At 37.3% G+C, this 117,446-nt stretch overlaps 1 protein-coding gene and 1 long non-coding RNA gene across 8 annotated transcripts; one reads left to right on the top strand and one right to left on the bottom strand.

Annotated features, from left to right (window-relative positions):
• Positions 1 to 6,142: 6,142 nt before the first annotated feature.
• LOC129236266 (protein crumbs) lies at positions 6,143 to 103,085 on the top strand. 7 transcript variants are annotated; one of them, XM_054870544.1, is made up of 18 exons: positions 6,143 to 6,796; positions 6,971 to 7,520; positions 59,934 to 60,077; positions 60,176 to 60,400; positions 60,474 to 61,460; positions 74,008 to 74,316; positions 74,737 to 75,308; positions 75,358 to 75,399; positions 82,257 to 82,801; positions 93,474 to 93,579; positions 93,641 to 93,717; positions 93,858 to 94,747; positions 94,828 to 95,010; positions 98,583 to 99,573; positions 99,644 to 100,407; positions 101,815 to 101,942; positions 102,005 to 102,421; positions 102,494 to 103,085. In XM_054870544.1, the coding sequence occupies exons 2-18, from the start codon at positions 7,166 to 7,168 to the stop codon at positions 102,722 to 102,724; spliced, it is 6,966 nt and encodes a 2,321-aa protein (XP_054726519.1). In that variant the 5' UTR covers positions 6,143 to 6,796; positions 6,971 to 7,165; the 3' UTR covers positions 102,725 to 103,085. The 7 variants fall into 7 exon arrangements, with proteins under 7 accessions (XP_054726519.1, XP_054726518.1, XP_054726517.1 ...); XM_054870543.1 differs by having other exon boundaries at positions 6,143 to 6,809; XM_054870542.1 differs by having other exon boundaries at positions 6,143 to 7,520.
• LOC129236267 (uncharacterized) lies at positions 87,992 to 89,212 on the bottom strand. The gene is made up of 4 exons (XR_008581648.1): positions 88,818 to 89,212; positions 88,458 to 88,686; positions 88,217 to 88,403; positions 87,992 to 88,151 (listed from the first exon to the last, which is right to left on the bottom strand). It is a non-coding gene; the product is annotated as an uncharacterized LOC129236267 (long non-coding RNA).
• Positions 103,086 to 117,446: the final 14,361 nt, after the last annotated feature.

The raw sequence follows: 117,446 nt of genomic DNA, 5'->3' as shown, positions 1-117,446 counted from the left end.
CCTTCCTTCTTTGTACTTCGCACTGATCTCTCTCTGGGTTTTGAGGGTTGTGCTAGGGCTATCTTTCCGAGCAGGCAAGATTGGAAAGAGGGGAGAGTCGGCACGGATATAGGTATCTCTATTTCCACTGACGGATTCAAGATGGAATCTGGCGTGGGAGCGGGAAACATTTCGGTCTCCTTTAAACTGCCATAAACGAGCAGAGGTCTTTGCGATCCTGCAAGCATGCAAAATGCTTAGGGATCACTGTTGGGAAGGAAACATTAATATTTTTTTCGATAGTAAAGCTGCGATCAAAGCCCTGTCATCACCGTATTGCAGCTGTTTTCTGGTAAACTCCTGTAAGGAGGAACTCAAACGTCTCGAACGTGCAGGAAACATTTCCCTTACCAGGGTTACTGGGCACAGGAATATAGAAGGAAATGAAATTGCCGATGAGCCTGCCAGGAAGGGGTCGACAGAACCGGTTTCAGCTGTCCCTCTCGCAGACACTGGTGTCCCCTTGACCGTTGTTAAAGGGAAACTACACAATTTCTTTCGAAAACACTTGGCCTCAATGCGATATAAACGGAACGCTTAAGGTGATGGGCCATTCAATTTCCAAACTCACTGCGGTGTTCACTGGTCACTGGCTGATCGGTACTCATGCGGAGAAGCTTGGAATTCCGTGTGGGGATCCTGCAGAGAACGAGACTGTTGAACTCTTTCTCTGCAAATGTCCGGCTCTGGCGGCCAAGCGCTTGAGTGTGCCCTTTGGGGATGGTTTGAGGAAATTCCCCAGCCTAGATTCCTTTTCTCTCCTCCACTACATCAACAACACTGGATGGCGGTAAACGGTTTTCTCTTCCCTAAATTTTTTCGCAGGTATTGGTCCACATTATGGTATCAAAACGGCGCGTAAGTGCTACTTGTAGTGTACCTGGGGTACTTTTGCCATCTAACCTACCTTCCTAGAGTGAAGTCGTGGGTTCAGCACATTCGGAATTAGAGCAAGATATTTCAGTTCAGGTAACACAATAACCTTCCCCATCTAACTAGGCTTATTCTATTCCCTTTTGGAGAGTGGCAGCCACCTACCTTGACCTGGGATATTTTTTAAGGGTTTTCTTTGTGACTTGGTAAGTCCACTTCCGGTAGGTGCCAATTTTACTAGAAAGAGCTTGAAAACGCGTGAGTTAGTCCATCATTTACACGAAACATTTGTTGGCCAAATAATTTCAGGTAACAAACATATTGACTGGCCTCCACAGTAGTTTGATTTCAATTCCAGGAATTTTTTTTTTTTTGGCAAAAGCGAGGCCGCTAATCCATGCCGACAAAAAAACAAAACACACTGCACGTTTAGGAGCTAGCCTTCGTCGCCTTATTACCGATATTCGAATTGTGCTTCTCAAAAAAGTTGTTGACGCTCCATTATAGTCAGCCACGGTATTCATATGACTGATATCATTTTTAAACATTCATAACATAAAATAAACTTTCCCATAGAATTGATGCAATGACCACCCGGAATTTATTTCAATTTTATTTTGTTTTAAAATTCAATCCAATGCTACAATTGCCACAATTGCTGCGTTTGTGCACTCCTGAAAAAACACAAGTTTGGGCATATCTCGCTACCTCTCCCTCAGGCTGATGGGCTAACTAAAGCTCATTATTTTGGCATTATTTTGTTAGTTCTCCCAAGTAGCATGTGAATCGCCATTTTGACACGCATTCTCTTGGAACGCCTGCCATGTCATGTTGTCATGATTTCATTTTATTTCCTAATCACTTATTCATCAAGTACCACTTGGATAACTCCTTTAGACTTTGCTTGGAAGAACAGCCTAGTGTCTGGCGTCGACAGTGCATCAGGGTTTAACACTGACATCTAAAGTGAATAACAGTTTAACAATAGTCCTGGCGCTTAGCTGCTGCACCGAGTATCATATTTAACTGCATATTCATCAAGTGGCCAATGTGCCATGGTTCAACCTTAAATATTGGTCTGAAAATATTATATTTGTTTTATCTGCTTGTTGATTCAGCCATTGAGATGAACTTCAAATGTAGTTCTCTTTTCATTACTCCTAATGAATAATTCACTGTCACAGCTTCGGACACGTTAGGAAAGGTTTTGGCTGTGGTCAATTCGTCAGCCCTCTCTTTACGGTGTCCATGCACATGACCAGAAACCCAACCGCGTGAGATGTCTATTGATTCGTCCGCCGAGCTCAATATCGACTTGCAATGCTTGGCAATAATGATGATAATGAGAAACGTGCGCCAAGGCCACCTAAAAAAATGCATATTTTTGTTTACTTTGCAGTTTTTTCTTAATTTTCTGCAGTCGCTTTTTATCCCTGGTGTATTCTGATCCCTTTTGAAAACAGCGGTGTAGATGGTAATGGAATTTTTCTCTGTCTTCTCTCTTGCAGCTCGTAGAAGGAATCTTCACCTGAAAGTTTTTTCTGGTAGTTTCGCAGATGTGGAGTTATATAGGCGGTTATTTCAAGATCACTGTTAACGCATCCGTTGATCATGACTTAATCGCAAAACTGCCATGCTGGTGAATGCCTCCAAATATATCCAACGGAAAATATGAATTTTTGGTAATAAGTTCTGGCAAGTTTTCAGAACTATGTCTTAGTCCTCTTCAAAGTGATTTTGGATAGAACGATTAAGGATTATATAAAAATCTGTCCTTCTTTTTCAACTGAAACCAACAAATTAAATATATTTCGCTGCCCACTTCTGTTATGAAAATACTTTTCACAGAAGTCTTTAAATATTTGAATATGCTAAGAAGCTTTGGGGCTACTAATTCTTAGAAGAACATCAAGACTCATACCATAAAAGTCGAGTGAAACTCGGGCCCACTTCTGCGAAATTAGAATTTTAGGCTGTGTGAGAAGAAAAGAACCGGTTTTTTTCTTGTAACTTTCAGATATATTTCGTTCTGCTTTTTGCTGCGTAATAGTCCCACTCAAGGACTACGACGCCAGTGCTAACTCAGGTTAGTGTCGTTCGAATATAAACGCAACCAAACAAAAATGAGTGAGAAGTACGCGAAGCGTTTTGAGGTGGTATTTTATGCACGCATTCGAATGGGCCGAAATTATCTTATGGGCTGCAACAGTGATTAAAAAATCAAAAAAGTTTGTTGTGATGTGAAATCAGCGGTGTAAAGTGTACAAGAAAGTTGATGACTTTTCCGAGCGCGGCTTAAAGCGAGTGATGACAAAAAAGCAGGACAAAGTGATCGTCCAACTTTTTAAGCGGGTCCCTTCTTTGTGACTACACCAAGCACGATCAGTTCTTGCTAAAAAGGGAATAGATGTGAGTATCAACACCATCGAACGTCTACTGAAGGAGACGAATATATCCCACCATCTCACACCATCCAAACCACTGCTCTCAGAAAAACACATTGAGAAACAACAAAACAAGAAAATGGCTTCACAGTATTTGACTGGCCTTCCCAGTCCCCAAACGCACACCCCATTGAAAATGTGTGGGGAACTATGAAAACGCATCTTGCCGGAAGGCCAGTCCATGATTTAAAGCAACTCATACGTCAGTTAGCAAAATCTAGTCCTGTTTGTCGACAAGCTACGCAGAAAAGCGAGTTCAAAGCATGAAGAAGATGCCAGGCTATACTCAACAACGATGGAGACTACACGGCTGATTGAGGAATTGCGACTCGTAGTTTTGTACATACTTTCATGTAAAAAAAAATTTAAATATATATCTTTATTACTTCATGAATAATCGCGGTTTCTTTCTTCTGACACAGATCGTATTTTTTTTTATACCACACTTCGAAGATCGTTGTGACTTACTTAAAGCCTTTAATGGTGATGTTACTAATGGAGTATTAATGGTGTTTACTAATCGTACTGATATCGGTCTCTAAGCAACCGCCCTATTAGCTATGCTCTTTCCAAGCATTCATTTGTATGCGATCGGAGTCCCACGGAGAAGCACTCGTGCCAACCGGTTAAGTCCTCTCCCAACGAACAAAAACTTCACTTTAAGAGCCTCTCATCACTTCTCCTCCTACTGTATAGCGTACAAGTATTTTCGGTGACAATAACCAATGGGATGAGTGTTTGAAAGGAAGGTTTACTGGTGACGGAGCATATCACAAACGATGAACGATGATACAGCAACTCAGCTCAACAGACTAGATTATGTCGTACGAATGTTAAATGTGATACCTGCAAGTGGTGGACTTCGTCTGCATTATAAAGTCCAAGTAGACCAAGAACTTGCCTTCACTCTGTGTTTCTAATTGGCGCCAATTAACGCATAACCAATAAACCAAAGCACTTAAGATGCTTTCAGTGCCAGTTATTAAGAAATAAAGGTTGGCAAAAAAGTCTTGCGGTATTTTTATTGAATTTTCAATTGTTCATAAAATTGGTTATAATAATGCGATTTAAGTCAAATATGCGCCGTTTTGTTCGATGACGAGTTCCCAACGAGATGCCAACTTCATAATGCCCCTCTTATAGAAGCTCGCTTCCCTATTGTCAAAAAACTCGGAGAGCCAATTTTCACAGGACTCTCTTGTGGACAACTTCCGACTACCAAGCTCGTTCGCCATGGACAGAAATAGATGGTAATCACTTGGTGCGAGATCCGGACTATACGGTGGATGCAAAAGAACCTCCCATCCGAGCTCTCGGATCTTCTGGCGCGTCACCAAAGATGTGTGTTTGGCCTGGCGTTGTCCTGATGGAAGACAATTCGGCCTCTGTTGATCAAAGATGGCCTCTTCTGCATGAGTGCTGAATTCAAGCGGTCCAGTTGTTGGCAGTACAGGTCCGAATTCAGCGTTTGGCCATAGGGGAGCAGCTCATAGTGGATGATTCCCTGCCAATCCCACCAAACACACAGAAGAACCTTCCTGGCCGTCAATCCTAGCTTGGCCACCGTCTGGGCAGCTTCACCGCTTTTCGACCACGACCGTTTGCGCTTCACGTTGTCGTAAGTGACCCACTTTTCATCGCCAGTCACCATCCGCTTCAAAAACGGGTCGATTTTGTTGCGATTCAGAAGCGATTCGCATGCATCCATACGGGCAAAAATGTTTTTTTGCGTCAAGTCGTGTGGCACCCATACATCGAGCTTGTTTTTGAATCCAAGCTTCTTCAAATGGTTTATAACGGTTTGATGACTCATGCCCAGCTCTTGGCCGATGCTACGGCTGCTACTATGCCGGTCTCTTTCGATCAATTCAGCGATTTTATCGCAATTTTTGACGACAGGCCTTCCGGACCGTGGCGCCTCTTCGATCACCTCTGCATAAGAACGAAAACGTTGAAACCATCGTTGTGCGGTGGAAATGGAAACTGTATCGGGTACATAAACTGCACAAATTTTATTGGCAGCATGAGATGCATTTTTGCCTTTATCGTAGTAGTACTGTAAAATATGCCGTATTTTCTCTTTATTTTGCTCCATGTTTGCGACGCTATAACTCACGAACGACTAAAAGCAAACAACAATTAATCAAACACGTGTTAGCACGTGAAAAGAGCTTTCCAAAAAGCTCTAGCGTGAACCGATGCGACGAATACAACTAGAACTACGCGCATGCAAAGACAAGCTTGCGGAAATACCGCAAGACTTTTTTGCCAACCTTTATAATGATTTACAATTTTGTATTACGCATATATGTATTTCGCCACCACTGTACATCCGTCAAAAGAAGTGCACAACCGATCAACCAGCGTTAGCCAAGACAGCAACCAACCAACTAACTTCTTTCAAATTAGACAATTCGACAATAAGCCACATTACTAATTGTGTATACCTGTCCACGCTACCTTTACCTGTATGCCGCACTCATTTGCACACTCGTGCAGCGGCTTTTGCGCACAATCGGTTTTTCCTCTTCTCCATTTGATTATTTGCCGGCTTGCCATTTTTACCTTTGCTAGCTCAAGAGCTAGCTGAGTGTTTACTATTAGTCGCGTACTAACTTGCCTAATAGCTTACTAACAAGAGAGTCTTGACAACAACTTGACTTTAGTGTTATCTCGTTTTCGTACGGCAGAATGTGAACGTCCGACTGTATTGGTGGAAGTCCGTGGCGCGGCGAGACTTAGTGCAGCACGACAACCTGTAACTTCAGTTACGTTTTCATTCTCGAACCTGTCGGACGTTGTTGAAGAAGTGCTAGTGCAGTAACGGTTGTGAGAATTCGCTGCTGTTGACGGCTATTGTGGCGGTTAGTGCGCGTTCGTGTGTGTGTGTAGTGTGAGACTGGCATTGTGTAGTAGTAGTGAGTGATGTTGGTTTTGTGCAATGGCAGTGAGCAAGCGTACAGTATGAAATGGATGTATAGTGATTTGGGCCAGTGCGAATGAAATGGCCACAAACGGAAAGGTGTAAATTTAATAAATGAAAAAGCAAATACTACGAAAATTTTCAGTATCTGCGAGTAAAGTAAATGAATAGTTAGCTAAATTATAAAAAAATCATTTCATTGGAATGTGAGGAGTGTTATTAAAAGAATAATTAGAGAAAAAAAGTAATTGTTATTCGGAAAACGAAGAAGAGTGTGTAAATATTAATACACGGAGTATCTAATGAACTGCTAATACAAAAAAAAAAATTCTCATAGACGTCCGGCAGTCATTCATTTAACGAATTCGCTGCCACTTTTTGCTGTTGTACGAGGCGAAATATGTTTTAAAACCAAGTTAAAAGGCAGCAGCAATAACAACAAGAGCTTATTGGAAAACCACTACAATAAAAACAAACCAGTTTACAGTGCCTTCTCAATGCACGAGCTGATTTAATTGTACGTACACAAAGTATGTAAGAGAGTAAATATTGAATTTTCAACTATTTTGTACGTCGCGCATAAATAATTTTTATGTGAATTTAAATTTATCACCACTGTGGTATTTAATAAGTGTTGTTAAAATTTGTTTGTTACTTCTGGTTTCTGACACATTCATTTTTCTTTTATAAGACTGTTATTTGTGTGATGCCTTTGTGCGCTCATTTGCTCATTTCAATCGACGTATTGGAAAAAAAGTTGAAACAAAAGAATACAAAATAATATACAGAGGAATAAAAGCAGCTCAACAATATCAACTGCTATCACCGTAGTTAACGAGAAATAGTAAAATAAAATTTTGAAAAAGGCAGCAACAAAGAGTGCATAATGCGTTTAAAACGAAAAATCACAATCAACGCAATCGGAATGCACACTTCAAGCAACAACAACAGCAACAGTGCTGCGCCGCTGTTAGGGGCGTCAGCAATGCCGCTATCAACTACAACAACATTGCTTACAAGAAAAGTGCAAACGGAAAGTGTCCAGCAACAATGTGGAAAAAGTGTTACGCATCAACGAAGCAGTAGAGCCAGTAGAGCGCAGCAGCAGCGGCACCAGCATATGACTTGTGCAGTGGCAGCAGCTGCAGCGCAAACGCAACTCGCGGCACCCTCCTTCCGCCTCACAGCATCCTTCACACCGCGTTGCCTGATGCTGGTACTGCTACTCTGTCTCTCACACGGTAAGTGTGATTGTCTTATTTGTATTCATATACGAACGTGTCTTTCTATACATACATACATATATCCCATCCCTATAAACACAAAAAGAAAAATATGTTTTCAACTGCAAAGAAATTTAGTATTCCCTGGTACAAATCTATGATAACATCGTTCTAGAAATAATTAAAAATTTTTGGAAATATTTCAAGTGTCTATAAAATAAAATTTAAAAAAAGGAAATACCTATACCATGCCCACAGCACATAAACCTATTAAACCTAAGAATTTTGACTGTGTTACTGTATTGGAAATCATTTCCTAAGTTCGCATGTTTATTCTCACCTAACAAAACTCAATGCGCCTTTTTTATTTTATGTCTTGACTACCTGCATATATAATATATCGCACCCTAAATACAAAAGGGTCACAACTCAAAATGAGCAGAAGCTCAACTAAACTAACCGCTTCACTCGATATCCACTTGCATTCGGTCTGCCAAACATCATTTCGCATTGTGTTGATTTTCTTCCTTTTTTTGCTTTTCCTATTGTTCGTTTATTATTACTGCAGGTATCTACATATTTACATGTACGCTTATATACATTTTTATAAATATATTTACATATATGTATGCACATATGAAATTACAATCATTCGTATGCTAGTCTCAGCTTGACGTTGAGATCGTGTCTAGAAGTGGAACATTCAACGTTGCCATCAAAGTGAAAGTGTTGTATTACCAAATGCTCCTCACGACGAGTAGGAATTTCTCTTGATCAGCCAGTTTTTTTCGCGCAGTTGGTAGCAGCGAGGAACCAGATCTATGTACATGCAAACATACATAAGTAGGTATAAATGTAGAGATTCGCACTCCTTCTATTTAGCACTTGATGATGTGATATTTTAGCTCATTTGGTGTTGAAGAAAAAGTGGTTTCAATTAAGGCGTCCAAGTATGTCAAGTACCAAAGTTGTGTCGATTGTTCATTTCCACTTGTGGTAATGAGAGAAGCCTTTCACTTGTTGTGCTGCGCTAGTTTTCAATAAACTTTACAGCCTATTCCTTGTGCTGAGTTGGGCAGCTCTTGGTAGTGAGGAGACTTCCGCTGAACGAGTATTTGATATAGACGAATAAAACGCTACCTTTCTCCATATGTATGTATAATGCTTTCCTCTGCAAATAAATTAAAATTTTCTTTTACGAGGAACAAAAAAATTCGCGGGGTTCTGTTTATTCTGCAAAATAACACCTCGATGCGAAATCATTACCATGTTTATGCTTCATTGCTACTCACTTATATTCAACATGAGAAAATTGAAAACATATGCCAAATCATTTTTAAAGTGGAACTTCTTAGGCGTCGATGGACGAGCGAGAATGGAGAGTAAGATTTCAAGGTCATGCAACGTTTTGGGAATTTTCGTTCCACGAGAGAGAAAAAAGATATAACGTAGAGGAGAGGGAGAGATATCTTAGATACACTTTAGACTATTTTTCCTAAGTTCTTCCATGTGGTTGCTAATTTCTAGTGAGAAATAACATTGCCTATTTTTTGGCGCTTGTTTGTCGGTGCAAACTTGTAGGAAATATATTTTTGGTGCCTACTTTTTGGCGTTATATTTCCTTGGTGCCTACAGTTTGAGGCGTTTTTGGTCCCAATTTTTTTGTCGTTTTTTTGTGCCTACTTTTTGGCACTTATTTCCATTTCTTGGCTAGTGCTTGTGCGTACTATAAAGTGCTATCCATTCCGGCGTCGGCTTTATTGGTATTGCCTTGCCGTAATTTGTGCCGTTGCTGCTGTCCTGGAATCGCTGCGTTTGTGCGGGTGATAAACGCTCGGAGTAGTGCGCGCTTTTGCCACGGTTTGTGTCCGACGTTTACCTACACCGGTCGACCCTTCTCCGTTTTTTGTAAGTTTTGTCTATTTGTATTCTCTGCAAATGTTTTAAATTTATTTAGATATATATTCTTTCTCTCTCTCTCTCTCTCTCATTCTCTCTCGGGTCGCTCCCTCGTTTTTTGTCTGCCTTGAAAGTTTCACTTTTGTTATGTGTACTACGCTACACACACTTTTTTTTAATCGAGTTAGCGAGCGTAATGGAGTTAAGTTTACATATTTGCAAGACGATGAGGCCTTTCTTAGAGTGTGCAGAAGAAAAAGTCTGTGTAAGACTTTCGGACCTTTGCTTTAAGGCGATAAAGGACATCGTACGAATGGGTGCAAACGCTCCAAATATGGAAGTATGCGATGCGGTGCCAGCTGATAGCAAATGAAGAGGCAGGCCTACACTGAGCTTGGAAGGTGGAGAAGGACTTGGGATCACTTGGTGTGTCCAACTGACGTCGGCTAGCACGAGAAAGAAATGACTGGTACATTTAGCTAAACTCGGTCAAAATCGCTTAGGCGGCTAGGACACCAAATAAGAAGAAGAAGAATACTTAAACCTGGTAAAAACTTGTACATAAATTCGAAACGTTATGAGAATCTTACCATCAAACTTTCAAGGAATTACTGGGAATAGTTTTTTTTTATTATTTTTTTATTAGGTGTTTGGCCGCTCTGCTCCTTCTATTTGTGGCGTACGTCTTGATGTTGTTCCACAAATGGAAAGTATATTTTATACTAAAAAAAATAAATAAAAAAATATGTTTATTAAAAAGATGATACCAAAGATATTTTAATATAAAAAGTTAATTTACTACCAAAATTTTCAACATTGAGTAAGTCTCAAAATTAAAATTTTTTTTAAATTCGTGCAATTTACCACTTATTATACTCAAGCCTACAAATTAATTAATTTTTAGACAAACCACTAGAACGTGGATCACTTAACAGGGAATTACTCAAGAATTTGAGTTGAGATCGATAAAAAGTTACAAATGTACCTTCTGCAATAATTTGAGAAAAAAATGAAATTGAGAAAGAGTGAAAAGAGAATACGATATATCAGAGATGCTGGGTTGAGTGCTAAAATGTTGGCATACCCGTAGTTCGTTAAATCATGAATTAAATTTGTATTTTCTCTTCCAAGGCTTCAAAAAAGATGTTTAAAGTAACTTAACACACTTTATATTAGGGAAGACACATTAATTTCCACCAGAGGAAATAGGGTAGAACAGGATGGAAAAAGAATCACCTGAGAAATAATCACAAGCAAAATACCAACCAATTTCTATAAAAATCTAAAATCGGTCATGTACTGAGGCTTGCACTTCGACCTCATGGTCTTTTGTGTCCTCCACTCATAACAGCAACTCTTCCAAACTGAGTTCGCTTAGTAAAGCTAAACTAGAGCCGGGTTGAGCTGAGCGTGTGTGCCATATCCAGCCGAGATATCTCAACTTTCTTTGCGCTATAGCACCACGTTCGAGAAGAAGGGGTGCTGGAGTCTATGGACGATGTGCCAATCTTGTGTAGATGGCTACACAATCTGCAGTAACCTGTGAGGATGCCCGTGAGCATTCTCAGTTTATCTTATACCTTGAATTATACCCTCACCCAGTAAGAACTTTGCCCAGCTTAGCTGCACAATTTGTTGCTACATGATGTCTAAGCTCTTCACTTCTAAGCTCTTCCTTGATGCTCTGTGGTCCCATAGCAGGAAATAGATCGTTCACTATTATTAACGAGACCACAAGCTCTCTAGCCAATGCATCCGCTACTTCATTTCCAGTTATAGCCCTGTGCCCTGAGGCCCATAGGAGTTGGATGCACTCAGGACTTATGAAAACTTAACCTCTAAGAATGAGAACGTCTTGAGTGTCATCTGACTGTCGCGAAGAGTAGCAATTCACTCATTTCGGGGCTTTCTGTCCAAGTTTATCTCTGCACATTTCTAGACAAATGGCATACACTTCCGCTTGGAAGATGCTGTGAAAACTACCCATCGACAAATACCGCTTTGTTTAATTAAAAGTAATTAATTTTGCTATATTTTGTTACTGCTTAATTTTGTATTAAAATCAAACCTTTTCAAGGTCTCATATTTACAAATTATGTTACAAAAATTTTAAATTGCTATTTCTTAATTTAAATTTTAAGAAAACTATCTTCTTCTTCTTTATTTTTTATTATAGGCTTTGCCTGTTTTTCTTTACACAACAATTTGGATACATATATAAGTATACATTAAAGTTTACATGTATACGTTGATACATAAATACATTTTAATATATAGGGATACGACGTTTAAATTGTTGTACATTCCTGTACAATAAAATATATAAATCTCAATTCATTGCCTACCTGGTCGTCTTCTTCCTTCTGGTATCCCATATTGAGCTATTTTTATCATCCGTGTGCTAGAGACTCGTATCACATGTTCGTTCCATGCTCGTCTTCTGGCTCTTATGAAATTTGCTATGTCGGTCACTCCTGTCTGTGTTCTTATCTCCTCGTTCCTCATATGGTCTAGTCTAGCTTTTTCCAGCTAAGGGCGTAAGCTTCTGTTTCATAAGGGGTTAGGAGTAGTCAGAATTTTCAAAAAATTGGATTTTTTTGCATTTTCTTAAAGCATAATATCTTAAAAATATTGTGTGAAAATTTGAGGTGAATACTTTTCGAGTTATTTAATAATTAACAAAGGGCGCTCGGGCGCTCCGGAGCGTTTGAGAGCAAGTAGCAAAACTTTAAATGCGTTTTTCTCAAAACTATGTTTTTTGAACTGGTGATCACTGTAAATTAAAAACCGCTTGGTAGATTTCAATAAAATTTATACTGCTGAAAAACATTTAAAACTCGTGCCTGATCGAAGCGTTTTTTATGTTGCAAAAATTTCGATTAATTAATTGTCGGTTTCTTTCTCGAAAATCTGGAAAATATTTCCTGAGGCCGGCATATTGTTCATTTTGAAAAAAAAGCAAACTTCGATCAGGCACAAGATTATGTATTAATAAAACTAATTTCTCTTGTCCGATTGATTTTAGGCGAATCTCCAAGGACTTATGATGATCATCGCAAGGGACTCCTGGAGAAACAAACAGCGATAACTTTTACAATTATTAATCTTTTTTTAATTTTGCTAAAGTCAAGTCGAAGCATGATGTTTTAATGCTATGTTTTTATTTTTGTAAAAGCAACTGACTAGCAAAAAATAAAATTATTGAAAATCATCATTCTTTCGGGCCTCTGACTACCCACAACCCCATAAGTCAAAATCGGCCAAAGTTTTTTTTGCTCGTTTTTTAAATCTAACATAGCTAGATTGAAGTATATGTCCATAAACTCAACAAAACGATAGAAAAGTTAAACGCAAGAGAATAAGAATACTTATTTATGCATTGAAAAAAGTTTAACAAATTTTTTGTTTTGTAATTTTTTTTCTAGTAGCAAACTACTTAGGGGAAAAAATGTACTATATTTATGTTAAAGCTAAAACTCAATTTGTGGACGACTGGAAGTTTAGTAAATAGTAAACTCGCAAATATAAATAAAAAAACAGACAATTACTTGACGCGATAGGCTCTTGAAGCCGGTTCCTCATTATAGTTTGATTAATAGCATCTCATTGTCTTCTAGCATAACCCACTTATAGTATTCAGACCACTATGGGCTGCCAATGAAATAGGTTAACGGTCGTCATTTGCGGCTAATAACAGCCTTATCATTCACGCACTTTGCGTTTTGCATTTTACATTTCACCAAAGAATATCGATTGCATTTTCATTCATTTCACTTTACTGCAGTTCGTCTCATTTCAATTCAATTTTCTACATTTCCAACGACTGTGTACGCATCAGGCATATGAGTGCATACGACTACATATTGGGGCATGTGATATGTGTGTATGTATTTACATAAACTTTGCACTACATTACAGCGCTATTGATGCCGCGTGGCTGTTAAAACCTTTTCCGAGCTGTGACATGTGACTTTTGATGTGACGAAATGTGTAGTGATACACAACGCAAACGCAAGCGCGCACGCAAATGTGTGTTGTAAATATGAATTCCCTGCAGGAAAATTCACTAGTTTTGAATCTTTGCCCTTCTAATGAATTCAGCGCCGCTTACCTTTCTACATCTACTAGACTGCTGATTTTTCAAAGGCGTGCTTCTAAATGTGTTAATTGCGTTTGTTTTTTTTTGGTCTGCTCATTCATTTCAAAACATTTTTTGATCTCTTCAACTATAGATAAATACATTCTAGTTTAACGAAACTGATTCACATAAGTAGTGATAGTCAAAGGACTCGAGGTAAATAGAGTAGAATCGTTCTTTTGTCCCCATAACTGTAGTTTTAAAATTCCGGCCAACTTTTCAACTCGCGCATATAAGAATGTATCTCAACTGAATTCGAATTTTCTGTTTGTTTTTCAAGGTTAGTTTTAAACAGTTTTCGAATGTTGATAGTATTGCTCTGTCGCTGCAAGAGTCGGTTGTTGGTTGTGCCACAAAAGGAATTTCACTTTTATTCGAAATGTTTTGTTTTTATTTCAGAACGTGTAAAAAGTGCAGATTCAGCATTAAAAAGTTGAAATGTTTGCAAAATAATGCGCACTTGAAGATGTGAATCTGCTTTACATTGGCTTCTGTATGATAAACAACCACAAATCGTGGGTGCAAATATTATTTTGAAACGCTTGTAAAAACAAATGTACAAGTGATTACTTGGTGAAAAAATCTACTTTCCATTTCCTTTCGAGCACGTAGTAGTAGTCCATTAAATTTTAGTACATTAAAGTGCAAATTTGAAATGGCTCAAAAACCGGGTTATTTTAAAATTTTAAATATTTAGTACGGTTTTTTTGTTAGACAATGAATTATGCTTTCATACAAAAATAATGAAAGTTCAAAACAAAAGTTGTCGAAATTGGTCAAAATATTGATGTGATTTTGTTTTATCACGAGGTGTATGTACACATACATACACAAATGGAAATAAAAAGCACAAAATTTCAAGCAATAATCGAACGATTGGAGTTCGAATGTGTCTCAAAGCACTTTTTTCACATTCCCATAATGATTTTTTTTAAAGCTGTGGGCGATATGAAATTCGATGAAAATTGAGAAATGTTACAAAATATTTTGGAGCAAATTGCATGATGAGAGACAACTGTTGGAGTCTTATATTTGAAACCTATCTAAATGGACACAAGACAATGGAAATAATTGACTAAAATTATCGTTAACTATCAAAAATAGTAAAAGTGGATATTATTAAAGCTTTTTGAAAACATTTCAAAAAAACGTCGTATTTTCACTTTAATATAGTCAGAGTAAAATAGTCAGTGCAATAGTAGTTCAAATACATTTTAATTTTATTTCATTGTAAAATGCACTTCAGAAGACGTCAATCAACCCTAGAATATTTTTTTAATTCATATGCAGTCAGTCAAAAGAAATTGTGCCACAGTAATTTAGTTAAAAATTCACAACTCTTGTATCCCTATGCCTGTAGCTTTAACTTGTGCAAGTAAAATATTATACCTACCCTGCCTTTTGGCGGGATTGCGCATTTGCACATGAAAATGAAATGAGACCTTTTCAATTTCAAACGTTTATTAACAAAAAATGGTTACAAATTTAATCTTCAAAATAATAGCCATCGCTAGCGACACATTTTTCCCCTTTTGTCAGGCAATTAGTCTTTGGCCGCAAACCAATCATCGAGCCATTTTTTGGCTTCTTCGTTAGAATTGAAGCGCAGCTCGGAAAGTGGGTGGCCCATCGATGGAAACAAATGATAATCGGAAGGCGCCAAGTCTGGTGAGTAAGCCGCATACACCAGCGGTTCCCAATCGTACGTCTCCCCCAATTCCATTTTTCATCACCCGTAATGATTCGATGCAAAAAAGATTTCTTTTGAACCTGCTCTCTCTTGCTTTTCACAAGAGGTTTTTCGGTTTTCTTGCTGCCTTTCAGTCAGTTCATGCGGCACCCATCTTCCGACCTTTAAAATCATGCCCATGTCTTTCAAACGTTTGGAAATGGTTTTTTGGGTCACTCCCAACTGCTCTGCCATCATTTCGTGCATTTGAACATCATCTTCATCCAACAATGCTTGCAATGTCCTCAAACTTTTTCGGTGGCCGGCCACGGTCCTCGTTCTCCACGCTAAAATCACCACTTCGGAATTTTTCAAACCACCTGCAGCACTATGCTCTACTTAGAGCATGTCCACCATAAGCTTCTATAAGCATTTGATGAGCTTGAGAAGCGTTTTTCTTTAATTGATAACAGAAAATCAACGATGTCCGCAAATCGTAGTTTGAAGGCACGAAATTCGTCATTTTTAAGAGCGACAAAAATGCATTGTTGTATGAAACGTAACAAACAATTAACTGAATATTGTTGACAGATGACAGATGAAAAAAACTAGACGTTTTGGGAAGGTTTAAAAATACTCCTAGCGACATCTATGGACTAATAGCTGAACGTCTCATTTCATAGGTATATACCTGGTAAATTTTTCAAATGAATAATTTTTTTTGTATTGGCTATTAATTCTTATTTTATTTTTTATTTTTGGTTGAGGTACTCAAAATCCAACTTTTTGTATTGTATAATATATGAATTGCTTAAAGAATGTTACATTTTGAACAAAACTCCTGAGTTTCATACACGCAACCGCTCATTTTGCAGCTTGTGTTGACACCAACGACCAATCCGTATTTCGAGATCAGAATTGTTGAATGCGAAAGTATGAAGATACCAAATGCACTGTTTTTGTGTCGCGCCAGAGAACATTAGAAATGTCAACACCAAAGTTGTACCCACAAACTCTGCGGAATAGCTACGCAAAGCATTTTTTTGTAGCAAGCGCAGCATCAGAAACAACTTGCAATTTGGCACACGATTAACTCGCACAGTCCCCAAACTATAAATACCGCGGCTCCGAAGCTAGACAACAAAGCCGAGTGAAGTGTAAAAATTATCACAATAGATAGAATGAGTGACGTTGTCCGGAACTTTTTGAGAAAGTCTTACAACGGCATTTGATGCCACGCCACGATCAGAAGTATTTTGAAGTATGATGTTATCTCCAGCGTCTGAGTAAATTTCGAAAGCATCTGAGAAACTGATCGCATGTGCATACATACTTATATTTATAGAAATAGTTTTTTCCCCCATTTATGAGGGTTAGCTGGCATATATTGGCGGGTCGGATTGCCTTGCATTTTTGTCGAACAGATTTTCTCATTAACGCACAGCCTTCGAAGCATAGGAGCAGCTTGAAATCTTTCATTAAAGTGCTTGATGATGATCAAATCTATTTCAAGTCATTTCATTCCTTATTATTTTCAACGAATGATTTCTCCAATACGAATGAACATGATGCCAATAAATACTTGAAGTTGTTGAAGTGCTTCAAAATCATCCAGGATACTCAAATTTATTGTATTAATTATGCAATGTCCAGCTTCGCCTTTAGGCGGCTTCACTTTCAGAGTGATTTTAACACACTTAATTTATCAAATGTCAGTATATTTTTCACCTCCTAATAAATATTTTAAATTGCCTACTCACCAGTATTTTTTTAACTCTGAAATTAGCTACATTTTTCCTTTTTATAAAAATCACTGTTACAATAAATTAATTTTTTTATGTCCGAGCACTGCCAAATTTGACCTGAATTTTCTGCGAATCGAAGTAAGTCAAACGCCTGAGCTTTGAATAAATACGTGCTGGCATATATTATATAGGTTTTAGGAATCCCCTTTTTATAAATTTTTAATTTTTGTATTATAGTTTTTAGAGAAATTTTTATGGACCCCGCCAAAAAGCGGTGCTTGGCATTAGAGGGTTAATTTTATATGAAAATGTATATTGAAATATCGAATTTTTTTATCAAATCTTTTTATCAAATCTTTTAATTTTTTTTTTTGTGATAAGCAATTAATATTATCATCATATACTTTTGAAGTGCATTTTACTCTCTCTGAAGAGCTAGAAGCTACAAGCAGTTTCGCATCATCCAACTACAACAAATCACCCATTGCGAAAACCGTACAGTTTTAGCTCCATTTAAGAAAAAGAAAATATTGTAACCTCACAACTTAAACAAGCTAAAATTGATAAGGTCCATTCAAGGACGGAAATTTGGCCCAATTGAGAAGATAAAGACCGCATCTATAAGCTTGTTGAAGTCAAAAACGCCTTTCATAAGTGACTCGAGTATTAGAAAAAGCGCTGGCACTAGTAATAAGGGAAAAATACTTAAAGGTTTTCAATATCACTTCGAATTTTTTTTCGGAGGGCCTCAAAATTTCAGTTTTAATTAAAAGTTGCAGTATTAAAAAATTATCCTAATTCTATAAAAATGTATGGCATATGGGTATCAAATGAAAGAAAAATGTGAAGTGAATTCAAAAAAATATATTTTTTTTGTTCTAGGCCAATAACCATTACTAAATACCTTAATTGCAGGAAATAAATAAAAGAAATAAATCATTTTTTGTATACCTCTTTTTGCCGAAAAATTTAAAAAATGTGTTTTTGAGACTTTTTTTATAAATATTCGTGCCAAAAAACCTAAAAACTGTTACCTTAATTGTAAAATATAAACATTTATATATATTTATATTTAGGTAAATATATACATTTTTTTATACATCTTTTTGCCGAAAAATCTAAAAAATGTGTTTTTGAAACTTTCATTGTTTGTTCCACTTTCCCATGCGAGAGTAAAAACTTAAAATTCGTCACACTGCATAATTGCATAAACAATAACAAAACTTGCAAAGAAATACTGTTATACCATTATGCTTTTTTTTGTTTTGTTGTCAAGGCACATAAATGGGTGTACAGAATACAAAAGAGCAGCCATCAGCGCCACTAGTTGTACTTGCAGGAGTACTTGCGAAATCTTGTATTCTATCATTCTTGGGTAGCAGTAGTAGCGATTTGGCTTTTTTTTAATTTTATGTGTTTTTTAAACTGTCAAATTCTGTTTACCTTTTACTTTGTTATATAAAGAGTTCATGCTACAATAAAATACACGCCACTGACAAATTTGAAATTTCGGTTGATTGCTGCTTTAATCCAAAGTACGGCACTCGAAGTGTAACCAATTAACAAGGCCATACATTTAGTTTGGAAAATTACGTATATTCAACTCAAGGTAAAAAATGTGTGAAAATAATACAGAATTAAGAATCAATTTACTTTTGCTCGATATGACCCTTTTTTTGCCTTGACTATGGCCTGTAGATGGTCCAGAAACGAATCGCAAGCTGCCCGAATGTGACTTGCTGGTATATTGACCCACTCGCGGACAATGGCTTTTTTCAGCGACTGGGACTTTGCTCTCCAAAATGACCCAAAGAGAATAATCCATCGGATTCGCATCTCGTGAATTTGAGCGTCATTGTGTGGATGTTATGAAGTTCGGAACTTTGTTTTTTGGTCATTCTTGGTTCACTCGAGCTTTGTGAGACGGTGCCGAGTCCTGTTGAAACGTCCATGGTCTGCCCACAACTTCAAAGTAACCTCCAGAATACTTTCCTCATAATATTTCGCATTTACCTTGACGCTAGGCTCGATGAAAATGATTGGAGAGCGCTCATCTGCGGTTATAGCCATTACCTGTGGCGGGTGCTGCCTCCTGATGGTCAATCGATGACTCAATATCTCGTGTGAACGGTTGGTCAAATAAACCCTATCGTTTCGGCAGTTTACGAATAGCTAAATTTGAAAAGCTTTCTCGTCAGAAAACGCAAGCGAATCAACTGCTTCCCTTTCTCAAGTCTGACTTGTTACTGCTTTGGTATGAGATCATGCACATTTTGGATCTTGTAAGGTTTAATTTTAAGATCATTTTTCAGTATTCGGCGCATGCTACGGTGATATATTTTCAGTTCTTTCGTCATTTGATTGGCACTTCGTCGGGGATTTCGCTCAAGTCACTTTTTGAACCATTTCACTTGTCGTTGCAGGCTTTTGATAACCACCGCCATGACGTTTCGCGATGCTACCAGCATCATTGTAACGAGTAATGGTGCGATAAATAAAAACTTTATTTACTTTAAGCTGCTCGAGCTCACGAACAATCGCTGGCTCTGCTTCTCCAGCCAAATGTAATGGAATCACCCTATAACGTTTGAAATCCATTACTGATTTTCTTTTTTCGCGTTTACTCTCGGCAAAAAATGCTTCCGCACGCTTGTAAACAATACTCTGGACTGCCATTTAGCCAACTAACAAACAGCTGATGCCCGCGCATCACGGCTCAGAAATTATCATCAAACAAAGTAATAAGTAATTCGTCTAGAAGCTCTATATATTTGATACTATTAATTTTTGTGGATATGAAACATATAGACATTTTACCCTTGCTACCAATGGCTGCTCAAACCATGGCAGAACCCTCTCCAAAATTAAAAGCCATTCTGTCATCCTTTTTCTTCCGTCTACCATGCCAATATATTTGGGAATTATCCGATCCGTCCAGACTGAATTTTTTAAAATCGGGAAAAATTACTCTTTCCCATTAAACAAGTCGTGTGGTTAACTTATGTAGGTTTACGTACTCGTTTTATATATTTTAGACTAGAATTCGCTGGGAAAATTTGTTGCACACGAAGGGTGGTAACTTCCAAATTAAGAGTATGTTTAACTCCAGCAGGGCTATTTGATTTATTTATAGCTAAATGTTTGATTTCCCGAGCATCTCTAGCATTACGTTTTGCTTTTCTACTACTTCTCCTGGTATCTCCCGTATTTTTCAAATGGGTGTAATGTAAAATCATCGTTTTGCTTCTTTTTAACTTCGAAGCAATCTCTCGCATTGTAAGTCCTCTCTCTCTCTCTCTATGCTAAAATGTGTTCCTTCTCAAATTCAGGCAAAGCTTTTCCGCCCGGCATATTTTTTGTTTCTAAACCAAAACAACCAACTAATATGGGGACGAGATAAATCGACAAAAGCACTTGTAATATAATAATTTTAACGTAATACTTACATACATACATTGTGAACTTTTAAATTAAAAGCAAACGCTTTTGGTCTTATAATTATTATTTTTTTTTTGGTACAGATATGGGCATGAATATTTTTCTATTATTGCTTTAGTAGGTATCAGCATAATCACCTTCGAACTGAAGATTCGATTTCTGCGCGGCAAATTAAATTTAAAACAAATTTTTGTTGCTCAAGTTCGAAATCATTTTGTATGGGAGAAAAAGACTATCGCCGTTAACAAAAAAATTGTCACAATTCCACTGTCTTCTGTGTGTCTTGTAGTGTCTTGAAACCAGAATAATTGTTAAAGTTCTGTGTAAAAATTGAAAGTTTTGATGAAATTACGAAAATCTGCACCGAAGTTTGCACCTCTGTCTTCAGTGACGGTTCCAAGATAGAATCGGGAGTCGGAGCAGGGGTTTTCTCTAAATCAGGCAATTTATCTATATATCTTTAAACTGCCGAAACTAGTGTTTTTCAAACAGTAGTCTTTGCGATCCTGCATGCAAAATGCTTAGAGAACACGGGACCAAGGGATATATTAACATTTTCTCCGATAGTCAAGCCATCGCGGCTCTGACGACGCCATGGTGCAGAACGAAATTAGGAAAGTCCTGTAAGGAGGAGATCAAATCTCTTGGGTGTGCAGCAAATATTTCTCTAATCAGGATTCGAGAGTATAGGAACATAGAGGGAAATGAAATTGCTGATAAGCTTACCAGGAAGGGGACTGAATTAGCCTCAGAGACTTCCTACCCGACCATTGGCATCCCCCTGACAGTTATTAAAGGGGAACTGCACAAATTATTTCTCAGGAAAGCGCAGAAAACATGGAGTTCTATTACATCATGCACTATTTCGAAAACCCTTTGGCCCCAATACAATATACGGAGAACTCTGAAAGTCATTTGGACTCCTCGCTATTCAATTTCCACGCTCGGAGCTATGTTTACCGATCACTGGACGATCGGCACACACGCGGAAAAGCTAGGGTTACCATTCAACCCTCATTGTAGAAGCTGTGGGTACCTTTCAGAGCAGGAGACTGTTGAGCACTTTCACTGTAAATGTCCGGGTTTGGCAACTAGACGATTAACATCACTGAGTGCTCCTTCTTTCGACATCCTGGGGCAGTGCGCCAACCAAAATCCCATCAATCTTCTCCATTATATCAACAGCTCTGGCTAGCTGTAGATATCTGCCTGTTGGAGGTCTCATAATGGTATCAAAACGGCGCTTCAGTGTTACTTGAAGAGTGCCAGATTGGCACTTCAACCATTTCACCTACCTACCTACAAAAAATTTTCAAAAATTTTGTGCAAAGTTTGAAACTTTTTTTTCATAGAAATCATAGGGGTAAGAATTAATGTTCTGATTTCCTGCAGGGAAGTTAACATCGCAGTGTGGATTGCGAGCGCAAGCGTACATATGAGATGTGTTAGGGCTTTTCTTTTCATTGATTTCTTGACTGCATTTGGTCAATAAAAAGCGTCTAAAAATAAAAGCACTTACAAAAATAGCAGCTGTGGCGACAAAATTAACAAACGAACCGCGAAAATGCCAAAAAGCGCAAAAGTTGAGCTCTTAAATTCTTAGGCGCAATATTTCTAGCTTGAAATGTGATCATAAGAAATAGGGAAATATGTGTGTTTATATGTATGTATAAATATGTGCTTGTATGTACTTATCTATACTTAATATTATAAAGAGGAAAACTTTGTTTGTTTGTTTGTTACGAATAGGCTCAAAAACTACTGGACCGATTTTAAAAATTCTTTCACCATTCGAAAGCTACATTATCCACGAGTAACATGGATTATATTTTATTTTGGAAATAGGGCTCGAGATATAGGTCAAAACGTGGACCCGGGTAACCTTCGGACGTGTATGTACAATATGGGTATCAAATGAAAGCTGTTGGTGAATGATTTAGTACAGAGTATTTTTCATGCCGCTCCGTGACTGGGGTCTCGAGATATAGGTCAAAACGTGGACCCGGGTAACCTTCGGATGTGTATGTACAATATGGGTATCAAATTGAAGCTGTTGGTGAATGATTTAGTACAGAGTATTTTTCATGCCGCTCCGTGACTGGGGTCTCGAGATATAGGTCAAAACGTGGACCCGGGTAACCTTCGGATGTGTATGTACAATATGGGTATCAAATTGAAGCTGTTGGTGAGTGCTTTAGTACAGAGTATTTTTCATGCCGCTCCGTGACTGGGGTCTCGAGATATAGGTCAAAACGTGGACCCGGGTAACCTTTGGTTGTGTATGTACAATATGGGTATCAAATGAAAGCTGTTGATAAGTGCTTTAATACGGGGTAATTTTCATACCTATTGATGACTAGGGTCTCGAAATATATGCCAAAACGTGGACCCGCCGTGTCTTTGCACCGAATTAAACCAAACTTACGCACATTGTTAAGTAAGTATTGAAAATGGGTTTCGTAAAGTTTGGTTGTAATTCGGAGCACTGGCAACGGGTACAGCGTTCTTTTGAACCATCCATAATGTCGCTTACTTTTTTAACGCTTGGGGCGGAACTGAACTGTCAAATTGACAGTGTGAGTTACAATGGGTCTATATTTCTTTCTGATTTGGATGCCATAAGGAAAACACGTAAGTGCAACATGTAAAAATTGTTTGTGAATTTTTTTGGAGTGGATTTTGGAACAGTGAATAATTTCTTACGAAATTTGAGAATTTAATGTGAAATCCGAATGAAATTATGTGTTCGTGAAAAAAAAATTTTTTTCGTTTTTTTTTTTGAAAAATATAAATGGATAATGGTTAAAAAAGCTCCAATGCTTAATAAAACATATAAATTGAAACGAAAAATTCATGGATGATCAGGAAAAAAGACGATTGTTTATTCATATGCGTTGATTTGATATTTAAAAACAATCTTCTTTTTTCCTGATTTTCAATTTATATTTTATATTTACTCAAAAACAAATAGAAAAACAAAAAATATTGTTTATGCCAAAGCGCTTGAATAAAGAATAAAGAAATAAATAATATGAAAACCATATATTTTCTGTTCTAAACCATATCTATTCTATTTTAGTGTGCCCAGCGAAGGGGGCCGGGTTTGCTAGTGTACATATAAGCTGGTACTGGCTGTTTGTGTTATCTTGTTCGTTTGCTGGCATCAGTCAGCTAACTTGTGGAATTTATGGGCGTTTGTATGCGCACACTGACAGCTGACGATGTACAACAAATGTAGGTAGGTATGTAAAAGCAATAGCGCACAAATACCTCCACTCATATTCACATACTTGAAAATATTTTTTGTTATTTCTTTGGTTTTCATAGAGTCATTTGTGTACACTTCCTTAATATGTCGGCCATGCGTCATTCTATCAACGATAAAAATTCGCTCAGACCGGTTTTCCAAAAACATCACTAGAACCGAGATATTTGTACGTATGCACGTATCTATCGGCATTAGAGAAATCGACTTAGCACTTTCTACCTGCCCAGCAGTGAATCGTTGTAATCTGAATGCAATACTTAAACTATTAATTATTATTCATATCTGTGGCTTAAGCGATTAGACCGCTGTAGAAATTTCAAAAGTTTGCCTTTTTCTTGTTTGCTTAGAAGATGTTTTGATACCTTTAAAATACAAGGTGGTGCAAATGTTTAAATTCTTTTATTTTGATTTCCTTTGCGCAGTGCCTTTCAGTCTGATGCCTACCGTAACGAAAACTTCAAGTCGGCTCAATTCATAACTGCAACAAATTCCGAACGTTTGACTTGGAAACTTAATTGTATATTCAAAATTGTATTTTGCATAAAGGTATGAATGGATTTTCAGAGAATGTTTATTTGTTAGTTTAAAAATTTTTAATTAAAAATTTATTTTAAATTTGCAAAAATCATTAAATGAAAAATTAATATTAATTAATGAATAACTCATTATTTTGTTTTTGAATAACTTTTATACTAAATAAAAAAAATGTAGTGATGGAAATCTTTACGCGCTCTAAAATCATAAATCTTCGTTTTTTTCAAAAATCCATATATCGAAAAAATCAATTATCATAATTTTTGTTTTTTAATTTTGAACTTTTTTTAAAGATTTTTACACAATCGAAGTACCAAAAAAAAACCCCACATACTCCATGTAGGCTCACAAGCTACTCACGCGTGAAATTGAGAAAAACATATAACCAGTTTTGAATGTGCCGTTTTTCCAAAAAACGATATATTGAAAGATACCATTTTCACAAAATTGTTTTCTATTTTGAGCTTTGAAAAGATTTTTACGCAAATCGATATAACAAAAAAATTCATTCTTAGACCTTTTTTTTAATGCTGAAAAAAATACTGAAAAGTTATGTCATCACCATTTCTTTTTATATTAGGTACTTTGATCCAAGAATTCTGATTTACAGGGTCCGGCACTCGAAGTGTAACCAATTAAAAATGTGTGACAATAAAATAAAATTAAGAATCAATTTACTTTTGCTCGATATGACCACCTTTTGACTTGAGTATTGCCTTGAGACGATCCAGAAACGAATCGCAGGCTGCCCGAACGTGACTTGTAGGTATTTTGGCCCAGTCGCGGCAATGGCTTTTTCAGCGCCTCAAGACTGGTGAATCTTTTAGCTCGGATCTTGTTCTCCAAAATGGCCCAAAGAGAATAATCCTTCGGATTCGCGTCTGGTAAATTTGAGAGCCGTTGTGTGGACGTTATGAAGTTCTCAACGTGGTTTTTTAGCCATTCTTGGTTCACTCGAGCTTTGTGAGGCGGTGCCGAGTCCTGTTGAAACCTCCATGGTATGCCACTGAAATGTTTGCCTGCCCACGGCTTCAAAGTAACCTCCAGAATACTTTCCCGATAATATTTCGTATTTACCTTGACGCCAGGCTTGATGAAAACGATTGAAAAGCGCCCCTCTGCGGTTACAGCCCAAACCAAATCAAACCTGTGGTGGGTGCTGCCTCCTGGTGGCCAATGACTCAAATTCTCGTATGAACGGTCGATCAAATAAACCCTATCGTTTTTAGAATTTTACGAATTGGTCAATTTGAAAAATTTTCTCCTCCGAAAACACAATGTTCGGAAATTTACCGCTCTCGGCCAAGCGAAGTAACTTCTTCGCTCTCTCAAGTCTGGCTTGTTGCTGTTTTGGTATAAGATCATGCACCTTTTGGATCTTGTAAAGTTTAACTTTAAGATCATTTTTCAGTATGCGGCGCATGCTACGGTCAGAAATTTTCAGTTCTTTCGCCATTTGATTGTCACTTCGTCGGGGAATTCGCTCAAGTCGCTTCTTCACTTTTTGAACCATTTCACGTGACGTTGCAGACTTCTGATGACCAGCTCCATGACGTTTCGCGATGCTACCAGTAGCATTGTAACGAGTAATGGTGCGATGAACAAAAACTTTATTTACTTTAATGTGCTCGAGCTTACGAACAATCGCTGGTTATGATTTTCCAACCAAATATAATGAAATCGCCTTACTATATTACGTTTGAAATCCATTACTGGTTTTCTTTTAAAATACAATAGTAAAGATTCGGATAGAAATTTCACCGGACATGGGTCAAATAAATAGTTTTCTCAACAGTGCACAACAGTATTTTTAGATAATTCTTACGTGATATGACATTAAATAAGGATATCGATGCTGGTGTGCAAAAAGTGCGCATGCGTCTAACGCCAAAGACCGCCTGCTATTTACCATGAAGTCTTATCTTTCGAACGAAGTGTCCGCATCTACATACATATAAATAAATTAGTATAGTCATGGCCTTCGTTTGCATTTCCTCTTTGTTTCGCCGGAAAAATCTTTTGTGAAAAAATAAGGAAAAATTTAGACATATTGTGGAAGAACAAGTCATGATTCTCCTCTAGGGCAATGTGTCCGACTAATTTCGTATTGTTTACCAAGTCTCTTCTAGCCAAGTGCAGCATTCCAGTGTTAGACCATTCATTAAATCTGTGTGACTTGTTTTGTTTGAGAAATCTACCTTGAATGGAACAGAGTTTAGATCCGTTAAAATTGTGAAAGAGAACACGGCGCATGAAGATTTCCAGCACTATTTCGAACAACAGAAGATTCCCATGGAGCAATGTATGGATTAGAAAGTTGTGCGCAATTGGTGCGTATGTCCTTTGTTGGGTGTTTGCCCGAGCTCCGCTTAGTACTTGTGGTGTGTGTCTTGCTGTTGCTGCAAGGTAGTGCAGTAGTATCCCGCCTTCGAGCTGGAGATGGTTTTTATGAGAAGCTTCTTCATGACAGAAGTACATTCGGAAGTTGGCCTTAGTCTGAGCAGTCACCCCTTTGCTATTAGAAACAACATTTGCCATCTATGTCTGTTTCGTGTCCACAGCCCCAACACGGGTCCTACCCAATAGTAGTCACGCACAAACTGAATCAGGTACGTGTAATGCTCTATGTATATTCAAGGTAATAGTTCCTGGTTTAGATTCACCAATAAACCAGTGGTGAATAAAACTAAAAGTTTTCCTCCAGTCCAATGTTGCATCTGATTTGGCAGCACTACATTATTTTGTTTTGACAAATTGTTATTTAATTATATTGCTTTTCAAAGCATTCCGCCAGAAGGTTTGCAAAGTGGTTCTGAGAACGTCGTAGGACGTTCAAATAATATTTATAATAAAAAAAATTTCTCTACTCATACTTGGAAGCATTGGTCTAAGCATGCCGCTTGTGAGCCAAGCGGCAGGAATGATCGAAAACAAAATTTAGCCATCTGAAGCAAAATTGTGAGCAAAAAAGTGTTGAATCAGAAACAGTTAATAAGTAAATGTGTGAGGTAGTGAAATGAAATGCCAGTTTTATTATTCACTCCTCGTATACCAAATACATTCATAATTTTTCAGGGTTTGTAATTAAATAAATATATATGGTTCATGTGATTTTATGATTTCTTATAGGACATACAATTTTTACACATATTTTATGAAATATTTTGAGGTTCTTCCTAATTCAAATGTTGTGGCACACCCTGTTGAATAAAGTCTGTCTGCGGCGTGGCTAAATCAATTTGTCCAAGAACGGCCCATTAACGTGTCTTCCAAAGAGCGGAAAGTTTTTCAGATGTGCATATGTATCTTTGTACATACATATGTATGAAAAAATATATGAAATTGTTAATGTACATATACATACATACATACATACATACTCACGCTTATATACAGATTTGCGCTCTAAAGGGCGCTGAACCAACGTTTCCAATAATGTTTTCATTGCACAGGTTATTGTTTTTCCAGTTGTAAACACGTTTTCTGCTTGTTGTTAGTGTTATAGAGTGAATGCATTTGTTGTAGGTCTACGGCTGATTCATTTCCTGAAAATGCTGAGCTCGCCCAGCCACACAGCCGTACACATACACCAAAGCACCTATGTAAATATCTGCATCTGATTGTGTGCCCGTCTGTCAGCTCACCAACCTTTGGTAATGTTTTGCTTGGAACTCTGAGCTCCGCACCAACAAAAATCAAACTCGCCAAAAAAGGGGAAAACAAATTTGTTATAAAAACTGGTTTTAGAAGTGAAGCGTAAACAAAAGTCGCTCTCAGTCGCGTCATTCGACCTGCACACCGTCACGCCGCTCTTTCACATTCCTTCCGCACGAAACGGTCACGGCTCATAGCGGTTGACTGAAAGAAAGAGTCGATGAATATTGGGACCAAGAAGAGTGGCTCAAATGCTGCGCCCGCGAGATCAACGGAAAAATAAATAAATAAAAAAGCTAATGAAAGAAAAAAACTGTGACAGATTCGTGTCGATTGCATGCAGCGTATTGTGCTGTGGCGAACTAATTTTGAAGCAATTATTACTGTTTAAGGTCAGAGTTGCCATTGCGGTGGTAATTCACTAAAAGATTTTTTTATGAACTTGTAAAATATAGCAATAGAAATTTATCAGAAATACCATCAACTTTAATAAGGAAAGGTTGCTCAATTTATAAAAATGGTGATTTTCAAAAGCCCATAAATATGAAAAGTATCGCAGCGGGCCATCATTTGAAAATGAATGAAATGACCGAGCAGCCATGTTATCTTCCTGAAAAAATTGTGAACAGATGAAATCAAGTGCAAATAAAGCAACGGTACGAATATTTTATTACGGCGGCCGCCGTAGCCGAATGGGTTGATGCGTGATTACCATTCGGATATCACAGAGAGAACGTAGGTTCGAATCTCGGTGAAACATCAAAATTAAGAAAAACATTTTTCTAATAACGGTCGCCCCTCGGCAGGCAATGACAAACCTCCGAGTGTATTTCTGCCATGAAAAAGCTCCTCATAAAAATATCTGCCGTTCGGAGTCGGCTTGAAACTGTAGGTCCCTCCATTTGTTAAACAAGCCAAGTCTTTCTCCATCTTATCTTTCTAACGCAGAAATGGCCTTCCTCTACCTCTGCTACCACCAGCTGGTCCGATCGAATACTTTCACAGCCGGAGCATTTGTATCCATTCGGACGACATGACCCAGCCAACGTAGCCGCTGGATCTTTATTCGCTGCGCTAAGTCTATGTCATCCTAAAGTTCATATAGCTCATTGTTTCGCCTACACTATTTCATGAAACGTTCATCATACTAAAAATTTAGTCATAGAACGTTAATGTGGTTTAGTCATAGAGAATTACATGTAGCCACAACGGTTATAAATTATGAATATACCTACATTTATATGCCGCTTCCGAACGGCAGAAAGTTTTTTATGAGGAGCCCTTTTATGGCAAAAATACTCTTGGAGGTTTGCCATTGCTACCGGGGTCCAACCATAACATTGCTTGCATCAATTGGCGTTTCATGCCCGGGGTTACGAATCTCCACAAAAATATGTTGGGTGTCTGATCCAATGGAAAAAGGAATGCATTAAAGTTAAAATATCTATAACTTGGGAGAATCTCAAAAGTATCAACACGATTGCTACTTTTGCACCGTGAAAGTAAAAGGAATGAATCCTGGAAAATAAGGAGTGATATCCAACTTACATATCTTCTACTAAACGACCTCACTTGAAATCATACGAGGTACACGACAGCAGATCTAAATCCTCTAATATTCCTAAACTCCATAGACCCGACTACAATATTTCAGGAAGTGAAAACTCTGATCCGGACTCCACATCAGATCTGAATCTATCAAAAGAAGCAGAAGATCTTTTTTCATCTCGTTTAAAAGAAAACATTTTTTTAGTCTAAAAACCAGCATTACTTTTTATCGCACGCCAGAAAAAGTGTTTGTTAAGGTATTTTTCTAAAGAGGAGGATTTAGTCTTCTGTGGAGAGATTTTTGTTGTTGTTGTATCGGCATTAGCTACTGAAGCGACAGTCCTTGGCCGGATATAAATACGCGTCTTTCCGATAAGGTACAACCGACTGTCGTGGGAGGTTTTCGGCAACAGTTGGGCTTTAAAAAAATACCACTCCAGTGATTGTCGTCTTTTTATAGATATCAGCATCAGCGAGAATGGGTCTATTGTATATTCCACGAAGAAGAAGAAGAGTACAAAAAGAATTTGACCAAAATGAAATTTGACCAGACGCTCTAAGGCGGTACTTAATCGGTCAAGAAAAAACGTATCTATGTTAGTGGCTTTGATCACAGGCCACTGTCTCCTATGTCGATATTTTCAAATATTGAACTTATCCCATTTCGACAGAACTGCAAGAATAAGTACGTGGAAGAGTCAGTCAGACATCTTCTCTGTCACTCTCCTGCATGATATGCCACTAGGTTTAGATACTTTGGCTCATCGTTCTTGAATGATACTGATGACCTTATGGATATAAGTGCCAGCCAAATCAATGGGATTGCAATTAAAACAAAATGATTTATCGAGGAGTAGCAGACGAACTGATACTGTGAGATCACAATGGATCGGCAATGGTCTAAGTAAGTAGGTTAAGAGATCGACTGTCACTTCCACCTACCGATCTATCCAAGAAGAGGACACAAATGTTTCTAAGGAAATGGAAGTAATGGAAATGGTGACCGCCATAGCCGAATGAGTTGATCCGTCACTACCATCGGTAGAGTCCAGGTTGGAAACCTCAGGCATGAAACATCAATTGATAAAAAAAATCGTTTTTCTCATAGCTGTCGCTCCTTGGCAGACAATGTTAAGCCTCCGAAAAAGCTCATCATAAAAAATATCTGCCGTTCGGAGTTGAAAATGGCTAATTTCTTTCAAGTTAAGCTTCCTTATTTTACGTGTTTCTGTGACTGTCGAAGCGCCATTAGTCACATAACGTTTGGCGGGTACGGGAGCAGCTGATAGGTAGGTAGGTGAAATGGTTGAAGTGCCGGTCTGACACTCCTCAAGTAGCACTAAATCGCCGTTTTGATAGTATTATGAGACCTATAACAGGCAGATAACTACAGGGGATATTTAGGTTGGCGCACTGTCCCAGGCTGTCGAAGAAAGGAGCACCCAGTGATCTTAATCGTCTAGCTGCCAAACTCGGACATTCACAGAGAATGTGCTCAACAGTCTCCTTCTCTGAAAGGTTCCCACATCTTCTGCAATGGGGTTTAAGTGGTAAACCTAGCTTTTCCGCGTGTGTGCTGATCGTCCAGTGACCGGTAAACACAGCTACGAGTTTAGAAATTGAATGGCGAGGAGTCTAAAGGACGAGTCCTCCGTATTTTGTACTGGGGCCAAAGGGAGAAGCTGATAGTTGGTACAAACAAATGTTATAAACACGCCTGAGATCGGATCATACTTTCGCCACTTCATGTTAAAGAGATTTCGTGAAGATATACGAGCAATGGAAGAGAAGTTCCCACTACAGTCGGCTCAAGGGCTGTCACTCCAGCAGCGTTATCAAGGGAGTTGAGGCTTTGATATGATGGCCGATAACTGTTGGCACTTGCAACGAGACCAACCTGATGTCCTTTCAAGGAAATTATATAAAATATCGTTGCATAGTATTGAATAAAAATTTTGCTTGAATATGTAGTACTTTTCTATTTCTAATTCTAATTTATTGTAGTAATTTTCCAGTCAAAATTCAAGAAAAAAATCTGCAAATTTCAATAAACAAATTTGTAATCATTTAGCATTTTTTTCGTAATCAGAGTAGTCGAAACCCTCAATAACAGCAAAAAAAAAATTACGAAAAAATGGGCCGGCGTAATTTATGTGTGAAATTGTTTTTCCGTTTTCCTCAACACCGCAAAGTTGGTTAATTAAATGTATTTTTATCTGCTATAATTAATATTTTCTCTACTTTATTTAATTTTATTGCAATTATTCACTGCTAAGCTGACTTTTTAATTGTAAATCAATTGATTAAGATCTAGTTTAGAAATAGAAACGCAGCGAAAAATTAAATAAAATAAAATAGCATACAAATTATTGCGTGCTACAATACGAAATCGGCAGTTGCAACAGGCACTACTTTCTAATCAAACAAACACCGCGGTTGCATGCCGATTCGTTATTGTAAATTCGGTGGAATGCAACAATTGCAATACGAACAACAAACAACCAAGTAAGATTTGTACATGAATAACGACTTGCATGCAAACTTATGCATGTATACATACACATACACGCATATACATATACTTATATTTATATGTATGCATACAAACGCATTTGAAAGCCAAGAGACTCATCAAACCATTAAGTTTTTTGCGATGAAACCCCAATTCGCATTGCTCACTGAATATATTAACCATTTACTACTTATATATTTTTAAATGATCTACAAAAGCTTTTTTCTATTTACTTTTTTTTATTTTTGTTTAATACAATGTTTTTGCTGACTTGCTGTTTTGCCCTGTTCATATTTTTTGCACTTTTACTTTTACTGTTTGGTGTTTTTGCTTTGTTGCTGGTGATGCAAATTCTTAGCTAAGCGTCAGACAAAGCAATTCAATGTATTTCGAAATGATTTGCATACGTCAGTCAAACAAATAAATTTAAAAAACTTCAGCTTCATATAATTCAGTTGTTTTTTTATTACTTACAAGTCATGCTTGGAAATTTGAACTCGGCAGTGTTACTGATGTCAGTTTTCATTCATCAAACAAAGTTAGTCCAATATAGCGGGGAAATTTGGGGGAAAAAATTATCGAATTCGCTTGAAACTCGGAACTCGGGACTTTTTGGAATCGCTTATTACTAATTTGGTGTCAATTTTACAAAATTCTACATGGCGGATTTAAAATGACCGTCGAATTAAAACAACACAATGGTTCGAATTCGCTCGAAATTTGATATACATATATACATATATATATAACCCCTACACCCTTTTTTTGGTGTTTGGCCGAGCTCCTCCTCCTATTTGTGGTGTGCGTCTTGATGTTATTCCACAAATGGAGGGACCTACAGTTTAAAGCCGACTCCGAACGGCAAATACTTTTTTTATGATGAGCTTTTTCATGGCAGAAATACGCTCAGAGGTTTGGCATTGCCTGCCGAGGGGCGACCGCTATTAGAACTATTTCTTTATTTTGGTGTTTCACCGAGATTCGAACCAACGTTCTCTCTGTGAATTCCGAATGGTAGTCACGCACCAACCCATTCGGCTACGGCAACCGAAATTTGATACCTGCGACTTTTTTGCGTTGCTGATTACGATTTGAATTCAAAATAACGGGCGAATTTCCAAAAAATGGTTCGAATTCGCATAAAACTTGATAACTGCGACTTTTTGGCGTTCCTGCTGCGAATCTGTTGGCAGTTTTACAAAATTCCGAAAAAAAAAATTAAAAAAAAACTTTAGCTTCAAATAATTAATTTTTTTTACTGGCGTAGTATTCTAGGGAAAACGCTTTCCAACCTTATTTTTCGTTTTTTTTTTGTTTTTTATAACTTTTTCATTAATTAGTTACATAGAAGGTGGCGCAAAATTAATCACCTAATTTTTTGACGTGATAACGTCTTATAATTCGATTTAACAGGCTGCACGCACGAAAAAATGTGTCGTTACCTTGCTCATTACTGTTCATATGTAGTTACCTTGCTCATTGCCGTTACCTTGCTCATATTAGTGTTACCTTGCTCATTACTGTTCATATGTAGTTACCTTGCTCATATTAGTGTTACCTTGCTCATTAGTGTTACCTTGCTCATATTAGTGTTACCTTGCTCATTGCCGTTACCTTGCTCATTGCATTGAATGAACTGCAAGCGAAAGGGCGGAACGAACGACAAAGCAAACAAAGCAAACGAACTGCAACGTTCGATATCTTGCTCTCTCCTACTTAAGTGAGCGTATATATGTATGTATGTATATGCGCAAATGTACATATATAAATTCACGTATTTGTATTTGCATATGCCTTCTTATTGATTATTATTAATTTGATTCACTTGAAGAATTTAAAATAAAACCAAGTTTGTTAATAATACCTGTTGTTTTAATGTTATAATTATTAATTTTTTTATTATATATGAAGGAAAAAATGTATGGTAATATTTACCATATACCTTATAAGATATGTTGTCTATACTAATATTATAAAGAGGAAAACTTTGTTTGTTTGTAATGAATAGGCTCAAAACTACTGGACCGATTTTAAAAATTCTTTCACCATTCGAAAGCTACATCATCCACGAGTAACATGGATTATATTTTATTTTGGAAATAGGGCTCGAGATATAGGTCAAAACGTGGACCCGGGTAACCTTCGGATGTGTATGTACAATATGGGTATCAAATGGAAGCTGTTGGTGAATGCTTTAGTCCAGAGTATGTTTCATGCTGCTCCGTGACTAGGGTCTCGAGATAGAGACCAAAACGTGGACCCTAGAATGTGTTTGTACAATATGGATATCAAAGTGAAGCTGTTGGTGAATGATTTAGTACAGAGTATTTTTCATGCCGCTCCGTGACTGGGGTCTCGAGATATAGGTCAAAACGTGGACCCGGGTAACCTTTGGTTGTGTATGTACAATATGGGTATCAAATGAAAGCTGTTGATAAGTGCTTTAATACGGGGTAGTTTTCATACCTATTGATGACTAGGGTCTCGAAATATATGCCAAAACGTGGACCCGCCGTGTCTTTGAACCGAATTAAACCAAACTTACACACATTGTTAAGTAGGTATTGAAGATGATTTCCGTATAGTTTGAATACCTATTGGTAGATAGGGTCTCAAGATATAGGTGAAAACGTGGACCCGGGTAACCTTCGGACGTGTATGTACAATATGGGTATCAAATGAAAGCTGTTGGTGAATGCTTTAGTACAGAGTATTTTTCATGTCGCTCCGTGACTGGGGTCTCGAGATATAGGTCAAAACGTGGACCTGGGTAACCTTTGGTTGTGTATGTACAATATGGGTATCAAATGAAAGCTGTTGATAAGTGCTTTAATACGGGGTAATTTGTTATGTTATGGTATGTTATGTTATGTTATGTTATGTTATGTTATGTTATGTTATGTTATGTTATGTTATGTTATGTTATGTTATGTTATGTTATGTTATGTTATGTTATGTTATGTTATGTTATGTTATGTTATGTTATGTTATGTTATGTTATGTTATGTTATGTTATGTTATGTTATGTTATGTTATGTTATGTTATGTTATGTTATGTTATGTTATGTTATGTTATGTTATGTTATGTTATGTTATGTTATGTTATGTTATGTTATGTTATGTTATGTTATGTTATGTTATGTTATGTTATGTTATGTTATGTTATGTTATGTTATGTTATGTTATGTTATGTTATGTTATGTTATGTTATGTTATGTTATGTTATGTTATGTTATGTTATGTTATGTTATGTTATGTTATGTTATGTTATGTTATGTTATGTTATGTTATGTTATGTTATGTTATGTTATGTTATGTTATGTTATGTTATGTTATGTTATGTTATGTTATGTTATGTTATGTTATGTTATGTTATGTTATGTTATGTTATGTTATGTTATGTTATGTTATGTTATGTTATGTTATGTTATGTTATGTTATGTTATGTTATGTTATGTTATGTTATGTTATGTTATGTTATGTTGTGTTGTGTTGTGTTGTGTTATGTTATGTTATGTTAAAGTATATTATGTTATGTTAATGTTAACTCATTCTCTATATCCATACAAAATATCTATCAAACAAATAAAATTAAAATTTTCTTTTGAAAATGCAACCATTCAATCAGTATTTTCTTATGACGTTATCACGTTAAGCTATCGTCAGTAAACCGACTTTACAGACAACCTCTTTTTTTTTTTAATAACTTTTTTAATTAATTAAAAAAATAATATATGTAAATGCAATGAAACTAGTGAGATCTTTTTGTTCGGCCCAGGACTTTTTAGCCCATGTGTTACATACAAGTTTAGTATTGTCATGCCAAAAAATGTGTCACTTGCCAATCTCAGGGTCGATACTATCAGTTTTTTTTAATTAAAAATTGAGTCTTATATAGCACGCGATTTTTTACATTTTTTATCGGACTTGCTTCAGTCAGTTTTGAATTCTGAAAAAAAATTATTCAATTCGCTCAAAATTCGTAATTTAGTGATTTTCGGCGTCCCTTATTAGGAAATATATATATAAACTTGAAAACATTTTATCGGATTTGCTCGAAAGCGAATCTAATTTGCCTCACATTTTTTGATTTTTTAAATTTTGTGTTATAAAAATTGTTTTTTTGTTTTTAATTAATTGATAAGTTTAATTATTCTAGGGATTTCTGAAAGCTTTTTATTAGCACATACAAATTTAGTATGTTCCTATTTATGATAAAACGTTATTATTTTTCAATTAAATTCCTAAATAAATCTGAAGTTCATTTCAATAAAGAAAGTACTTTTTTCTATTAGCCGAGGACTTCCCAGAGTGTTCTCAAAGGTCTATGAGGTGTGGATAGTCCCAATTGGATATAAGCAGACATTCGTTTTGTCAAATTTCGATGAAAAAACTGCGGAACTACAAAAAACAAATTGCTCATCTATTGATGCCTGCTGGTCGTCAAGCGGAGTTAATTTACTTCCAAGTTTGTTGTAATTATAATTTCCCAACATTAGCAATCACTTGAGAGATTACTCATTAAGTACTTAAAAACTCTAACATATTGAAGGTTAACAAATCACAGCATCTCGCACCATTTCTCAAAATATGAAAGCAATACATTTTCTTCAACGAGAAAGTACAATTAAGGACGTAGTTAGTTCATTTGGTTTAACATAAATTAAGTTCGATGCGAACTTTAAAAATAAATTTAGGTTGAATTCATATTAGAGAAAAGTAGGCGAAGTAATCACTTTCTTTACGGTTCATCAGTTGAGAAACTCAATCACTTCTGGTACTTGGATGCTGGAAATCGATACATTTTCTTCAGTAACGTGAAGTACTGTGACTAATTTGAAGAAAATAAATTAGTTGGCATTCAGCTATGGATGTTATTTAGCCATTTTCTGTATTTACGAGGGTCACTAAAAAGCAAATGGTCCGACATCCATTGGATATCATTGAAAAAGGTTCCAATCACGCGAAATTGATCACCCTATCGGATGATTTCTAATTTGCAAATGGTTACGTCAATCATATTTGACACGTACGAACCAGACAGCTGCAGCATACAAGAAATGAAGCGCTTAAAGGTCAAAATAGAGATTTACATCACTCAAAGTTATTTTGTTTGTTTTATTTAGTAAAAAAGTCATTCAAAAACAAAATTGTATGATTGCACTAATAAAAAAACAAAAACAAAATCTAAAAAAAATTAACGGGAATTTCTTTCCCCACAATTTCTTTCCTAAAATTATTAGAAAAAAATAATTTAACTTCAAAAATTAAAAAAAACCGCTATAGAAATGTTAAAAAGAACTGAAGATATTTTACTTTTAAAAACTCTATATCTAAATGTTCAACAATGAATAAATCTCAAAATTAAAATTTTTGTCCAACATTTTCTAAGTTTACTTATTATTACACTCAGGCAGATCCTGCAGGCAAGCACAGTGCTTAGGGAACGTGGGAGCGAGGGTGCAGATCCAAACTAGTCCACTCCTGTAAGGAGGAGATCAAATATCTTGGGTGTGTAGGTAGCATTTTTCTCATCTGGGTTTCAGGACATTGGACATTGGACATTGAGGAGAATGAATTTGCTGATGAGCTTGCCAGAAAGAGGTCAACTAAATTGGAATTGCACAACTTATTTTTCAGGAAACAGCTCTGGGTACTCCACGCCATTCAATGATCGAGCTGGTAGCTGTGTTTACTGGTCGTAGGATCATCGGCATACACGCGGAAAAGCTAGGTTTACCATTTAACCCCCTTTGCAGAGGTTATGGGGACCTTTAAGCGAAAGAGACTGTAAATTTCTAGGTTTGGCAGCTAAACGATTAAGGTCAATGGGCGCTCCTCAATCTAAATCCCATCAGTCTTCTCCATTGCATCAACATCTTTGGTTAGGTGTAGATAACTGTCTGTTGTAGGACTCATAATAGTTACAAAACGGCGTTTTAGTGCTACTTGTGTACTACCAGAGTGATACTTCAACCATTTCACCTACCCACCTATTATTACTCTCTAGTCTAATGCAAGTAATTGCAACTTGAGAAGGTTGTTGACCTCGCAATATATTATTTGCTGGCCATTTGACCAAAGCAGACTTTAATTGCACTTTTACTGGCTCGTAATCGGTTATTGGACTAGCACCTCCAGCCTTCAAAGTCACCTTTTTAGTGGCATTATAAACAAAAACTCTTGAAAAAGCTTATGAAAAATGCTGCTGGAATGATAGTTTTTGTTCAGATAACTAATTTCTATAAATATTTCTTGCACCATACAACAAATTTTTAGATAACCTCGTATGCGCATCATTTTTAATTTTCTTTTTTTTTTTTTGTTGTTGCTACACACCCATTTGTTATGGTATTATTTCTTTCTTCCTTTCGAAAATTTTAATGAGCTGCAATTTAATTGAGTTGAACTAGTTTTTAGATTAAGAAGAAAATAAGCGGAGAACAATGTATGATAACTTCCTCACAAAATATGAAATGCAGCGCACTGTGTGCTTAAACGAGCGTGTCGAAGTAGAAAGGGATTTGAAGCAGACTCGCTTGCAGTAAGAAGAGACTATGAGTTTCCCAACTGTACACATGCATATACACATATAGACATACCTTTCTACCTCGCTCTACATTCTAGTCTTTTGTTTATCAATGCCCTTGATACTCACCTACTTGTCATTTGTATAAAATTTCCCAATCGGTCACTTGGCCCGGCTATCTAGCTGCTGTCTAGCGCTGTATAGGCCCTTAAAAAGTAAGAGCATAAATAAGAGTTTTAAAACATGCATACAACATTTGATCAGCGATATTTTATTGCACACTCCAGTTGAACAATATTATCACATTTTTCATTAGTTCATATCGAATTGCCTTTGGAAGACTATCAGAGCTTCCGCAGACCACTGATATACTTATATATATTGGGTTGACAACTAAGTAATTGCGGATTTCACTCATAGATGGCTTTAGTTGAATTTTTAGGTTTGCAGACGTAGTACAAATGTAAAACACATTTTGTTATTTGATAGTTGGCAACTCAGCTGTCAATCAGTAAAAAAAGTTTTTTGATCGGTTGCATAGTTTACGTTTGGCGTTCGTTGAAAAATAAAAAATCAAAAAGAACACTTTTGTCATATTTTGCTCTTTTATTTCCGCAAAGGGAAAACCGCATCACAAGCGCATAAAAAGTTATGTGCTGTTTATGGTGACGAAGCCTTAAAAGAACGGCAGTAACAAAATTGGTTTGCCAAATTTCGTTCTGGTGATTTTTCACTCAAAGATGAAAAATGCTCTGGTCGTCCAATTGAAGTTGATGACGCCCTAATAAAAGCAATAATCTATTCAGATCATCACAGTACAACACGTGAGATTGCAGAGAATCTTCATGTATCACATACATGCATTGAAAATCACTTAAAACAACTTGGCTAGGTTCAAAAACTCGATACATGAGTTCCTCACGAACTGAAAGAAACGCATTTAACGCAACGCATTAACAGCTGCGATTTGCTAAAGAATCGCAATGAAAATGATCCCTTTTTAAAACGACTGATAACTGGTGATGAAAAATGGGTTGTTTTCAACAATATCAAGCGGAAAAGATCGTGGAGCAGGCCAGGTGAACCAACTCAAACAACATCAAAAGAAGGTTCTGTTATCAGTTTGGTGGGATTACAAAGGAATTGTCTACTTTGAACTTTTACCACCCAACCAAACGATCAATTCTGATGTCTACATTGAACAACTAACGAAATTAAGCAATGCAGTTGAAGAAAAGCGGCCCGAGTTGACAAATCGAAAAAGTACTGTATTCCATCATGACAATGCAAGGCCACACACATCTTAGGCCACTTGGCAAAAATTATTGGAGCTTGGTTGGAATGTTTTACCACATCCATATAGTCCTGTCCTTACACCATCTGATTACTTTTTGTTTCGATCTTTACAAAATTCCTTGAATGGTAAAAATTTCAATAATTATGATGATGTAAAATCGTACCTGACTCAGTTTTTTGCTAATAAAAACAAGAAGTTTTATGAACATGGAATTATGATGTTGCCTGAAAGGTGGCAAAAGGTCATTGATCGAAATGGATAATACATTACAGAATAAAGTTATTTAGTTCCATGAAAAAATTGTTTTTGATTTTCTAAAAAAAATCCGCAATTACCTAATTGCCAACCCAATAAATATTAATTTCTTTTTTCTTGCTTAAAAAATACATATTTGCAGATACTTCCTTTATTTTTTTCTGCTTGGCATTTAAAAAATGATTATCAAATATTCTCGCTTTGGTTATTGAAACAACTACTTATCGCTGTAGCTTTCGCCGTCTTTGGTGTGGTTATTATGTCAGCATACGAGTATGTCCATAGTGAAACGCCTCAGTGTCTCATTGCTATGCAGTACTCATTCTCAACTCTGTAGTGTTTTGAATGACTAAAGCCTAAAGACTGGCAAACCGCTATGTTTAGTGGCTTTGAAAAGATAGTACTCCCACAACCTCGGAACATGAGGTGGTTGCATATACGTGCTTGTACTACAATACAGCAAAACTCTTTGTATGAAGGAATTTCGGTAAATTTTGATACATGTACGTACCTGGTGGAATGCAGAAGCAAGTTGGCCTAAAACTAAATTAAGCTGCTATTTGTATATTCAGTTAAGTACAGAATTTTTATTTATTAAAGTTTGTACTTATATAGTACATATGCCTACCAAACACGCATAATCAGAATTTACAATTTTGCTATGCATTTCTAGAAATACAGAGCTGTCAGGGGTTATCACTTATTGATTTTTCGTCGTATCGAGGGAGTAAAAGATTTCCATTGTTGCCAATTTTTTACTAGAGTTTTCAGCTGGTCCCATGATAGAGAGGAGTTAACTGCTTGGAATTCAGACTGAATAGATCGTCGCCAAGAACATTTGTGTCTTCTTCGCCCGCGTGAGCCTTGAGGAGTACACTCTAGTGACATCCTACTACGAGAATATTCTTATTTCCGGAGGGTGTGTCCCAGACATCTCCACTTTCTCTAATTTCAATGCTGTTGAGGTTTTGTTTTCTCCGCTTCATAAGTTGGCAAAATTGTACGCAGACATCTGTTGACAAAGATCTACAGCTTGTCCAATATTTCTTTGGATGCCAACCATATTTCAGAGCCGTAGAGTAGCACAGATTTGACATGGGAGTTCAACAATCACAATTTGGTTTATATGTCAATTGCTGTTAGGCCAGCAAATGGACCTTTTGCTTACCGTATTCTTGCGTTGGTGTCACTCCTTGCTTCTCCATCAGCTGCTATTAGGCTACCCAAATACAAGAACTTGTCCAACTCTTCAATGGGTTCGTGGTAAACCTTGAAAGATGCGAAGGAAGTGTTGATGTTTATAGCTCTGGTTTTATCAACATATATTTTTTGGCCAACGCTTGTTGCGTGTTGAGAGAAGCACTATGTCGTTACCATATGCTAGATCTTCCAGATGTTGCATGCGTATGGGATGTCGACTATGCAACGAAAAGTGTATTTGCTTGATCAACACATCTTCGGTGGGGGCGGAAACCCGCTTGCTCGTCTCTCAGAGAACTTTCAACACGCGGCAGCCTTGTTTGAATTATTGTGTTTTGAGTTGCTCTTTCTTAGAAGTTTCGAATATAAAAAAAAACCTTTTCTGTTGGGTTCAGATCAACCGAGTTGGGGTAAAGTTGCAATATTAGAACACACTTGGTAGAAATTTTTTGATGGGTTTCCCTGTATGACAAAGTGAATCATTTTGCATTAGGATTGTAGAAGCTCTATGTTCCCTAGACTTCAATATTATGCTTCAAAGGTAGCAGAACATTATTCAACACTTTAAATTTAAGGCCTCTGTAGCGTAAAATCAGCATAATTTGAGAATATATCAAATTGACTTTTGATTTTATAGTATCTGCCCTGGAAAAAATAGAACAAATAATTTAGTAGCAACATTTTTTGTTTGTTTTTAAAGTAAGCCCCTTATACAGTTTTGGCACTTCGTTCGTGGCGCAGTTTGTCTTCTCGAATTGTATGCATTCTTGCCGAGTAACTCTCTTCCTTTTCGAGCTTCGATAGTACACAAATAACCTCTTGCTTGGTGCGTCCTGTATCATCTCGTTGTGGCTCGTCATTAGCCTTAAAGTCATCTTCACTATTGGGTGCAAAGATCGGCACGCCTTAAATTATATAGTCAGTTCATATTTATATCAAAAATTGTTTAAAAACTCACCTAAAATACATTCAATTGCTGTCTTGATAAAAAAAAACTTGCCTACTACCATTTCAGTGACGGCTCTTATTGCAAAGATTTGTACCCAAGAACTTAATAAACAAGCTGCGATAACCTTTTCTTACGGTGTTGTGTTGTGTGTTTTTATATATTACGAAAATGTCTAACAAATTGAAATCCATCGTCAAGGCCAAGGGGTTGTTTGTGGTTGGGCATGGAAACCGCATTTTATCCATTGCCACGAAAGTAAAACTACAGCTTTCCTTTTTGCTGAGGCATGGGAAGTCATGGTTGCACTTGTCCCAAATCCAAATACGCTCGAGAGCACTTGCCCGTTTTTGGAGTTCTTTTAGGAACGGCAGTGAAATGAGAAAATTATTTACAATAACGTTTCGAACAGAATTTTTATATGTATTAATAACACGTTTCACACTACGCTCGCCTTAGTTCATGGCTCTAGATTTACCCTATTTACCGCTGTAAATTTGACCATTTAAGGTATAAGAAGTTAGTGCAGGGCAGTTTAACTAAATTTTCACAGCGAATTTTGCTGGGTTCGAAAGAATATATGGTACATATGTACTTATATACAGGGTCCGGCACTCGAAGTGTAACCAACTTACAAGCAAGCGGAAGCATTTAGCCGAGAGTAAATGCGAAAAAAGAAAACCAGTAATGGATTTCAAACCTAATAGTATGATTGCATTATATTTGGCTGAAATTTCACAACCACCGATTGTTCGTGAGCTCGAGCACCTTAAAGTAAATAAAGTTTTTATTTATCGCACACAATGATACTGGAAGCATCGCGAAACATCATGAAGGTGGTCAACAAAAGACTACAACGTCACGTGAAATAGTTCAAAAAGTGAAGAAACGACTTGAGTGAAATCCCTAACGAAGTGTTCATCAAATGGCGAGAGAACTGAAAATGTCTGACAGTACATCCGCCGCATGCTGGAAAATGATCTCAAAGTCAAACCTTACACGATCCAAAAGGCGCATGATCTCACACCAAGCAGCAACTAGTCAGACTTAAGAGAGCGAAAGATTTGCTTCCGGTGGCCGAAAGCAGTTAATTTCTGAACATGGTGTTTTCTGACAAGAAAATTTTCCAAAATTGAGCAATTCGTAAACTTCCAAAACGATAGGGTTTATTTGACCGAACGTTCGGACGAAAATTTGAGTCATCGATTGGCCACCAGGAAGCAGTACTAGCCACAGGTGGTGGTTTGGGGCGCGGTATCCGCAGATAGAAAAAGTATTCTGGAGGTTGCTTTGAAGCCGTGGGCAGACAAACATTTCGGTGGCAGACTGTGGATGTTTCAATAGAACTCGACATCGTCTCACAAAGCTCGACTTAACCAAGAATGGTTAAAAAACAACGTTCTGAACTTCATAACATCCACATAATGGATCTCAAATTTACCAGACGCGAATCCGAAGGATTATTCTCTTTGGGCCATTTTGGAGAGCAAGGTCCGAGCTAAAAGATTCACCAGTCTCGAGGCGCTGAAAAAAGCTATTGTCCGTGAGTGGGTCAAAATGCCTACAAGCCACATTCGGGCAACTTGCGATTCGTTTCTGGTCTGTCACAAGGCCATAGTCAAGATAAAAGTGGTCTTATCGAGCAAAAGTAAATTGATTCTTAATTTTATATTATTTTCACACAGTTTTTACTTTTAATTGAATAAAAGTAATTTTCCAAACTAAATTTATGGCCTTTTTAATTGGTTACACTTCGAGTGCCGGACCCTGTAGTATAGGTATGTAGAGTAAACTTGATGCGGCCTCCTCTTGGGCCTTCTTGTTATAAAATCTTTAGCGGGAAAGCCCCTATTTCGTTTCAAGAGTTCGATATTTTTGCTGGTGGATTGATAATTTTCCAGCTCTGCTAATAATTTTTATTCCTGCCTATAAATCCTCATATAAATTGAAAGGAATAAGTTATTATCTACCCAGATATTATGAGCTCAGGTACAAAAAAATCTTCTTGTGAAGCGAAGGTTATATAAAAAATGAAAAAGTTCTCTTGTTGTAAATGGCTTAAACTGTATAAGGGGCATTCCATTGTGACTGGTGGGACATTCGACTCAAGAATTTGACCAACTGTGAATTATAACTACACTGCGTTAAATAATAATAGCACTGGGACCTGTTTAATTTTAATATTTTTTTATGAAAATATAATACATTCTCCCACAAAAACTATATATAACCCAGTTTCAAACAAATTAAAAACAAAAGTTCTACAAATTTTAAACATCTGTAATAATATTGTGCTTAGGGTATACACAATACTGTAGGCTCCTATGTACGAGTATGTATGCGTGCTCAAATAATTTCAATTCTGAATGTAGGTCAGGGATGTTAGGCGGGCATTTAATATTTTTTTACGATAGATAAAAATGAAGTAAATATGTTTATTGATTTATGACGGAAAAAGGTGTGATTACTTACTTACTTAGCGCAATCGCAGATGTTGGTTTAATAAACAAATGGAATAACTTTATAATTTTAGAATAATTGTTGGTATTTATTTGCTTTAAGCATAACTAAAGCTTCCGTATATATTTTTGTTTGCCAATTTTAACACCAACCACGCAGTATAACAAATTCATATTTTTTTATTGTAAGTAGATAATGATTAGACCAATTTTGCAGAGCACAATTATTGGCTAGTAAGTCTCTGTTTTTTACACACTGAATATAGCGATATTGCAGATGACTGAAACAAGAGCCTTGAGGCCTTAAAGCGACAAAAACATGCTACAGCGAATAAAGATGCAGCGGATCTGCTGGCTTGTCATGTTGTAAGAATGGATAAAACGCTTAACCCTGGAGTGCCTGCTGGTAAAAATCGCTGAAGCAGTACTGCGCCGATTGAAAACTGTATACAGTACTAATAACGTAAAAGAAATCCATTATTTTTGTGTAAAATAATTGGCGCAAATGGCTTAAAACTGTTTTATGATCGTTTTTTAGCTCCTGGCGGATGCTACGACGACTAATATTATTTCTTCCATTATTAACTTCCATTATTTCCGTGATTGTACCGACATTATCGACAATTTCGACATGAAAAATGCCCGAACAGAATCGACGAAATCAAAATTGCACATAATTAGCTGGTACAGTACCGGCAGCATAAACACCATTCACAATTTCAACGGCCTGAGTTTGCATTTTCGTCTTTGTCGAAGAAAAGCTGTAAAATGCACTAAATTTTCTCTTTGTTGGCTTTCATTGTTAACACCCTGTAACTCACAATCGAATGAAACAAACAATACAGCAAAATAATTTGTTTAGTGTGAAATGTCACCTTGAGAACGAGTACAAACTTAAAATTTTTTGATCAATACTTTACGAGCTATCGATCACTACAGCCATCTACCGAGAAAATGATGGATTTCTCTTTAGCTAAACTAATATTTCAAGCGGAAGTCTACGCAATAGAAAGATGCACTCACTTTCACCTTGAACGCAATTAAAGGGTTTTTCAAATGACGCGCCTAGATGTAAACATTTTATTCTTTCAGGTTTCACTATTTTTGTTCAAAAAATGCTTTTAGCAATTATATGTGAAAAATGGCATCCTTTAAATGTCCACCATTAGCACGTCTACAGGTAAAATCCGCGAAACAGTCAATTCAGGAATGCATAATTAGAACGTCGAAATATCGATATTGAAGCTTGTTCAGCAACACTTTGGGCTACAGCAGTAATATTCTCTACACAACGACCAGTTTTTGATCTGCCAGGTCTTTTTCTATTCTCGCAGAGTCAGTTTCTTAAAATTTGTTCACCAACCTTTGAACTGTGAGTGAGCCGCACTCGGACAATTATTTCCAGGTTACATCAAAAGTGGTGTTGGAAAAGGTAACTTCACGTCTCTTATTCACGAAGTTAAGGAAAGACAAATAAGGCATACTGGGCCAATCTTCCATGTTTATTGCAATCAAAATCTGTGATAGATAGCTTTAACCTAAACTGAATTAAAGATTGTCTACCATTCGGAAGTGCGTAGGTTCGAATCTCCTAGCAGGAAACACCAAAATTACAGAACAAGTTTTTTCTTCGGCAGGCAAAGCGAAATCTCCCATAAGAAAATCATCTGTCGTTCGAAGTCGGCTTAAATTGTATCACAGGAGGAAATAAAACTCAATAGAATAGTACAAATACTAAATTTTTTTGGCGAAGGTGGGATAAGATAAATCTTTTGAATCCAGGAATGAGGCACAATAAAACTTTCAGATCGCAGTGCCTAACTCCCCCATAATAATTACAATAACATGTTCACCTCAAATTTTGGTGGAACCCTTCTCCATTTCCAATACTTCCAATACCTATCGTACTGAAAGCTTTTAACGCAATTTTCTGGAAACATTAATAATCAAGTGGGCTTGACCGAATGAATCTGAGTGAGTAGGTTTTTTTCGATATATATGTATATATGTATATATTTTATGCAGTGGAGACCTAAGGGACTGAAAAATGTGTCCTCTTATGGGAAAAGACGTCCGCTAATGAGAAAACTGTAAAGAAATTTAAAATAATTTGTGACTGGTCTTTAATATTTAATCAGTTTTATATCCAAAACCAGAACAGACATAACGTCAATATTTGACAAAATAAACAGAATTTGTAAACAAACGACAAATGTGAAAAAAAAAATTGTTTTGCAAGGTATTCAAATTCATGTGAAAAAAATTAGAAATTTTAGTTTCGCGAATTTTTCCCTTAATTTCAATACCTTGGTGGTATATACGAAGATCAGTAAGCAACTTAGCGCCTTTGAGGTCGCTGTGATGTAAAGAAGAGCGTTTAGTCTTATCATTGCTAAATAAGCCTCTTTAAAAGCAGTGAATTTGTCGTCAATCTCATTTCAGAAGAGTTGACCAGCGAGAGTTGCCCCTTCGGTATTGTAATTTTTTGTTTCTTCATCATTTATGAAGACTTCAAAATCGTATCACCGGGTACGAATGGTTTTGTACGTAACTACAGTCCAGAACTCGAGGTTTAAAACACACTAAAGCAAAAAGAAATCAAATAGGAATACATTTTTTTTCTTAAATCGATGTACGAGTATTTGTGGAGCAACGTCAAGACGCAGACCGCAAATTGGAGAAACGGCTTGGCCAAATATCTAAAAAAGGATGTAGCTCCCAGTTGCACAGATTGATTCTCAGGATAAAAGATGCATATAGCCCCATATAATAAAACCAAAATTTTGCTTTTGACTATATTAAGATAGCATCACGAGGAAGGCACTGGACTGGAACTCGCAAGGGAGTAGAGGTCGCGATCGGCCAAAGAATATTTAGATAAGAGCGATGTTGCGCGAAGCACAGATTACATGGGACGGCGCAAAAACAAAAGCCCAGAAACGTGTACGATGAAATAGTCTTGTCGAGGCGGAGCGGAGCGGAGTGAACAAGGGGAAAAAATATTAAGTTTGGCATGATATTTTTTCTATAAGTAGAAAAAAGTGTTCAAATTCATATCAGAGCGAAATATTTAGTTTGGATACATAAAAGTTCATGAAGAATAATTTTGTGGAGCATTTTAACCTATTAGCCTTTTAAAGAAAAGGTCGTTTGTAATCTTTCTTTGGAAATACTCAATAAAATGGCATTTGGGAGGTTGCTAGAGTATTATATTTTTCTAGAAAAAATTTCCCCGGAAAATTTCACTAGGGATATTCTCAGCCAAAATCCCTATACAACGAACGTGAAAGTACACAGAAAAACAAAAAAAAAACAAATAAGTCCCCTTGAAATATGCAACAACTGTTTCAAAGTTAATGCTATAAAAAATGAGCGTGATACATTTTTCGTTTTAGTTTTTATTAAAAAACGTTTTTAACTTCAAAAACCCATAACAATGTCTAACTATAACAAAAAAAAATTGCTTATTCACTTTTGAAAATTTGTAAACTGAAATTAATGTAAGTCCAGTGAATTCAGCGCTTCATTGCTCCCCAACAACTAATGATCATTTAATTTAACAACTACGTTCATTTGCTGCCTAAAGTTCAAACAAATGGTTACTATGTAAATAACAATGAGCCTCATGTGCAATAAAAATTCACAATATTAGTTATGAGCAGTGGCCGGATTGCACATTACGTTTAGAGTAGATACGAATACACTCGCATACACATTGTTGCATGTGTGTGCATGCGAACATTTAACAAATTCCTCTAATAACCGAATGTGTTACTGTGGCTGCATAATGAGCTTCCGCCGTCATTAGATGAACAGATTTTCCACAAATGCTCATATACACCCACGCACACATCTACACATGTGTGGGCTTTTGGTTGCCCAGTTCGCAGCACGCGCCCCATTAGTGTTGTTAACTTGTCCATTTAGCTGTAGGACGGCTTAGAGAAAGCGAACGACCAACACTAGCCGCCAACCAAACAAATGGCCAACACAGAGAATCTGATCGATGGCCTCATAATGCGGCTGCAAATGAGTCGTCGCCGATGATGTACAAAAGGGCGCTGTTGCAAATTCAGGACAGGGCAGTCGGGTCGACGCGCACAAACTTAAATGCAGTTGTTTGTTGGTTTGTGTGATCTGTCGTGTGGTTTTGCAGCAAATCCATGTTAGCTGTACAAATAGAACATTTCACACCAGCCGAATGCCGCCCAACTCTGGCTGCCACCATTCATTAGTTTGCTTATGACCCACCATTGTTTGTGCGGTTCGATGTTGATAGATTGGTTGCCATTGTTAGGCTGCACCTATTGTTGTTTTTATTGCTCATATGTGTATATGTAGTATACCTATTGCTATAATGATGTTGCGATTAAAGGTTAGACTTCGCGTTTCACGGTTTGCTCCATTCATCCAAGACTACATTATCCACAACTTAACACACATTTCGCTTTTTCACATATGTGTGTGTGTGTGTATGTATGCATGGTCGATTGGCACCGGAGGCATAAGTATTGCCACAGCAATGGGAGCAATGGAGAACAAGTGACTAGGTTAGCTAGTCAACTGTACAACCAGTACACTCTAAATCTATTTTTGCAGTTAACTGTGTTTTTTTTTTTTGCTGTTTTGTTTCGAAAAACGAATTTTGCTCACATGCATATGTGCACATATATGTACAGTAGCGGTTAAAATAGTAGTAGGGCGACATATTGCCAAATTTTGACGCTTTTTTAATTTTTTTTTGTAATTTTTTACTACATATGTACATACTACAACAAAGATCAATTTAAAAAAATCAACCAATGTCCATCAAAAATTCAAACTTTTTAGTCAGATTTTTTAGAAAAGGTTTAGATACACAGTTTTTTAGCCCATTTAATTTTGGTATAACAAGTTTTACAAATTTGAAGCGGCTAAAAAAATCGAGTTTTTTTTATACGAGTACAAATATTGCTGATTTTTCGATTTCGCTAAAATTCATGCTCAATTTGACAGAAATGGACTGAAATTTCTTTTAATTTTTTTCTTAGAAGTTATGGAGACAAAAAAAAACAACCTCATACACATATATCAGGTCAGTCCATAAGGTCGTGCGTTTTTTAAAGGTGGTTTTAAAATTAATAAAAAGAATGTTGAAAGTATTTATTAATCAATAATATATTTTCCTTCATTATTTACAATGTCTTCCCAACGATTAGGCACATTTTTAATTCCCTACTCAAACAATTTTTTGTCCATGGAGCCAAAATACGCTTCGATATCCCTTTTTATAGCTTCTTTTGAGGATTAGGGAACTCGTTCAGCTTGCCTAATGTTTGCCTTGCGGTATGTCTTGCGTTGTCGTGGTGAAACAAAACTTTGCGTCTATTCACTAAAGGCGGTCGATTTTTGTTAAGTGCCTCATTCAGGTTTGATAGCTGATGGGAATAATAATCAGTGTTTTTTTCTGCAGTAGCAGTTGTTGCCTTTTTACCACTTTTATAAAAAAAATACAAAATATGCCTCTTATACGCGTTCGAAGACTCCATTTTATTTTTTAATAACTCGTACTTCTATCCACGATTAAAATCACTTGTTGAATACACAATATATCATAGAAAATATAAATAGTTCCGTTATATTCCGCGAATAATTTTTTGTATGCAAAAATCGTACAAAAGTGAAATTATGGATAAAATACGCACGAACTTATGGACTGACCTGATATTTCTGCCATGAAAAAGCTCCTCATAAAAAATATTTGCTGTTCAGTGTCAGCTCGAAATTGTAGGTCCCTCCATTTGGGTAACAACATCAAGACGCACATAAAGGAGGAGTTCGGCTTAACACCCAAAAATGGTGTAAGCGGCAATGAAATAAAAACAATAAAAAAAGTATAAACAAAAAGTGTAAACACAAGGGTACATAATGTGCGCCTAACATTAAAAAAGTTAATTTTTGTGATTGCAATTGGTTTTTTTTTTTTTTTCAAAATACTTTTCATGAAGTTTCATATAATTTTGTCTACGCTTAAACTATTTGTGGAAGCGTTCGCGCCACTTCCAAAAAAACAAACGAACGAACCCCTCAACAGTTATTTTGGACGTCAAAAAACGTCGCTCATACATTTTATTTTATTTTTGTGTTAATTTGCGGGAGTAAAAATTAGTCATTTGGTGCCTAATTAGGGATGAACGGTGGATAGCACATCAGCGCAATGTTTTCACTGGCCAATTTGGAGGTGGTGTGAGATGTGTGTGAGAGCTGGAATTGTACAGCTGAAAATTGTTTCATATATTCGTTTCTGTCGAGCTTCATCGAAGCCTTCCGCTAAACGAACGCTTCGAAAGCTTCCTGGTGAACGCTATTGCTGCGTTGTTATGGATTTATAGGTCTATGATTCGTCACTTGTATATCTATTACCACATCATGTGGTGCATTATGATAATTTCTTTTCTACATTTTGATCGATTAACTTGTTTTCGAGTCAATCCTCGGGTTAACTTCATAGTCCGTGAGCCAGGTGCTAATTTTTGTCAGTCATTTCCTTTCAGTCGATAATTCGTAAAATGCCTCAGATAGTTGCATTATGAAGCGTTGTGAACGTCAGCTGCGGCTCCGAGGGTGGGTTGAGCAGTTATAGCCACGTGACAAAAAATAATTTTTTTTTTTACGTGCGAGGTCTGAGGTAGTTTATGAATTATCGACTGAGAGGAACTTGGTCGTGAAAATCTGTCGCTGGCTTACGGACTATCAGTATTACGCCTTCAGTTTTATCATATATCGTATCTTATCGTTGTGCTTAGCAGAACACCAATTGGAGGAGGAGCTTGGCCAAAATACCTCACAAAGAGTGTAAGCACCAAAAAATTTGATTTTTTAAGGTTTCACTATTTTTATTTAAAATACTCTTAACAATTATATGTGAGTACGGCTGTAATACGAGAACTAAAATTTGCAAGGACTCGCTCATACGTTATCCTCGACTGAACCAGTCTCTTGAAATATGTTCACCAACCTTCAAATTGTCGACTCATTCGAACGATAATTCCACGAAAATATAACGAATTGTTAGGTTTTCATAATAACTTTGATTCTATAAAAACAAATTTGCTGAATTGTGAGGTGTTCATAATAACTTTCGCACTGAACAGTGTGTTCCTTAACATGTTCCCTGCCCTGCTGTTAATGAGGAGGTGTCATTTAGATACCATTTTTGGTAACCACTTATTAATTGTTTATAAAAAAATTTTTTGTTTTCTCATTTCTTTTTTTTTTGTTGAGAAAATACCATATATATTGTTTTCACAATTATAAGTATTATAATTAATTAAATAAAAAAAAAATAGCTGTAAACAACATTACACCACATTGGGGTTTCTAAGCATTCCGAGTTAAAAAGTCGAAGTTTGATTCACTATATTTTCATGAAAAACTTACGAAAAAGGTAGCATGAAAAATATTGTGAATTATGTGATTAATTATTTGAGCACAAGTGTGTGCAGGTATTTATCTACCCAGGTGTGTGTGCATATATGTAATTATGTGCAGATTTCTCAATTTTTATATGTCGGATACTTTTTTCTTAGAGCAATATGAATAGTTTATTGCTAACTTTCTTTTAATCTGATTTTCCTTAATTCACGTTAACTTATTTCCGTTGCAAACGCCCGTAATGAGCATATGAGCGTAATTTTGCTACAATTTTGTATTCTGTTTTACTTAATTCTGTTTTTATTTCTCATTTTGCTGGTAGTTCAGCAACTTGGTTTCAAAAGCCACAAGTTTTGGTTAATTAAATTCTGGTTTTCGGGCAATGACTTATAATTTCCGCTAAGTTCACATTGCTTCTTCCTTAGAATGCGTACATGTATGGGTGTACATATGTGAGTATATATGTATGTATGTATATATAATATTTATTATAATTTCATTTACTTAGTGTATGCACGCATATGGTATATCTACGGCAATGAGAACAAGAATATAAACAAACCCGATTTAAATAGATTGAAGTCATAAATATTCATAGTTTTCAAAAAGGGTGACATGCAGCAGCTTTCTACTCTTATCAGTTAAATATTTACATATTATTCTCCAAGCATTTTTGTAGCATTTTCTCCATTCTACAGCCGGTTGTATACAAAATTTGCTTTGCATTGGTGCATATGCATATATATAGTTACACCCACATACTTATATGTACTATGGTAATCAAAGTAGATGACTTTTTTATACATCTTATATATTAGTTGTTATTTATTCTTCCAAATCTATTTCTTCTCTTAGCCCACTCCGACAAAACACACTAATGCCGCCTTCATTTTTTTTTTTCCAAATTTTTTAAAAAGTTTTTAAGCCTTATTTCCGAAATGACCCGCAGGTCACAAAGAAATATTTTTATGGACTGGAAAATGTTTGCGCGAAATGAAATTTTGAGTTCATTGAAATATTCAAAAGTTTATTCAAATATTCTTAGATTCTTTCCCGCCAATTAAGAAAAATCGCAAAAATAAGAAACCGAGAAATCGCACTTCGAGCGATCCGGCCGCTCATATACCTGCTCGACGTTTGCTCACAATTTCTTCTGTAACTCCGAAAATATTTCGAATTTGCTTCTGAAATTTGAGTACACTTTCTTGGATAGCTTGGGAAGACATTTATGCACAAAAAAAATCGAATTTTTCAAGTCTCTAAAGCAGGCTCCCCCACTAACAGCTGGGGGAGAGCTTTAGCTTCGTTCACAATTCGTTTCCATGCATCTCGATCCTCATTAACAGTTCTCTAGTTTCTAACACCCAGTGTCCTCAGCTCCATTAGAACTTGTTCAAACCATCTTAGTCTTGGACGTCCTCGCGCTTTAGGCGCTACGGGGTTGTATGTCACGATTAATTTCTGGTAGCGGTCATCTCTTATGCGTAGTTTTTGGGACTTAATGTGTTTAATAAAACAAGTACCGATTCAAGTACCTTTAGTGCAGAAATGTTAACCCTGATATATGGAAGCTGTTATATCTGATATATAGACCAAAATCTGAAAACCAATACCACGAATATATAAAAGTATATACCGTAATTATGACTTAAAGAAGTAGCTATTGGAAAAGAGAGCGTGACACCCATATGAACTGAAATTCTCAAATCGATTTTCTCTGGAACCACAAAAGCTAAGCTAATTTTTTATTTATTTTCAAAACAATGTATCAAAAAGAATTTCGTGTTTTAATTTTACACTGCTTCTTGATGGGGAAAAATATCGTTAAAGCGAAGCAATGGGTGGAAAACTGTTATGGTGACCCCGCTCCGTCAGAAACAACAATAAAACAATAGTTTGATGACTTCAAACGTGGTCGTAGAGACACCGATGATGCACAACGCAGTGGACGTCCACATGAAGTTGTAACAAAAGAATGATCGAAAAGCGAAGTTGTGTAAGTTAGCTGACAACGTAAAGATATCAAAAGAACGTGTTGGATTTATATTGCATAAGCATTTGACTATGTATGAGAAAGCTCTGTTCAAAGTGGGAATTGCGTTTATTCACTGTTTTGTTTCAAGACAACGCACTGTACCACAAGTCAATCAAACCAATGGCAAAACTAGCCTACATACACCGCATTCGTCAGATTTGGCTCCCAGCGACTACTGGCTGTTCGCAGACCTTAAAAATGCTCGCCGGTAAGAAATTTTGCTCGAATGAGGGGGTGGTTATCGCTGAAACTGAGAACTGATTTGAGGCAAAAGATAAATCGTTCTACAAAAGTGGTATTGAAATGTTAGAGTGGCGCTGGAATGATTGCGTTGTTCCTGGTGAAAAAAACGTGTTTTGTTTGTTAGGACCGGGACTTTTCAGCCCATGTGTTATATTGTTTAGTTCAATTATAATTTGATAAAAACCTACTACTTACGAAGGAAATTGTTATTAGGCGGATTTCCGAGCACATGAGATACTAATATGTATAACTCATTAGCTTTTTATGAACTCTTCCCTTAGCAACTTATCACAAGGAACATCATTTTTATTATTTCCTTGACTCCATACACATTTAAGAAATACGATGTCACAAAAGCAGTTGAGTGAAGCTACAAATCTCTATATCTATAGACATTTGACTTTCACAGTGAAAAGAATTCTAGGAAAATTTTTTGAAATAAACGAAAAATTGAAATCAAATTATAGTTCATTTATTTTCAGTCCCATGACTTGTGATTGAATTTAATTTTTTTTTCATTAAAAATAGTGTTTTTTTTTGTTTCATTATTAATTTTTCATAGAACATAGATTTTTTTAGAACGTGTTTTTTTTTACTTTTTATGTGTTTATATTTAGTTATGTACCCGGGTGTGTATCATTTCATTTCATTTGCATTTTTTTTTCACTTTTTAAAAATGAATATTTATATTTCTAAGAAGACTTCATAAAACAGGAAATATAAGAAGTTTTCTGCACAAATCTGATTCGATATCAAATATTTTCCTTGTAAATCATTTAGCACTCTATTAGACATTTGGAAGGCACTATACTAAGATAATCGTTAAGATAAGAAAAAAAAATATTTAGCACTATATTCCTGATTTTCTAAAGACTTTGCAGCAGATTTTCGATTTTTTGATTTTGTTCTTGTATCAAGGCAAGCATCAAAATGAGGTTCGTAGGAAGCAAGGATTATTGTATACAAGGTTTGGCCATCTGAAGCAAAATTTTGAAAGTAACTCATTAGATATTCGGCAGCAGATTCTGCCGGCTCATTTCACACGTATTCACACACTCTTTCAGTCAGTTGTTGTTCAGATGGCAACGAAGAAATTTGGACAAAGGCTGCGTTATTTTTTCGCATATCACCAACACAATCTCAGTTTTTTCGTAAACAAACTGCTGTCATAACCCCTGTTACGTCAGCTAATCATCGAAATCGCTGAGAGCCGGTTAACGGTCTGATGTTAACCACACCTCTCTATTCTATGCATAGTGGGGGTGTGCAGTCAATAAATCATGTAATCTGCGATCAATACATTCAAATCTTCTTTCCGATCAATACAACTCGAAAGTACAACTAACAAAACTATAGAACTCAAACCGGGAAATGAGGCTCAGAAGACTCCTCCCCGTTTATATCCACGCCGTCGCAAGAGCATCTTTCTTGAACCCACCATTAGATAAGATTGACGATCGGCGGCTTCACCGCGCTCGGCAAGGCTTGATAAACAGCTACAACAACAGAGACTAAGTTAGCACTGTACTGATAAGGTCAATTGCACGCGAATTTCAATTGATAACTCAGATTAAAACTGTTAACTTTCAAACGAGAGTGGTGACTTATTTTCTATTTTGGATGTAAAATGTAGATAGCATAAAATACTCAAAGAAAAACACCAAAATCTAACAAAAGCGCACAATCAAATTTACAAAAAAAAAAAATAGTTTGATAGTTAGGAAACAGCCCTAAAAATAGCGAAATCCATGTGGCATGGAAAAAAATTTGGAAAAAACAACAACCGTTTTGTATTAAGAAAAAAAATTATTGCTTATTTTCGCAACCGGGATTCAGATGAAGGTCGATATGGAGGTCGAGTACTTCCTAGCGCATTTGCAGCATTTGGCCTACTTGCTAAATGTTGAGTTATGATTTTAAATCAGTTCGACACCTGTTTGATAGCACCTCTTTGCCCTCAGCAAACATATTAGTGCATACTAAGCGAATAAATAAGTACATATGATTGCACACATACTCGTACATTACGAATCTAAGTATATTTAAGTATCTGCGCATAAATAAACCCATAAGTACAGTACTCTGCTTTATACTTTTAGTAAATGCGATTTCATGTGACATTATGTTGCTCTGACATTTACCACCTTTTTGGTTCAATAGGTCGCCTAAAATGTGTGCTTCCTACAAATTACTACTAGCATGCATACTCACTTACGTTTGTATGTGTTGACATACGGACAGTTCATACAGACATATAATACAAGTACAAAATATACCGAAGTGCAAATATTTCGCACGTTTACCTTTTCGTTTTGTTATTATGCGTTGAACGTCGTTCAAATTATATTTCATTATTCGTTTAGAAAAGACAAAAGTTTAAAAATGTATGCGCAAAACAAAACACGAGTCATGAGTATGCTTAGCACTCACTAGGGAAACATATTGCCAGTATACAAGGTGAAGTCCAAAATAAACAAGACTGGCGTCATAAAAAAGTTGTTGATGGCGTCATCCTTTTAATGAGTTAGTGGGTTGGAAGTTACATCCCTAGCTGACTTCCAATCAAAGCTTGGTGACATTTGGTTCTGTGGAAGCGAAGTTATTGCGTCTAAAGTGTCAGTGTGTTTGCGGCATCGGTACAAAAATGAGTTTCGAACAAAGAGCTCATATCAAATTTTGTTTTAAAATCGGTAAAACATTTAAATTGATGGAAAAAGTTTATGACGATGATTGTCTATCCCGTGCCAGAGTTCTTGAGTGGTTTACATTCCCCACAAGTTAACTGAGGACCAAAAATTGCTCAGACATTGCTTCAACATTCGAAAGACTCCATTAAAGAGGCGAGAAAAGACAAGAACTTCCTTTGCAACATTGTAAGTGGTAATGAAACGTGGTGTTTCCAACATGAACCTGAAACTAAGCGACAAAGTGCCGAATAGAAGGGCCCAGACGAGCCACCACCCAAAAAATCGCGTTTGTAGAAGTCAAAAATCAAGTAGATGCTCATTTGTTTTTACGATCCCAAAGGAATTGTCTACAAGGAGTTCAAGCCAACGGGCCAAACCGTCAATGCAATTTTCTATCTTGGCGATTTGAATTCCCCTGAATTCCGCGAAAGAGGAAGCTTTCGCTTATTGCATGATAATGCACCATCGCATCGATGCACTCTTGTAAACTGATTTTTTGACTGGAAATCGCATTTTAACCATCAATCACTCACCGTATTTGCCTGATATGGCTCCCTGTGACTTCTACCTATTCGGAGAATTGCCATGAAAGGAAACTGTTTTGCGTCCGTAGAGGCCATCCAGAAGGTTTGTACCGACATCCTGAAGGACATTCCGGTCAATGACCTGGAACACTCTTTCGAAAAGCTTTTAGATGGCGTAAAACAGGGAATCGAGGCCATAGGGCACTATTTTGAATAAATAAGCTCGAAATCATCAGAACAAAGCTCCTGTCGTTTCTATTTTAGCTCAGTTTTGTTTATTTTGGTCTTCACCTTTTATATAAGTAATATGTACTCGTAGCTTTGAAAGAAATGGAGAGGGAATTCATATTCCCTTTGTCACTGGGATTTGTACACCTATGCGCGTTCGCATATCTATTCTGGTTCGCATTCGAATTTGCATTCATATGCTATTAGTACTGATAATCATTCCCATTCCTATTCGTAACTGTATTCGAATTTGTACTTTCGCTCAGGAGAAACCTGTATTAAAAGGAACAGGATTTAAGGTCGTTGAAGCTGGTTGCAAAGGACTATTTTCTACGCAGGGACTCTTAATGTGAAAATTCATCTAGAATTTCTTTCTATTGGTTTTCTGTTTATGATCTCAGCCGTAAAATAAAGACCTTCAATGGAAGCCTTAATTGCAGTTTCAAGAGCTTCAGAAACAAAATTAACTAATAATATTATTTTGAAAGTAACGCAAATCCACAATGGAACTCCTCTTCCAATTTATAGTTCCCGTTTTCATGTGGTCCTAGAAATGAAGAGCCATATGAGTTTTATTACCCAACAGCAGATAATTTTTTTGAATGAGATTTTTCCCAGCATTCGAATATTTACCATTTTAGGTTGAGAACTAACCGCTAATAAAAAATAATTTTGGATCATTTTGATGATGAATTTCTTGCGCCGATAACTACATTTTCCTTATTTGAAACAAAAAATTGTGACGAAAGAAAGAAAATAATACACCGAGTCTGACTCCAGAGCATTTTCCACACATTTTTATTATCCTGAGTATCTCACAGTGTTCTTCCAGCTTTTTCTCCCAATACCACGTTCCTAACCACACTTATCTAAAACAGTTTCAGACTCTCTTACGAAAGTCAAGAGATCCAAGTCAGAAAATATGATTCTACATAAAACCAGTTAAGGTCGGAAATTCAAATAAAATAAGTTAAGATATCTCACCCCCCTCGATTCATCTTAATAGGCAGACACGTCCAGCGTGATATGATTTTCCACCGTCTATGCCACTGTCCCACACTATACAAACGAAGATTCGGCATTCTAAGTGAGCAATTAAAATCAGGGACCTTCTAAAGTGTGTCATCGCTTCATATTTATTACGGAGAGATCAAGACAAGTTCCTTCTGCGGCATACCTATGGACTATGGGCCTGAGTGCGTCTCATAGTGGACAACCGCTACAACCTAACCTAACCTTACCAACCTTTAGACATTGGTGACATTCTGTGTCGGTAGGTAACATATACCCAATTGACGCAGATCCTAACGTAGCAGATTATGAGCGGTCAGATAACTTGTAAGGAATCTTAAATCCCCATTTCGCAATAAGGTCAGTTTTAATTTGTCTATCTATCACCAAAGTGATAGTTATTTAGTCACTCCCGCGGTTTATGACATTTCAATGATTAATCTATTATTTTCTATTCGACCACCACAGAAGAAACCGTAACTACCATTCAGCGTATTCAAATTCAAGAGCAACAGTGACCTTGAAGTAATAAATGTTAAAACAAAAATTGGCTCTTATAGGTGTCGACCGCAGTTTAGTTTGGTTTTTGCGAGCCTCCGGGGACATTTCTGTTACTCAAAACTTCTTAAAACACCCATTTGCAATTTGGGGTCGCCCACAGTTTAGTTTGGTTGTGGCGAGCCTCCAGGGGCATTTCTGTTACTCAAAACTTCTTAAAACACCCATTGGCCATTTGGGGTCGCCCGCAGTTTAGTTTGGTTGTGGCGAGCCTCCGGGGACATTTCTGTTACTCAAAACTTCTTAAAACACCCATTTGCCATTTGGGGTCGCCCGCAGTTTAGTTTGGTTGAGGCGAGGCTCCGGGGATATTTCTATTACTCAAAACTTCTTAAAACACCCATTTGCCATTTGTGGTCGCCCGTAGTTTAGTTTGGTTGTGGCGAGCCTCCGGGGACATTTCTATTACTCAAAACTTCTTAAATCACCCATTTGTCATTTGGGGTCGACGTAAAACTCTAGGCCCTATATTTGTGCGACAACATCAAGATGCACTCTATAAACTGGAAACGAAAAATGTATGCATGAACTTACTATCCCCAGAATAGTTTCTCCAACTTAGTTACCATAATAATATTAGTTTTGAAATGCCTTCAACAATTTCAAATTTCTCACTTTATTTTTGTTTTTTGTTTTTGCAGCTTTAGATTTAATTCAAACAGTGCACGCCAGCCCATCTGGTGTTACCAGTACGGAGGCATATTTTAATGGTTCTGCCTACCTGCGATTGCTCACGCCGATGCCAATTTGGGATCATTCAGCCATAAGTTTTCGTTCCTGTCGCGGTGAGTCAAAATAAGAAAAAAACTACCAAAAAAATTGTTTCACTTTCATGAAACAATGATCTATTTCTCTCTTTAACCTCACCATTTTCCTTTCACAGGCGGCGAAATTTTAGCTCAACAATACAATAAGAACTCATTCGTCATCACTGTGCTGAATGATTTTCTGCAAGTCTCGTTGGCTGGTCCGGCGGTGATTGGCCCCAACAACCGTTTGGATGTGAAGCTTCCATACCATTTACTTGATAATCATTGGCACACGTTACAATTCAAGTACGAGTATGGCAATCTTTATTTGTACATCGATCGCACGTCTATGGTTTTTGGTAAGTGTGGTAACGGGGTTCATTCGCGTTGTCTATTTCACATTACATAACTCCGATCTACATTTAATTGCAGCCAATTCAACTTATAACAGCCAATTTCTGACCAATCAAGATATTGGCAATGAAGCGGCTATTTTAATATTGGGCAACTCATTCAGCGGCTGTTTACAAGACGGCCCTGGATTACTGTTCATCAATGGCTCTGTGCAAAATGTCGTTTATGGGCCGTGCCCGCTAGCAACCGGTCCCTGCGGTGATCACGACACACTTGTGGCTGGCCAAGATAACTATTGCTCAAATGATCCCTGCATGAGTCATGGTCAATGTATTTCGCTAAATGATGGTTACGAGTGCCACTGTACCGCCCGTTATTCGGGTAAGAACTGTCAGATCGACAGTGGATCGCCGTGTGCGCGTAGTCCCTGCTCGAATGGCGGTAACTGCGTGGAGGATGGACGCGGCGACTATCAATGTCAATGCACGCCGAATTACACTGGTAAAAACTGTGAAAAGGAAATCAATGTGCACCCTGTATGTCTAACGAATCCTTGCCTAAACAATGGTGCTTGCATTGTAGCGCCTGGTACTTCAAAAATCGAATGCGAGTGTGCTAAAGGTTATACGGGTGCGCGCTGTGAGACCGATGTAGACGATTGCGCTTCACAACCTTGCCTGAATAACGGCCGTTGTCTGGATTTAGTGGATGGCTTCACTTGTGATTGCCGTGACACTGGTTTCACGGGTCAAATCTGTCAGACGAACATCGACGAGTGCGAAGGCAATCCGTGCAAACATGGCGGACGCTGTTACGACCGCTATGGCTGGTTTATATGCCAATGTCCGGATGGCTGGGCTGGTGAGACCTGTGAGGATGCAACTAGCTGCAAGACACAACAGTGTCTCAACGGTGGCACCTGTGTGAACAAAACTATCGGTTTCTATTGTCAATGTGCGCCAGGCTATAGCGGTGAGCTCTGTCAGCAAAACCCGCCGTGTCCGCAGTGTCCCATCGATTCGGAGTGCATAGCTGGGAAGTGCGTGTGTAAGCCAGGCACAACGGGTAAGTGCAGCAGAGCGGTGTTTTGATATTTTTTGTTTTTCGAACGCATTTCACTTTCATTGGTGGGCGCGGAAAGTATGTGGGTTTTATTTGTAAGGAATATTGTTATTTAAAATAAGTTAGGTGTAGAAAATTCGGTGTGGGTGAAATGGATAAAGGGTTACTTATTTCTTTTTATCTATCAGCTTATTTTTCTATCAGCTTTAAGTTCATAAATATTTAGAAATGCATGAGCTTCCACTCTATTCTATATCTACTACAATTTGTTTTCAATATTTCTACTGCATTGCAAAGCTTCCGATATTAACCCATCACTAAACGAATCGAATGAAGCGCTCAGCAAATGGGAATGCCCGGGTGAGAAGCGCAAACGTTACATACCACCTGATTGGTTGAAAAAGAAGAGATGTGAGCTAAAATTAAGTATGTAACTGAAAGCTGAGAAGTCAAGCAATTAAGCGTAAAAGAAAATAAAGCTTTCTTATAAAAATTTAGTTATTAGGCATAAACGGAAACTATTAGTTTTTCAATGTCACAAGTTTTGGATGTGGATTTGGTTATCTAGACGCTTATTATTTTATGCTTTGATGGTATTGAAAATATTTATATTTAAAGTAAAAGCCTATCTTATCTATATATGTATATATATTTTTTAATGTATATTAATATATACTGGTTTAATTCGCTACTTGAATATCATTTAAACGTCAACGAAAGTCTTTCAAATGCCAATAAAAAATGTAAACCAATAATTCGAAATAATGCCCAAGGTGGCTTCGAGTAACCTGCCTCTTTTTTACACGTAACTACAGGACGAATCAAAAGTGATGCTGATCCTTGGCAAGAATTATTTGAAACAGGTTAATTGTTTATTTTATCTCATTCACATAATTGGTAGAGCAGGCTTTGGCAAACTCAGTCATGGAGCGATACTCAGTTGAATAACGCGTAAAAGTGATCCAATCGTTTTATGAAAATATTCGTTCTGCAACAAATCCATTTGGCACATGGCGTGACTTCTTCGATCAACATTACCTAATATTTTCGCGTTAGGTTATACATTAACAAGCAAAACTGCTATAATTGAGGACTAAAAAAAATATGCAGCCACAATGAGTCTTTGTTTGGTAGGGTTCTTGGGCTGAAGGAGTCAACGGGCTGTATTTAATTGAAAATAATGCCAGCAACACTTTTACGGTGAATAGTCAACATTAGGGTGGCTTGATAATAAACTTTTCTTGGTTTAAATTTGATGAAATAGGCTTGAACAAAATATGTGGCTTCAACAAGACGGCGCGACTTGCCACACAGCGCATGAAACAATGGTCGTATTGCGAACAAAGTTTCTAAGAAGCTTCATCTCACGAAGCCACGAAGTCAAATGGCCGCCAAATCATGCAATTTAACACCAGTGGGCTTCATTCTATGGGGCTACGGGAAAAGCGTGATCTATGCCAGTAAGATCGAGATCATTCTAAAGCTGAAGAACGAAATCATGCGATTTATAAAGTATATACAGCCCGAACTGTGTCTCAAGTCTTTAAAGGCCGAGCTTAGATAAGAAGTAGACAAATGCTTCTTATGGTCCCGAGATGTGTTGCAAAGGGCGATTAAAGCACAGAATTTTTAAGTACGAGGGCGGGTCAATAAGTCCCTGAGTTTTTGTATTTCTGACCTCTTTACTGAAAAAAAAACTGTTCCTGTCAACAGACATCTGCCAGTTGACTCCTGTCAAAATTCGAACGTGCTGTGTCAGTTAGTTTGTGTTTTACAGCTACATTTATCAGACTACCCAGTAATTTGGAGAAAATGGAAAAAACCGATATCTGAATTGATTGCATCGGTGAATGGAACAGAAACACAATTTTCTAGAACACTTCTTTGAATATTTTATATTGTCTAATAAAAATAAAAGAAAACTGTGCGGAAAACGTAAGTCAATACTTAAGATGATAGGAAGTCACATGAAAGAAAAAAATGTCTTAAACTGAATGGAAGCTCATCACTTGTCATTGTCATCCAGAAGTCGTTAAGTTGAAATAAGGTTGGAATTAATTCATCACTTCGTAGTTGCAGGCTATACACAAAAATATCTATTTGGGGTGCTCTCTTTAATTTGGCAGAAACAATGGAGTTAGGCATAGCTAATCTTTTCAATTAGTCTGGAGGAGCAGGTAGTTAAATAATGATAATGCCTATGCCATTACGTAGTATACCGGTAGGAGATATGCGCTTTCTTGTTTCTTATAGATATCATTTACAATACAAATATGGGCTGCAAGGCGCAAGTTTTTAGAATATTACCGAACTAGCTTGGTGGTGTGGTACAACTTTTTCCAGTTGTAGTCATTAAAAGCAAATTCTCTATTCACCTCGTTTCTTTTGACAAATTTGTTAAAAGAACATTTTGCCAGCTGACTCGGCTTGGACCAATATTTGGTTCCTCTTCACCCAAAGTGTCGAAACTTATTTAAGCATTCAACTTCTTCGGTACTACATCACTCGATATGTCTGCTATGTTTAGTTGAAGAACTCCAATATAAGGAACCACGTGTCAAAGGTGACAGATATGGCCTATTTTCGTCCTTAAACTGCCATTTAAAATTTCTTACTGACTTCGAGCATTGCTTGGAGCAAACGAGGCTATTGTGTGCCTACATTTTGTTTTAGCTAGAGCAGCTCTTAAGGGGGAAGTCTACTGTGACAAGGGAAAAAACAGGCTTATTTTCCGAATTTTATTTCTAACAAAATATTGCTCGTACATAAAATCTATTTAAACTCTTATCTTTATTATATATTTAAGTTTTTGAAAAAAAAATTTTAAGTCAAAATATTCAAAATGGCCGCTGTGGCACTTCTGCAAGCGCAGGTCCGCTTTTCTTAGGTGCCTAAACGGTGTACATGAAATCTTACGTTTCGGTGATCTAAAACAAAAAAACAAAATATTGTTATCATATACATAGTATTGACTCTCGTCTGACGTAGGATTATGTCGATAAAAAATTTTGGCGTTGAAAAAAAAATTCTTGAAATTTTTTTCTTTTTTTTTGCCTAAAATTGATGTTACTATTGTTTATAACAATTTAACAAATAACGATATCAAAAAATCCTATGTCAGACGAGAGACACTATTACAGAGAATATATAATTAAATTTTTAAGCTGATTCATTTATCAGAACTCGAGATATCGTGTACACCGTATAGAAAAGCGGACCTGCGCTTGCAGAAGTGCCACAGCGGCCATTTTGAATATTTTGACTTAAAATTTTTTTTTCAAAAACCTAAATATATAATAAAGATAAGAGTTTAAATAGATTTTATGTACGAGCAATATTTTGTTAGAAATAAAATCCGGAAAATAAGCCTGTTTTTTCCCTTGTCACAGTAGACTTCCCCCTTAAGCTACCAGACGTTCAACTATAGCTTTTGCGCTTTATTCAGTTTAAAAATCATATAGCTGAAAAAACACTGAAAGCCTTAGCGCCTGGAATGCTTGATATGGACTTATCTACTAGTTATCTGTTTGTAACAGAGAGCTGCGACGGATACCTAGACTTTGGGTATACTCGATCACTTACTCGGGCTTTTGCATGATTAGTCATTTATGTTTAGCAGCAAATAATAAGCCGTTAGCGTGAACGAGAACGCCTGTACCACTCGAGACCTTTGATTATTGTGTGTATTTAAATGCATTAGTTTAACAGCGATCATTAGGTGCATTTGCTATTTAGTACGAGGTCTATAATCGTAGTCATGGTAAATGGCAGATATAATAGAACAAATTGCGAGTGGCGACGTGCCGTAGAAAGGTGTTTGGAATGTGATTGCTGAAATCCTAAAGTCGAATGATACTGTTGTGACAGGTTTTGATTACTGCCGCGTGCTATAGATGTCGTAGTGCCTTAAAGTATACCAGAGCCAAACATTTGATTTGAATCACCCCAAGCGCGGCGAAAACATTAAGGATTCATAAGTTTTGAACCTTTGCAGAGCATCGCACAAAAATGAGAAAATGCATGTTTTTGGTCCTTGAAGATGCGCAGCATTTTTCGATAATAAATGGTACAGACTTGCCATCACAACAGCCAAGGCTCGAAATGTTTTGTGGCACGAGTCACTCGAGTTCTTCGAGTATTGTTTGTCTATACATGTATTATTTGGTCAACTGCTAGTTGTTATATTTAGTTTGTCATATTCTTTGCATGCACTCAGCAATCATGGCAAACACACAAACTCAAAAATAACGTCTCGCACATGTCTGCATAGCTGAGAACGGTTGTGTTTTAGTGGAGCGTCTAGAGCGTTAAAAACATTAAAACCTAGGATGTCTTAGGCACTAGATGAAATTAAATTATCTTTGCGAAAATGTGTTGTGAATAACATAAATAATAATCTCTACCCATTTAAAAGTTGTGCATTTGATTTTTAAATAGCAAAAATTTATGATTGCAATAACTATAATGCAAATAACGTTGTAGAATTTATTTTTTTTTGTAACAGAAGTGGAAGCAACTGAAAGAATAAATAGATTATGGATAATTAAATTAAAAAAAAAATATTATGCAAACTATTTGTTTATTTAAATAATTAGCATACAAAAAAAATAAAAAATTGTTTTCTGTTATTATAGCATAAAAGTAAAATCGAAGTAATTATTAAAAACAAAAAAATTATGACTATTTAAAAGAAAAAAATTAATTAACAAAAAAATGTGTCTATTGAAAAATTTACATTTTTTCAAATATCATCTTCAATTTCACTGATGTTAATCATAGGCGCTACATTTAGACAGCTGTCGTCGTTGCACTGTAGGCATGCTACACTGGAGTATAATCCACTTTTTCGGCATCCGCATGCAGCTCCACATCCTTTTTTGCAATTGCAAAATAACATTTTTAATAAATTTTCCGGAACAAGTAATTGATTCGTAAATATTGGATGATAGGTATTATTGGAATAGTTCCATCCCCAATTTTCGATGATTAAATCATTCCCTAACCACATCTGGATTTGTAGGTAAACCCGTTTTAAGTGTTCAAATGCTGCATCAGATGTGGGAGGTAACGAAGATAAAAGAACACTTGTGTCTTTGGCAGTTGCTTTGATGAAAGAATTGCACCTGAATGTATTCAAATCTGTAATTTTTGCCGAAGCACCATACAGTCCCAAAATACATGTAATACCAGCTTGAAATATATTATTTGCATCTTCATGTACATTTTTAAATACTGCTGCTGAGTCATGTAGATCATTCCGCTTCTCAAAATATTTGATAAACTTAATTTTTCCTTTATTGTAAAACGCAGAAGTAGTATCACAGCCCGTGAAAGCATGTAAAAATAGAACATGTTATTTACATGCTGGTAAAGATTTTTCTAAACTTTTCAATGAAAATATTGGTTGGTTAACTTTGCCTCGGGATGATTTTAAAAAGTATATTTCACGATCAGTAGGCGCCAATGCCGTTAACACAACCAACACGTCAATGTCTTCAGAAATTACAACAATATTTTGAGATTCTAAACTGATTGCTGTATCAACAATTAATTTATCTGCATCGCTTTCCGCTTGGCATGTAAAAATATTGTTATCAGCTAATTTTATTCTTAATATTTCGATTAGGCGAGATTTATTTTTTTTATTCGTTAGAAATTTATCTTGAGCGATTTTTAACGGCATATTTTCATCAAATTCAATATCTGTACTTATATTTTTTAGTGCGCGACGATTCCTTTCAGCAGATTTAACACCGTCCTTCTTATATCCATCAAATACCACGTATGCGTTATTATAATTATTCCTCAAATATCTTACGTAATCGATACCATCCCTTTCTATTCTAGCATCTGTAGAATCACTGTGTTGATGACTTTTATTGAAAGATATGTCACAAAAATTTTCTATGCTTTCAATAATATCTTTTCTATAAATAACTCCTCTGATCCATTTATAAACTACACTTTCAGTGGTACCTCGTTTAAAAGGACTCCCTTCGACGCTCATTCCTTTCATTAAAGTCTGATCACTTGCAATACCAGAAAAAAAATATCTGATCGCCTAGATGTGAAATATCCTGTTGTATATTTTTCGAACTCTGCTGGATCCGTTTTACTCTGTAATTCCTTCATATCTTGCAGATAAATTTGTGCAGCCTTCGCATAGGGAAAATGTCCTGATGCGTCGAATAGTGGAATCATCAGCTCATTACTATGTAGATGTAAATTCCAATCCCCCATAAGGTCGGCAGCAATGAAGTCTTTCAATATTGTTACCATTCGAAAATACGTAATCCATAGTTTTGATGTTTTATTTTTATTTTCAAGCTCAACTAACTTATCTTCAAAAATTCGACTCAGCATTTGAAATCCTTGGTTTTCTGTAATTTCATTGTAATTGAAAATTTCAAAAATCATCGATATTTGTTCGTCATTTAATACATTTAAAAAATCCGCATTATCCTCCTTAAGATCTTCAAAAACTAATTGTGATAAAGCCTGCTGAAATAAGGTATGAGCCCGTACTGCTCTAGCATAGGCACGTCCTGACGTTATGTGATCAATCGTATTTTCTGCATAAATGGTAGAAAGAACTTCTTTTATCCCACTTCCAGCCATAATATAACCAATAATATATAACGTTGGGAAGAGGTTTGTCTTTATCTATTTAAGTAAAATTTAACGTAGAACTAAAAAAAAATTATTTCCAACTAAATATTATGCTCCAATATATTAATTTTTCATATTTTTTTGTTTAAACAATGAAAAAATTAATTGCACTATATAATATTGGTAGAAGTTACAATTTAGAGCATACAAATTAAAAGCCTGTTGGTTACATGGCAATTCATTCAGTCCCTATGAGATCCGAGGTCAAAACCCCCGGGCGCTCCACTATTTACTTGTACCAAATTTAGAGGATGATGAATGAGACTGCCCGAGACTACTCGCCACCGGTGTCTGACTTGTACAATAGCAGACCAAATTGCCGACTTTATTTCGAGTTTCTTAATTTTAATTATTTCTTAAAAGGACATATGCAGTAAATTAAACCAGTATATACTATGTGTATAAAAGTAGATATTATTATATATATTTGTGTATATGTATGTATTATATAAACAGTTATAAATATATGTATGTATGTATGTATGTATACAGAATTCTGCATGAATTGACATATACATATATACCGTACGCTTATCACACATGCCCATACACGTGCAAGCACACCAACATACCACTTCCACATACACATAAGTATGCACATACATAAATAATGGGTGCCCCTTATGACCGCCTATTTTGAGCTTAGTATACTTTTTTTTTTGTCCTTCATATCTACTTTGCTATCATTATCACGAGCGATAGTTGAGGTTTAGCCATAGAAAATTACATGAAGTCACCACGCATAGAAATTTGGAAATTCGAAACCAAAATTATGAGGGTTTTACGGCCCAGATACAAAAATATCGTTACCACGCATGTGAATTGATCACTAAGATTATAAGATTTGACGCTGAATTTTGATTTTGAATTTGAATTTTTGTTTTTCTTTATCAAAGAAATACAGGGTGGGCCATACAGCGTTTGCTTTTTGAACCACCTATTTTTTTGAGAATGGTAACAAAAATGACATGTCAAATGTGTTCATAATTTACTTAAATGTTTGACATTTACGAAATGGGACGCTATACGCTTGAACAAAATTGGGAAATATTGAAAACCTATTTCCAAAGTGGTTAGTCTTCTTCTTCTTCCGCGGTTACAGTAAATGGCGAGAGTTTTTGTTTCCAAAAATTGAAGAGGATGACATGGACGACATTTGGTTTCAACAGGACGGTGCAACTTGTCACACTGCCAAAGTTACACTCGAACTTTTGGTTACCGTTTTTGAAAACCGACTAATCAGCCGAAATTCCGATATCAATTGGCCGCCTCGAAGCTGTGATTTAAGCCCGTTGGACTATTTTTTGTGGGGAGCCGTTAAGGGCAAAAGCTATGCGAATCATCCAGAGACGATTGATGCTTTAAAACACGAAATCGAAGTTGCCATTCATGAAATTGGAGCCCAAACAATCGAAAATGTGCTTACAAATTGGGTTGATCGAATGGCCTACTGTAAAGCCAGTCGTGGCAGTCATTTGAACGATATTATTTTTCATTCATAAATGACAATGTTCAATCTTCAAAATAAAAAAAAAAGTTTGAAAAAATATTGATTAGTTTTTTTTTTTTTATAGCCGATTCAAAAAGCAAATTTTACATGGCCCACCCTATAGTTAGCCCAAGAACAATTCTTGGACTGAAAGACGAAATTTGATACGGAATTATTGATCAAATTTAGTCCACACTATGCCAAAATATATTACCTTTCAATATTTCGTAGGAAAGAACAATTTGATTATACTTATAGAATAATCATTACATAATAAACTTTTTTTTAAAACGTAAAATAATTCTTGTAGCATCCTATTGGAGAAGTTTCGTCATCTCAAATGTCAGTTCATAGGTTATTTTGACCTCTTTACTCGAAATTCTCTACAATACGAACTGCCAGACTCGCAACTCCTGTGAACCGTGTGAAGTAGACTGATTTAGCTCATTTTGAAATGAAGAATTTACGACTGCAATCTTTTCAATACTTCGGCCAGTGCGTTGTCCCACAAGCACAGGAATATTGATTAATGAATATGAGGTGTGGCTATTAAACAACGAGCCTGACGCTACTGTAGAAGAAATATGCAAGCGACGAACGCCTGTGAACGCTAGCTGACTTTTCATCTGTTTCGAATGCAACACTTCTCGGTTCTGTAAAAAAACCAATACAGCAATAACCTTGATTCTCATTCCATTTTTTTATTTTTTGTTTTTTTCTTCCAACGGAAAAAGTTGAGTGCATAGAGCAAAATCTGCTTGGACTGACGCTTCCAACGCGGTATGTTATTAAGCGATCTGACGTCTCTGTCAAAAGATACAGGGTTGCCAGATGGGTCCGTCGAATATGGGCAACCCTGTATGATATAAAGAACTTTCTTGTCAAGTACACCATACCAGTGATAGACTGTGCGCCGCATTAGTAGGATTTTCCAAACATCGGTTTTTTTTTTGAGAGCTTGAGAACTTAAAATGATAGTGCTAAACAGAAATATGATTGGAATGTTTTTTTTAATTGTTAAGTTTTGTAGGTATTTTCAAGGCATTAAGTTTTTTAATATGTTATTCAATTTTGAAATACTTTTTCCCTATAAATCTGAATGAGCCCAATCGGCAAAAATGCGACGCAAAGAATGGTCATTTGGTTTCAATTCTCGCGCGAACTGTATTTCATAGGCACGTAAGCTAAGATCCTTACGTAGAGTTTTCCACGTAGTCGAAGGGCAAAGGTTAATAAGTTGAGAACGACGAGAAACTGACATTTCGGCATCTTCTTCAACACTTCGCTCTATGAACTTTGAGAGCAAACTTATTTTTTACAATTTGGAAACATTGTTTTGGTTCAATGATTCATGATGACTTGCCAAACCTTACTGAACAGAAGTCTCAATACAGTTTGCCCTTGTCAGCTGGCAAACCATAATTATCGATATCGATAGTTCTCATGCACCTATAAAAAGCACCCTATACTAAATAGGTAAGGAACTATTTGCATTTGGTGGTCTTTGGAGGTGTGCCGCCGAGGCCGCGGCGGCCATTTGGCCGATATTTTGTTCCACACGTAATTGAGCCATACCAATATTATCATAATAAAGAGAAATGATAATAATTTCCTAAAAAAACTGTATTTTATTCAAAATCAACACCGGCCCTTAAAACTTAACCACCCTTTATATTTCATTAGCCAAAATCTACAATAGAAATACAAATTTGAGTTCGTGAAGTTGTGAGAGAGAAAAATATTCTGAAATATCTAACAGAAGAGAACTTTCGCACTATCAGGGATATTGATATCTTTTAACTATTTAGTAACTCATTTTGAACTTAAATTATTATTTAAAAAAAAAATTAAGTTCATTGTATAAAAAAATACCATAACTATTCAAGTTTCAAACTTTGTACAAAATATACTAAAATTCGACAAATTCCTATCAAAATTTCAAAATTTTTAATCAGAATTTTATAAGAAAATTTGGGTACGTAGTTTTGTAGCTCAATCAATTTTGGTAAATGAAAGCAATTGTACAATCGTTATATGAAGGAAATTCACAACAGCGTCAAGAAAAACAATTTTCGAAAATTCTCGAGAAGTTTGAGCCACTTCATACTTGATGCTTTCCATTTAAATTCAACCGGGCTATTCGGGTCATGTTCTTCGATTTCGATGTAACTTAAATATGTTGCTCTCTGGTCAAAATAATGGGACACGTATTTTTTTGTTCGCCCGAAAAAATTTTTTTTCAAGAGTTATCGGCAATTTTGTTTTTCGCCTCAAACTCGATTTTTTTTAATTATATAAGAAAATTTTTTTTTTAAATGCCCATAACTTAGTCAAAAATGAACCGATTTTAATAATTTTGGGTTCAAAATCATCGTAATTACATACACAAGCGACTTCATGTAGAAACAATTGCAAAAAAGTAGTTGAAATTTTTTTATTTAGCAAAAAAGAAAAAAAATTGAAATTTTTTCGAAATTCAATATTTCAAAAAGTGTATTTTTTTTTTTTTATAACTTTTTCCAAATCAAAAGAACATCTCAAACTTTAATTGAGCTGCATGCCTAGTAGCTAAAATGAGTTGTTTTTGAGTAATGAATTTTTGAGTAAACACCCTGTTTCGCACTTTTTGTTTTTCGCAAAATAAAAAATTTTCAACTACTTTTTTGCAACTATTTCTATATGAAATCGCTCGTGTAAGTAATGACGATCATTTTGAACCCAAAATTATTAAAATCGGTTCATTTTTGGCTAAGTTATGAGCATTTAAAAAAAAAAATCTTATATTATTAAAAAAAATCGATTTTGAGCCGAAAAACAAAATTGCCAATAAAGCTAGAAAAAAATTTTTTTTGGGCGAAAAAAAAATACGTGTCTCATTATTTTGACCAGAGAGCAACATATTTGAGTTACATCGAAATCGAAGAACATGTCCCGAAAAGCCCTTTTGAATTGAAATGGAAAGAATCTATATAAGAAATTTTTTTTTAATTGCTCATAGCTTAGTCAAAAATAAGCCGATTTGAATGATTCTGGGTTCAAAATAATCGTAATTACTTACATAAGCGATTTCATGGAGAAATAGTTGCAAAAAGTAGTTGAAAATTTTTTCTTTTGCAAAAAACAAAAACTGCGAAACAGGGTGTTTACTCAAAAATTCATTACTCAAAAACAACTCATTTTAGCTACTAGGCATGCAGCTCAATTAAAGTTTGAGATGTCCTTTTGATTTGGAAAAAGTTATAAAAAAAAAAAAAATACACTTTTTGAAATATTGAATTTCGAAAAAATTTCAATTTTTTTTCTTTTTTGCTAAATAAAAAAATTTCAACTACTTTTTTGCAATTGTTTCTACATGAAGTCGCTTGTGTATGTAATTACGATGATTTTGAACCCAAAATTATTAAAATCGGTTCATTTTTGACTAAGTTATGGGCATTTAAAAAAAAAATTTTCTTATATAATTAAAAAAAATCGAGTTTGAGGCGAAAAACAAAATTGCCGATAACTCTTGAAAAAAAATTTTTTCGGGCGAACAAAAAAATACGTGTCCCATTATTTTGACCAGAGAGCAACATATTTAAGTTACATCGAAATCGAAGAACATGACCCGAATAGCCCGGTTGAATTTAAATGGAAAGCATCACTTACAGTTTAATATAAATATTAAAAATGAATGAACTAAAAAATTGCAAAGTATAAAGAATTTTTTACTACTCAGAAAAATTCTAAATAAAGGTTAAAACTTTTGATCAAATACTTTAACTAAAAATAGAAATATATCAGACCCTTGAACTCACTTAAAAAATTAGGCGTACAAGCAAACAAAAAATTTTTTTTTTCCAAAATATTTATAATTGAATATCTTGAAAAAGGTCGCAAAAGCAAATTAATCAGAAATGATCTAAATCGTAATGCCATTAAGCACCTCGGATGCCTTTCCTGGTAATCCTGTATACTATGACGTCATAATAAAATATTTAGCAGCGTTAGTGTCGTTATTTAATTACCACACCTAGTAAGCTGACTCGATTTTTTTCACTACAGGACATTCAACCAGTCTGGTAAGACGACTTCGCATTTTGATAGAAAGTTGGCCAAGTTGCTCATTCGCGAATCTCCTCGTGACACAAATGTCAGCCACTGCCAGGTTATAAAAAATTAGGATATGAAAGAAATTTAAGAAAATAGGATAAGGTTCCTAATCCGTTATACAACCTCTGGATTACAATAAAAATCCCAGTGTTTTTTACAAATAAGCTCCGTTTTTTTTTAAATTGCGAAATAGGCGGTCTCAATGGCACACCCTATATTTAAGCCTTCTTCTAATTCTGGTAACTATAACTACGTGCTTTGTACTATCTCCTTTGAATTGGCACTAATCTCTTAATTTAGGCCCCATTGGCCATTGTCTACCAATACCAACAACACCACCACCTATATTGGTGACAAGTAATACAACTACAGCAACCACAGCAACAACAACAACAACTGCTACTGCAGCACAATTGACAGCAATTGCGGCTACCACAGCTACAACAACAAAAACGGCAACAGCAACAACAATTAGTCCGCTATTGTCCAATGTGCAGCAATCACGCCCGGCTCAATTGAATGCATGCCCCCCCGAAAATTGCTTGAACGGTGGTACTTGTAGTGGAAATGCTTCAAATTTTACTTGTTTATGTGCTAGTGGATACACAGGTTTGGAACAAACAACAATTACAAAAATACCTATACTTGTGCAATATAACTAAATAAATACTTACTAGCCATTACACAACAAAATTAGATTTTTAAGTACCTAAATTTGGTAGATTTGACTGTGTATTAGTTTGTAGTACAAATTATAGTAAAAAAAAAAATATTTTATATGTATGTATGTAGTACTGCTCGGTTTTGATTTACAATATTTTGTACTTTTTTAGTTTAATTAATTACCCTAGTACAACAAATTAGATTTCCATGGAAAAATTATTTCACTGGCGTTTGGTTTGCTAGTTTTAATAACAAATGCAATAATTCTGTGGTAGAACTGACAAATAAACAAAAAATGTTTAAATGTGTACCCACATTAATCAATTCAGATTACTAACAAGACTTTTCTCCTACTACGAAATGCAGGTTACAATTGCGAACTGGCCACCACTGATGGCCCGACAAGCGTGCCATTGACCGCTGGTGGTGCCGGCGTTGGGGGTGCCAACACTATCGGCACAATTGTCAACTGTCTTAATGGCGGCAAATGTCTGAATGGCGGCACCTGTTCAATGAATGGCACACATTGCTACTGCCCCAGTGGATTTTCAGGTGATCGTTGTGAGAAGGCCGAACCCTGTACTGCGGTGAATTGCCAAGAGCCAATGGTGTGCCAGCTGAACAAGTGTGTTTGTCCGGAGAATAAAATCTGCACGCCGTGCTCGGCCCAACCTTGCCGCAATGGTGGACTTTGTACCGATCTGCCCAATGGCGAGTACACATGCAGCTGTCCGTCCGGCTGGACGGGTCGCACCTGCACCAAAGATGTCGATGAGTGTGTTTTGGATCCGAATATTTGCGGTAATGGTATTTGTAAGAATGAAGAGGGCTCATACAAGTGCTATTGCACACCAGGTTTTACGGGTAAACACTGTGACTCCGATGTGGATGAGTGTTTGAGTCATCCCTGTCAGAATGGTGCGACTTGCAACAATAAGGTAAGTGTGTGTGTATTTGTTAGCTCTTGCTTTTCTAAAGTGTTTTTAGTTGTTCTTTTTTAAATATGGAAAACATCGGATTTTGAGACAAGTGAGTTAAGAAGAGATTTTCCTCACTATTCTACCTTCCAGTTTATAAGTCGAGTCAATATTTATTTAATTTAGTCCAATCCAACCTACATAGATTGTATACATAAAGGACTTGCCTATAGCTTAGACGTTGCGCTTGTACTCCTCTAGTATCTGGTCTCTATACCAAAATAAAGTATCAGGGGCTATTAACCCTTCACCGTCGTATGTCCACTCTCAGCCACCAAAGCTTTTTTACCATTACGGTCGTATGCCACCACAGCAAGGAACCATATTAACTTTGTACTGTATTTATTTATAGAATTAATAAATTTTGTTTATCCTTCATAATCTTAAATGTTATATATCACTACTCTTTCAACGGAAAACTATCTGTAACCGTCAGCTTTTAGTTCCTTCCATGCTGACATATGTGGAGTTACCTCACGAACAACAGTATAGGGTGGAAAATACATTGGCTTCTTTTTAAAAACTCAGAGAAATTATCACAAATCAATATTTTTCTATATACTATTTAGTTTATTCGAAGAGCAAATATTCCCAATAGCAAACACGAATTCATTCTTGTGATTGCTTCAACTTGCCCTTCAGTAGCATATCCTGTTACTGCAGTTTTGCAAGACTTTTGTGACGGTTTCTTTCTGTATCTGACGATTCACAAGCTTTGGCATTCGCCTTAATATCGAACTTCCACGGTACCCCACATACAAAATCTAACGGCGTCAAATCGCACCTCCTAAGTGACCAATGGCAACGCCGAGTTGGCTGGTAACACGATTACCGAACTTGAGCCGCAAAAGGTCGATTGTGTCATATGCTGTGTGGCATGGTGCGCCATCCTACTGAAGCCAACGATCGTCCAAGTTCATGTAAAGATTTTCCGGCTACGAAAAATCGTTTAGCATGCCTCTGTAGCGCTCATTGTTGACCGAAATGGTGTTTCCACAAGAATTTTTAAAGATAAATATGCCAATTATGTCATCGCCTCGCACCAAACTGTCACGCTCTGCGGATATATTGGCTCCCCAGTGATCACGTGGGGGTTTTCTGAATCCAGATGGCGCAGTTTTTCTTACTAACATCGCCAATAGAAGCTGGTCTCTGACTAATAACTGCAGGGTGTCCAAAGCGCTCTGGGCAAAACTGGATCTTAAAAGGACCATATGCCTGTTTAGATTCACCAGATCCAGCATCCTCACAGGTGTTTAACGGCTCACTGCACTATTGGCACCCTAGCCAGTAGAGTGGGGGTGCCTCACAATGACTTCTGCAGGAGTTGTGGAAGAAGAAATTGAGTCGGTACAACACTGCCTCGGTAAATGTCCAGCACTTCAAACAAGCCGTGCCAAATATCTTGGCGATTATTTCCTTGAAGAACTGCGAAATTTGCAAAATGTCACACTGGAGGGATCTTCTTAAAACGATCTAAGTGGTTTAAGCAATTTAGTTACGTTAGTGTCTTGTCTTAGACAAGCCAAGTGCTTAACCTAACCTAACCAAGCCGCCAAGATGAAAATGGACTTCGTCAGAAAATATGATTTGGACTTCTTTTCAATAAACTCACTGTTTTGACTACACAACATTGACTTTGGAAATAAGGTTGCAATATTCTCCCAACGTTGTTCAATTGTAAAGCAATTCTTCTTCACTTTTTGTCAAGATTTCCAACTCCAAAGAACTGTCAAAATAACATATGATTATAAAAATACTATATGAACCAGGTCACGAATAACTCTTGACGGTATTATTTTTCTAGCTATCAATTACTATTCCGGTATAATCTACAGATTTTCATATCTGCCTTCGGTTCCAAATATGCCACAGTTTCAATAGTCTCTGGAAAGAGAAATGCGTATTTTTTGAAAAAAGAGGGGCCGAAATACAGCGTATCTGCGTTCAAATCAGGCGAAATTTACTCTGCTGAATTGCGGCAACAAAGATTTAAAAGAACCCGCATACCTAACCGAGTGCTATGGAATGGATTTTCTATTATCCGATTCAGATTAATTAAAAAAAGCGAGCTATTGAATCGCGTACATTAAGTTGTTAAATATGTACTCGTATAAGGTTTGTTAATAGAGACAGGTCGATATCAAATCTGTTACCTACTATTCAGTTCCTAGACAACTGATCAGACTGATTTGACTTGTTTATGCGTGACTTGAAGGTATAGCTACATTCCACTGGTTGACGTGAATTGGACACCAAGCTCGTGCCATTTGATCCCAATAGACTTTTTCTGGTGAATTTTCTAAAGTCCCATGTCTTCGCCAATCGACCGATGCCCTTGAGCGATGCTCAAACTCAGCCTTATATGTGCAGCAAAGTCTTTAAAAATTCGACGTCTGGTGTCCATGCCACCGTGCAAAGCCGCAACATTCATTTGAACATGTCATATTCCCTACAAAAGGGCATATATGGAGATTCCAATTAAAAAATAGAACTTCATTAATACCTCCCACACAGCGGATTTTATTCATTTCCATCGGTGCTATTCTTCTTCTCAACTGAATAGAATTTCAAAATTCTCGAGTAGAGTAATTCTATATTTTGTGCCGCATCATACTTTTTTAGCAAGTTCAAATCCACGAGATTTGAATCCACTTTCCGAACTCATTGATCCAAATTGACTCATATCACTGGGGTAACAATGAAGAGCCCATCCATTCTTATGATACCCGATTCTACTTGTCGGTATAACTAGCGTCTTTCCGAACTGAGTTCGTCATCTACTTTTCTGCTGGAATACCGTATTCGATTACCAATCGCCTCATATTGCAGGCAAACAACTGTCTAGAATTGGGTCCGACATATTCAACTCATGTCTCTTTTGATAAAAAACCCTGCCACTCATCTAACTACCTATTCGTCCGTTGGATGATATTGCCAATGATAATCGTTGAGCAGTCTAACCGAAGCAGGTTTATGTAAACTGCGAAATGTTTCTGACATATATTTTATGAAAGGCATATTTAACATGTAATCAAAATGCAACTATAGTCAAATTCTAATGGAATAGGTTAGGTTAGGTTGAAGCGGTTGTCCTGTGGGACACACTCAGGCTCATAGCCCATTGTGATGCCGCGTGGGGAGCTTGTCCCTATCTCTCCTAAAACCAGTGTGTGTTTTTCAAAAATTTTAAAATATCTCTGATTTCTATAGTACTGAGGTCTTCTAGCTCATTAAAAAATTGTCTACCCAGAATAGTAAACCTCCGCCTGGATAGAGCAGGGCAGTGGCATAGTAGGTGCGAGATTGTCTCTTCCTCCTCCTCATCTTGACAACTTCTACAGAAGTCATGTGTTTGCACACCCATCCTTTGGGCGTGTCTGCCTATTAGGCAGTGCCCCGTTATGACTGAGATCAATGTGCTAAGACTGTGTTTATTTTGGCTTAGCAGAGATTCTGTGCGTTTAGCATTTAGAGTTGGCCAAAGTTGACGGGCGATTTTGCAGGTTCCTTCATTTCGCCATCTTTCGTTTGCTTTCTTTACAATTTGTTCAAGGATGTGTAGCTTACATGTTTGTAAGGGTATCCCTATGTCATTATCTATGTGCTCGTCAGACAGTTTAGTGCCGAGTCTTGCTAGTTCATCGGCTCTACAGTTACCCTCAATGTCGCGATGGCCAGGAACCCATGTTACCTTCTTCTAATGGAATAACAAATCAATACTTTTCAAAAGACAAGGCTTGCGCTTGGCCTTCCATAACCTCGGGCTTCAGTTATCCATATTCTTCAAAATTATTACTCAAGTCAGTAAATATTCCTATCAGGTAGTGGGTAAATTACGGTATATGTGTACAAGATCATTTTTGCTTATTAACTTTAAATACAATTTATAAATGCAACTTGAATGTCACTGTGAAGATAGTCAGAAGTCGGTGAGCCTTAAGCTCGCCAGGAAATCCATATTAAAAAATCCGGATTCAAACGAATCAGGAGCAAGAAAGTTCGGCAGCTCCGAAGAAGTTGGATTGTGGTTCTATTTCATATATGTACAATATAAATGAACGATATGAAGTGTTACCTATTCAAAACACCATAACTTTTTTGTGTGAAATTAGTTTTTATTTTTTCGAAGACAAAATTTTTCAAACATGATTACAATTTTAACATATATTCACTTTAGCTCGATATGACCACCTTTTGCCTTGACTATAGCCTTCAAACGGTAAAAAAATGAGTTGCATGCTGCACGAATGTGATCTTGAAGTATTTTGGCCCATTCTCATATAATCGCTTTTTTCAGCGCATCCATACTGGCATATTTTTTAGTCCTCACCTTGCTCTCCAAAATGGACCAGATGAAATAGTCCATCGGATTTGCGTCTGGCGAATTCGAAAGCCATTGTGTGGCAGAATTAAGTGTTGAACATGATTTTTTAACCACTCTTGGTTCACACGAGCTTGATGAGACGGTGCCAAGTTCTGTTGGAACGTCCATGGTCTACGACCGAAATGTTTGCGTGTCCACGGCTGTAAAGCAGCTTTTAAAACATTTTCCCGATAATAAGTCGCATTCACTTTGACACCAGGCTCGATAAAAACGATTTGAGAGCGTCCATCAGCGGTCACTGCGTCCCAAACCATTACTTGCAATGGGAAATTGCTTCGAGTGGCCATACGTAGGCTCAAATTCTCGTATGAGCGTTCGGACAAGTAAATACGATCGTTTTGAGTGTTTATGAACTGCTCAATTGGGAATTTTTTTTCATCAGAAAACACAATGTTAGGAAACTCGCCACGTTCGTGCAAGAGCAACAACTCCTTTGCTCTTTCGCACTGACTTTCTTTTGCTGGGGTAAAAGATCATGTGCTTTTTCCAGCCAAATATAACGCAATCACACTATTACGTTTGAATTCCATCACAGAAAAAAAAATTCAACAAAACGCAAATGCTTTTGATGGCTTATAAACAATATATTGAACTGTCATTAGAGCAATTTTGACGTTGATGTCATGAGCTGTTTTACAGGTACAAGCAGTGTGAAGTTGGTAACACTTCATATCGTTCACCCTTCGCTCAATTGCTGCTCTTTATTTTAGAAGAAAGTACGGAAGAAATCTACCTACTTAAATACTCTAGCTTTCAGCTTATGAGATTCAATTAGCTCAAAAACTGAAAGCAAATGACCAGCCGTTCCGATATTATTCCTCTGTGGGGGTTTTGGAGCTGACAGAAGACTCCGATTTTGCTGAAAAAAATTTAACTTTCATCGCGACAGCCAAGCTAACACGCAAAATTTCCGAATTTAGAACTCGGAAACCCGACATGTATTTGTAGAGAAGCCAATGCATCCAGAAAGCGCGACTTTTTGTTGTGATTTTTCCTCTTCGACAACGAGGATTTAAAGAACGTTACGGTCAACGGAGATCAAAACAAAGAAGTATTCATCTTTTTTTTTTAGCACTTTAAAGAATTGAATGTGAGCGAGCTTTTGTTTTATTAAAATGGCGCTGCATGTCATACAGGGTGGGCCATATAGCGTTTGCTTTTTGAACCACCTATTTTTTTGAGAATGGTAACACAAATGACATGTCAAATGTGTTCATAATTTACTTAAAGGTTTGACATTTACGAAATAGGACGCTATAAGCTTGAACAAAATTGCGAAATATTGAAAACCTATTTCCAAAGTGGTTAGTCTTCTTCTTCTTTTCTGATTTTCACATCGGTGGCTACGTTAATAAGCAAAATTGTCAGATTTGGAGCCTCACAAAATCGACACGTTACTTTAGAGAAGCATATGCATCCACAACGAGTCACTGTTTTCTGCGGTTTTTGGTCTGGCGGCATCATCGGGCCATTTTTTTTTCGAAAATGAGCGAGGAGCCGCGGTTACAGTAAATGGCGAGCGTTACCGTGACATGCTCAACGGGTTGTTTCCAAAAATTGAAGAAGATGGCATGGACGACATTTGGTTTCAACAATGCGGTGCAACCTGTCACACTGCCAAAGGTACACTCGAACTTTTGGCTACCGTTTTTGAAAACCGACTAATCAGCCGAAATTCCGATATCAATGGGCCGCCTCGGAGCTGTGATTTAAGCCCGTTGGACTATTTTTTGTGGGGAGCCGTTAAGGACAAAGGCTATGCGTACCATCCAGAGACGATTGATGCTTTAAAACACGGAATCGAATTTGCTATTCATGAAATTGGAGCCCAAACAATCGAAAATGTGCTTAAAAATTGGGTTGATCGAATGGCCTACTGTAAAGCCAGTCGTGGCAATCATTTGAACGATATTATTTTTCATTCATAAACGACAATGTTCAATCTTCAAAATAAAAAAAAAGTTGGAAAAAATATTGATTAGTTTTTTTTTATAGCCGATTCAAAAAAAAAATTTTACATGCCCCCCCTATATATGCCGTCGACAAATTCAACAGACAGTCAATCCACTGGTTAACATTCGTCGCTTCGACAATGTCATCTATTTAGTTTATATAAGTACACAAAACAGCTGAGTCACAGGGTTGAACTATTTTCGTAGATAGTTTATTGTAATAAATTGCGATGGAAAATAGTTGTAGTTTTTGTGTATATTCCAGCCCTTGAGGAAATGTTTGAAGAAACCTCAGAGCTTTTCGGAGCCAGCTGGAATATTTGAAAGATGAGGAGTTCATGAAAAAGTAACCAGCTTATGGTCCACACTTAACATATACCTGCACTACAAGCAATAGATTCACATTCGCAGTACTTTAATTATGAATTATTGTCTCAACCTGCTTGTAGCCACTGATTTCTAGCATTGTTTTGTGTAAAATTTAGCTTGAACTAGTAGTTTATGATCTCTATACCCGACATTCCTAAATCTTCTCCTTTTTATTAACCACTTATTTTCACTCTTCTCCAGATCAACGCATACGAATGCGTGTGCCAACCGGGTTACACGGGCATCAATTGCGAAGTCGACATCAACGAATGCGATAGTAATCCCTGCACGAAAGGCTCCACATGCATCGACATGATCAACAATTTCACCTGTTCCTGTATACCCGGCATGACGGGTCGTTTCTGCGAGAACGATATCGATGATTGTATTTCGGCGCCTTGCCAACACGGCGGACATTGCATAGACGAACTGGGTGGCTTCCGTTGTGATTGTGCCAACACTGGCTATGAGGGACAACTCTGCGAACTGAATATCGATGAATGTGAATCGTATCCATGTTTAAATGGCGCTGCTTGCATAGACGATATAAACGATTACCGATGCAAATGTTATGCAGGCTATATGGGCAAGAATTGTGAAACTGATATTAATGAATGCGAAAGTAATCCATGTTTGTATAACGGCAATTGCTTGGAACGTTCCAATATAACATTATATACGCTGAGTCAAACAATGGAGCTGCCGGAGTTCTTCAGTCGACCGTTCTCCTATCAGAATGCCAGTGGGTAAGTGTTGAGAGTGGTGATAAAAATAATTAATTAAATGAAGAACTCACTTCTCAAAAACGTTTAAGTTCTTTCCAATATTCTCTCCAATATTTTTGAATTGATCCATAAATGGGACTATATTTCAAATTGGTCGTTTGCTGGTTAATTGCTGGGATAAGTGGTTTAAAACGCTCTTTTGAGTCGTAACTTAACTGAAAGCAGTTTAAAGAAAGGGAAAAATGAAAACAAAAATACCTTTCCGAAATGGGTAGGTTTAAGTCACGTGAACACCCAGTGATCCCTAAAAACCACGGTCTGAATGAATATATCTCTCTTAACCCTTTTCGTATTAGTTAAAGAATATTTTACGGCGTCATACTTACTTCAAAAGAAATAGGCTGAGCTACGGATTTGTCCCACATTTGGATGAAGTGAGTAAGCTAACCTTTCAGCGAAAATATTTAGTATGATTGGCACCAGTTGTACGGTCAGCGTAAATTTCTAAGCCCTATTTTTAATCACCTGTTCCAAAACCTTGCAGGTTATCTGCTGGCAGCCCTTACTTGACGAAAATATCTCAGAGGACCCATAAAATGCTAGCGGACTCGTGCGTATAAAAAATGTTTAACTTTCTTCCGATCGGTGCAGATCGCAGTGCCCTGATCTCAGCCTTATCTCAGCTCCCGAGAGCAATTTTTGCACAGATATTGGGCGGCCACCGTAGCCGATCGGTTTGGTGCGTAACTACGATTCGAAGTGCACAAATTCGAAACTCCAGGCATGAAATATCATATGATGGAAAACGTTTTTTCAAGCCTCCGAGTATATTTCTGGAATTAAAAAGCTGCTCATAAAAACCATCTGGTGTTCGGCATAAAACGCACACCACTAATAGGGTGACGAGCTCGGCTAAACACCCAAAAAGGGTGTAAGTGCCAATTATATGTATTACATATATAAAACCAAAACGGGAAGAGTGTAGTAACAATTTTCATATTCCACTTTGTAATCCAGGTATTTACATAGATGGATCTAAACTTGGCGATAGGGTAGGGCAAGACGTCTTCTGACGAGCTCCACTATCAGACTTTTCCTTCTATGAGCACGCGTCCACCAGAATGCAGTGGCATCACGAAACCTAACCTTAAGAAGAAACGGCTTGGCCTTTAGTGATAACTAGGCTACAGTTAGAGCTCTTCTACAGGAAATGTCTATACAGAGCATTCAAAATAACCTTTTATAAAAAGTGGATTGTGTTTAGGCCGCACCCTAATATTAAATATAAATTTTTAGCCACCCTAATGGTAACTGCGCCTTCCGTTCCGACTGTTGCTAACCACCGTTTCCAGTCGCTGCAACGTGAAGGCCGTTAACCCGGGCATTTCCCCGCCGAACAGTTAAAACGTTTACCGTGTTAAACGTTGTTCGGCGAGGTTACTTTCACTCTAACTTTAATAATAAATTTCACTTGGATTGTACAATCAGGAGCCACCAGACGTGTCAGCCAACAAAGTAAGTAATACGTTGTAAAATATAAATTAATACTTAATATATTAATGCGCATCTATGCATATATCTATGTATATATATATTACTGAAATAAACTAAAAGAATATATACTGACACGCTGTGTTTTCTGTTTTTTTAAAATATTTCATCGGAGCGACCGTGGAGGCCCACAGTTCAAACCGCCCATTGCGTCGCATCCGAGCGAATATACATGGTCCTTCGAGCCGGATAAAATAAAAGATCCAACCAACAGATCACCAGCAAGCAAAAAAAAAAATCACCAGCAAGCCAAAATCACCAGCAAGCCAAGAGCACCAGCAAGTTAAACAGAGCACCAGCAAGTTAAACAGAGCATCAGCAAGCTAAAGAACAACAGCAAGCCAGAGCACCAGCAAGCTAAAGAGCACCAGCGAGCATAAAGACCACCAGCGAGCATCAAAAGCACCAGCAAGCTAAAGAGCACCAGCGAACATAAAGACCACCAGCGAGCTAAAGAGCACCAGCAAGCATAAAAAGCACCAATTCATCAGCTAAAAATTCGTTCCAGCAAAACAAGGTACGTGGATTTATTGCACACTTTTTTTTTGGTGGAAACAAGCAAATAAGATATATTAATTACAAAAAGAAATCAAAAAGGGTCAACGACTCCGTCTGTCCGCAAACAGACAATACAAGTGCGCGCGGTATTTTCAAGTCAATCAACCCTCTAACAGCGCGTTGTTGGGAATTTTTCAATTTTCTTATTCCTTTTACTTGTACATTCCCGCTGTGAAGTTGAGTACACAACTACACAAACAACGCCGCAGTAAATTGAAATCGATCCCAGCGCACTTTTTGCACAGGTGTATACATATCGGTGATTATTGTGTGGGTGGCGAAATTTTCGTATATAAATTTAAATATATTATATTTTTGCACAATAAATATATACAGACTTCCATAATATATATAATATATACTGGTATTTTAATCTCGGTGGTGCATTTTGGGCTTGGGTCTCGCTGTGAATTCGTCTCCATTTCGCGAAGGAGCATCCTTTTTTGTTTAATACCGCGTAAGTTTTTGTATCCCATACCTACAATATGGATACGTATATTCGGTTAGTCGACGCCGTGACGGAATTCGAATCCGATTTTAATGGCACTCCGTCAAGTGACCATTCGAAGTTTTCACTCCGGATCCAACAGGAGGAGTTGAGAGCAATGTGGGAAAAGGCCAAAGCAGCGTACGACCACTTGCTCTCAACAGAAACTCCTTCTCCTAAGGATCTGGCAGCAATAAAGAAGAGAAATAAAATATGTTACCACACATATTTGCGCGGCATGTCGACGATGGCTGACCTCTCTGCGAGGCTGGAAAAGGCAGACCGGGAAGGCGAAGAGCTTGCAGTACGCGAACTTAACATTCACCTTCCACCGTGCGATACCGACATTTTCAAAGGTGACTACGTATCTTGGCCAACATTCCGCGATATGTTCACGGCCATATACATTTTAAATAAACGCCTCACCCCGGTCGAAAAGCTGTTCCACCTCAACCAAAAAACGCAGGGTGAAGCCAGAGACATCGTCAGGAAGTGCCCGCTCACTAATGACGGGTTTGCTACAGCGTGGAAAAATCTCTGCGAAAGGTACGAAAACAAACGGATTCTGGTGAACACGCAGCTGAAGATCCTGTTTAACCTACAGACAATCGAAACTGAATGTGGCAGTTCGATAAAAAAACTCCAACGTGACATTAATAATTGCATTTCCTCATTACAGAACCACCAAATAGATATTTCCAATTGGGATGCAATTATTACTTATTTATGCTCCACGAAATTGCCAGAAAGTACTCTATCGCTTTGGGAACAAACGATAGAGAACAAATCTGAAATTTCAAAGTGGACAGATATGGACAAATTCCTTTCCAACAGGTTTCAGACACTTGAAACAGTGTCAGGCTTAAAAGGAATTAAAGCCTACAAAGCGCCCAAGGCGCAAATCTTACAACACCATACGGAAACTACACCAAGAAGGATGGGTAACTTTCAGGTAAGTGTCGCCAAACATATGTGCAAATTATGTGTCACTGACGACCACAAATTGCAAAGTTGCCCAAAGTTCCGGAAGTTAAAGGTCACCGATCGCATCGCGTGCGTCAAGAGCAACAACTGTTGCTTGAACTGCCTGTCGTCAGGACATACGGTGTCTAGATGTACGAGCTCATATAACTGCAGCACATGTCACTCAAGACACAACACGCTCCTGCACATTACAGCAGTTCAACCAAAGGCAGCAGCTCTTAAAGAAAGCAGAGATCCCGCTGATGACCTGCCCTCAACATCCAAGGAGGCCCTAAAACGACTTGACTCTAATAGGCCAAAGGATAGCAGAATCAATAATTTCAAATCGTGCTATTCCAATACGGACAAAGGGGTTCTACTAGGAACAGCCATGGTTAATATATTCCATAACAATGTTAATTTTACAGCACGAGCTCTGATCGATTCTGGTTCTGAGTGTTCGTTCATCACTGAACGCCTCAAACGTAGAATCAATCTGCCATCCAAACGCTTGCATGCCCAAGTCTCGGGCATCAACAATTCAGTATCTGCGCAGGTAAGACAAGCGTGCTCATTACAACTGCGGTCGCCTATCGACCCTTTTGTAAAATTAAATACAATTGCGCTAGTTTTGCCGCAATTAACTGGAAATCTGCCGACTTGCCTAGTAAGCGCAATGACAAGGCAAGCATTTCCAGATCTCACTTTGGCGGATAAGAGGTTCTTCGTCAATGAACCAGTGGACCTTGTCCTTGGCGGAGACATTTATCCCCAAATTATTTTAAGCGGCTTGAAGAAAAATGTACTAAGTACACTTCTTGCCCAAGAGACTGTATTCGGGTGGATACTAACTGGTCGAGCCGAAACGGTCAACCCACCCAAAACAAAAATAGTTTCTCTTTTCAGCGAAGTCACACTGGACAAGCAACTAGCTGCTTCGGCATCAAATCCATCAAAAATCAAGCTGGGACCATCACTCAAGAGCGCCTGCTCTCAATTCTTCTGGAATGAGACGCGTCTCGCGAAAAATCCGTCCCTGCAAGAGAAACTGGTTCACAATTCTTTGTGGTGGCAGAAATTGAAAGCCCTCCATCAAACCTTTTGCAAACGATGGAAAAGGGAATTCATCATCGATTTGCAAAAACGCACGAAATGGAAAAATCCACACCTACAACCTCAACGTAATATCTTCCAATACCTACCTAGTAGAAACAAATTTCACTTCGCGATTCACCCTTTATTAGAAGGTGATTGATATCACCACCTTGTTATACCCTAGCAAATCTAAGAAGCTACAACAAACCCTACAACCTACGAACGATGCAAGTAAGTTCCATAAATTGTACCTATAAAGGGCAGGTATACACTTAAGGTGACTTGCATAATTATACATATGCATACCTATGTGTACTTTGCATCAAATATACTTACATGCATACATATATATTTTATATATACATATATGATATATATATATATATATATATACATATATGTATCTATACTTTTCAACGTTGATCACATAAAAATAGGTACTAAGTAACGAAGCAAAGAGAATTAAGATTTACTGTAGAAAATATAATTTATTACATTTAAAAAAAAAAAAAAAAAATGCAGGTGAAAGCAAATATTTCTTTTACACTTTTTCGGGCAATAAATTTTAAACTACTTCAAAATCGTCAACTATTTTAACAATGTCAAAGTTTTCATTTAAGGAATCTTTTCGGCGCGTTTTGGTTGTAGTTGTTTAGTTTGATGATGCGACGTGTCATACTCTCAATACTCTAAGTTAGATAGCACACGCGAATTTCTCTAATCAATGAAAGGAAAAATTAGAATAAATAAAATAAAAATAAAAACATAGCATTTGGTCATACCCTACGAATCGCGCATGCATGGGCGACCGCCTTTTGTGCCGCCCTAACTTGATGTTGATTTCTACCACCGAATGCACTTCTAGCTCCTTCATTTTATCCTTTACGAGTAAGCACCGCTTTGCCCAACATTCGTCCCACAAATTCGAATTTTTCTCTAGGTCAATTAAAGCTTGGATGACTCAAACATCTAAAAAGGCAGATTTTTACTTTTACAGTCACATTCACGTATTAACATATTTACCTCTTAGCAGCGGCAACGAGGTGATTAAAGATATCCTTCCAGCTGGCGGCATCCCAGATAGCTTCAACATGGGATGGTCGTAGTCACATCAGCTTTTCTGTGCTTCAGCAAACTGCGCCTTGGCAGCATTCAAGTTGTGCACATATGTTGATGATGCTTCTGATGGTGCAATTCCATGATTTTACGGCAGATGATTGTTTCCAAATTGATATTGATAATTCTTGCTAAACTGTATATATATTTTTTAAAGATTTAATTCCTGTTAGACTTCCAATGACAAATGTTCAATATTCATATTATTCAAAGTAAAAAATTAAACTCACCGTTAATATAAAATAAAATTTAATTAAAATATTATACCATATTTCGCCCTCGCTCCATGATGATCCAAATGCGAGCTCCATACGTAAATTCTGATGGCGCTCCTTCTTTGCCGTGGTCCAAGGATTACTTGTGGGTGGCCCATCCACTAAATTGCCGTCACTGGTAACGCGTACATGTGGACTTTTTTTTACATGCAACACCGAAATGCCAACAAATTACCACTTAACACTTGTGTAATTAATCTAAAGCCCGACCTGAAATTTTTTTTTTGCGCGACGATTTCTCACTGGGCACTACTCACTGGCACATTTGTCACTTATTTTTTTCACATATATAATATTAATTTTTATTTTTTCTTTTCACGACTTTTCATTTTGATCAGTATTTATTTAACTTTGTTATATTAAATTAAATGCAAAGTTTCTATTTTGATTACTTTCACTACCACTAAATTCGTTTCATACAATAAATGCATGTGTAAACGACCGAAAATTACGCATATTACTTTTGTATTACCTTTGACTGACTTTGTGACTTGAAACCTTGTGCAAACGTGGTTTCAATCAAGCTGATTGTATGAATATAAATTCGGCAGCTGCCTCCATGGGCCTCAAATTCTCTTCACCTTTTTTGGCCACTCCGGTTACTTTAATGTCTAGATTTTCGCGCTTAACCTGATCGCGTGCATTGTTGAGCCACAACATATATGCGGCAACAGGACGCTCTGGTTTGCCAGACATTTAAATTTTTTTCAATTTTTTTAAACAAACACCTTGTTAACTTGTCACTTAAAAAATTTTTTACACGCACGTTAGCGTCACACGCCGTCTACACTTGAAAAGGAAATGGTGACGGCCATTAAGGAAATTAGTGATTAAGAAACAAAAACAAAAATACCCTACAGGAATGATATAAATGGGTTCGACATTCCAGGGATAGTTTGCGTAAAGTAACGCAAACTATTAGTTTTTTCTAACATCATGCACTTATGTATGCAAATGCTACGAAAAATTATATCTAAATATACATATATTATAATTTTTTTTCTTCTTTTGCTTATCATTTTGTTCTTATTGTAGCCAAAATATAATAAGAACAAAAAGGAAAAAAAATATACCACGGCAGGACACTTTGTACTTGGTTACGATCCACACATAGCCAAGACACGATCCTCCTATGCGGCGAATATTGCAATGTCCATTAGTATGTACCCACCCCCTGGCGGTGAACATACATATTAAAATGACATTAATATGTGATTGTACCCAATTAGGTACATTTTTTTTTTGTTTTGGGTGGCAGGGTGTCTCATAGGGCTATGAAAATTCCTCATAGCCGATAACAAAAAAAAAACTAAAATGCCTAGTGCATATTTAATTAACAAAAATATATATATTACTTTCCTTTGCCTTCTCCTTCGCTGTGATCAGCACTGCACTGACCAGCCAAATGCACCACTACAAATATGATACACTAAAGCTAATTAAGCAACCAATTATAAAGCCGTGTGCACACTACCCATTTTCGGTTAAAAAATTAATTTTAAAATTAAATCCTTTTGTTTGTAGAAAACAAAACAAAGGACTGAGTCTAGAGCGGAAACTAGGCCTTTTCGCCTAGACAAGCAGAGCGGAAACTAGGCCTTTCCGCCTGAACAAGCAGAGCGGAAACAAGGTCTTTTCGCCTCAATGAAGATAGGGGATTGGAGACGAGGCCTCTTCAACCCCAGCTGTAGCATGAACAGTGGCGTGCGCGTGGATCGGAAACCAGGCCTTTTCGACCACATACGCAACCAACGATAATGCGCCAAAATAAAAGGACGGGCGACAATTCACTGGCGACTAGGCCTCGCCAGGTATCACGGCCCTAAATGATTTGAACATAACGAATCAATAAATTTTAATATAATAAATTTTACTTTTTGTGTGCAATAATCCACGTACATAAAATTACATATCTTTGCAGCATTTCAGACGGCACCAGCAGCCTCCGATGTCTCACCAATACCGAACGTTGGCTGACACCTCCGTCCTAAAATAATCATTGCTTATCGCAAGGGGGCCGGCATGTTTAGGCCGCACCCTAATATTAAATATAAATTTTTAGCCACCCTAATGGTAACTGCGCCTTCCGTTCCGACTGTTGCTAACCACCGTTTCCAGTCGCTGCAACGTGAAGGCCGTTAACCCGGGCATTTCCCCGCCGAACAGTTAAAACGTTTACCGTGTTAAACGTTGTTCGGCGAGGTTACTTTCACTCTAACTTTAATAATAAATTTCACTTGGATTGTACAATCAGGAGCCACCAGACGTGTCAGCCAACAAAGTAAGTAATACGTTGTAAAATATAAATTAATACTTAATATATTAATGCGCATCTATGCATATATCTATGTATATATATATTACTGAAATAAACTAAAAGAATATATACTGACACGCTGTGTTTTCTGTTTTTTTAAAATATTTCATCGGAGCGACCGTGGAGGCCCACAGTTCAAACCGCCCATTGCGTCGCATCCGAGCGAATATACAGATTGTATCCAAAAAACTAAAAAAAAATTATAAAAATGTTAACACGGACCGAAGACTCAAATACATAAAAAAATGTGTACCACAAATTTGAACATTGAATAAATCTAAAAATTATAATTTTTTTTTACAAATAAACCAATTTTCACAAAAATTTATGCATTCTCCAAAACACTTGAATCACTTGACTTGGAATAATTTTGGTATATATTTTTGCTGTTGTCTTCGTCAAAAATATATTTTCTTTGAGACGCCACAAAATCATCCAAATGATGTGACATTGTGGAAACGTCTTCCAAATTTAGCCAATGTTAAGAGATACGTTTCCCTATAAATCCCCAGAATTAAAAAAATGCGTAATGCTCTTTTAAGGGCAATATCGCTATTTTTTCGGATAGCCAAGCTGCAATCCAGGCACTGAGTTCGGCTACAACAACCTCTAGATGGTGAAACAAAGCAGAACTAGCCTTACCACCAGGAGCGAAAACCATAAAGTTACCTTAATCTGGGTCCCGGGACATCGGAGCATTGAAGGTAATCAATATGAATATGCTTACATATATCGAGATAAAGAATTTGCTGGGACCTCACTAAATGGATCTGACTTAGAACAAAAAAAAACATCATTATACGAGGACGGTGGTAGTAAAACTGTGCTGGTCACTAATTAGGATTATTTCAGTGGAAATACTCAACCACTTCAACAACAACAACCTCAAGCAATCGTCGGGATTAATAAGCATGAAACGACGGGACGCCTGGAGCCTAACGGCAGTCATAACTGGCTTTTGGTGTATCGGAGAACAAGCAGCCAAAATGGGTATCCCTCACAATACACACTGTCACAGTTGCAAGCAACCGGAGAAAAAGGAGAGAATCTTCCATTTCCTCTGTGAATGCCCTGCTCTATGGAAGGACAGAATGTTAACCCTTGGCCAACCGCTGTTCGAGAATCTCGAACAACTATCTGGCTTAGACGTTAACAACCTAATAAGGTTCCTTAACCGCACAGACTGGATATAGTTATGCTGTAAATAACCGTTAAACAAGTTGGTAACGAGGATGTGGCATCAAAATGGTGCGGAAGCGCTAGTTGGATTCTGGAAGAATCACCACATAAACCAACCAACCAACCAAACAGGTTCGGGGCTGTTAATCCAACAATTTGTAGAATTGAATGCTTCCGTATTTTTGTTATTGTAGCAGTATAAACAACCCTCCTACATTTATGGGGAATGCTGCTGGAGTGGCAGTCCTTGGCCGAATATAAATCCGGGTCGTTCCGTTAACGTAGCTCGAAATAAAGCTATGGCTAGTAGCTACTACGACGCAATTGTTTCGAAGCGGAATGGCAAAATCTTTCGCCTGAAAAACACTCGCTCTTAGCATCGAAGTGCTGTGAACTGATGTTTATACAAAGGACCGATTCGTCGGTACACACACAGATACTATACTTGCTCGCATAGTAGCTAACTGATTGGCTCGGAACTCTGCTAATTGTTGTCAGTGAGGTCATCTAATATATATAATTGGCGCGAACACCCTTTTTGGTTGTTTGGTCAGGCTCCTCCTCGTATTTGTGGTGTGTGTCTTGATGTTGTTCCACAAAAGCTCATCTAATAGCTGTCTTAAAAACCATTCTGTTTCAGTGGGGTGTTACCGGAAGGAGGATGGTGTTAGATAAGTTGGTTGAGTGGGCATGTAAAGAGGCAGTTGTATCATGCGGGATCTTTCATTCATTGGACACATATTTGATATTACTCCTATATAAAAAGGAATAAAATCACTACAATATCCGGATCGTTACTGTAAGATTTACGCGGGTTGCACCAGGCAACTCGAGCTCTTCGTCTTTGATGGATGGAGGTTGGCTTTCGGTTATGGCTTAAGACACTTAGTCATTCTCAAGTCATATGTTACGGTATGAACTTGGCTTTTATTCAATCAAATACTGATGAGTCAGTGATCCTACGTTGTTAAGATCGGTGTACTCTATTATTTGTTAAACTAATCTACTCCTTCTCTCTACACACTGCAGGCGACGTTGTTTTCTATACTCGAAACATCTTTGCAGAACTTTTATTTCATGTTATAATTTAAGATACCTTTTGTTCTTTGTGGTAGGGTATTTCACTTAAATATTTATTTTTATTACTTCTAGATATGAATGCGTTTGTGTGCCGGGTATTATGGGCAAGAATTGTGAGATCAATATTAATGAATGTGAAACGAATCCATGTGGAAAGCATGGCACCTGTAATGATGGCGTAAGTTATAGATAGAAAATTTATTTAAAAATAGTTCCGGTATAATTTTTAACAATTGCAGATCGGCACATATACCTGCGAATGCGACCCAGGCTTCGAGGGACGACATTGCGATGTAAATATCGACGAGTGCGACAGGTAAGCGGCAGGTGAAAGAAGCTGGGATGTGTCTACATTTGTTATAGCCCATCAAAACAGTAAAATCATTCGTATTTCAAAAACTCCTTTCCTTAACTATAATTTCCTCGATTCATCGTTGTTTTCCTTACAATCCAAAGGTATCAACCCTGTGGCACACATGGCACCTGTTTCGACGAGATCAACGACTACACTTGCGACTGCGATGCCAATTATGGCGGTAAGAACTGTTCCGTACCTTTGATAGGTTGCTTGAGTGCACCTTGCCAGAATGGAGGCTACTGCAAACCGTATTTGGTGAATGAAACCGAACATCTCTTCAACTGCACCTGTCAACATGGTTTCCAGGGGAACATTTGTGAAAAGACCACAACTATTTCTATGGTTGTGAGCAGTCTGATAACGGTGAAGACCCAACGTGAAGAAGGTTATGATATCAATTTACAGTTCAAAACCACACTACCCAATGGTGTACTCGCTTTTGGCACTTCGATTGGTCACAACGAACCCGTTAGCTATATATTAGAATTGATTAATGGTCGCCTGAATTTACACTCTTCACTGCTCAACAAATGGGAGGGCGTGTTCATTGGTTCCAAATTAAATGATAGTAATTGGCATAAAGTATTTGTGGCTATCAATACTTCGCATTTGGTACTCTCTGCCAACGATGAGCAAGCCATCTTTCCCGTGGGCTCATATGAGACAGCAAATGGTAGTCAACCTTCATTTCCGCTCACCTATTTGGGTGGTACAATACCCAATTTGAAATCTTATTTACGTCATCTGCCTCATCGACCGTCGAGTTTCGTGGGCTGCATGCAAGATATTGTCGTCAATGGCAAGTGGATTTTCCCCGACGAACAAGGCACCGAAAAGGATACAAAGTTAACGAACATACAGGCCGGTTGTCCACGCAGCGAGCAATGTGTGCCAAATCCCTGTCATTCGAATGGCGCTTGCACGGATCTGTGGCATACATTCTCGTGTACCTGCCAGCGTCCGCATTTCGGGCACACCTGTAAATACAGTGAGTTAAACGCAAAGCTTGAGTGAATATACTTTAAATCTTCCATGACATTTAATTATAATTATTTATTTTTCCTTTAGATATAACCGCCGCCACATTTGGTCATGAGAATACCACACATTCTGCTGTTGTTGTGGAAACAAACGATGCTGCTCGTCGCGCCATTCGTTCCATATTAGATATCTCCATGTTTATACGCACACGCGAGCCAACTGGGCAAGTGTTCTATTTGGGCAGTGATCCGAAGAAGCCCAGTGTTAAGAGTAAGTATTTAGATAATCACACCAAATTCGGAAGTAAATATGAGTAGGAAGAAAAGTTTTCGAATAGGTATGGCAGAGCTGCAAGGGACTATGATCTGTTGCCGCACTTCATGACTTTAAGCTAGGTCCACATACAAGTAAGGATTGCCTAACAATAGAGATTTACAAGGTGTGGCTATTATGTAACGAGACTGATGCAGATGAACGCATTCGCCAAACGCAAAACCCCAACGAACCCCGCTTTTTAACGAGAATCCTTGCCTTTCCTTTGCAGTACCTCTATATTGGAGTATATATCGTTTGTTTGGTGTTTCGCCGAGCTCCTCCTCCAAGTTTTAGTAGCATCTTGATGTTGTTCCACAAATGGAGCGACCTCCGAATGGCAGAGGGTTTTTAAGGTACTCCTTCTTGGCAAAAATATACTCGGAAGTTCGCCATTGCCTAGCTAGGGTGACCGCTATTAGGAAAAATCTTGCCTTTCGTTTGGTGTTTGAGTAAGCCTTTTTTGAGTGTTTGGCTGAGCTTCTCCTCCTATTTGTGGTGTGCGTCTTGATGTTGTTCCTCAAATGGAGGGACCTACAGTTTCAAGCCATCTCCGAACGGCAGATATTTCTATGAGGAGCTTTTTCATGGCTGAAAAACACTCGGAAGTTTGCCATTGCCTGGCGAAGGGCGACCGCTATTAGAAAAATGTTTTTCTTAATTTTAGTATTTCATCGAGATTCGAACCAACGACCTCTCAGTGAATTCCGAATGGTGATCACGCACCAACCCATTCGGCTACGGTGGCTGCTTAAAATCTTAGTCATGTAAAAAACCATTCGGTGACGGCGCCAGCACCTTTAGCTTCTACTAAAAAATCAGTACAGTCATGGCCATCCTTTGCTTTTTTTTTACGCCGTACAAAATTTTAGGTATGCCAAAATAGTGCCGCAAGCGAAAAAGCTCGAATGAGCCTTCATGTTGTTGTTGTAGCAGTATCTTCGCCCTGTCAGTGTAGTGTAATTACCGGTCTTCTTCGTCTAGCTCATCTAACGGTAGGCCCAGGAAACTAGCTGTAATTACACTACACTGACAGGGCGAAGATACTGCTACAACAACAACAACAATGAGCCTTCATGATCTTGAAAAGACAATTCATCAACTCCTTTTCTACTCAATGCGCCGACTCATTTCACCTCTATTAAGTGGTTTCTAGCCAAGTACAGCGTTCCAATGTTAAACCATCTGCCTAATTCGCCACAGCTGCTCCGTGATATTTTTAGTTGTTTCCAAAGGTGAAATCTGTATTGAACAAAAACAATATTTGAAGCTGTGAGATAGAAGTTCAAACTGACAGAATAGGACTTCCAGCACTGTTATAAACGATGGAATGTGTATGTCTCGTGTACGTAAGTGTTGTTATTTAATAGCCACACCTCGTATTTACCAAAAATATTCAAAATAATATGGGGAGTCTATGGAACCATATTTCTCGCCTTTTTGTGGCGGCAAATTTAACATATCCTAAATGACTTCCTCACCGAGGTCATCTCCATGATTATTTTAAAAATGCAATCATCCGGCGCACAAATTATTTGAAAATTTAGTAAAGGCGACAATTTTGGTAGTAAAATTACTAAATATGATTTAAATTAAAAAAAGCGAATGCCGCCTCACCTTCCTACAAATAAATGTGCACTTTTCAAAAATAACTGCACCAACCTCAATAAAAATTGATTAAAGTTAGGTTATATGAATGTCCAACGCCAGGCAGGTGGCTAATGCTATGCACAAACTGACAGTAAATCAGTTGAGAAGCAAATTGTGAGGTGATTTCATTTCACAATCCTCCATTAAGCGACCGCAAAAAGTACCTGAAGTCAAACTAAACTCGTCGCCTAGATTCCCACAGAAGACCCTAAAAACTAATGAAATGTTCGATTCTAAGGGTTTTCCAATAAGAGGTGTTATCCCCGTAAACTGTCAATGGTTTCGTTGCTTGTGTGGCACGTAGCGCCGTCTTGTAGAAAATAAACGTTGTCCAGATCAATACCATCCAATTCCGGCCATAAAAAATCGTTAATTATCTCTCGATAGCGCAATTCATTCACCGTAACTGTTGCTCCAGATTTCGAAAAAGTAAGGTCCAATGACTCCACCAGACCATAAACCGCACCAAACAGTCATACGTTGAGGATAGAGAGGCTTTTCAACAATAACTCTTGGATTTTCTGAGCCCCAGATCCGACAATTTGGCTTGTTGACGAAGCCACCGAGGTGGAAATGGGCCTTATCACCCAAGATGGTTTTTCGATGGAATTTCGGATCATTTACATGCATTTCAACGACCCAATCAGCAAAGACACGATGTTGTTCTTGTGTTAACTGGACTTTATAAGCCTTAAGACCCAAATCTTTATGCAAAATACGGTGTAGTGACGTTTGTGGAATGTCTTATTCCAAAAAACGTCGAGGAATGGGCAAGCCTGTATTTTCTTCAACACTTTCGGCTACAGCAACAATATTTTCGGCTGTTCTTGAGCGACGTGACCGGGTTTTATTCTTCACATCACTAACTTGTCGCAACAGCTCGAATTTTTTCACCAATTTCTGTATTGCGGTCCGACAAGGTGCTTCATGATGACCCAACAATGTTCGAGTTTGACGAACCATCTCTGCCAAATTTTCACCATTTTTATAGTGAAATTGAATAATTTCAATGCGTTATTTAAGCGTGTATCGTTCCATTTTTATTAATGGCGTAGTTTCTACCTGGCAAATATCAAAAAATACAGATTCAAAAGTGACATCTACCGATATAGCGGGCTATTCAAAATAACACCTGTTATTGGAAAACCCTTTATTACGCTTAGAAGAATCTTCGACTGCTGTCTTCAGAAATTCTTCGGAATTTGCAAATGAATGTTCTCATCCAGCGTTCGTTAAATTTACCTCGCGACCCATCACAGCTTACTCGACCAAAACTAGGACAGTTCTCTTCCTTGAAAAGAAAATATTGCATAGCTCCATTTCTCATGCACTTGAAATAAAATATGTAAGACTAATCCAAAATTGTGAAGTGTCAAAATCTTATGCCGAGCATACCATAAAGCTTTAACTAAGTTGTAAGCTTTAACCAGTTTTCCACAAAAGATAGTATCAGTCAGAGCCCTGACTTATTCATCATACAAATTTTGTTAATTTCTTCAATCCATAGTTTATGTTAGGTTATGTTGGCTGTGCAGACCTGAGATAACGATCGTCAAAGTCTCTTCTACAATAATCGTAGATATATAGCGTTGAGAAATGCAGTTCCAAATGTTGGCTGTGATATTCTACAGAAATGTTATGACAACTTCTTTTGAGCACTCATTAAACCTTCTGCCCACAAACTATATTTATCATGAAAATATGAAAACTGATTGTTTTTTATTTACATTATTTTATATAATATATAATTCTTTCCATATTTATGTACACATGCCCATACATCCCTTCCTTCACAATTACTTCAATTTGTTAATCAAATTTCAATCGTCTACTCTCTAACTTTTGAGAGCGCTTTAAAATCAAATTTCTCTTTCTTCAAGCTGACATCGGCGAATCCTATGTAGCTGCCGAGCTGCATGGCGGCGAACTGTTGGTCAAAATGCAATTTAATGGCACGCCAGAAGCCTACACAGTTGGCGGCAATAAACTCGACAATGGCTACAATCATCTCATCGAAGTGGTGCGTAATCAGACACTCGTCCAGGTCAAGCTCAATGGCACTGAATACTTCCGTAAAACACTCTCCTCCACGGGTTTGCTCGATGCACAGGTGCTCTATCTCGGTGGGCCGCCAGTTGGTGAGCAAACTCAAGCGCCAACAACAACTGGCACAGATACGGTGCTGGTAACGCCTGAGGAGAATACGCCAACCAATGAAATTGATGAAAAGGACTATTTTAAAGGTATCATACAGGATGTGAAAGTAAGCAATGGCTCGCATACTATGATCGTAGAGCTATATCCATTGAATGAAGATGACTTACTGCTACCGCCACCCTTCGGTGTAGTCACTATCGATCGCACTTCGGTGCTGAAAGGTGAGGTTACTGACGATTTGTGTCGCAAGAATCCCTGTAAACACAATGCCGATTGTCGCAATACATGGAATGATTATGTGTGCACTTGTCCGAATGGTTATAAGGGAAAGAATTGCCAAGAGATCGAGTTTTGTCAGTTAGTCACTTGTCCAGGCAACAGTAAATGTCAAAACCTTGACGATGGCTATGAATGTTTGACGAACATCACTTTCAAAGGCAACGAGAAGAACCCACTGGCATTCACTTACTTCGTAGAACAACCGCCGGAGGAGCCGAAAATGTTGGTGAAACCGGTAATTGAGATTGCATACCGAACACGCGCGGGTGGCACATTATTCTACATAGAGAATGGTGAGAGCTTCTTTGAAATTGGTGTGAATCAAGGACAAGTTACGGTCACTTGGCGACTGAGTCAAGAGCCATTCGGCGACACCAAGCGCTTCACCAAGGATACATCTGATCCCAGCTATATGGAGATGATGAATGAGCCAGGGTAAGTTTTAAATCTGTTACTGCATTAATATACCCTGTTTCACTTCCTAATTTCTCTGTGCACTCAACAGCTGGAACCGCATATATTTACGCGCACAAAGCGGTAAACTTGAGGGCGGCTGGAAGGGTTGGGAGAGTATGGTAGATCCTTCGCCGGCCTTCTCTGCTGACATTGATCAACTTGCCTTCCAAGAGCTACTCTCAAGCGATACACCAGTCTACCTCGGCGGCATGCCCACTGATAGCCGGCAGGCGCGTGGCAGCAGCTCAGCACAGCAGGGCTCACAATTCAAGGGTTGTTTGGGTGAGGCGCGCGTTGGCGATCTATTGTTGCCATATTTCTCCAATGCCGAAATGTATCCGCACACTGAGAACGTATCCGTGCAGCCACAGTCACAATTCCGACTCAACTCAACCAAACCGGATGAGGGTTGTGTGCTCTGCTTCAATACGGACTGTAAGAATGGTGGCTATTGTAGTTCACCATCGGAGCAGTACGCCTGCAAGTGTCTAGCTGGCTATGAGGGGGACGATTGCTCGATTGATATTGATGAATGCTTGGTGGCAACTTGTAAAAATAATGCCACTTGTATTGATAAGGTGGCAGACTTCCAGTGTCGCTGCTTGCCGGGCTATGATGGACGCTTCTGTGAGCACAACATTGACGAGTGTGCCTCGCAGCCATGTCATAATGGTGGCACTTGCACGGATCTAATTGCGGCCTTCCACTGTGACTGTACAGAGGACTATGCGGGCGTACAATGTGATTTGTTGAAACAGGTGACCTGTGAGAATTTACCATGCCGCAATGGATCGACGTGCGAGGATGGATTGAGTAAGTATTTCAGGAGGTGTAGAGTTAAGTTTCAAATTTAAATATTTGTTATTAGACTACTTTTTCAAAGTTATCACTTTCTGAAAACTGCAGCTTCTAAAACTAGAAATGTTTTTAAAATTATTTAAATTGATAATTTTTAAGAAAAAATTTTAAATCCTAAAACTTTTAAAGAAAAATACTCAATACACAATTTCGAAAAATAGAATATTTTACTAACTAAATAACCCCACGGTGGTTTCGAAACTAAATTTCATTGTATTAAATATCGGAATGGTAATTATGATTGAAATTTTTAATAAATTAATTGAAAAAAATTTTAAATCCAAAGTTTTGTAAAGCAAAATAATGAAATAACTCCTTCAGTTGTTTCTAAATCAAATATTAAAAGATTTAAATTCGAATTTCGAAAAATTCGAAATGCTCAATACAGGGGTGGTTTTCAATAATCTTTATCATTATTACAACTCTTTATTATTTTTTAAATATGAAACAAATGTGTACTGAGCTGTAAAGTGTGATGAGGCAACTCATTGCCATTTACAAATCCGTCTGTCTATGAGAACGAACGCCTAACCTTCAAAACAACAAAACCTTTTGAAAATGTTATTCATTTTTTACATGCTAATTCTAAGCGTTGTGCATTTTGAAACTTAATTTTACTTACCTTAACTTAACTTAACGTAGCTTAACTCAACTTAATATAACTTAACTTAATGAAAATTATATTAACTCAACTTCATTTTATTTGCATTAACTTTGCTCAACTTAAATTAGCTTAACTTAGCTTGACTTAACTTAACTTAACTTAACTTAACTTAACTTAACTTAACTTAACTTAACTTAACTTAACTTAACTTAACTTAACTTAACTTTAACTGCCAAATTTTTTTCTGAAACCTTGAGCAAAATCTGTATATTAGTTCAGCTCTTCATTTTTATATTTTTTGATAAGTTCAAATGTGTACCGAAGTGCTTTGTGTGAAGAGGAATTCATTGCCATTTACCAGTCCATCTGTCTATAAAAACGCCTAACAAAGAAAAACAAAACAACAAAAACTTTTAAAAATACTTAATGATTTTTTACTTACATGTGCAAAAGATAACGCATTTTGCAACTAACTTTACCTAAATTAACTTAACTTAACCGAACTTAACCCACATCAACCTCACTTGGCTTAATTTAACTCAACATAATTTAAATTAGCTTAACTTAAACCACTTTAAGTTAACTTAACACAGTTCAAATTAACTTTACTTAACTTATGGTAGCTTAACTAAGATTTCACTTTACTTAGCTTGACTTTACTTTACTTTAATTTCGTTAACTTTACTATTGTTTGTTTGTTTGTAAAATTTCTACGAAACCAAAATTGTTATCTTCTTCAATTTCCTCACCTCAAAAAGATGTCAACACCAGCAACAATTTCACCTGCCTTTGTATGGCCGGTTTCGAAGGCCCCTATTGTGATGTGCCCTTCTGTGAGACGACACCATGTCAAAATGGCGGTCTTTGCATTCTATCGGATCCATTCGTAAGTTGATCTTTTTCTCTTTCGCAGCCTAAATTTTTTATCAAACCTCTTACTTTCTACAGACCCCACTGTGTCAGTGCAGTCTAGGCTACACCGGCCGCTTTTGTGAGATGGACATCAATGAGTGTGATCCTAATCCCTGCCTCAACAATGGCGAATGTCACGATCTGATCGGTAGTTATCAATGCAACTGCACCAATACCGGCTTCGAGGGCAATAACTGCGACATCGATATCGATGAGTGCGCATCGGGTATTGAGTATTGTGGCGGTTTGGGACGTTGTATCAATTTACTAGGCTCATTCAAGTGCATCTGTCAGGACAACTTCTGTGGCGTCTACTGCAACTTAACCGATCCGTGCAAGAACGGACGATCACCGTGCATGAATGGCGGCACTTGTGAGGAGGCATGCGGCGATGAGGTGGACTACTCATGCAATTGTACGGCCGGTTATGAGGGCAAGGACTGTGCACTAGTGGTGAGTAGACGAGTGAGAAGAAAAAACCTATAATAAAGCATTCAACGAAAAAACACGAATTTCTTGTCACAGATGGCCGCCAAGGATGAGGGTCCCTCCACCGCCGACATTGCCATCATTGTGATACCTGTGGTAGTGGTGCTGTTGCTCATTGGCGCTGCGCTGCTGGGCACCTTCTTGGTAATGGCACGCAATAAGCGTGCGACGCGCGGCACCTACAGTCCCAGCGCGCAAGAATACTGCAATCCGCGACTGGAGATGGATAATGTGCTAAAGCCGCCGCCAGAGGAGAGGCTTATTTAGTCGCAGTAACCGATCGACTATGCGAATGTGAATAAGTGAAGCAAGATACATATTTTGCTACATTTTTAACTAGTTAATGTTGACTTGACACGAACGAGAACAAAAAATGAAAAATAAGGGGAAAAACACAGTTTTCTTGTTATGGACTTAAATGTCTTTATCCGCCCATTAATTGTAGTTATAGTCAATAGTTAAGTGTGTAAGTTAAGCATTGTGAAATGGGGCTCATGAAGAAAGTGTAGATGGAAATTCGCGCTAACGATTTTTTCAACTACGCGCGCGAGTTTTAAAAATAAAACTCGCGAAATAAAAAAATAAAACTCGCGAATCGAAAATTAAACTCTTGGGCGTATTGAGAATATGCTTTCTCATAAAAAACCACTAAGAAACTTTTAAGAAGTAGTCCAAAATAAAAATATGTCTTATAAAGCATAATTCAAAATTACAAGCAACAGCCAGTTTTGTGAAACACAAGCGAATACTTAGAATTTTCGTAAGAATTAGGAAACGGCGAACTTTAGTTATTAGGTTTAAATGGAACAGCGTTACATATTTATATATATGTATATGTAGGTAGTGAAGTATGCTATACTCAACGATGTACGTACACACTTATGTGCTCAGTTCAAGCTCAGCATAGGTATTTAAATACAGTGAAACCTTGATATAACTAGACTCGTTATAATGAAAACTTCTTTATAAATTTATACACCGTTTGCGTTATGCCTCAAAAGGGTATGGTTGTTTAGAAGTTTTTCATTCGCTAAAGCTCTATATATTATATATAAAGAAGACATTTTAAGCATGAAAGTGGCATTGAAATGTTGATTCTAAAAACTTTATTTATAAAATTGATAATAAATTTTAAGCAAACTCTAATATTGCATTGTCAAACCCTCAAATTCCCAAAAATTGCTAAATGTGCACTCAATGGCCTCTAATTAACTAATCCATACTACAACTTATTTTTTCAGAGCACTGCTTTAACTGTACTTTGAATTTGTTACTGGAGAATGTAATTTCTTCAATGCATTAATCAAAGATTTTATTTATGTTCAATTATCCAAAATGTGAAGGCAACAACATGGGAAAATGTTTCAAAAACTAATAAAAGTCTTCTTCTTCTCCTTCTTCTTCTTGATTGGCACAATAAGCGCTTTAGCGGCAGTAGTTTCTTTCTCATGCTTACCGGCACCAGTTGGACACACCAAATGAAGCCAAGTGCTTCTCCACCTAATCTTTCCATCGCAGATGCGGTCTTCCTCTTCCTCTGCTACCACCAGCTGGTACCGCATCAAATACTTTCAGAGCCAGAACGTTTGTATCCATTCGGATGACATGACCCAGGCAACGAAGCCGCTGGATCCTTATTCACTGCGTTATGTCTATGACGTCGTAAAGCTCAAACAGCTCATCGTTCCGTCGCCTGCGATATTCGCCGCTGCTAACGTGCAAAGGTCCAAGAGCCTTGCGCAGAATCCTTCTCTCAAACACTCCAAGCGTAGCTTCATCGGATGTTGTTATCGTCCACGCTTCTGCGCCATACGTTAGGACTGGCATGATGAGAGTCTTGTAGAGTGTTAGGTTTGTTCGTCGAGAGAGGAATTTACTACTCAGTTGCCTACTTAGTCCAAAGTAGCACTTGTTGGCAAGAGAAATTCTACGTTGGATTTCAAGGCTGACATTGTTTTCGGTGTTAATGCTAGTTCCTAAATAATTGAAGTATTTTACAACCTCGAATTATAACTGTCAACAATGACGTGGGTGCCGATACGCGAGTGCGCCGACTGTTTGTTTGACGACGTATCGAAAGTACAGCTAGAAAAGTAAATTTTGTATATTTAAATTTGCTTGCACCCTCATGAAAAACGGCCTCAAAATCCAAAAACAAAAAAAAATTCCTTTGGCTCTTCAGTTTTGTAAGCCAGGCTGAATGGTCTACGTTAATTATGAATAATTTACCCGATAACCTGCACATAACGTATTCTGAACTGCTTTACTTTTAGATCCTCTTTGGAGTAGAAATTATGAATGGGCACAAACAGGCCCGACGAGAGGAGGGGGGATCGGGTACTTTTACCCCCGGGCCCGGAGTTTTCAGAGGGGCCCGGACTCGAGGGTAATTCGAATTATATGAATTAGACATAATTTGAAGGGGCCCGCATCTCCAGTTTCCCCCGGGGCCCGAATATTCTCTCCACGGCCCTGGGCATAAACAAAAACATAGTAAGATTTTTTTTCGATTTTCGCGTTACATAAATAGAATCAAACTACCAATATGACAAAGTATTTGTTAATCTCCTTTCAAATTCGTTATGTCAAGGCTTCACTGTATATAATATTTTACATTACATACAAGTTGTATGATTTATAGTTATATAGTTGTAAGGTTTAAAACCTCAGTATTGTGTTTTAAAGGCAAGCGAGCAAACAATTTATAAAGGAGCAAAATATACAAAACAAAAAAAATGTGAAAAGTTTGTAAAAAAATTGTTAATCATATTCGAATAAAAATCAATATACAAGCAAATCCATTGACCTGGACTTCCAAAATACCCCAGACATATATACAAATATGTGTATATACATATCTACAAACTCACTGTTTAATATTGACACACGAACACAAGAAAAGTGCACTTAGTTAAAAACAATAAATCAAATTTTACTTCTTTATACATATAATAAATTTAAGCGCGTTGTGTAAGGAAATGTTTGTCACTAAATAATAAAACAAAAAACCAAAATTTTTTCTATACAATTGTATGTAGTAGGTACTATGAGCTTTCCAAAACTGTGTGGCCTTATTTTGAATAATAATAATTCCGATACGTTTCTATTTCAATTTTCATATTAAAAGTAAACGTTATTTAGATTTTTTATGAATAAATATACATACATACATATATTTACAGATTATGCTATACTATACACACATACATATATTACATACATACATATATTAATATACATTCATAAATACAAGTGTACGTTAACTTAGGAGACTGTATTATATTAAATCGACTAATTTATATTTAATAACAATAAAGACCTTTGAAAAAGAAAACACAATTTTTTTAATTACTTAATTATAAATAAAAATTTTATAAACACAAATGGTTAAATTTACAGGAGATAACTGTACATATGTTCAAAGCCAAACCGTCTATAATATAGAAGATTATTCGTAGCTATCTAAGCAATCGCGTGCTCTTATACGAAACGCGAGAAGGGTGTAAGACTAAACAAATAACAGCAGGTGCGGCGCAAGGATCCATACTCGGACCTGAACTTTGGAATATAAGCAACGATGAACTCCTTCGAATAGAGATGCCTGAGAATGTGGATTTAGTGGGATACGCAGATGACATTGCAGCTGTAATAATCGCCGGAAACACTGACGAAGCCAAAAGGAAGTCAAATCAGGTGATGATCCGAGTTCAGACATGGCTAGAAGACCATGAACTAAAGCTGGCCACAGAGAAAACAGAGCTAATCCTTCTAACGAACAGACGTATCCCATTAGAAGTAGACATACAAGTACTCGATGCCACTTTATCGACAAAAAGAGTGATCAAGTAGCTAGGAGTGCAATTAGACACAGGGCTAACTTACTGGGCGCACATAAATCATGCTGCCACAAGAGCTGCCAAAGTAAGCGGCATGTTAAGTAAGTTCACGGCAAACCTTGGGGGTCCAACGCAGAACAATCGAAAACTTTTAATGGACGCGACGAACTCGATTCTCTTATACGGATGCGAAATATGAACAGATTCGCTAAAAGTGCAATGCCAACGGAAAACTCTGCAATCTGGGCAACGCACCTGCGCTCTCAGAGTGGCTTCGTTATACAGAACAGTGTCTGAAGCAGCGGAACCATCCCTATAGATATTCTAGCAAAAGAGCGCAAACGGAGATGGGAGGCAAAAAACACAGGAATTCCAGTACCACGCTTCTCCGATATTAGCGTTCAAACGCTCACACTTTGGCAGGCAAGATGGAACTCTGAATGGTATGGTAGATGGACAGCGAGACTAATACCCGATCTAAAAAAGTGGGTAGAAAGAAAGCACGGTGAGGTTAACTATTACCTCACACAGTTTTTGTCCGGACATGGGTTCTTTCGCAAGTATTTGTGGCGAATGGGAAAAGTGAGCCTACCAAACTGCATATATGGAGATACTGAGTATGATGATGCGGAGCACACCTTCTTTAAATGCGAGAGGTGGAACATAGAGGTGGAACAGCTCTGCAACGAGCTATTGGTGTATTTACACCTGAAGAAATTATCGAGAAAATGATGATAGACGAAGGAAAATGGAATGCCGTCGCAAATTTTGTGGAGGATATTATCCGAAAAAAGAGGCGTGCAATGGAAGCATATGCCGAAGAGCATTGAGCAAAGGTTTCTCAAAACAGGCGACTCTGGACGCAGGGTGAGTAAGTAAGTGTGCTTCTTAGGACGCCGTCTTGGCCCTCTACCTCGAAGAAATGCGGAAGCAGTCCCGTGGTGGAGGGAGAAATCCAAGAGAAGAGGAGGGATATTTTTAGTGGAATCACCACACACGTAGTAGCGACGGTTACTATATGGTGGAAAGGCATTTTGAACCCAACCTCACCGCCAAAAAAAAAAATATAAAAAAATAATATAGATCTGTCCGCCCTTGTTGTTATTGCACCACGCCTACCAAATGGCCTGCCATCCATCATCAGCATCTACCCTCTATTTTTAGACTGACTAATTTTAAAGACAAATGCTTGAGAAATGTCAAAGATGACATAAAAATAGGTAGCGTCTAGGAATTATTCACTACTGACACCTGTGCGTCACTTTTGGAGGACCTTCAACTTCGTTAACTTACTAACATTGGAAACACTGTTTAATATTCAAAATTATGATAGATGCGGGTTCTCACCTTAGAGCACACGGCGGAGGATAGACAAGGTGATTTTTGGCCAAAGCGGAATAATAAAAGCGAAGTAATAAAGCAACTTTCTCTGTTCATTCTCATATCCGCCGTCCGGCTCCTCATATTTTACAATGTTGCTTTATCTGTTGCATTTGTTGCTTCTTTGAAGGCATTTAAAATATTTATTGGGAAATTTCGTTATTATCTTTAAAATAATATTTTCTTGAAAATTTTTTGTAAAAAAAAAATACATTTGTGAATAAAAAATTATTTATTCTTTGTACCAGTGGAACTGTAAACATGATTGGAGGTAGCATCCTGAGAGGGACTGAAAGAACTTTCACATGAGTGTCGCACACAACTTTATTATGCTGCAGCCCTTTATTAATAGAAGATGGAGATAAATTTAAAAAATATGGTGGCCGATAACAATTAGCAATGAGCAGCTATAGGCTTTAACACAACAACAATCAATTGACAAACAAATTATGAAAAGAAAGTATGGCTAGATCGGCCAAACCTCTTAGGTTAGGTTAGGTTATGGTGGTAGTCGGTCCGTATGACCAACTCACTTAGACCTTACAGGCCCGTTGTGATACCACTGTGCGACACTGTTTATTTACTTTCATGAAACCATTTTGAGGTTCTTATGAAGCGCAGGATTGGTCTAATCCCCGCGCCAGATAGTTCTGTAAGAGAATTGAAAAAGTGTTTACCTAGACAATCTGCTCTGATTTTTGCTAAGGCTGGCCAATTGCAAAGGAAGTGCTCTACTGTTTTTTCCTACTCCTCATCTCTACAGCTTCTACAATATTGATGGGAGAATACTCCTAGTCTCAAGGAATGCCTTCCAAATAGCCAGTGGCCGGTGACACAAGCCACGACCTTCGAGATATTGTCTCTTGAGAGGCTAAGCAATTCCGTTGTCCTTTTCTTGTTTATTTGCGGCCATAGTAGCCTGGCTGTTACGCATGTATCTTCATCTTCCCATGACCTATTGGCCTCTTGGGTAATGTTGTTTTTTATTATTAATTTACTCGTGGCCAAAGGTATTCCAATGGTACTTTTATCACGGAACAGTTGAAAAGCAGTGCCTTTTCTGGCTAGCTCATCAGCTCTACAGGTTCCCTTAATGTCTCTGTGTCCCGGAACCCAAATAAGGCTGACATTTAATACGACGCTACTATCATTTAGGGCTGCTCAGCATTCCTGTGCAACCTTTGATCTTAGTATAGCCGCATTCATTGATTTAATGGCCCCCGTTTTTCTCTACGAGATTTAGTGCAAACAAATTGATTAGCACTCTAGCGCTTTGTTTGGGGTAGTTTTTAATGCACCAGAGATGCATAAAAGAGATGTTCTTTGGACCTTAATCATGTTTGTAGCGTAACTCGCCTTTAGAGCAGATGGCCTCTTATATAACAGGTGGCGCTAAAGTAATCGTCCTATCAGAAAATGCTATAAATTTTGCGATTGGCCCCTAATGTCAGTTCTGTTTTGACATTTGTGTAGTAAACACATGCGGAACACACGTTAATAAACAATGTTACGCTACACTGCTCCAGAACGCGGAATATTGCTGACTATTTATTTGACCAATAATCGGTCGGTGACTTTGGCACAACGTAAATTTCGTCGCAGATTTCCTCGCCGTCCAACACCTACTGGTGAAACACTGCGACGTTTAGCCGCTCGCCTCGAAGAGACTGGCACAACACGAGATGCTGCCAGGCGTGGCAGACCCCGGAGTAGCCGTTCTGCAGAGAATATTGCTGCTGTAGCCGAGGATGTCATGGAAGCGCCGTCGACATCGACCAGACGACATGCCACGCAAATGGGTATCAGTCGACGGCCTTTACAGCGAATTTTGGTACAATATTTGAAGATGTTTCCGTACAAAGTCCAGACGGTGCATCAGCTGTTAGCTGCTGACCGCCAATCGCGTCTAACATACGCTCAAGCCATCCTTAATCACCACCAAGAGGAAGATGACTTTTCATCAAAAATAATAATGAGTGGTGAGGCCCATTTCCATCTTAGCGGGTACGTAAATAAGCAAAATTTACACTTCTGGGGCACTGAAAATCCGCGTGTAACCCACGAAGAGCCATTACACCTGCTCAAAGTCACTGTATGGTGTGCTGTTTTCGCTGGAGGAGTCATCGGACCTTTTTTCTTCGAAGACGTCGCGGGCCAAACGGTTACTGTGAATGGTGAGCGCTACAGAGCAATGATCAACGAGTTCTTTTTGCCGCAACTTGATGAATTGGGTTTGGGAAACATGTGGTTCCAACAGGACGGTGCAACGGCACACACTGCACGTGCCACAACCGATATGCTGAAGGATGCATTTCCCGGGCGCCTAATCTCCCGTTTTGGCGATTTGCATTGGCCAGCAAAATCGCCTGATTTGACTTATTTTTTTGGGGCTTTTTGAAGTCGCGGGTTTATGTCAACAAGCCTCAGACTCTTGCAGCTCTTAAAGACAATATCCGTCAAGAATGTGAGGACCTATCGCCGGAAGTTTTGGCCAAAGTGATGGAAAATGCCATAAAAAGGGCTCAAATGGCAATCAACTGTGGCGGCGGCCATTTACATGACATCATATTCTCGACTTGATGTAAAAAAAAAATTAAAAGACCAAATAAAAATAATCCACAAGAAGAATCAAAGTTTTTCATTTTTTTTTTTTTAAATTACAGCCAAAAAACATCGCAAGGTTACTTTTGCGCCACCTTGTATATATATAATTGGCGCGTACACCCTTTTTGGGTGTTTGGCCGAGCTCCTCCTCCTATTTGTGGTGTGCGTCTTAATGTTGTTCCACAAATGGATGGCCTCTTACATGAACGAAAAAGCACTTGGCCGCTTGGAATGGAACCCGAAAACAACATGGAGAAGGGCAATGAACAGAGAGAAAATCATTCAGCGAACTAAGAGCTTTAGCAAAAGATAAAAATAGTTGGAAATCTTTTGTGATTAGACTAATCCTAAAAAAAATATTTCGAGGGTTAATGGAGAAATGAAATCCGACACTTCTAATTCCTATATGAAATTATTAAGCTGTGTCGTGACTTAGGCCTTCCAATAAATGTAATAAAGCTATTTTTGAAGTGCAGCATGCATTTTCGCATAACGTGGCTAAATATGCGCTTGAAAACCTATTCATATAATCCCTATAAATATGTTCTCCTTCTTCTTCTTCTTAATTGGCGCTATAACCGCTTACGCGATTTTGGCCGAGTTTAACAAAGCGCGCCAGTCGTTTCTTTCTCGTGCTAACCGGTGTCAATTGGACACAACAAGTGAAGACAAGTCCTTCTCCACCTGATTTCTCCAACGCAGAGCAGGCCTTCCTCTTCCTCTGCTACCACCAGCTGGTACCGCATCGAATACTTTCAAAGCCGGAACATTTGTATCCATTCGGACGACATGATCCAGCCAACGTAGCCGCTGGATCTTTATCCTGTTATCAATGTTACGTTTTCTTAATTGGTTAAGGACATCTAAATCTATAAAGCACATAAATAAAGGCTTATTGTATGCGATTGCTTTTTCAGCTTCAGTCTTAGGATAAACACGGCTTCAGTTCTTGATCGGTTTTGGCGGACAAATTAAATACTTGGGCATAAATTTGGATAGCAAATACACCTTTGAAAGACATGTAGATTTCATTTTGACAAAAGCAAAAAAAATGTTCTATAGCTATTGTAATTTAGTAAGAAGGCAGGGTGGACTATCGAACTGCATTAAAATAAATATTTACAAACAAATAATTAGACCAATCATATCTTATGCTCATCCGATATGGTTCAACATTTCGTCGAACCAAATGGAGAGACTAAGACGATTTGAACGATATGTTTTAAGAATTTGTAGCGGTCTTAACCGCCAACCTTACAGAAGTGGTACTTTTCGGAACAGAGTTTCTAATAAAAGTTTATATGAAAAATGTAAAATATCACGCATAGACTTTTTCTTAATTAAATCGTCAGTAAGATTTGTTCATAAACTGACAATTCATAGAAAATGAACTGATAAACAAATATCTGTCAAAAGCAAGGGAAATATCATTACCTCTAACAGAAAAACATTTATCACCAATATATTTAAAAATACTAAAAAATAATAATATGTGACATAAAAATAGTAAAGCAATATATTATCATAGGCGATACAATACTTACAACTTCAACGATGAAAATTTAGTTTATAACATTGATCAATTTATAGCCCAATAAATTACACTGTGTGACAAAAAAAAAAAAATTAAATATACTTTTATGGAGACCTAGCACAACTTGTGGCTATAGAAAAACTAAAAAAAATGGTATAGGAGAAATTTCCAATACACCCCCAAAATCTCATTTTATGGCCATAAAACCGTTTTTCAGTAGGTTGATGTGAAGAATAACTCCTAACTTCGCCAATTTCCATTCGATTTCGAATTTGCTTTTTTAGTTCGAAAGAACAAAAACAAGCCTTTTTGACAGTGTGTTGACATTTTTTCTGAAATGTCAACTGACGAGACTGTAGACGGAAGTATTTGGAATTTTTTTATTGAACTTTTTCTCTATTTTTTCAACTTTGACATAATTTTTACGATATTATCCGATATTGAGGATTTTTTTTAGTACACTACTGTTATAGTAAATTTAATTTTGCGTCGAATGAGTTATATTTGACTGTAATTGAATTAAAATTAATAGAAATGTGTGGGTTTTAAGATTTTTTCTTTTTTTACTACGAGATTTGGTATGCGTTTCGAAGCATGAAAATAATAACAAGTGTCATTATAAACAAATAATATTTATTGGAGTATTATGCAGTGCAGCACTGTACGGTATGGTACGGTGCGGTACGGTGTAGTACACAACGGAACTGGTTCCAAACTTAAAAATGCATTAGAAACGGCCCTTTGGAGTTTAGTATGGTACGGTACATTTGTCATTCTCTTCATCTGTTTTGAATACTTCTCTGTAAGAAATTCGATCATCATCATTCATCTTAAGTCGTCATCAACTAAATTCCATTGTTTAAATCGAGAAGCGAGCGTTTCAGATTGTCTTCCCGATAGAAGTAAATCTCGAGAAAGATCCTGAAAATCTGAATTTGATACAATGTGTCGTTCTGAAGACTTAGAACCAGACGGAAAGTACTCTTCATCATCAGGTTTATTGTTATCAGTTTGATCATCATCAGCAATGAGTTGAACTTCCTTCAGTTCATGACCTGCAGTTGAGTCAATCATATCGTTCAAGACTACGGGGTTCTTAACAGTTGCAACATCAGCATACTTTATGTACTTTTGAGTTTTATAATGATGACCGTTTACGTCCGTTTTACAAAAATAACAATCATCTGGTTTATGATAAGGCTGATGATGCCACATCATCGGAGAATATAAAGAAATTCGACTTTTCTGGCAACGTTTTGATTAATATCTCTTGAATTTCGATGAAACAAACAATAAAACTTTGACGTTTTAATAAGGTTAAATTATAATAACAAACTTCTTTTGTTAATCAATGTACAGTGTTAACTTTGGTACACTTGGGAGCCTTTTCATATTTCCATTGAAAAAAAAAAAGTGCTATAAATGTCAGATATTTTCGTAAGTTCTAACCAGTTCTGTTGTATGCAGTACAGTGTACTCTTATGTATACATATATACTCCAATAAATATTACGTATCTATAAAACCGCATCAAAACACGTCCTTATTCCCATTTAGCGTAAGCTATACCTACATACCAAATTAGTAAAAAAAAAAAAAAAAATCTTAAAACTCACACAACTCTACTAATTTTAATTCAATTACAGTCAAATATAGCTCATTTGACGCAAAATTAAATTTACTATAACAGTAGGGTACTAAAAAAATCCTCAATATCGGATAATATCGTAAAAATTATGTCAAAGTTGAAAAAATAGAGAAAAAATAAAAAAAATCCAAATACTTCCGTCTACAGTCTCGTCAGTTGTCATTTCAGAAAAAATGTCAACACACTGTCAAAAAGGCTTGTTTTTGCTCTTTCGAACTAAAAAAGCAAATTCGAAATCGGATGGAAATTGGCGAAGTTAGGAGTGATTCTTCACATCAACCTACTGAAAAACGGTTTTATGGCCATAAAACGAGATTTTGGGGGTGTATTGGAAATTTCTCCTATACCATTTTGTTTAGTTTTTCTATAGCCACAAGTTGAACTAGGTCTCCATAAAAGTATAATTTCACTGTCGCACAGTGTTATACAAGTTTAATATACGTTATCTCCTTTTCAAGCCCTTTTTGAGAGAATATAAATAAGTTTTAAAATTATGCCAAAGACATTCCAAATAATAATGATGACCTATTGTATAATCAAAAGAAAAATAAGTATATAAGTGTATGTTAGGATAATGCTAAACAATCTAATTTTATCATAACTTTGGAAACTCCTATGTTAAAATGATTTTGGGCAATAAATGAAATGAAATGAAATGAAATTTTCGTGCGTACACGCCATTCGTCAGATATCATTTTAATATATATTAGTTTCCAATATTTTGTGAAAAATCACTTCATTATGTATGTTATCGGGTCCGGGAGATTTTCTATTCTTAATTTTTGTGATTGCCATTATACTACAATATATTCTTCGATACCATCGTTGCTAATTTTTGGTTCTGTACTTCTTTGTTGTTCTGTGTTGCTGTATAGGTGTTGCTGTATAGGATATAAAAATATTCGTTCTCAAATATTCAATTATTGGTTTTTTCCTGTTTCGACTTTTTTCTACGCTCCATATATGGAGGTCGTACTCTACATGTATATCAGCTGAGAACTGTTCCCAATTTGCTATTTTTATTGCACTTATTTCTTTGTTTACTGTACTACGAACGTTTTTGTATTTATCATACGGCAACGATTTTGGTCGACACCGTACGTAAGGCTGTTCTTTCTTCGCGGCAAGAGTTTTAACTTCTGGCCTAAACGAAGGTTTTATATTTTTTGCATTAGTTATTTTAACTCTTCTTTTACCTATGGCTTCATCTGCAGCATCGATAATATTCCCTTTTAATATGAGTCATGCTATGTGCTGTGCCAATACTTTTGTTCAACACTGTATGTCCGATAGATTTTGGCAGTGAGAACGGACTCTAAATATTATTTATTATTCAGTGGGAAAATAAATATGCATACTTTCCAGTATGCATGCATATGTATGTACATACATATGTGACATGAGTCGTAAAATTATACATCAGTATACTCTACACATCCTCTTCTTCTTGATTGGCGCAATAACCGCTTAAGCGCATTTTGCCGGCTTTAACAACGCAGTCGTTTCTTTCCCGTGCTTACCGGCGCCAGTTGGACACACCAAGTGAAGCCAAGTCCTTCTCCACCTGATTTTCCAACGTAGTGGAGGGCTTCCTCTTCCTCTGCTACCACCAACTGTCAACGCATCGCATACTTTTAGAGCCGGAGTGCTTGCATCCATTTGGACGGCATTGCCTAGCCAGTGGAGCCGGTGGGTCTTTATTCGCTCCACTATTTGTATGTCGCCGTAAAGCTCGTACAGCTCATTGTTCCATCTTCGAAGGACGATGTATATGCATACATTTGCATATATAAGTAAATATAATAGATAAGAAAGAATTAAAATACAGCGACGTGATACATAAAACCGTCATGGATTTTGAAGATCATAAATACCTCGTGGTTTTAGTAAACCTTTTTGTGATCGTATTTGTAATGATTATTTTAATAATCTTATTTCAAATTAATTATTAATAAATAAAATTTAATATATATCGTAACTGTTCGAATTTAAAACCTATAACACAAGGAATAAATGGTAAGTACTCGTATGTACGTAGATATGGATAATATTAAATGAGAATGAATCTGCACATTTTTTCACAATATTTGCTTGTATTAATGAAGGTTCTACGGATTAGCCTGCATACTCATCCAAGAAGGAACATGCGCAGACAAAATTATATTAGCATGGGTCCCATTTAGGCAGTGATCCAGTAAAATCAAATTTGCCGGGCGGGGTGAGGGGTGTTCCAAATATAGGAACAGCATAGATTTAGACCAGCTTTCTCGAGCTATCTTGAAAAGGCTATCTTGCTGTCCATCTTTTGCGTGTCTTTTCAAGGACACTGGATTTGCAAGGCGGCAGTGGTATGCGCATAATTAAAGATATTAATGACAAATAGCGAATTTCTTTCACCTGATAATTCATCGGCTGGATAGATATAGTCCCATGAACGGGCCACATTCTACGTATATGTGGCATTTTGCTCATTTAGAATATATAAAGTGGTTTTATTGAACACTGATTACCAAAGGTAATAGTCACTGCTTGCAGGTTGCGGTACCTATCGATCACACAGAGCGCAGTTTCTTCCGGAACTGTGAATTCAGATTGAAAACGTTGCAGAGGGTCGGCAGCCAAAAATGAGGGCTAAGGGAGAGCTTTTGAGATTTTGTGGCACTTCCTACTTATATTTATAACTAAGTAATTTTGTCCCAATAGTATAGATGACTGTAGAGTTAGAGCACAGCCTGAGAAGTAAGTTATCTGCCTGTTCACTTCGCTAAGTCGTTTGTGTTGAAGAGTCAGTTCTAAATAGGATGAGAGTTAAAATTCTCAAAACAATTCTTAGATTGACCTCTCCCTATACCTCCTTATCTCATGCATACGTTTAGTCTAGGTAGGTAGGTAGATTAGATGGCAAGAGTGCCATGGGTATACTAGAAGTAGCACTAGAGTGCCGTTTCGATACCATAAAGTAGACCACTACCGGTAGAAAATTACAAAACTTAAAAGAAGAAAAACCATCTACAGCCATCCAGTTCTGTTGATGTAGTGGAGTAGAGAGAAGGGATACAGGTTGGAGAACTACCTCAAGTTATCCCCAAAGGCGCACTAAGGAACCTCAAGCGCCTAGGAGCCAACCTCGGACAATTACAAGGAAAGTGATCAACAGTATGTTTCTCTGCAGGATCCCCATAGATTTTGCAATGGAATGCGGACATCAATTAAACATCTATACTAATATTATAAAGAGGAAAACTTTGTTTGTTTGTTTGTTACGAATAGGCTCAAAAACTACTGGACCGATTTTAAAAATTCTTTCACCATTCGAAAGCTACATTATCCACGAGTAACATGGATTATATTTTATTTTGAAAATAGGGCTCGAGATATAGGTCAAAACGTGGACCCGGGTAACCTTCGGACGTGTATGTACAATATGGGTATCAAATGAAAGCTGTTGGTGAATGCTTTAGTACAGAGTATTTTTCATGCCGCTCCGTGACTGGGGTCTCGAGATATAGGTCAAAACGTGGACCCGGGTAACCTTCGGATGTGTATGTACAATATGGGTATCAAATTGAAGCTGTTGGTGAATGCTTTAGTACAGAGTATTTTTCATGCCGCTCCGTGACTGGGGTCTCGAGATATAGGTCAAAAGGTGGACCCGGGTAACCTTTGGTTGTGTATGTACAATATGGGTATCAAATGAAAGCTGTTGATAAGTGCTTTAATATGGGGTAATTTTCATACCTATTGATGACTAGGGTCTGGAAATATATGCCAAAACGTGGACCCGCCGTGTCTTTGCACCGAATTAAACCAAACTTACACACATTGTTAAGGAGGTATTGAAAATGGTTTCCGTATAGTTTGGATTCCTATTGGTAGATAGGGTCTCGAGATATAGGTCAAAACGTGGACCCGGGTAACCTTCGGATGTGTATGTACAATATGGGTATCAAATGGAAGCTGTTGGTGAATGCTTTAGTTCAGAGTATTT

This window comes from Anastrepha obliqua, chromosome 1 (genome assembly GCF_027943255.1).
Source record: "Anastrepha obliqua isolate idAnaObli1 chromosome 1, idAnaObli1_1.0, whole genome shotgun sequence".
Classification (NCBI taxonomy): Eukaryota; Metazoa; Arthropoda; class Insecta; order Diptera; family Tephritidae; genus Anastrepha; species Anastrepha obliqua.
The sequence above is the reverse complement of the archived record's forward strand: the minus strand, read 5'-3'. Positions and strand labels throughout refer to the sequence as shown.

Excerpts from the sequence above, each read along its gene's own strand:
- LOC129236266 (XM_054870544.1), top strand. The coding sequence starts at position 7,166 with ATGCGTTTAAAACGAAAAATCACAATCAACGCAATCGGAATGCACACT. Across the intron at positions 75,309-75,357 it reads GTGCGACTTGCAACAATAAG|TTGTTCTTTTTTAAATATGG; the intron begins GTAAGTGTGTGT and ends AAGTGTTTTTAG. Across the intron at positions 95,011-98,582 it reads GAAGAAGCCCAGTGTTAAGA|CTGACATCGGCGAATCCTAT; the intron begins GTAAGTATTTAG and ends TCTTTCTTCAAG.